Here is a 144179-nt window from a genome sequence, read left to right as displayed (position 1 = left end):
AATTCGTATGTTTTTTGCTAAATTGTACATATTTTACCAGTAGCCAAGTTCGTATGAATGACCTACCCCTAACCCCGCCCCTAAACCTACCCGTCACTGGGGTTTAGACAAATCGTATGAATTTGTACGAGCGAGTACGAATTAGCCACCTCGTAAAATACATACAAATTGGTCGTGAGGTAGCGTTGTTTCATCAGCAGAAGTCAGTTTCAACACTCACAAACAGTTTGTAGGCCCTGCATACTGTATATTCACATTTCTACAGTTATATTTTACTTTTTTTTTTTTTTTACTTTTTATTTGAAGGTCCTTCAGCTACATCATTACTTCAGGTTGAATGATTCTGATTGGATAAGAAATAGATAAACTTAGAGAATCTCCACATATGGACTGATAGGCAAAAGCATATCTTCATCGATTATCCGGATGACACGAAGACCATGGTTTAGGCACCAAGTGACCCGCCAAAGTCACGGAACTGCATTTATAGGCTCCAGTTTGTTGGGGAAACCAAGTCATTCCATCTCCAGGCAGGGTGCCCGTTGTTCACCTCACCAATACTGATCTGTAAAAAAAAAAAATACTAGCGTACACACACAGAGATACACAGCTTCTTCAAGGTTGAAGTTGGTTGAGCTCTTGCTCTAATCAGGAACTTTCCCAAAACATACAGATAAGTTGTACTTTTCCCTCAGTGAAAGGTTCAGACAATATTCATTATTATTCTCTAGTGATTGAAGATGGAAAGTAAAATAAATGCTTTAACATACGCTTGAAGAAGTCATTCAAATTATTAATATTTAGAAGGATAAATATTGATTAATAACTTGATTATAAATCACTCAAAAGATATACATTGGTATCAATACCATTATAAAGGAATATGATAATCAAGTAGTACATGGCATACATTAACGTACCATGTTTTTTGTTCTTTTACCACGGTAACTTCATCTTTTCACTGATACCATGCCTGTACCAGTACTGCCTCAGTTTTTTGTAATGCATTACAAGTAACTTGAGTTACATAATCAGATTACTTTTTCAAATAAGTAACGCAAGTTACTTTGTTTTCACATTTATTGACCGACAGCACTTCTGTCCCCATGTTGAGAGAAACAGAGAAAGTGCAAAGGTGTTGTGTGCGCTGTGTAAACATGATGGTTATTGTAGTTTTAGACTAAATGTGAACATGAATTTACTCATCTCACTTGCACGAAAACATTCAGTATTCCTCAAAATGAATAAAAACAGTGAAATGTAATCTCAGAATTTTACGCAAACCTGTAATATTTAAAAAATATTATTAAATATATGCTTTATGTATTTAATTTTACTTTATTAATCAATGTATTTGCTGCTGACCTTCAATGATCCAATTCAACCATGCAAAAATTACTTTACATTAGATTTAGAAATAAGAGTTTTGAACTTCCTTTTCTTGTATTTTATTCTTCTTTAATCCAGAATGGCAGCACAGCTGAAAGTTTTGTTTGAGCTGCACCTTCTACTGTATGGGCGTAAATATGCATTTCCTTCAGCCTGAGGCTTATTCATTTCATTTTTGGATTGAAAGGGGCTTAACATATGCCAAAAAATAGAACTTTTTCGTCATTATTAAAAAAAAAACCCAGCAAGCCCAGCCCAGGTGAGAAAAAGTAACGCAAAAGTAATGTAAAGCATTACTTTTCATAAAAAGTAACTAAGTAACGCAATTAGTTACTTTTTTTAGGGAGTAACGCAATATTATAATGCATTTCTTTTAAAAGTAACTTTCCCCAACACTGTTTGTAAGTGTATCTCTCATTTACCTCTCAACTTCCACGCCTCTCCTTTACTATCATTTTCACCCACCCACATAAGCTACCCAAGTGTCTTCTACTCTTTAGGCCTACTGTGTGTGTGTGTGTGTGTGTGTGTGTGTGTGTAACTTGAGGTTGACTGGACATAGTGACCCATGTCTCATTAGAGACCTGGTCTCAGTCTTGAGGCCTCAGGGAGTGCAGACATTCACTATCACACAAACACACACACACACAAAAGGGAGAGAGAACAGAGGGAGGGTGCACAGGGGTCAAGGCCAATGAGGAGGGCTTTAGCAGTTTTATGAGTCTGTTCACTATGATTCAGACACACTACTACTGCATACACACAAACACACTTTAAACACACCACCTGTTTCAGTCTTCTCACAGTGCATAATGGGCCAATACTTTAAGTTAATTAGTTTAGAAAGGACAGAGCTTCCAAATTGTTCACTGAATTTTTCATACATGTTGTGTATGTGTGTGCGTGTGTGTGTGTGTGTGTGTGTGTGTGTGTGTGTGCGTGTGTGTAGTGTACACTTACTGGAAGATTATTGAAACATGTTTTACAAGAAAATACTATTTCAGTTTTTGTACTTCAAAATGTAATGTTTAATTCATTGTGTTACTTGCAACTGTTTGTGAAAATTACTAGCAATTTCTGAGTGAAACTACATCAAATTATGTCTAAATCACATATGTTGTGAATAGTAGGCATACTTTCTGAGGTAACTTAAGTCCATTATGTAGCTTTTCTGAGGCTTTAGACTCAGCTTTGAAAACATTTAATCATGTCTACTAAATTAAAACTCTGACAAGCCATTCTTGAGTCTTGCTGAAAGCTATATCACAGGCTGATATTCGACATCTGGAACTGCTAAAGATTCCTCGCATATCTGAAGAAATATTACTCAGTCTTTGCTGAATGAATTGCTATTCTCATCACTAGCGACTGTATTAAATTGGATGCTTAAGCTACACCCGGTAATGTATAGATGCTGTTGCATTAACAAAATAATAAAAATTTATAACATCAGCACTTTTCAGAGGTTCCACAAAAAGTCGTTTTGTTGGATGGGTGTTTCTTCAAATGCGTGCACTTTTGGTGCTGTGACCTTTAAGAATAAAACACATTTTCACTTTATGGGCAATTCTCACTTAAATTGCCCCATTAACAATATCTTATAAAGTAGGATGCCTTACAAGAGTATTTTCTCATAATTTTCATCACATCTCAAATCATCATTGATTCTGTGGTTTAAATGACAACAAAATGGATCCTTTGTCTTGCTAATACTAATTTGATAACTAGCATTTTACAGTATGTATCCCAAATACACACAATTAAAACATTTGTATACTTTCCAGTTACTTTTAAAAGTAATGCATTACAATATTGTGTTACTCTCTAAAAAAGTAACTAATTGCATTACTTAGTTACTTTTTATGGAAAGTATAATGTGTTACATTACATTTGCGTTACTTTTTCTCAGCTATGCTGGGCTGTTTGTTTGTTTTTATAACAACAAAAAAGTTCTATTTTTGGCAAATGTAAAGGCCCTTTCACACCAAAAGTGAAATGAATAAACCTCAGGCTAAAGGAAATGCAAATTCACGCCTGTACAGTAGAGGGTGCAGCTCAAACAAACCTTTCAGCTGTGCTGCAAATTCACGCCTGTACAGTAGAGGGCGCAGCTCAAACAAACCTTTCAGCTTTGCTGCCATTCTGGAATACAGAAGAATAGGACGCAGGAGAAGAAGTAAATATGTAAATGTATGTTCACATACGCGGTGCGTTCCAAACGGGATATATCGCCGAAGGGCACTTCGGAGTGAAAACAATCATGGCTGCCATATTGAAGGGTCGTTCCAAACCGAAGTGCTCAAAACTGGCCACTTCAAAGGGCCCTTCGGAATGAATAGCAGCATCCGAAAACCTAGGAAGCTGACTTGTTGCCTCGCTGCCCTATCAGGCAATGACTTGTAAGGCAGCGTTTGTGCATGAAGGTACCTCACGTAACTGATTTCGGACAGACTTCTGAGGTAGCGTAACAGTTTAATGATCTACCGCAAAATAGCGGTAGATCTCACCAAAAGTTTTGGTGAGAACTAAACACATATTTAATTACTACAGTAGTAATTTCTCGCTAGAAATTACATCAAAAGTGGAAAATGTTGCTCAAAAACATACTTTTACACACAAACTGACCAGCAAACTCAACTTTCGGATGCCGTCTTTAATTTTCTATCTCAACAGTCACAGAATGGACACACAGGATTGTGGGATATCAAAGGCAGTGAAGGATACATCTATGCTGCCTTCAGAAATCGATCAGAGGAAGGTATCTCAGGAAACAGGAAGTGAAGCTAACATTGGATTCGGACGTGCCTTGCTGTCTTCCTACCTTGAAATGCGTCCTCCAAAAACAGCATTTTCCAGTTTTCAGACGCAGCCAATGATTTCGAAGGGTACAACTGATGGACACTTCGGGCCCCCATGATCCTTTGCACAGGGAGGTTGTTTGATATCACAGAATGGGTACAGGAGGCTCGGAGTTCGATTTTACCTATAAATATATGTATAGTATTTTCTATACTACTGTATTATTTATACGAGTTAGATTTGGTACATTATTATGGTCAAAACGACATTGTACTTCAACAAAAATACTTTACAGCTACCTTTATCAGTCCATTCAAATGTTTCAAATACATAGACACAATATACAATATGGTGCAAAAATAAATAAATAAACTAACATTAAACAAAAGGCGTAGCTTGCACAGTCTACTCCTCTTTGATTGTCTTGTTAAGATGACCCAAGAGTTTTTTGACCCCTACACCCTTCATCCCTTCAAAGCTCTCACTCCGGAGGGTAAACCCTTTGAAGGGATTAGGGCATAGGGATGAGCCCTTCCGAATGGAACGCAGGGTTAGTCAAGAACAAGTCTAGAATAACCATCATGTTTACACAAGCGCACACAACGCCTCTGCACTTACTCCCAATTTCTCTTAACATGGAGACAGGAGAGCTGTCAGTCAACAAATGGGTAAACAAAGTAACTTGCTTTACTTTTTTGAAAAAGTAACTCAAATATTTTGTTGTAAATTTAAAAGTAATGCATTACTTTAGTACTTTGAAAAAAGTAAGCTGATTACCAGTGTTGATAGTAACGCATTACAAAAGTAATTATATTACAGTAATGTATTACTTTTTGCTGTAACGTAGTAATATAACGCATTACTACTAAAATTTGGGTAATATTATACTTGTTACAATCTCAGTACCGCACGTTACAACAACACATTTTAACCTGAAATTAAGTGGTGTTAGTTTTATTTGAATAATAACGGACTCGCGCATGCGTAATGTGTGACTCCTGTATGTCGCTGTAATCGTCTTTACCTTCATTACAACTGTCATCCATCAAAACTTTATTAGCAACACTGGTTTCCTTTATCCATCTGAGAGATGTTTGTGTATACTATGTTACTGATGCGGTTGGGTTGCTCCAAAACAATCGCAGAATATGCAGAGAGGTGGTGTTTGTTAATATTTAATTTAACGTATTAATAATACAATTAATTAATTATATTAATATATTTAAAATAATTTTAAGTTAGGCCTATCTCCAAGCCCCCCTGGAGGATCACTGGCCTACACAGTCATTATGCTATAGGCTACCACATCGCCCTCCACTGGATGTATAATGAGCAGCAATAAACTACATTTTAGCATTTTGTGCCGTCATACACTACTGGTCAAAAGTCTCTTCTGCTCACCAAGGCTTCATTTATTTGATCCAAAATACAGCAAAAACAGTAATACTGTGAAATAATTTTTACAATTTAAAATAACTGTTTTCTATTTGAATATATTTTAAAATGCTGAATTTTCAGCCTCATTACTCCAGTCTTCAATGTCACATGATCCTTCAGAAATCATTCTAATATGCCGATTTGATGCTCAAGAAACTTTTATTATTATTATTATTATTATTATCATTGTTGAAAACAGTTGTGTACATTTTTTTTTTCAGGATTATTTGATGAATAGAAAGTTCAAAAGAACAGCATTTATCTGAAATAGAAAGCTTTTGTAACATTATGAATGTCTATACTGTCACTTTTGATCAATTTAATCATCCTTGCTGAATAAAAGTATCAATTTCTTTAATTTCTTTCCAAAAAAATAAAAATAAAAAATTACTGACCCCCAAACTTTTGAATAGTGATAATGTTACAAAAGCTTTCTATTTCAGATAAATGCTGTTATTTTGAACGTTCTATTCATCAAATAATCCTGAAAAAAATAGTACACAACTGTTTTCAACATAATAATATTAAGAAAGGTTTCTTGAGCAGCAAATCAGCATATTAGAAAGATTTCTGAAGGATCATGTGACACTGAAGACTGGAGTAATGAGGCTGAAAATTCAGCTTTGATCACAGGAATAAATTACAGTTTACTACATATTCACATATAAAACAGTTATTTTACATTGTAAAAATATTACACAATATTATTGTTTTTACAGTATTGTGGATCAAATAAATAAAGCCTTGGGTGAGCAGAAGAGACTTCTTTTAAAAACATTAACAAATCTTACAGTTCAAAAACTTTTGACCAGTAGTGTACTTCTGTGGTTATTTTGGTGAAAATAACTCAAAAGTAGTGTAACACATTACAATTCAGAGACAGTAATATTGTAAAGTAACTAATTACTTTCAAATGACAGTAACTAGTAATATATAATGTATTACATTTTGGAAGTAACTTGGCCAACTCTGCTGATTACGTAACTCGCGTTACTTGTAATGCGTTACAACCAACACTGATAATTTCACACACAATAAAAATACCCTGCTCACATATTTACCTTAATATTTACTGTTTTCTTTACATGTCACATGTTTGTATGTAGACAATAAATATTGAAAAGTTTTTTGTTTTTTTTTAATGGTAAAAAGATTTTTTTTTTTTTTTTGAGCTATTGCAATCAAATTAATGTTAAAATAAACAATTATGTAAATATTAATAATAATAATATTTAGATAATGACTGCAAGTATTACTCTGTAAAAGTAAACCTTAAAATAGTTAAAACTATAGGGAAAACTAAATTAAGTAGCATACGACATCCAGTTGAAGGCAACTAAAGTTAACACTTTATTTCGATGGTCCACTTTAGATATTCTACTACTAACTATATGTAACTTTGCAACTCCATGTCAGCTAGCAGTCAATAGAGTATTAGTAGACCGTCAGCTTAACATCTGCTAACACTTTATTTTTATGGTCCCCCAACAGGCATTCTGTCTACTAATACTCTAATGAGTGTTAGTCGACATGTAGTTGCAAAGTTAGTTAGTTAGTGTCCAAAGTGGACCATTGAAATAAAGTGTAACCAAACTGAATAATGGATTCTTTTCATATTCTTTGGCTCTGTACAGACAAAGTAGGAATTGTAGACAGCGAGCGATTGATATACTCCGCTCTTTTGCTGTAGAGAGAGAGTGGAAGTGCATTTGTATTTGTAAAGACAAAACACAAAGACACGGATCATAAAATAAAGAGACAGGGAGAAACTGATACGTGGAGCAGGCTGTAGTGCTGGGGTCAGGAGAGCATTATCCTCCAGTGATCTGAATAGACAACGTGACACAGGAAAAATACACGCCCTTATCACCGGCAGCCATACTAAATTACCGGATGTGCTCTTAGATAATACTTACCTTGTGAATAAACATGGACCTGACTTCTCAGGTCTTCTTTGCTTAGAATAATTGTATACTAGACCAAAAAGGAGTGTCGAGGAATCACATTCAGATGTTTTGGGAAAGCCCTTGAATTCTTTGTTTGTGTTTTGTGATTGTTTTCCAGTGCTGTGGAGTTAGGATGACCTATTTTGAACTTTTTCAGGGGTTGAAAATTCCATTTCTGCAACCACAGAGCTCCGGAAAAATGAAAGGAACATTCTGTCTGCCGAGATCATTTTCACAGTGAAAGTTTCAAGTGAATAACAGAATCGAATTCAGACTTTTTACTTGTTTCTGGAAAGTTGGAAAGTTCATTTACTTTTAAGAGCATATAAACGGACACTGAGAGCTTGTATAATGCAGATGACTCAATGAAATCCTTAGGGAGCCGTTGAGGTTTATTTTTAGCCCTGTGGCTGTGTCCGGCTTGTTTCTCAGTGAATTGTCGGTGTTGATGATTGTACGAGAGGGTAAATGAGGGGATGTGTGGACGTGAAGACTTGCTGGAACATTCTGTAACAAAATGGAGAGGTCTTTCAGAGATATTTGACAGGAATACACTGAGCATATGGCCATGTGCGGTTCTGAACTAAACCATGCTGTCATGCTTGTAGACAAACATGGTCACATGTTACGCCTGTCACATGGGTAAATTTTGCAACAGGAATTTGTGTATCCGACAGCGAGTTCACAGACGCGAAACTATAAACATATCAGCAGCTTAGTTCACAGACAAGTTCAAGTCTGTGTCTTTTTCTGTTTTAAACACTTGAGGAACAATGAGAAGGCGTCACTGGAGCAGACTGTGACGCTCAGGAAGTTTTCCTTCCCTTTATTTTCACTCCTTTTTCCTCTTCGCCTTCAACCCCGTTTAGAGCCCCCGTTTCCCCCTCCTTGTGTCATTTCCCATCTGCTCTGAGAGAAAACGCAGCCGTATAGTTTATCAACGGGTCATTTGGCGTCATCTGATTAAAATGAACAGGATCATACAAATTAGAGACCTAATAATAACATGTGTTGTGGTTGGTAGCTGGCAAAATGTAGGAAATGATAAGTGAGTTTTGTGCTTTCATGTTGTTTCATTTCCACTCACGGTGGTGTATTATGGATCTGTTGTTCCTCATACGATACGCTTTTGTTTGTAGATGTCTGGACACATACTTGCTTATGCAATAAAGTTTGACTATGTGGTTTGACTGTGTGGGTGTATCCGGTTTAGTAAAAGTAAAGGTGTGCCCAGGTGTACGTGGGTTGTTCATAGTTTTGTTATTGTCAGGCAAGTTTAATATGAAGTCATTTCCTGCTTTTGAGAATATCCCATAAACACACACACACACATATATGTGAAAGCAAACACAGGAAGGAATGTGAAAAGAGACAAACACTCATAATTTTCTTTGAGCGAGGAAGAGACAAACAATGAACACGGCCTTCATACTGTCAAGTTTTACATTAAAGTGATTGTTCACCCAAAAATGAAAATTCTGTCATCATTTACTCACCCTCAGGTTGTTCCAAACCGGTATAAATTTCTTTAGGTGCGTCCCAATTCGCGTACTTATGCACTATTCTATGACGTTTTTTAAGTATAAATAGTGTGAGTAGTGCGTTCACACTGAAAATTCCAAAAAGAAATGCACTATGCACCGGATGATGCACTAAATTAACGGAAAAAACGAAGAGTGGAATGTTGGACACTTCATGCACTCAACTGTCGCAGCTTTAATTACGTAGTGGAGGGGAAGGGGCTGTCAGACTCCGATGTTAAATGACAAAACCTTATACAATTCACGCACTACATGGATGAGTACATAGTGCATAAGTACATAGTGTATAAGTGCATAGTGTATAGTGCGTCATTTGGGACGCAACCTATGTTCTGTTAAACAACAAAGGAAGACATTTTGAAAAAGTTTGTAACCAGGCCACCTTGTGCCACCACTGACTTCCATAGTATTTTTTTTTTTCCTACTATGGAAGTCAATGGTGGCCCAAATCGGCTTGGTTACGAAATTTACAGAAATTTGTGTGTATTCTCATTTTAACATGTAATGAACAGTTTATTTTAATAAGGAGTTTCTATTATTCTTGTTCCAAGTCTGTCTCTAGGAAACTTCATTATGTCCTATACCGATGTTGCAAGACTATCAGGTTGTTTTGCCAAAATCCCTGTTTAAACATGTTGAGAATTCACTCTGTGAAATGACATGAAACTGATTATGCCAAATGAATTAAATGTACACTCCTGGGCAAAAAAAATAATTTAAAAAAAAAATAAGGCCCAAGCCCAAAATGGCTAAACACTAAGCTTTTAATTGTTTTAACCACAAATTGTTGGTCAAGTAATTAGCAAAATTTAAGCAAATGCACTACTTAAAAAGCCATTGCTGACTCAGAAAAACATCAAAAGACAGAATAACATTTTTGGCAGAATATGGGAAGTTGTGCATGTGTGGAGTGATGAATCATGATGAAACACGAGTTGCATGATGATACTCCAGAGCGATGTCTTCAAAATCTGGTGAGAAATATAATAATAAATCTCAGTGAAGCATGGAGAAAGAGGTGTCATTGTGTGGGGAGCCTTTTATCCGCTGGTATTGGTGAGCTACTTCACTGTGAAAAGTCATTTAATATTTTGGAGTACAGGAGAATATTGCATAATGTTTTGCTTCCCACAAATGAAAAGTTGTTATCTAAAGAGGAATGATCAGATGTTATTTTTCAACAAGCCAATGCTCCTGCCCAAACTGCAAAGACAACCAAGAAGTGGCTTGAGAACAAATACATCAGGCTCTTGTTTTGGCCAGGTCAGAGTCCAGATTTGAACCCTATAGTGAACATTTAGTCTGACATTAAACACAAACGAACTACTCATTAACAGTTTGAAGCCATTAACATTGAGTGGAACAACACTGAAAGGCTATAGACCCTTTTACAGCCCACGTGATCAAATAGTCGCGCGCGCATTTTGGCAACGGAAGTGGTGTTGTTCCCCAGTGGTTCTAACGTATTCATAAGCATCCAGTGATTTATATGCTTGTAATTTCTCTCGGTTGTACACGCTCGGTTTCTCAACTAAATACGTATATATATTTTGGCCACTGTATATTTGGCCATCTGCTAACGTCTTCTATCCACTCCACTATAGTACACGGATCTGGTAGCCGGATACCATTTGATAAAGTCAACTTTTAAAATGACTTTATCTGTGTTGCTTAATCCGCTCGTGTAGCTTGACACGCTGCTGATTCTTGCCATAGTTTCGTTGCCAAAATGCGCGCGCATACGTTGCTACGTCATCATTGTGTACAAACAGTAAAAGGGTCTATTCCATGCTAGTTAGGCTACTTTATCTAGAGTATTTGCGCAATTCTTGCTAATTTTTTCACCAGTGATTTGTGATTAAAATGGTTTAGACTAGGGCTGGGTAAAAAATATCGATTTCTCGATTTTAATCGATTCTCATTTTTACGAACTGACATCGATTCTTAAATCCCAAGAATCGATTAGTCTAGTCTGTTTTCAGTTGATGAATGAACAGAACATGTAACGCGCCTCCTATCCAAGAAATCGCAATACTCTTTGTGCTTTGTTACTTTTGATATGAAGCAAAGTCTCAGATTTCAAATAACGTCCATCTTATTATGAGATTCAATAAATAAATACCGTTTTGGCGCTGTTTAATGTAGCGTGACAGACCGCTGCAGCGCCTCAGTTAAAGAGAAGCGGCAGCACGGATCGCATGTGAACATCCTCTCCTCCGCTTTAATACAGCGCGAAACTAAACATCTGAAGGTATGTTAAAATACACAGTACAACTTACCGAAATCCGTATCATGTCTCTTAATAGCTCAATCAGTGTTTCAACTTCGAAAAGACGTCAGTAAAACAGCTTGTAAACAATGTCACGTAACGCCAAATTTACCTCAGAAAAACCATATTCAGTGATCTTAAACTCATTAGTCAGGTAGAAAAATGAACTCTAGAGAGCAGCATTCTGATATATGCACCGATACATATTCATTATAATGTTCTTTAATATTTAATGCATGTTTGAATAAATCAGTTATGGCAGCCACGATTTAAATGTTTATATTTAAAAAAAAAAAAAAAAAAAAAAAAAAACGAATTGGAGTAGAAATATGATTATGTAATTCTAAACTTTATTTATTAAAAAAAAAAAAAACATCACTAAGTGTAATTTAAGTGTTTGTATATAAATAAGTTTAACCTTCAGTATTATAGTAGCTAATGCACCAACTGACTGCTGTGTGTAGTTTACAGCATTAGTTGAGAGATTTTTTTTTTCCTATAGGAAATTTGCCATGTACTGTATCTGATATAGCCTACTACATTCAAATAATCGATATCAATATCAAATCGAATTGAATCGAAATTGGAATTGATTTGAATCGCAAGCATGTGAATAGAAATTGAATCGAATCGTGAAAACTGTGTCAATACCCAGCCCTAGTTTAGACCATTAAAAGACCACTAAATATTTTATTTATTTATTTATTGCCCATCAGTGTAGTATGCAAATATAATGATGAATGCTCATTAAAGGATATAATGTCACCCCCCATTGACTACCATAGTAGGGAAAAAAATACTATGGTAGTCAATGGGGGTGAGATCTGCTCGGCTACAAATATTCTTCCAAATATCTTCCTTTGTGTTCAGCAGAACAAAGAAAACTATACAGGTTTGGAACAACTTGAGGGGGAGTAAATGATAACAGAATTTTCATTTTTTGGGTGAACTATCCCTTTAAGTAAAAAATCTGTTGTTATTTCATTATCATCCAGCTCATATTGCAGTTAATTTTTTTTAAGTGGTCACTGTGACTTCAGAAGTGTTCACTATAAACATATTGTATGGAAAAAAAAAAAAATCTAAAGTATGTGAAAGTTCTTTTAAAAAATAACCTTTTTGTGTGTCCCACAAAACAAAAACAGCATGTGTGTGTCCATATGTGTTTTGGCATAAACAATAGACAAAAATCTCCTCCTCATGCTTGCAATCTTAATAGTAGCTGTACTAAATCAAAACTGTTTCCAAGCATTTGCCAGTGCCATGTGCTGAACATCCTGTTCACGTGTTCTCAAAAATGTATACACCGATATGATTTATAGAACACAAAAACATGATTCTGCTTCACATTTACCCAAGCACGAGGCCGCACAGATCATTGCTCTGAATTATGGGACACATCCTGCATCCCAGACGCGAGTATCCTGGTGTCAGCCGCCACCATCCTGTATTCTGTCAAACATAATCTGCTCGTTCCTCTCTGACTGCATACTTCTGCTCCCTCTTTACCAAAAAACCCTTTAGCAATGTGAAAGTTTGTGCAACATCTTCCAGCATTCCAAACAGTGTCCTTGGACTCACCCAAAACCCTTCCCCTTAAAAATAATTAAAGAGAGAGGAGGAGGCATGGAAAGAATCTCTTCTCAATTTAGTGATGGCAAAAATATGTGATAATTAGGCCTGTCCAGCAGTAAATCCACCATCAGGCATGCTGAGTTCACTGTCTGAACCTTTCATGTCCACTTTGAGCTCCAAAAACAGTAGGAATAATGACTTTATACTTTGTTTGTTTATGCGTGTGGGAGTGAAAGAGAGAGTTTGAGGGGAATAGTGCAGACTTGGTTAATTAAGCTAGTGTGAAAAGTAGCAGTCAGATGCCTGTAAGCAACACTGCCATACAAAAGTCGACCTTAATTTTAACTGGAGTATGTGAGAGTGGCATTCTCTGCGGCCGGCCACAGGCATTACTCATAACACTATGCTGAGGGAGCCCTTCCCACAATGTGAACAATAATGCTTCTGCGGTGTTTTCCAATAGATTTCCACTCAAAACAGCAGAAGGCATTCCCAGCTTGTCATCACAGACTCACCACAGCACTATGTATGATCTTTTATTCCAAGAATTTATGTGTCGGATATGCAGAGTTTGTCATGGTGGCTGCCACCATAAATTGATTTATTGTTATGTATAACATTGTTCTTTACACATTTAAAATTCATGGTTTCCGGGTCATTCCTACAGTTTGGTGGATTTTGGACTGAGCAGGTTTGTTGAAAACATTTTTAAAATTCAATAATTTTTTAGTCTTGTCAGAGGGAGAAAATGTCTGTCTATCATAAAAACACACTGTTCAAGCTCAGGCTAGTATAACCTAATAATCCTGACCAAATATTTCAAATTTCACATTCACATTCTAAGGAATTTGTCCATACATGTCATATTTACATGTTATTATGCAATGTTTAATAGGGTGGACCATAACAGGGTGGATAAGCTAATAAAGCCCATTACTAGCTAAATTTGAGTTTAGTTTTTCATGGACTCCTACACTGTAAAAAAAAATTCCTTTAAACTTAAAAAAAGTAAACAATAAAAAAAAATAAACTTTTTGACTTCAAATTTTCAGTTTAGTCAACTCAAATAACCAAGTTGTCACTTAGTACAAATTCACATTTGAAGTTGACTAAGCTTAAAATTTTATGGCAGCACAAACACTTACTTTTTTTTTTTTTTTTTTTACATTGAAACAAAATTTTTTTAAAGTGTAAGGACCGTTTACATGACACCAAAATGGAAAACTTTTTATATGTTTTGATCATTCATTTACACGACAATGGCGCTTTGGGGGTCTGAAAATGCAAACTTTTGAAAACAGGTTTCAAAGCGCAAGTTTTTGAATACGATATCATTAATGTCTCCGTGTAAACTACAAAAAAACGCGAATTTGTGAAAACGGTGACATCATGTGCATGCGTATTATGTGTTCAGTCCAAGGCCGTAACCATGTCTTGAACATTGGGGGGGGACCTTTTTTTTCTTTTTTTTTTTAATAAAGCATAAAGAAACAAAACAGTGAACGAAATTGCTGCTAATACAGTGCTATATCAGATATGTACAATAACAATTGTAGAGAAAAAATAACATTACGATGTCCAGAAATCAATTTCAATAGTACATTGAGAACTCGTTTAATGTAATAGTTTCATAATACAATAAATTATTAGTTCCGAGATTCTTCAATTTAGTGAATAAATACATCGATCCGTAGTAAACCTGTGAGTTCCCTACTGGTCTAATGGTATAATTTTTGTTAACAGTATCAAAGGTTGCGTGTTCTAATCCGCCCTTGCATAGTTTTTTTTTTTTCCTGATTAAAATCAAAGATGTCCATCAATGGTTGTATATCAACCATATCACGTTTGTGTGCATTTGTTTTGTGATTTTACCGGAAAAATAAAACCTCCGCAATGGCTTTAAGCGATCGATTGACGCGCCCTTCTGTGCTCAGTTAAGACTGTGTGCACGTGCAAAAAGAGAACGTAAACCCCGCCTACTTTTTAATGTGATTGGCCATCTCAATCATTTTGACATTGACGAGCGTTCTTAGACCGCTGAGGCAGACCAGACTAAAAATGTAACTTTTAAACCTTTTTGTCATCCTAACAACATGCAGAGTGCTGTAATGAAGTGCAGCAGAGCAGTGCAAGAATTTCAAATATTGGGGGGGACGATTTGGCCATTTCTAATTATTGGGGGGGGACTTGTCCCCCTCAATGTCTAGGTGGTTACGGCCCTGGTTCAGTCCATAGACCTTATGTAGCCCCGCCCCTTTTCAGCGTTGCGCTCATTGTCTTTTGACTTCCGGTTTGTATTTCCATAGCGATCTTACATTTATGAATGAACTGCTCGTTTTAAAATCTTTCCAGTCTACTGACATTTGTTAAGACATCTGCTTCAAACATTACAATGCTCATGATAACTTTCATTAACTCTACAACAAGTAAATCCACTTAACCAGCTAATTATTCTTTGACAGCGATGCCATAGAAATGTACAGAGCTATCGCAAAACGGAAGTTCAAAGACGATTTTATAAAGATGGCGGCGTGCTTGTTTCTCTGGCGCATAAGGTCTATAGGTGCATATAGTGTTTCTTTACAAAGTGACATCACCAACTACTGGCCTGGCAGCAAAATATAGCAATTTTAGTTGTTTTCGAAACTACATGTGAATGGGGATCGTTTTGACAATGGTGTCATCTGTACGCAAAAAATGCAAAGGAAAAACTTTTCCATTTTTACATTGTTGACGTGTAAACATATATTTGTTTATCATTGGTTCCTGTTTTTTTTCCTTTCTGTTTCCTTGGTTTTCACAATTTCTTACTATGTTTACATTAGTTTCCATGGTTATTCATTGTTTGATTAAGTTGCCCCACCTGTTTCTTGTTTCCTCACTTTGATTAACCTTTAGCTCTGAGTTTGAAGTGTTCTTTGTCTCAGGGCAGGATACAATAAGAACAACATGCTAGCAGAAGATTAACATTTAAGAAGAATTTTAATAAATACATAAAAAAATATATATATATAATATATATATATAACACAAAAAAAACATTTTCATGTCCAAAAAATGAGGAAAAGAGAGAAAAATGTATGACTGATTCTTACTTTGTTCTTAGAGTTACTTTCCCTCCAAAAATGATGTCACTTCAAGTAAGTCATGTGATTTAGGGCATACACTTAAAGGGATAGTTCACCCAAAAATGAAAATTCTGTCATCATTTACTCACCCTCAATTTGTATCAAACCTGTATAAATTTCTTTGTTCTGCTGTACACAAAGGAAGATATTCGGAAGAATGTTTGTAACCAAGCAGATCTCGCCCCCCATTGCCTACCATAGGAGGAAAAAAAATACTATGGTAGTCAATGAGGGGGCGACAGAATTTTCATTTTGGGGGTGAACTATCCCTTTAAGATTTAGCAGCAAATAGCAGCAATGTAACAGGGTTTGCTGTTTGCTGATTTATATATATATATATATATATTTTTATTTTTTTTTTTCTGAGCCTCAATAGACTAAGCTCTCAGCATAGCATGCTGCCTGTCTTCTGCCATCTTTTGTGCTGATGTTTAAAAAGACTACTGAGGTACGGTGGCATGCATGAACATATCCATATGTCTTTAAAAGATAGCATGCGTGTTTCCTTATGATTATGATTTTTGGTGCACTTTCTTTTGCTTTTATATTTAAAGAAATAAACAAGTAATGTATATGGATCTGTTTGTCTAATTTTAGATTTTATGAAGAATCTGATAAGAAATCTGGGCCATTACAAAAGTCATAAAGTTCAAAAGTCATGAACTTAATGAACTGAACATATAAAAATGTAACCAATATTCGGCATTAAAAAAGTGCCTTTTAAGGTGATCATATAAAATACGTGAAACATCATTCTGTATACTGTGCTGTGAATATCTATGTCAAACCTGACTATATACTGTATGATGTGTGAATTCAAATCATAAGAATCCAATCAGTTGAACACTGCTCCAAGTAGTACACCAATCCCAAACCTGATTTGCCTTGCAAATCTATGTGATTATGCATATTACATGGTAAGTTGTTTTCTAACAACAGGAGTACAATTAACTGGAAAAACAGCCCTGGGGAGAAAGACAGCAACATCGGATTTATTGAAGTTTACCTCATCGCTTTAATGTTTTCAGCAGTGCTATAAAACACATCAGACAGGTTATTTGCATAACAATCTTGATGGAAAGTTATTGTTTATGAGCGTAAATGGTGATTCAGTTAAGCCTATGAGATAACAATTAATAATTTGTAATAGGGCAGATACTTTTCTGAGCCTAAACGCCTTACACAGTATATCTTTGGTAGTGAGGTCACAAACCGCACACAATGAGTCTGACATGAATAAGCAGGAGACCACATCACTTTTGTTCTACTAAACCAACATTGAGCATTCCAGTAATCATCCATTTAAGACCCTGTGTTTTGTGACCATTGTAATGAAGGCCATTTATCACTTTTGTATGCACACCTTCAGAGTCACAAATGAAGCGGAGCAGATCACTCGGTCACGAGGGCCTGATTTCACAATGCTTGTGCATTGCATCAGACGCTTGGCATGAAGGATTACCTTGTGCCTTCTGTGCTGAAAGCAGAATTCCCCTTGTATCACCCTCTTAAGTCATTTTTGTAATGAAATTGTTAATTTATAACGGCCGATTAGGTGTGTTCAGGTAGAGGGGGCGGCAATCCACCCTTAATGAAACATTGTTTGCCTACACAGTGGCAAACATGGGGCTTTTTACTTTATTTTTGTGAGAGGAGGGGAAACTGAACAAGATTACGTTGATTAAATTTGCCTTATTTGTATAATTGTCAGAGTAAGGTTTTATAAAGTCATTAGAAATTTGCCTGTAACCTAGCCTAATTCAGTGTGTAAAAAGTTAACCTTTTTAAAAGCCCACTAATCATTATCAAGTGAAATGTAACATTAAAGTAAGACTGCAAATGCCATAACTTGTATTAGAGGTTCAAAAGGCACCGAACTGTAGGAATGTCTCAGCAATAGTAGTACAGTAAATCACGGCTCTTTCATTAGTCGAGACTCCATCTCTCTGATTGGTCAATGAGGCGGATGTAAAATGACGTCACGCTGCTCCGTATCTAACTTTTTCATAGATCAGAGAGAAGCGTCGCATTACACCAGCCGCGTTTCCATGAGAAAGCAGCCGAGAGCCGAAAATGATTCGTTTTTGACAGGCCGTCAAACATTGGATGTATTTTGATTTCTGTTGTCACTTGTTTTTTAATAGTTTGGTCTCAAAACATTGTATCCGGAGTGTAAAAGGGATCAACAAGTAGTTGGAAAACTCGGAAAAACACGCCATCCTCATAGGATGGAGAAATCCACAACGATGATAGCCATGGTAAGAAATCTTACGGGTATTGTTGGTTGTAGATTTGTTATGCAATGTGTAATTTTCAATGTACTGGATTATTTTATTGTTGGCTCACTATTATTCTGTGCTTGTAATGGATTCACGGGGATGTGAATGTAAATTTCTGGTGTTACTGGCCATAACGCTTTAAATGTTACAGTCAGTGTCGATGATTATGCGTTATCAGACTTTTCGATACATAGCAAGTGCATTTTATTCTAAATTGGCTCGGGTTAAGTATTTTTTTTTTTACCGTTTTAATTTTATGTGAAATGCTTGTTTGATCACAAATATGAAAGTTGGTAGTGTTAATGAACATTGTCATAGTAAACTGGCCATACTTGGCGCGGTGTTACTTTGTGTTACAAAGTTGAGAAACTAAGATTAAATTCAGATTTATAAATATTAGTGGAGTGTTGTTTTATATAGGATTTTGATCTTATGATATCTGAATACATTTAATACACCCTTGTGTAGTACAAGCCATGTGTAGTTTTGAAATTCATGTCTCTCAACCTAGTGAGCTGCCTACCTAGGCAACATTTTTGAGCGTTCAGTGTACCTAAGATGACAAAAAGTGCTGTCTAGGTAAGTTTTGAGGCACAGCACAGCTATAATATGGGTGTTTTTAGGATTTATTTTATGATATACTGCAGAGATTAAACAATATTACTTTTTATAACATGTTTGAGTGTCCAATAAGATGCAAACTGATTTTAGTTCTTTTTCATTTCTGCTTTTTGACACAATAATTAGGCTACAACAATACATATATGCATTATGAATATGTTATAATTATTATTAGTAATAATAATAATAATAATAATTACTATTACCAGTAATAATACTACAGCAATAGATTTTTTTTTTTTTTTAATAAAGTAATTTGCAATATTTATGTTAATCTACATTTTTGGGTTACATGTATTTGTTAAGATGCACTTTCATCACATAAAATCAATGGCTATTATTATTAAATAATTAATTTTTTTTTTTTTTTTTTTTTTTTTTTTTTGGTGAATACTGTTTTTTGGTGCTATTTTTTAAAGGTCCACCAAATAGTGGCATTTATTAGTTAAGATGTGGAAATATCTGAAATAAATCAATCAATCAACTAGACCGATTTTTGGTCTATCTCAGCTGGAAAAGCAGTTCAGTCTTCTCTTATGAACCTTGTCTTGTGAGAGTTTTCTAAGAGTAGTGCCAGTGTTAAGTTTATTCCACATTGAAAGAGCCATTCACTGCCCTTCTGTTGGTTTTTCCAGCTCTGCGCTGCCAAAAGTGGCACTATAAAAACGCTTCACTGACTGAATGCCTTTACTCACCTTTAAAACTTTCCCTTAAGTCCAAAGTCACACTCGGCTTATACCTGTGTGTCTTTAACTTAAAACTACAGCGTTCCTTAATGCAGCGACCCTCAATATTGAAATAACACATGACGGTTGTTGTATTGAACTTAAGTGAAATGCGTGTATTATGTAATAACATTGTAATATAAAGTAGCATTTTGGGCATTCAGTTAATTAGATAATTAAATCATCAAAGCCAAGGGAGTGATGACCATCTTAAGTAGTAGCTAATCTTACAGTGATTCTTGCCTTAACAACCTCTCTTTCCCATAAGCCCCAGGTGAACTCACCCTACTTTGAAGCCCGTATTTGTTTATTGAAATGACAGGGCAGAGATTGTTTGCAACATGGCTGTTTATGCATGCTGTAAACTTTGCTAAGTTATGAGTCTTCTCTGGTTGGCTGCTTACTAGATGAAGATAGCTCATCCTTGCCAGTCTGCATAGCTCACACATTCCTGGGCCAGTGAGAGCGGATAGGGAGGGGGTGAACGGAGGCGTACGGCTCCTACTGTAAACTTCCTGTCAACACAGATGGCAGTGACAGGAATCAGATCTTTGTATACCCTTTCCACCCACAGTCACAAACATTTTGCATACAGTCGGAGCAGGGGGCCGTTCTCCCTGTGTCTTTCCATACTCTTCCTTTTGTTCTTGAGATTTCTTGGGATTCTTTTTCACATTGTGCACAGATCTCTCTCTCCCTCTTGACTCTTTTTACCCTCTCAAACTCCTTCGATGTTATCGGAGTGTGCTCTCCAGGGTGTGGGCATGGACAGGAAGTGTGCACGGTATCTCTCCGAGTGGCTCTGAAATCCAAACAGGACATGTGCTGCATACCCCGGGATCCACAAGAAAGACTCCAGAGCAGAGTCGACATCCCGCTGCTCGTTAGGAGCCTTTTAAAGCCACTTTCCACCGTCAGATGTTTATAGAATCCACATTTACGAGGAGACAGGAAGAGGGAAGATTGCGCGATGCAATTAAATGCAGCGCTCATTATCAGAGTAATCAGAATGATGTGGATGTGTGGGAGTGTGAGTGTGTGTGTGTTAGAAATCATGCCATATCTGTTTCTTAGTCTATGCTGTAGACTACCCACAATAAACAAGGCCCAGAAGTGTTTATACTGAGATGAGAAGCACATTTATCCTGTTCTCAAGCTTTGAGGCTATTATTTAAGGATGTTGTTGTGTTGATAGGAGAGGTTGACATGAAATGCTTTAGGGAAGGCTCCCTTCAAACTATTTATTTAAACATCGCTATTTTTAATCACTATGCGTGGAGCTTTTAAAATTATTCTTTAAATATTTGTTGCATATTTGTATTATTATATTAATTGTGAGACATATACAATTTTCCACAGTCTCACAATTAATATGTATGGGTCAATGACGTGATGGGTCCTTTTTTTGTCCAGAGGCCATAATAATAATCAAACACAAAGATATGACATCCAAAGTATGTAAGTATTAAAATTATGTGTAGAAGTCGTTGCTTTGTTATGAGAAAGAATGTCCGGAAAAATGAATTTCATTGATGTCATTCGGAGTAACCAATATAAAGGGACCATTTTGGATCAAGTCTTGCGGTCAGTATCATGTGACAGGATGTGACATCATTCAGACACCTGCAAAGGACCACATGGTCGTGAAGCAAAGTAATTAACTCTCTTTTAACTATTTGAAAAATTCATGTTTTCACTTGCTCAAACGCATGTCCTGAAACATCAGGTCATTTGGTACAACCGCTATAAAACATGGAAAATGTTATAATATTTTAAAAACATGTACTAAATATAAAATGTTTGATTGTTCAAAGCTAGCTAGATATAAGCCTGTTAGCATTTTTTTTTTTTTTTTTATCATTCGGTATAACCAAAAGTGTCATTCGGTAAAACCGAAATTTTGATGTGACAAATTTTGCTGACAAATTTTGTCCATCTTGTAAAAAATGACAAAAGCAGTGTTAATTGATTATAAAAACCACATAATCTCATTGTTAACACTTATTAAAATTTCAAAATTAATTATATCTCAAAATATCAAGGCAAAAAGTTGTTTAAAAATAGTCAAAAACTTATATATATTACATTATATACTAAGTTATATACATTCATATACATGTTAACCTAAAAACTTAATGTTAATAAAATCCATTCACATAGGGAATTCATATGATTTTTGTGAGTCATAAGATCATGAGTGCAACATTTTCAGCTTATTCCTCTTTGTGACATATATTGAAGTCGTGTGGCTTTAAAAAGTTCAAGTAGTGGGAGACGAAATGAAAGATTATCTGCAGTTGAAATGAAAGCATCTTGATAGCATGTGGGTTTGTGGTCAGGCTTTTTTTTTTCTTTTGCCATTTAGCTCTTCCCAGGAAAGGGGAGGCATCTGTCAGTGATTCATTTATGTCTAAGGTAGCCACACCTTACAGGTCACTGCACCCAGATTCAGTGACTGAACGAGAGATGTGTTACATATATTACAATGTGCCTGCTATTCAGCTTCGCTTCTATTCAACCCCCATTGACTCCAGTTAAAACGCTAATAGTGTGCATTTCTGTGTGTGTTTGTTCCTGTGTGTGTATGTGTGTGTTCACATGTACCCCCTATCCAGTGTCTTCAAACAATAATTACCCATCGGTTTGACTTAAAATTGAACAGTCATTGGTGATCCTCCTCCTTGAAAACAACACCCTCTCGCTCTTTTATTCTTATGTCTTCTCCTCGCATGAATCCACAGGTGAATCTCAGATTGGATAACCTGCCACTGTGTCAAACACGCTTAAATTAGGGTGTGTGCTTGAATGTAGGAAATTAGAGGAGGGTGTTATGTCTCATTTAAGTCGATGGATAATAGTGTCAGTTTGTAGCTTGGTCACACCTTGCAGATGTTTTCCATGTGCATTTGCGGTGTGTATGAGTATTCCTGTAAAACTTTATCTTGGTTTTGATGTCATGGGGCAAAGTGCATCTCTTTTAGGTTCTATAAATAGAAAAACACTAAATGATGAAGACTTTTTAAAGGGTTAATTCACCCAAAAATTAAATTTCTGAATTATTCACCCTCATGTCGTTCCACACCTATAAGACCTTCGTTCATCTTCGGAACACAAATTAAGATATTTTTCATGAAATCCGAGAGTTTTTTTTTTTTTTTTTTATCCTCCATAGAAAGCGATGTAATTACCACATTCAAGATTCAGAAAAGTAGTAAAAACTTCATTAAAATAGTCAACGTGACTACAGTGGTTCAACCTTAATGTTATGAAGCATTAATGTTATGTTACTTGTTGTTCACAAAAACAAAACAAAAATAACAAATTTATTCAACAATTTCTTCTCTCCCCGTCATTCTCCTACGCTATTTACTTTGCAGCGCTTCCAGGTTCTACGTCAGAACGCCGACTATATTCATAACATTAAGGTTGAACCACTGTAGTCACGTGACTATTTACCGATGTCTTTACTACCTTTCTGGACCTTGAATGTGATTTAAAAAAAAAAAAAAAAAAAAAAAACCTCGGATTTCTAAAAAATATCTTTATTTGTGTTCCGAAGATCAAAGGTCTTACAGGTGTGGAACGACATGAGGGTGAGTATTTAATGACAGAAATTTCAATTTTGGCTGAACTAACCCTTTAAATGTAAGTAGAGCTTGCAAGGTAGCACTATATTTCTCAAATATTGTGGTTAGAGGCTTGTGTTAAAACTCTAGCCCTGGATTTTTTCCCAATGATTTTTCATAGGCTCCATTCAAACTAAATTTTAGGCAGTTTCAGATTCAGATTATTTTTTTAAATTTTATTATTATTATTATTATTATTATTATTATTTTACTTTTAATTATGTTACTTTTACTTTTTTACTTTTTGTTTTATTTTAAATATCTTTATTTTTTATATTTTATTTTACCTTATTCTAAATCAAAAGCGGTTTATTCCAATCATGTGTAATTGAACACCTTTACAGCTCTAGAATTACTTTAGTCTGACATTTGTAGATGCCTGAATTAATGTTCATCTCGAATAGGTCAAAGAATGCATTCAGCGTAAAAAAGCAGCGGCCGGCACTGAACCTCCTGCTTGTGTGAGTGATGGGAAAGGCATTCGGCACAAAGCCTCCATCTGATGTGAGCTCACTGAGCTGAGGCTGTCTAATGAGTGGGGCAACTCAGCGTGGCACTGGCCTAATGTCATGGGAATATGTTTTTCAGGCTTAAAATGCCATCTTGCACAATTCATATACCACTTGGCTCTGCTAATCTTGTTTCCTATGAGCTCAAACAGGTTGTTTGTGCAGTGTTGTTTGTATTAATGCTGACATTAATGACGCATCTTTTCCTTTGATAACAATACAGTAGTTTGAAGATTAACTTGTTGAGAAGAGCAAAGGTGGTTGTAACCTCTAATAAAGCTTTTCTGAAACTCGTTCAACCTGTTTTTGATAATCAATGGGGCTGTCATACAAAGAGAAGAGACACTGAGTCATCCAAGCTTTAAAGCTTTTCATTGGATGAGACTTTGATCTGTGACGCATAGTCATGCTATTTACCTCCTGATGTTTCCATGGAAAGGGCTGTGAAGAAATGGAAATATTTAATGGTAATTAAATTTGGCAAGGGGGCCTAGAAGTTATTTTACTCCGGCTGTTGTTAAGATACAACTTTTCTGACTCAATCTGTGGCATTTTATCTCATTTTCCCACCTAATGAAGTTCTGCTGCTTGTCAAAAAAAGAAAACGCCTCACAGTTTAGGTAAATTGAATAAACCTTTATTAAATAAGTTTAGATGTTCTGCCTGTGGGCCCAAACTAGTAATACAAGACATGAAGCATGCAATCTAGGGTGTTCAAAGACATAAAAGTTTGTTTGGGAAGAAAATAAGGAATTTAAATGATTAGTCAGTCATTTTAAGGTAAACTTGTCTCCCTACAACATGTTGTACCTCGTATATTGTGCAGAACCACAGATGTGGTTTTACACAGGAAGTGCACTGTAAATCACTTTTTTTTTTCTACATTCACATTGTCTTTGTCTGTCTGTCTCTCTCACCCTGTCTTCCTCTTTCTAAAGGAAAGAGATTAGGACAGTCCTGTCTGGTCACTATTCACTGCACTCTTTATTAACAGAAGACAGAAAAGCCACAGGAAATCTGAAATGTGGAAGGCTGTGCTGTCGTGGCTTTCTCTGACTATTAATATCCTCCCACGCACACTGAGGACAGCAGGCTGCCCGCCTGATATCTTGGGCTGAGGGTTTGGTTGAACCCCCCCATCATCTCCACGGGACTATGTAATCACACTCGTTGGGCTGGAGGTTTCAGTATCAGCAGGTCGAAAACAATTGATATGTGGTTTGGGATTGTGGCGTTTTTAGGAGAAAATATTGCATTATTTAAAGGATTAGATGGCTGGTAAATCATTGTGCAGCTTGTTGTCACCAAAACTTTGTAGAGTTTGCTCCTCTTAAAGATTGTGTGCGTGTGTTTCTGTGGCCCAGCATGGAGCTGAACTCCAAATGAAGCCTCCACATTGTCTAACTGTTTCCTGTGTTCCCCGAGAGGAGCCATTTACAGATTTTCACACGCTCATACCCCAGATGCTAGTGTGTGTGTATATGTGTGTGTGCCTGCACATGATCTGTGGTTTAGGTAGAGTTCACAAGTTTCAGTATGTGTGTGACTGCCGTATTGCATCAAAAGGGCAGCAGTGATCTCACTGTAGTATGCATTGTTTTGAAAGCACTTTTGCATATGTTGCAGAGTTGCGCGTTTGTGATCTCATTCCCGTAAATCTATTACAAAGGTGAAAACTTGCTGCAATGAATTACCTGATTTACTTTCATTTTTCCCCCTTAAAGGAACAGTGGCCTGGTGGTTTGTTGTATTTGAGTATTTGAAATTGGTGCATAACTTTCTTTATTACTCACTGTAGCAAAATGAGATATATATTTAAATAGTATGGTAGTGTGTGTGTGTGTGTGTGTATATATATATATATATATATATATATATATATATATATATATATATATAATATATATATATATATATATATATAATATCAGGGGCGTTTCCTCCGAGGAGGCAAGGGAGGCAGTGCCTCCTCAAAAAAAATAAGATGAAAAAATAATCCATATTACATATAAAACAGCACAAATATTACAAATTATGACATTAAAAAGAGTGCAAGTCACTCGTATTTCTTAAGGAACACTACCCAACAGCGACACCCAGAGGTAAAGTAACAGCAGGAGTCATGCCTCCCTTTTCTCTCATAGAAAACCATCAGACCCCCGGCGTGCGGTGGATTTTGTGGGGGGTAATTGAGAATGAATGGGGGAAAGTCACGTGAGAGGAGGCAATGTCTCCATCGCGCTATGATTGGATGTAATTGGTTATGATTGGATATGATTGGTTTGTGCGATAAATCCCGCCTCTTGTTTACGTGCACATTCCGCGCGTCAGTTTGAATGAACAAATGAGGGCGTCAATGGGAAGACTAATCGAAAAGTAAGTAAACAGATCGCCAGTTAGATATCACTGCTTTATGTCACGTCAAAATCAAACTTGAAATGAACTGAAAACACGATGACTGCGGGGGGGTTTTAGTGCAGTCAGCTTGGTGAAATTAAAAATACAGTTCGTGTCTGTGACAGACGGTGTTTCCGGAGCATGAACGATGATCCAAAATAGGCCTAGTTGACTATTAAAAAGAAAAACATCAATACACAAATAAAATATGTTGTTTAATAACTAAAGGCAATAATAATTTATTTTGGAATGAATGTAGAAATGCTTAAAACACTACCTTGATGAGATTGACTTGGTTTTGATAAATAGAACATTTATTACAATACATTGTTAATGTAAAATTACAAAATAGAATTGTATTTGGTTTCTTTTTTCTTTTTTGATGTAATGTAAAGTAATGTTCATTTAACAAGGAAGATGTGTCAACGTTAAGAGTAATGCACATGAATTTACATTGATTCATAAATAAATAAAAAATTTGCCTCCTCATTTCAGAACACCACTGCACGCCACTGATATATATATATATATAGACCACCAGAAGATAACACCAGAAGGCTGGTGGTGTTTTTATGTTTATTATTTTTCAGTCATGGTGCTTATGCAGGTGGTTTGGGTTTAAATCATGTTTACAACAGAAAAACATTCAATAATTCAAAAACATCAATCATTCTTCTTCACTTTCCTTGAGTCTTTGTGCAGCATGTTTATCATGTGCATCCTGTCAGTGTAATGCGTAAAACACTGGAATCTGTGGATAATGTGAGGCACATGATTCCATAAGGTTCCTGTTCCGGACCACTGGAAATAATGAAGAACGGTGTGTCGTCCCTTAACTGATAGCCCAGATAGAAATCATCTGTTACTTACCGGGAAAAACTCCTGCCCATCCGCCAGTTTCAATCATCATATATAATGAATCGCACTGTACAGCATGTAGTGCGGATGTAGCCCTAATTGAACACGTACACACACGCGGCAAACGTGAATGACTGACTCCCTTATCGTACTGTAATTCTAAACAATAAAACCTGTGAGACCCCATTGTCAACTGGCCAAGATTGTGGCAGAAGTGTGTGTGTGTGTGTGTATGAAAGAGATACAGAGAGAGATAGACATACAGCTGCCCGTCCACATGTGGAAACGGGCACTTTTAAACAATACAGACTTCATGTTCTCGCCTAATAGTTTAGACCTGGCAGCCAGCATTGTAAACGCGATTGTTTAACCGTAGCGAAGGAAGCCAGCACACTTAGCGCTTTCATTCAGGCCAAAGGTTTCTTTGAACTGTTGTGTGCTGTGGTTGTTTATTGTATGCCACCACTGGCATTAACCAGTTCATTCATGAGCTTTTGTGTGACCACCACTCTCAGTTACGTTTACTTTGGTGGTCAGCCAGTTATACAACTCATTCATTCTTTCTCTGCTGTTCATTCAATAATCATAAATAGCATTTAGGAGTGCTTTTGGGTAGCCACCAAGGTTAAGGGTCAACCCTCACTTGTTTTTCTTTTAATTATGGGTAAGACTTCTGGTTTGTCTCTTTTATTTCCAGCTCAATCACTTGAAAATAGTGGTGTAACCATGTATTGTGTCAAAATATACCGCAACACAAAAATGCAACAATTTATCGTGGATAAATTGATATTTAGCATTTATTCAAAATGGTTAATTGATATTTAGCGTGATTGATATTCAAAATGGTTTGTTTATCTGCAGTCTTAGTTGCGGTTTCCTTTTTGAATGACGAAAACAGACTATTGATACCTGCTGATAAAGACACATATTTTCTGACATGCAGGCGCAAAACGCATGTGCCAGTTGACAGTCGTCTTTAATTCTTTTGGTGTGTTCAAGCACACCTTTTTGGCCAAGAGGCGACAACACATTCAGCGTTTTAATCGCCAGTAGTTGTTTGATGTCGACTTGGTGTGTCCCAGGCTTTAAAAGTTAGTCATCTAATTTTTCTCTTCGAAACTGGTCATAACTTTTTAAAGTCAGTTACATAAAAGGTAGATTGGTCTCATTTGAATTTGAAAAGTAAGACTGATTAGCCCTAACTAATTGTGTGATGTTAGATTAGTCTTAATTGCATGGGAAAGAAGGACCAATTTCAAGCCTATTCAAGTCAATTCCTGATGTAATACCAAATTTAGCATTTTAGTGAACAGTACTTTTTGTTAACTGCTTATCATATGAAAAAAGTACCATTTTAACTCTATTTTGACTTCGTTTAATGTAATGTGAAAGCATTGTGTTGTGTATCAAACCGAATAGTCTATTGTTACACACCCCTTTCCGAAAATGCTGGCATCTTCCCTTATGATACGTGGGATGTCGCTTTTTTTTTTGTCAGACTGCAAGTTGTTTCCACATCATCCTCACAAGTCATTCCATCCATATTCAACAATTATTCACTCAGACAGAAGGAAAAGGGCGTCCCCTCTGGTCTGAACATGCCACACTGGTGAGCTGCCAGTGCAAAGTGATTGTGGGTTTGGAGGACTCTCATCCTGGAGGTTAAGGTTACCACGCTGGTCTACGTCCTGACCACCTATTACAGGCCAAATCCTACCGCAGGCTGTCTGGATGCTGTGAGTGTGTGTGTGTGTGTGTGTGTGTGTGTGTGTGTGTGTGTGTGTGTGTGTGTGTGTGCGTGTGAGTGGTTCCTTGTCATTTTTTGTGAGGGATGTTCTGTGAGATAACTGCAGTGCACAAGTTTGATTTTAGCCGAGTGCAGACCTTGAAGTCTGAACCAGATTTCACTGCTGTTTCCTCCTGTGTAAATGAATTGCCTGGGAAAGCAGGAAGCCGGTTTGCGTCTAGTTTGTTCTGGTCTTATCTTAGTTCTAACCGGTCATGGCTGACCCGCATCCCTCCGCTACTGAGGCGCTTTTGTCAGTTCACCAGCGTTTTATCGGGATAGTCTTGAAGCACTGATAATGGAGACAATAGTTCACTTTTAGCAGCACTCGCTTATAAAAGCCAGACCACCGTTCAACAAAAACATTTTTTTTTTTTTTTCTCCCAATTGAGATTAGTTTTCTAAACAATGTTTGAGTTACTATTAGTATAAGATCTGTCTTTTCATGTAATGATTCAGACAGGATTGGGATTGTAGTTTCTACTAAACTGGCAATGTCTTTTGTCAGGATGTGGGCGCTAATGTACTCTGAATGTTTGCATCACAAAGGCCAGTGAAATAAACATGACTATGTTTGTAATATAATTTTATGTAATTTAATTTGTAAGTACATGATTGAACTGTCTTCTTTATTCATTTGAAACTTTTTTTTTTTTTATGCCTTTTTACTAAATAGACCTTGTCGGGGCTCAATGTGAGTGAGTTTCTTGCCAGTTGATGAAACTGTGACTCAGGGTTGCCAGATTTTTACAACAAAACCTGCCCAATTTCTTTGTTCTGCTGAACGCAAAATAAGATATATGGAGGAATGTCAGTAACCAAGCAGATCTCGCCCCCCATTTACTACCATAGTAAAAAAATAAATATTATGGTAGTCAATGGGGGGCGAGATCGGTTTGGAAACTGACATTCTTCTAAATATCTTCCTTTGTGTTCAGCAGAATGAAGAAATTTATACAGGTTTGGAACCACTTGAGGGAGAGTAAACGATGACATTTTCATTTTTGAGTGAACTATCCCTTTAAAGTAGCCCAAATCCATCCGCGGGAAAACCGTGGACTTGGCAACACTGCTGTGACTTGCGTCAAATCTTTTTTTTTTTTTTTTTTTTTTTTTTGGATCATGTTGTATGAGTTTTCTGAAAACCCTAAGTTAAAAATGTTAAGTTTATAATTTCCAGCTTACACATTTGATTTAAAAAAAAAAAATAAAAAAAATCTGTGGAAAAAATGTAAAATAATAACATTGAATGTAGAAATTTAAAATTATAAATAAAGTAAAAATAAAAAAAATATAAAATATATATATTTTTAATTTATATTAAAAATGCATACATAAAAATTCATCAAACATTTACATTTGTAGTTTGTGTTGGGGCCAGTGAAAATTATAGCAGGCCAGCAGAATTGTTGAGTTGTGTTTGAAAATAATATTGTTCTGAGGTATAAGCAATCAGTAAGTCACTGTGTTTTTTGCTAAAAGCTTCAAAAGGTGTGGCTGCCTGTAACTGCAAACATATCAAAAAATCTTCCTTTCATTCTAGCAAGACATGTCATGACGTCGAAAAATCTGTTGCTCCTTGTTTGTTAATACTTTGTCTATGAGCTGTCAGCAGGATAGCTGACAAGTTAGTTCTAGTGCGACTCTGGAATCCAGTGATTCATCAGATCTGGAATGTGCCGACACAGGAAGTGATGTCACTGCCCCCTCAATCTCCCTATCCGTGCCTCTCCAAAGAGGAAAAAAAAAAAGGCCACCTGTCCCGGGATCAGACGTGTCACCATGGAGACATGGGGTTTCCATAGCATTCGCGCACACAAACACAGTCAGGAAAAAGTTTGACTGCTTTTTAACGAGTGCTGGCATAGATGTCTGTCAGACAGGCTTTGCTGTCATTGGTGGGTGATGTCATTGGCGACTCAGTGAACTTTGACCCAGATGGGTTTGCATGTGCCAAGGGGGCCGGAACAGGTGTCGGACATTAATGCAGCTACTAATTTTTCAGGCTTCAGCAACTGATACGTGTGCTTCTCTCTGTACTTTCATCCCGTCTGGGAAAATTTAATCTTTGCGGTGTATGTGTGTGTGTGTGTGTGTGTTTGGGTGTGAGAGAGCCAGTACTGTAACTCATTAGTGTGACTTTTAATGTTCCACTCGTCTGAATGGTTTCAGTGTGTCCATTCGGAGTCAGGAATCTCTCTTCTTTCACTCGCCGTTCCTCTCCGCCGTGCCTTTCCAAACTCCCATTCGCCTGCCCTACGTTTTACGCCATTTCTGGGCCTCTCACACTCCGTCTATTGTATCCGTCCTCCTTCTCCCTTTCTTTTCAAATTCCTCCAGCACTCCATAGCCATCGCTCTCTGACCCCACCTCCCGACGGCTGCGTCTAAATGGTGCGATTGTGCGTGTGTGTGCATGTGAACGTCTGTGGAAAGTCTGACGTGAGCGCGGAGAGAGTGTGGCTCGACAGCGCTGCTCAATCCAGGAAACTCCCTTAGAACAACAAGGCATGGCTGACATCCAGAGAGCTCCACTGGAGCCAAAGTTTGTCTCAGACGTCCCCCTAACACACACACACTCTCGCTCAAGAAACTCTCACACATGCATTTGTTTCGCCTGCACTCATTTCATTGTCTCGAGAGGTTTTACTGTCTGTGTGGACACTCAATGGCATTTCGGTTCCCCTCAAGGCTGATAGACTCAGTCCATCTTCCAACAAGAAGACCATTGTACACTCCTCTGAGTTCCAAACATTGCATCTCTCAAACCTCGAATAGAGTCTCCACTTTGTTTTTGAGTTGATTTACTGCGATATTTCAGCTATTAAAGATAGTGTTCAAATCTGCGGTTTGACAATACAATAATTGTCGAGAACCTCCTTTTGGGGGTTGCGTCGTGCACTATAGCACGTATTGCCATTTTCTCTAATACCCCCGGTCCTCTGCGGCGTCTTAACGCAGCTGTTCGGCTCTATTTGATACTAGTTTACAAGTAGCATTCTGCTGTTAGTCTCACAGTGAGTGTGCTGTAAACCTCTGCGGTATGTCATCTCTGATTGCTTTCTGTTTTAGCAAGCCTGTTGTAGGGCTGCACGATTATGACAAAAATCATAATTGTCAATTATCTCTGGAAATTGTAATTCAATTATTAATTATGATTATCACTATTTACATTAAATGATGTATTGAATAGCTTTACACCATTGTTTGAAGCAACTGCATGCCATATTTTTGTATAAAAATAAAAAACAAGCTGAAAACACTCTTTCTGAAATGTTCTGTATATACTGTACGAAATCGTGGCCTTTGTAATCGCGATTAGAAATTCGATTAATTGTGCAGCCCTACCCTGTTGCTATTCTACAGCAATTAGTACATAATATTACACTGTCAACATCTGAAGTTTTGCTGTTGCAGATTGTTACCAGCAGTGTAGTTTTAACTTGCTGTCTAAACATTAAAGGGCACGTGGAATCAAAGGCTACAGAATAGCATACTACTTTTACTATTTTTGTAATTGCCGTTTTTTGCAGGCATAGGATACTAGGAAGATTAGGATACTCAAACAATTGCAAAAATATGGAGTATATAATCAAAGCACACTACATGGGAGTGTCCCACAATGCAATGTGCTCAACTTGATACACTACTGGAGTTTTTGGAAAGAAATTAATGCTATTCAGCAAGAATGGAATAAATTAATCCAAAGTGACAGTGAAGACATTAACGGGTAAATGACGTGACAGAATTTTTTTTTTTTTTGTCCAAAGGCCTTAATAATAATAAACAACAATGATTTGACATCCAAAATATGTAAGGTAGTACAACTAGATCTCTTTTATTAAATCCAAAAGGTTTTAATTATATTTTGCTACATATAAAGGTATTTTAAAGATTTTGAAGTGTCAAAAGGTCATTCGGTTTAACCGTCCAAAGGCCAGTACAGCCATTTCATTTGTAATTAAAATATCTAAAAATGTAATAAATGTATATATTTTTTATTCTGGCATAATTTTATAACATCATATATTAACATTAACATAGTGCAAAATGGTATTAAAATTATGTGAAGAAGGCATTGCTTTGTTATGAGAAAGAATGTCCGGAAAAATGAATTTCATTGATGTCATTCGGAGTAACCAATATAAAGGGACCATTTTAGATCAAGTCATGCGGTCAGTATCATGTGACAGGATGTGACATCATTCAGACACCTGCAAAGGACCACATGGTTGTGAAGCAAAGTAACTAACTATTTGAAAAATTCATGTTTTCACTTGTTCAAACGCATGTCCTGAAACATCAGGTCATTCGGTACAACCGCTATAAAACATGGAAAATGTTGTAATACTTGAAAAACTTGTACTAAATATAAAATGTTTGATTGTTCTTTTGTTAGCTAGCTGGCTAGATATCAGCCTGTTAGCATTTTTTGAAAATATCGTCATTTGGTATAACCAAAAGCGTCATTCGGTAAAACCAAACTTTTGGTTAAACCGGATGACTTTTTTGGTGACAAATTTTGTCCATCTTGACGATCCATTTGTCCAAAATGACAAAAGCGGTGTTAATTGATTATTAAAAATCACATAATCTCATTGTTAACACTTAATAAAACTTCAAAATTAATTCTATATCCATTGTTTTTTTTACACTTTTAAAAAACCTTATTCATCAGTGACCTTTGTAATGTTATAAAACATATCTATTTCAAATAAATGCTCTTGAACTGTCTATTCATCAAAGAATCCTGAATTTCAGTTTCCACAGAAATATTACACAGCGTAATCAATTTCAACATTGATAATAAGAACTCTGGACGTGTAATGATCAAGAAATTATCTTATAATATATTAACATAGAAGACAGTTACTGTAAATTGCAATAATATTTCAATCACAATATGTTTTTTACGGTATTTTTCATCAAGTAAATGCAGTCTTGGTGAGCATAAGAGACTTAAAAAAAAATTGCACATTAGTGTATTCCATTTTCATTATGATGCCATTAATACCTGCTGCATTTTTAAAACATCTTTTTATTGACTCATTATTCAGTTGGACTTAAATTAATGTTTTTGTCAAAATGGCTTTAAAAATGCTATTTCTGTTTTCTTAAAATATCTCAGTGGAACTTAAACATGCAGCATCAACAATTGAGATGATGCAGCATGCTACTATTTCAAATGTTGCATAATCTACTGTTTCATATTTCATTTGTAATTTTTCACGTATAGTATTCTGTGTATTATTGCTTCGTGTACACAACCTAAGCCAAAAAAAAAAAAAAAAGTCATTCAGAAATCTGCACGGTTTTGAAGTCATATATTTACCCAAACAAGCAGTCATATTAATATGTAATATTAATATTAATAATAATATGTCTCATATGTAAATGCTCTTTATATTGGTAAACAGTGGTTAGTCAATCATAAAATATTTCATGGGCATTTGTATACTTTTTGTATAAATGTCCAATCAGCATCCTGAAGCAAAACCACTGCCATACAAGATTTTGTTCGTCAAGCTTTGATTTCACAGGTTTATTTACTCTGTTGTAAATGAGCACTTTTACATAATATCTAATTTTATATTGCACTACTGACAAAAGCTACAAACCTACGGTCTAGATAGAGCTGTGAGGTTTCAGTTAAATGCAGTGTTCGAGATAAAAGAGATGTGTGTGTCAGAGCACATCCATAGGGTGAATGAGTGTCTAACGGACATGTTCAAAGAAATCCAGTGTGTATGGGAGATAGAGAAAAGTAAAGTCATGGGTTGTACTCTGTGTGTGTGTTTAAGAGGATAAAGGAGTGTGATAGGGTGGTTGCTTTTCATCTTTTCTGTATGTGTGTGTGCGAGAGAGAGAGTCAATTGAGAGAAAAGGAGAGATATTTGGGGTCCTTGTGAGCAGACAGAGATGTGTGTGTGAGGGAGTCAACAGCAGCTCTGTATGGACTGTGCTTGCAGAGCAGGGGTCTTCTACTTCAGACGAGCACTTTACTCGGTCCCTGAGGCACCCCTTCTTTCTTCTCCCTCTTTTCAGCATGTCACAATGAGAAGGCCTCATTTACGGCTAAACAACACACTTTAGAGCCACCACTTCAAATGACCCACATTCTCCCAGACACACAACACCACCGCCATACACCTCACCGGCAACTCGATACCATCGGCTCCATCTAACGGCCTACATTTCCCATTATCCTCTGAGACAAAAAGACAGAGATACCGAACTGGCTGGCCAATGACCAACACTGGGAACATTTGTTTATAGTGTCTTATTAATGTTAAAAAGAAACCCTTTTTACCTCTAAATTCCATTTATAATGTTAGACAAGGTTTCTTGCACCAAAATAGTCAATTTAGTATTAAATGACCATTTTCCACAGATCATGTTCCAGTTCAACTGGCTGTTTTTGCTACTGTACCTTTAAAAGTTATTTACCATTCAGTTTTGCTACAGGAGAGTGTGTGTGTGTATATATATATAAAAATGTCTGTTGTAAATATGCATCTATAACTTTATCAAATGAATGGCAAGCTTGTAATGATACTGATTTCTCAAAGTAAAAAAAAAAAAAAAAAAGTTGCAGCATGTTGAACCAAAAGTGAGTCAAATTGATTCAGTAACAACCACTGATGAATTCAGAGTTTATTCCATTAAGGATTCATCTGATTGATTCAAAGCAGTAGCTCTTGAGTTTGAGTTTTTTTAAATGGTTTATTAAACAAATTAATCATAAAAGTCATTTCCAAATGACAGATGAATTACTGTTGAGCTTGTGTCTGACATCAATGAAAAAGTTTATTGGAGAAGTTGACATGCCTGTTTATTTTGCTGTCCTAAATATGCATGATTATATGGTGCGAAGTTGCATTTTATGATCTGCTTTTAGCATTGATTTTCATTGCTGTCTGTGATCTTATCAGAACTTGCTAACAACTCACTGGTTGAGAAAGCATTTTAGACATTTACTGGAATTTCCTTGGATCCCACAGCACATTTAGAGTTCTGTGAATGTGCGTTTTGTTAGGATACGTTGTTTTGTTCTGGTCCTGGAATAGACTCTCTCCTGCTCTGTTAATTTGCTTTGCTCTGCAGATGTGCACATCAGATGGTTTGAATTAAATGCTAGATTGCTCACACAAGGTCAGCTATGAGAACTCCAGAATACTTCTCTGTTTGCCTCTGGAGCTGAGAAAGAAGTCTAAATGTGTGTGTGAGAGAGCACAACGCTCCAGTCGTGTGAAAGTACAAAACTGGTATTTCTCCAGAAGAAACCTCTTATCTGCAGCCCTTTCCAGGCTTTTTTTTTTTTTTTTGTCTTGTGTGCCCCAACAGCCCCATCAGGAAAGTTTAAATACCAATTCATCAACACCAACGGCAACAACAATTGATTTATAAATGAAATCCAGATTAGATATTTCGCAAAAGTCATGATATTTGTTAAATTATGTTAATGAGAAGATGACTAAAGACATCTGTTGCTGTCTGAAGTTTTTATGACTGCAAATTTATGTTTTTATTTGTTTGTAATTAATTTATAATTTGTCTATAGTTCATTTTTTTTTTTAATTATTAATGTATTTTTCTTTTCTTTATTTAGGAATTGAAAGCATCAGTGTGTTTCCAATAATCATAAAATATGAAAAAGATATTAATTTAATCCATTGACTACACTAATGCTTTTAGATATTAATATTTTTCATTTTAATATTTAAGTCATAATGCCTGTTTTATAGATTTAAGAAAGTAAAACCAAAATCTTTCCAAGTACCCCCTGGGGTACATGAATTGCGAGTCATCATGAATGCATATTGAAAAATCTCACTTATTTTTTCCCTCTTCCTCAAGGTCCCTATTATCTTTGCTTTGAGTGTTGTGGGTCATGGGGCAGCAGAGCTCGGGTTTGCAGGAGACCTCCAGAACCGCACAGCCAGACAGTTGAGCTGTGTGGAGAACCAGGAGTACCCTCACAACAGCTTCTGCTGCAAGAACTGTGAAGCTGGTAAGTAGCAGAGAAGATCCTGTCAAACCGTGAGAACTTCCCTTGTAAAGGCCAGTATTATAAACACAAATGACTCAGCTCGCTCAAAGCAAAGTTTTTAAAGTAAATTACAGCATAGGCTTTTTTTCCAAGATATTTAAAATGGCTTTCCAGGCTTTGTCGATGAGGTGCTGACAAACATCCGTTGCTGATACTATTAAGAGTGTCATTCTCAGATGATGATTCGCACAGAAACAGCATTGATATTTTAGAGCTTAAAAACTCAGAATTCACATTTGTGAAACTATGGTTCCTCATAGAGCTTTGTCTCCTGAGAGATATTGTAAGGTTTGTGCTAGGCCTGGAGTTGTTTAGAGATCCAGAATGACAGGAATGGAGGCCTGTGTTTCGCTCTCTACACACTTAAACAAGAGAAGCTTAAATCACCAAACCTGCTGTTATGGGAATTAAACACAAAATATAGCCTAGTATTGGGAATTATAGTAAGAATATGTGGTTTATTTTTGTAATAATGTAATGAAGTTAATTTTTGTGTAGTATTTCTAATGAGTCTATGATAATCACAGGATGGTTTCTCATTACCATGGTTAAAATAATGTAAAACGATAAAAGATATAATTTAATGTATAAAAAAATGCATGAAAAAAATGACATGCAGTCAAACCAAAATTTATTCAGACACCTTGAACATTTCATTCATTAATACAGTTTATTCACTATAGTCTAAAAAAATGGTAATAAAATATGAGTTAAACTGTGTCAGAAAAAAATAATCTTAATTATGTCAGATAACACTTAAGCAAAACATGGTCAGGTCAAAGTGTCTGAATAATTTTTGGTTCCAAATTTTTATCAGTTTTACTGGTAGTCTACTGTATGAAGAATTTTTGGGTATAATATGTCACAGTTTACTTTATTTTGCTATCCTCACTTACATAAATGAACTATAGTGTCCTACACCCACTAGTAAAAATATATCAAAAATGTCTGAATAATTTTTGGTTTGACTGTATACAATTAATACTATTATCATAGCTGAAACAAAATTAGATTTTTTGGGAAAAAAAAAAAAAAAAAAAAAAATATATATATATATATATATATATATATATATATATATATATATATATTTATATATATATATATTTGACTGGTGTCAGCATATATACCAAAAAAAAAAAAAAAAAAAACATTTTTGAATGAATGAGGCATTTATGTGTCATTTTAAATTATACATTATATTAAACAACATTTTAATGTAACAAAAAAAATGGCATGTATTTTACACAGGGCTCAAAATTGCATGAAACATCTTTGCCTAAATGTTGCATTCTATGGACTTAATAATAAAATAATTTTAAATTGATTTGTTTCTGATTAAGAACTGGTTCCCATTCTGCTTTTTTTCCCCTCATACTGATATATCTTGATATTTAACATCTATCATAAAATGTTTTCTGTAACACAGGCACTTACGTGAAAGAGAAGTGTAGCAAGGACCAGGAGAAGGGCATATGCTTCCCGTGTGAGAAGGGCACGTATGCCGAGCACCCCACAGGCATGGAGCAGTGTCTGCAGTGTAGCCAGTGCCACAGAGGTAACGTTCTCCAATCTCCACTTTCCCCTTCAAACCAGCCATTTACCCCTGAGTCAATATCATATGTTTGTAAAAGACCAGGTCAGATCTTCCTCTTAGGGTTGTTTAAAGAAAGTGTTTGAGTCCGGTGTGTGACTGGCACTTGGAGATACAGAAATCTCAACCTTCTGCTATTGTAATTGATTGTTCAGTTTTTCAGTAGACAGCCATCTGTAGTCTGCACTGACTCTCCAAAGAAGCAGAGCACTCAGGAATGTAACATTTATACATCTCGAATGAATAATGGAACACACATGGTCCTCGGCATGCTGGGAAGGCAATAACGCAACCCATCGCTGGTGGCTACTGGACAAACAATTAACTTCTGAAACTGCTGTTGGAAAACAGATATTAGAAAAAAGGAAACAAAACAAAATTTCAGAAATTATATAACGATACTGGCATCAGAATTCTTTGCTTTAGGAAATTTCGACTCGCCTTTGTACGAGATGGAAAAATGTGCGGCATACTGTGATCTGCAAGTGAGACGGAACATCTAAAGCACGTTGAATCCATCGCAGAACGCTCCGCTTTGACAGCCCATTCTTCTGCAAAGCTATTTAGTCTGTCTCTGGTTTCTCTGAAGTCAAAGCCATCCATTAAACTGCTGTTTATTTTGATTGGACAGCCACGTTTACCGTTTATTAAACCATTTGATTTACCTAAATACTCTTTCCCACAAGACCCTACTGCTTGTTCAGATTCAAACTCTGTTGTAAACACTACATATTCATATAAACAAAATCTCGCTCGCCTGTTTAGACAATACGCCTCCCATAGGATTTGCATGAGGACTGGGATATAAGCAGGCCCCATGAATAGAGTTGAGTCTAGTGTTTCCTGTGCTGGACACCTCACTCCTGGGAATCTGATCTCCTAATGTTACACGTCCTGGGTGTGGCCCCACTCCTGTGTTCTTTCACTAGCCATTTGTGTGTGCATGAATGACTGATCTATCCTCTAGTGCATGCCACCCCTTTGTGTCTCTTGTCCGGGATTGTGTGTATGCGTGTGTTTTAGGATGATGCAGGGTGTGCCTATATCATGTGCCGTCTTGTTCGGTATCTATTTTGCGCAATTAATCACTCCCAGGTTAGACCTTCTGCCTGCTGAGTCACAAGGGTGTGTTGATTTAAGACTTTCCATGCAGTTTAACTGTTCTCTGAGGCAGATATTAATTGTACAAAATGTAAAGTGAATTGAAACTGGATCTGTATTGATCCAACATTGATCCATTCCTTCATTTCACCATTCACAGGGAAATTTTTGTTGTTCTCTGAATCACAGATTAGTTGTAACAATTATGCACTGAATCTTTTTTTTTTTTTTTTTTTTAATTTTAAATTTGGATTGAATCTGAATCAGCATTTGGATTTATCCAAACTTTAAATTATTTATTTTACCCTAAGAGGTGCATTTCAATGGTCTTCTGAAGCAGAGATGATTTTTAACATGAATACATTCGATCATTATTTGATATAAATTTGGATTGAATATGGATCAGAATCTGGATTTGTCTGACATTTAATCAAATAATTAAAGTTACTCTTCGAAGGTGCATTTCAGCTGTTCCGTGAGACAGGTGCTATATAATTATATATACAGTAGGATCATTTTTTGTTGTTGTTGTTAATTCTAGATCTGGATTGAATCTAGCTCCAGATTATTATCCTCATCTGAATCTGAACTGAATCTGAATTAATCCACCATTACTTCAGGTCACCATTAAGAGGCATATTTGTTCCATGCAAAAATGACTCGAAAAATGTATTATTCACTTTAGATCCGGATTGAATCTGGATTCTAGATATAACATTGATCCAATTCTGGTCACCCTTCAGAAGTTTTAGGTCCATTGCTTCTCTCCTGCTCGTTTCTGATTTCTTCATCCTTCCCTCCCTTAACTCTTTGTTTCTCTTCCACCCTTTACAGATCAGATTGTGGTTGCAGAATGCACCAGCACAAGCAACACCAAGTGTGAATGCAAATCTGGTTCTTTCTGCCTGCCCGACGAGCCATGTGAAGTGTGCAAGAAATGCGCCAGGTGAGTTCCTTACTTCCTCTGGAATGTGCTCTTCCCAATTTGTCCTCTGTTCTGCTGCACAACACCATGATGAAAGCAGACAGATCCGACACTCCCACCCTCTATTCTGTTAACCTTTCAGCCCCTGCTTTAGATCACCACATCCAATGAGTCAGATCCCTTTCCCACTGATTCACTCTCTCCACCTTTAACCCCTGAGGCTTTCATTGTGCTATTCATAAAGACAATCATTTAAAGACTCCTATTTTAAGCCTTTGGCTTCACACATTTTCTAAAAGGCATATTTTTTGACCATGGTTTTACAGGTGCAAAGCTGATGAGGAAGAAGTGAGCCGTTGCAATGCGACATCCAATACAAAGTGCAGGAAGCGCACCACGACAGATCCAACAGCAGGTCTAACAGACGCGCCATCGCCATCAAATAACACTGATGTTATAGGTAAGGCCAGCACATGCGTACAGACATGTTCCAAAATTAACTTGAATTAAGAAAATAAGTGACTTAAACTTAATATTAGTTACACTGTGTTATGTAGTCATGAACAGAAGGAAATATTTAATTTAATCTTCTTTTCTTTTTTAGCGATTGTTTTACCAATTTTGGTGCTGATACTGATCATATTCTTCATCCCTCTTGGAATATTTTTATGGAAGAAAGGTTACTGTCGACGAAGTGGTATGTTAGGAAACCTTTTGTAGTCCTTGTATTCAATATTGTATTGAATGTTAGGTGTAATGCATTACTTGGTAATTAGTGTAAGTGTAAACAGTGTTATTGCTGTAATTTAATTACTTTTCCATTGAAAAAGTGAAGTAAGGGATTACTCTTAATTTTTTTGTAATTTAATTAGTTACTTTTGATGTAATTGCATTCAATACTGTGTAGACTATAGAAAAACTTCTATATAAAACAATAGTGGATTTAACATCAAAATTTAACGTCTAATCTTATAATGTATGTTTTTAATGTAACCTCCCTTTAAATACTTTGGTCAGTTCAAGAAAGATGTATTCAGTTTCATATTACTTATTTGAAAGAATTAAAAGAGCAGTTTCATGTCTATCCTTGTATTGTTCAACTGGTGGAGGTTGATATGGGATTTAGAAGGTAATTAGTAATAAGTAATGCAATACTTTTTAGAGAGAGTAATTAGTACAGTAATCGAATTACACTATTAAAGATGTAATGAGTAGCTAGTAATTAATGACTTTTTAGAGTAACTTAGACAACACTGTGAATAACAGCAGTGAGAGTTGTTACATCTGTATGAGAAGTTTGAAGATATTTAAAAAACATTCATAGAACATAGTACAACTTTCATTGCATTATGGCATAGATATGAAAAGTGGAAAATCAAATGTACTTTTTTTAATGGACATATTTGCTATCAACTTTATTTCAGACACTCCTGGTGATTTGAAAGAAGTGAAGATTCCTATTGTAAGTTTCTTTTTGACTTTTTATGATTTATTTTGAGTAATTAGATGAATTAGAGTTTTGGTTAATATTCTGGTGCTTTAAATAAAATTTAAATGTAAAACAAATTAAAATTATATTTATTTTATAAATAAATATATTTTGAAGAAACATTAAATACATCTTAATTTTAATAATTAAATTCTATTATTTATTTATATATATATTTAATTATTTACTTTAACCCATAGTTTTAATCAGTTGTTGTTGCCATCACTCAGGATGAGTGCCCAAGATCAGAAGAGGAGAAAGAGAACAGCCGTAATGCTGGATTAGAGAGGGAGGAGGAGCAACGCCCAGAGTCCCGCCCCTTGTTGACGCAAGAAACACAGGAAACGGGTAGCAAGAGCATACCTGTGGAGGATGAAGACCGGGGATTAGGCGACAGCTTGCCAAACACAACCAGCTCTTCCCAAACCAGTCTGTCTGCTCTACCTTCTGCGGTCTACATTGAGGATTCGCCTCGATCGAGTCCCCCGGCCCCGAGACAGACGGAGAGAGATACAGAGTCATGGGCGAAGGTTAGTAAGAATCTGATCTTTTCAGATCAATAACACAGATTTTACACTGAAGTACTGTGAAATGGTCCTGTTAACTAAATTCACAACATTGCCAAACCTCTTTTTTTTCTTCTTTTATAGGATGATGGTCCTCCCAGAAAACTTGTTCCTTTACTTGGTAAGATATTTCTCCCTCGGTTACAGTATTTGGAGAATAGTGTTGATTTAAGACTTTTTTTAAACTTTTAGAATGACCTTGACCATCAGTACAACATGTGTACCATGTTCTTGGTAACAGTTCTTGATTTATATTGAGTTTATGTGAATTTATTGGTGACTGGGTCAGATGGTAACTCAAAGTTCAACCATCACCTCTCTGAATGTTTTTTTTTTTTTTTAATAAGATACACTTCTGATCAAAAGTTTTGGGTCACTACAATTTTTTTTTTAAATGTTTTTGAAAAGCCTTTTATGCTCACAAAGGCTGCCTTTTTTACTAAAACAAATATTGTGAATATATTATTACAATTTTAAATACCTGTTTTCTATTTGAATATATTTTATATACACTACCAGTCAAAAGTTTGGAAACATTACTATTTTTAATGTTTTTGATCGAAGTCTCTTATGCTCATTAAGGCTGCATTTATTTCATAATAAATACAGAAAAAACAATAATATTGTGAAATATTATCACAATTTAAAATTATGGTTTTCTATTTTAACATACTTTAAAATATAATTTTTTGTGTTGCAAAGCTGAATTTTCAGCATCATTACTCCAGTCTTCAGTGTCACATGATGCTTCAGAAATCATTCTAATATGCTGATTTGATACTGTTGTGTTGTTTAATATTTTTTTGGAACCTGTGATACTTTTTTCAGGATTCATTGATGAATAAAAGGTTAAAAAGAACAGCATTTATTCAAAATATAAATCTTTTCTAACAATATAAATCTTTACTATCACTTTTTATCAATTTAACACATCCATGCTGAATAAAAGTATTAATTTCTTTCAAAAAAAAAAAGAAAGAAAAAAAATTACTGACCCCAAACTTTTGAACGGTAGTGTATATTGTTACAAAAGATTTCTATTTTAAATAAATGCTGATATTTTTTAACTTTTTATTCATCAAAGAGTCCTGAAAAAGTATCACAGGTTATAAAATAATATTAAGCAGCACAACTGTTTCCAACATTGATAATAAATCAGCGTATTGGAATGATTTCTGAAGGATCATGTGACACTGAAGACTGGAGTAATGATGCTGAAAATTCAACTTTGCAACACAGAAATAAATTATATTTTAAAGTATATTAAAATAGAAAACCATAATTTTAAAATATTTCACAATATTATTGTTTTTTCTGTATTTATAATGAAATAAACGCAGCCTTAATGAGCATAAGAGACTTTGTTTAAAAACATTAAAAATAGTAATGTTTCCAAACTTTTGACTCGTAGTGTATATTATACTTTTCTTACAGTAATTCACTTTTTTCAGAATTCTTAAAATAGAAAGTTCAAAAGAACAGCATTTATTTGAAATAGAAATCTGAATAAAAAATTGACCCAAAAGTTTTGAACAGTAGTGTATATAATAAAAATATGAAAATATTAAATATAAATATAAAACTAATTCTGTTTAAGTATTTAATTAGTCCTAACCATAATTATACGTACTCAACATACATTATTCATCAACATAACTGGTCATTTCAAGTGCATATTCCAGAAATTGGCCATTAGACAAGTTCTGAAGTTTCAATGTTTTTATTTTAATAGGTGAGGAGGAGTCCCTGAGCAAGAGTTTTGACCTGTTTGACGCCCTGGATGTGCGGTACCACAACAAGTTCTTCCGTAGCATCGGCGTGAGTGACAACGCCATCAAGGTGGCCGAAACGCAGCAACCCATGGACAAAGTCTACGACCTACTGCGGGTGTGGATGCAAAAAGAGGGCCTGCGGGCAAACATTAACACGTTACTACAGGCTCTTCTGGACCTGGACCAGAGGTATTCAGCAGAACACATCGCCTCCAAGGCTGTTGAACGAGGCTACTACAAATATGAATGATGCCTTTTCAATACTACAAGAGTAAAAGAACAAAATAATTGAGAGGTGTAGATTCCTTTTGAATTCTCCCCTATGGGCCTGTTGGTCTCATTACATGAACTTGATGTCCCGTTACGGAGACATTGGTGAATCGACTCTCTGTAGTGCCCACGGTGGGTTTAGAAGCCAACACTGGACCCTTTATTAAGGACTTACACTGGCGAGCAATAGAGGGCGCTGTGTTCCCTCTCAACCGTGCATTACTTGATGCACTGGCCTCAGGCTTTCAAACTACAGGTTTGTCCAAAGCCTGCATCTAGATGTCATTAAACCTTTGGTTATGCCAAATGTTCAAACTAAAACAAGCTTATGTAGTTCTGTGCCTTAATGTGTTTATTTGGACTACATACTGACAGGAACAAACACAAGCTTTTCACAAGCTTTACACTACATGTAGTCACTACATGTTTCTGAATCAATTGTGTTCTTAGCTACAAACCTTGTCGATGAACGAATGAACAAATATGCCTCAAGATGAGCTCAGAACTTTGGGCTTTTGGATTTCAAATATTCTGTTATGTCAGCAGGGGTTTCATTTGAAGTTTAGAAAATTCATTTTACTTTGGTTGTTACAGAATATCTCAAATGCCTGAATTATGACCCCCCATGACCTTTCCCCATCTGTTTCATGAGGGGCTGAGATGTGTTTTTCACCTTCTTGACCTTTCTTGCCTGTTCCGTTGTCCTTGTTCATATTTAAATAAGTGATGTATTTATTTGTATTGTGTAATTACGTATTATTTATACCTGTTACCAATATTCTCCTACAGTAAGTGTTCCTGAAGCTTTTTAGGCAGCATGACTGAGATGTTCACAAGACAAATCCTTCCGGTCCTTTCACAAGCGGATTAAGTGCCATCTCCCCATAGTTTTTCTATAGCTAAGACATTTCTATGTTTACCCTGAGCGTGTCGCTTACTATAGACTCATCATTGTTATTTGAATCACAAAATATGCCCTTTGTTGTTGATATATGTTGTTGATGTGTATGATAAAAAAAAAAAAAAAAAGATTGAAAGAGTACCACGGTCAGTATATCTTGGGCGCTTGTAACTTCTTCCACAGGTTGTATTAATGTCGAGGATAAGGAGGCATTTCAAACTTCTGCTCGCTGTTGTTTTTTTTTTTTTTTTTTTTTTTTATGCGGTAGTGCACAGGTACGTGTTTTTAGAATAGTTAAAAGATGAAGGAAATTTTTGCTCATCCAAAAACTTAGTTTAATTGAGTTTTTTGTCTAGTATGTACATAGTTGTCAAGAATTCTATTAAACGAAACTAATAGATATATATTTATGGAAGTCCTAAGAGTTCAACGTAATGAAGTACTGCCTAAAAACCAAACCGAAGGAACAAATTAAAATTAAAATGAACAAACGGAATATATGTTATCTAAATAAGCAGGGCATCTAAATTCATTTACGTAGCAGTAAATGAACTGTGACGTCTGACTCGGCTGTATAGCTATGTAGATGTATCGGTATATGAAATGGGATAGATATATTTTCAGAACACAGGTCTCAGATCAGCTTCAACTTTGAACAGATTTGTTTGAGTTGGTGTGGAAAGCTGAAATCAGATCAGGACAAAATGGCTCCTCCTTCCTTTGAGCTTCCCCATTTAATTATGAAAATGTAGAGCTATCGTACAGTGCAGGCACTGCCACCTATTGACTTAGAGTTGTATAACAAGAAAAAAAAACCTGCATCAATTTCAAGGGACCTTTTTTCACATCTTAACTTTTTTTTTTTTTTTTTTCACATTTTTCTTTTTTGCACTGAATTTAACATTGAGTGTCTCTTCAGATGTAGGTGCAGAAGTTTGAGCAGTTTGGTGCCATCTGTTTCTCTGTTTTCAGAGGTTTTTATACAGTTTTTAGTTTTATATTGATGCCACGTTGTTTCTGCCTTGACTCCTCTAACACAGATGCATGCCTCAGTGCTCGCTCATTCTACGCTTTATTTTCCACAATATCTCTCTACGAGTAGAAGTTTTGTATCTTTTTTTTTTCCCCTTAGACAATTGTTTGCTCGTTTATGAATGTCAAATGTTTGCTGTTGCAAAGTTGTTTGTAGAATGTTTTTGTTTTAAAATAAGAAATAAATAAAAATAAAAAAATACCAAAAAGTTTCCATGGCAAGTTCATCCATCAGAAGTCCAAGAAAGAAAAGTTATTGCAATTTTTATTTTATTGTTTTTCTTCCATATCTTAAAACAAAGAGTAATTTATACAAGTCTGATAAAGTTTTTTTCAATTTTAATTTTTTTTATTTTCATATATAGTGTTAAATAGTAAAAAATAAATTATGGGTCTTGTAATTTTCATTAAAAAAATTAAGATGATAATTAAAAATAGTGTATATTTTATTAATAAAATTGTGGTTCAGTGTTGTATAGAAAATATTGAGAACATTTCACTAATAAAACCAAGACATTTTCCTAATTTTTTAAAGGAAACTTAAGCAGTTTTGAGGATTGAATTGAGGAACCGATTAAGCTAATAAAATTAATGAAAGAAGGCTACCTATTTATTTTAAGAGAATTCGCTCAACTATGTGGTTTTATTTAGAGACACCATTCCCAGTTCCCAGCATGCTTTGCATATGAAATGGAGAGTAAATATTGTTAAAAGTAAAAGAGTAAAAATTAAGTGTTATTTTATATGTTTTTGAGTGAAGGGAAATATCTGTTTATGTTTAATGTTCAGTTATGTTTGACATTTGAAAGAGTTTCTTTTATGCTGAAGTTTGGATCGTTACCATTGTGCCGAAGAGTAGAGCTCATGGTTAGGTTGTGGATAAATGAATGTTCTAAAGTTTTGAAGCATGTTGCTTTGTTTAGTGAGCAATAACTTTGTTATTGCCAGTGTAGTAACAAGTTTGTTCTTACTTGTGCTGTGCTAGCAGAATACAGTCTTTTAATTGTACAAAAGTCAAATATAAACAGGTCATTTCCATTCACTCTAAATCACACACTTTTGAGTCAACTTAAAATAAAAAAGCACATTTCACTAAAAATATCAAATTAATTGTGTCATAGACTAAATAATTTAAGAGATTTTTTAAGTAAATAGCACATACCATTTTTTTAAATTTAAACAATAATGGTTACACTTTATTTTAGGGTTCAATCCTCACTTTCAGCTAGTTGCTAATTAGCTTGCATATTACTAGTATATTGGTTGTATATTAGTACTCATAAAGCACATAGTAATGCCTTATTCTGCATGACCATATTCTACATCCCTTAATCCTACCAATACCTAAATTTAAACGCTACAAAAACTACCTTACTAACTATTAATAAGCAGTAAATTAGGAGTCAATTGAGGCAAAAGTTGTAGTTAATAGTGAATACGTGTTCCCTATACTGGTGTTACTATATTAATTATATAAATAGTAGTAGTATTATTGATATTATTTTTAATAGTAGTGGTAGTAGGAAAAAAAGCTTACAAATCATACTAAATGACGTTTTTAATGGGTAGATTTAGGGTTAGGGGATAGACAATACAGTTTGTGCAGTATAAAAATCATTGTCTATGAAAGTCCCTATATAACATGTTTACTGCTGTTTTTATAAATAGTGGTGCCTTACAATATTTTTATAGTGGTGTTTTCAAATTTTATTGGTGCTGTCAAACATTCCAATCAATGAAACTGTCCTCTGATTGCCACAAAGTGGGACAAAACCAAAAAAAAAATATATATATATATATATATATATATACCGATCAAGCATAACATTATGACCACCTTCCTAATCTCCACTTGACCCCTGAAGGTGTGCTGTGGTATCTGGTACCAAGATGTTAGCAGCAGATCCTTCAAGTCCTGTAAGTTGTGAGGTAGGGTCTTCATGGATCTGATTTGTTTGTTCAGCACATCCCACAGATGGGGAATTTGGAAGCCAAGTCAAAACCTCAAATTTGTTGTGCTCAAACCATTCCTGAACCATTTTTGCTTTGTGGCAGGGCACCTTATTCTGCTGAAAAAGGCCACAGCCACCAGGGAATACCGTTTTCATGAAAAGGTGTACATGGTCTGCAACAATGCTTAGATAGGTGGTACATGTCAAAGTAATATCCACATGGATGGCAGGACCCAAGGTTTCCCAGAAGAACATTGCCCAAAGCATCACACTGCCTCCGCCGTCTTGCCTTCTTCCCATAGTGCATCCTGGTGCCGTGTGTTCCCCAGGTAAGCGATGCACACACACACAGCCATCCATGTGATGTAAAAGAAAATGTGATTCATCAGACCAGGCCACCTTCTTCTATTGCTCCGTGGTCCAATTCACATACCAACTGCTGGTGCTTTCGGTGGTGAACAGGGGTCAGCATGGGCACCCTGACTGGTCTGCGGCTATGCAGCCCCATACGCAACAAACTATGATGCACTGTGTATTCTGACACCTTTCTGTTAGAACTGGCATTAACTTCTTGAGCAATTTGAGCTACAGTAGCTCGTCTGTTGGATCGGACCACACGGGCCAGCCTTCCCTCCCCACATGCATCAATGAGCCTTGGCCACACATGACCCTGTCGCCAGTTCACCACTGTTCCTTCCTTGGACCACTTTTGATAGATACTGACCAATGCAGACCAGGAACACCCCACAAGAGCTGCAGTTTTGGAGATGCTCTGACCCAGTCGTCTAGCCATCACGATTTGGCCCTTGTCAAACTCGCTCAAATCCTTACGCTTGCCCATTTTGTAGCCTACTAATAATTAATAAAGACAATATGGAGTTTAGTGCCAAGCAGCGTTTGATTACAGAGAATGCCAGGCAGAGACCTTATTAAGACTTTTAATATGAAACAAATCAAAATAAAAAGCAGTGTTTACAAAGTCAATGAATGTAATATAATAATCAAATATATACAGTGATTAAATCATCTAAGCTACTTTTATTTGTATCACAATAGAAAAATATACAAATGAACATCTTTTAAAATATGATATTTTAATAAAATCATTCAAATGATGTTGATGCTATGATGAGCTGAGGTATCAGGGTACCAAACATGTGTGTGTGTTCTGCCAGGCAATCTGTATCTATCTCCAGGTTATCTGAAATTGTAAAACATTGCCTCTAGCAAACTCTACAGCTGTCATTTTATAAATCCACACGGTTAGGCTTTATGGAGGGTGTGGCGTCTGCACTCAGCTGGGCACCTCCAAACGGCTCTGCAGGCTCCTGCTGTCTCTAATAACTTCCAGTAGACTTTGAGCCCATCCATGGAGACAGAAACCACATACCCTGAGGCGAGAGGCTGCACACACTCCTAGATATGAGACATAAAAGCACAGAAAAATAATCATCAAATAATCTTTTGTGCTGCTCCAATAGTCCAATCCAGCTAGAAAAGAATTACCATAGTCTAGGAAAGGTGCACATAAAAATATCTTCTCAGAGCCGAACCAAAATTAATGACATACTGTAGCTGGTCTTGTCCATATGAGTTCTTCAGAAGGTCAGACTGGAAGCACTTCAAAAACATCTCAATGTGTTTCAGCGGTGATTCGCTCCCATCTTTATTGTGCAGATATTAACTGAGCTCCGAAAGAAAAAACATCTTTCAAAAGTCTGAAAACTGCCACCGGCAGGTTGTTGAAACCACATCATTAGCTGTGGGAGAAATTTTGAGAGCAAAAAGTCTCTGACTATAGTTGTGATTTTCAGATGGTCTTAAACTCTTGAAGGACTCTTGTCTTCTTCTAAGTCATCAAGTCAGCAAGTTTCAGGTATCATTACAGTCTCATTCTGTTGATATTCACTCTCCCAGCATCCCTGTGAAAGGCTGGTCAGAACCAGATGTGCTGTCTGTGTGTGGAGGGTCAATAACACTTAGTATCATGGTACTGGAGGTCTTTTTGGATTTGATGGCACTAAGAAGATTCATGGGGGGAAACATATTAGATGTAGGCCTCTCTGGTTCGGCTTCCCAAGCTGGTTTACTCCACAACCTGATCCCTCTCTGTCTAGGTGTCGTCTGTCTGGGTTCGACTGACTCCACTGCTGATATGCCCACTCGTTTGTGACTCTTCCAGGACCAACATGAACATGGGCTACAGCAGCAACCTCTTCCACCGGAGCTCCATCCTCGGGTGAGCAGAGCCAGCAGGTCCCTCTTGAAGGTGGTGTTGAGGGCGGCATAAACTAGTGGGTTACACACCGAGTTGCTGAATCCGAGGATCTGAACCACGCTGACCAGGAGAAACTCAGAGTCAAGATCAAGATGCAGCTGACCTGTGTTCAAGAACAGACATGCTAAGTTACAAAAGTATAAGCAAATTTCACCACAAATCAGAGATGGTCCTTACTGCAGAACACGAGATCCAGGGCGCGAGGTTAGATCCAGATCCAACTCCTCTCACTTTACATATCCCTAAAACTAACAGTCTCCACCCCCTGGATCTAAAACTACCCGTCTAAAACTACCCGTCTGGATCTACTGGATCTAAAAATACCCGTCTCCACCCCCCTTGTCTGTAGCGTTTTTGAAAGTCTCTGTTTTCGAGATTCGAAAACGCCAGTGTAGTGTAAACAACAGGCATAACCATAGCGAAACTTATGCGTTTACGCACTAGTGTAAACGGAGCCTGAATCTCACTCATAAAGACAATCACTTACCGCCACCTACTGGCTTAACAATGTACAGACTGAAAGGCTGCATCCGAAATTGCATACTTACCTACTATATAGTTGGCGAAAAACAGTATGTGATGAAAAAAAAAAATTGTCCGAATTCACAGTACTCATGAAAGAGTAGGCAAAAAGTACCCGGATGAACGAATTTTATCCGGCGAGATTCTAAAATGTGTATCCGAAGGACAACGGAAGAGGATTTGTGAATGGCAATGAAGCAACGCAACTGACATTGGTAGGTCATGTGATAAGGGCAACATGTAGTATGTCTAAATTACATTCATACTAAACACTTTCATACAATATTTAACATACTTTTTTAGCAGTCGTGAAGTACCCTCGTAGAAGGTGACGTTCTCGTGACCTTGCGCAACGTTCCCTAAAAGTTCTCTAAAGGTGACGAAAATTCAGAACCTTTACAGAACATTAGAGACGTTCCTAAAACGTCCTCTTTTGGTAATGAAAGTGCTGCAGTTTAAGGTTCCTTATATGACTTTAGGGGGATGTTCCATTTTGGTTATTTTATGGTCACATAAGAACGTTACAAAGAGGACATTTGGGACATTAACAGAATGTTCCCACACGGTTCTCTGTTGGTCATTTAATAACGTTCCCGATATGACATTAGGGGGACGTTCTATTTTGGTTATTTTATGGTCGACATTTGAGGAAGAGGACATTTGGGAAGTTAACAGAACGTCCTATAGTAATAGTCTCTTAAACATTCCCAGAACGTGCTGAATGTTCCCTGAAGGTCCACCAAATAACGTCCCCCAAACCTTAAAAGAACTCCACATCGTGACCGTCTCTGAACATTCTGGGAACGTTACCAGGTTAGATGTTGATGTTTTATAGAAAATAATAAAGTTTGAAGTCACTGTTATGGAGGTGAGCGTTTGCTTTAGATGGGCTCTTGATTCTTGACATTTTAACATTAGATTTTATCTAGGTGTTTTAACTGTGTTTACAAAACATGCTTGTTACAACAAAAATTGTGAGAGAAATTCTGAATTTGGTTACTTAATGATGGTGATTCAATCATTGTGGAGCTTCCTGACTCTCTGAGAGTTTAAACTCTGAATGTGTTAACAGTTTCATCAGCGTATGAACCTCATTAATGGTGACAAAAAACAAAAATCTTTTTTGTGACTTTAGTAGCTTGTTTTGTGATGCTCAGAACAAAAAAAAATTGTTCAACTCAATAAACATCAAGGGTCAGGAGCCTAGGTATGGCTTACCTCCACAACGGTGACTTCAAACATCATTATTTTCAATAAAATATCAACATCATTAAGAAGTTTTGTATGAAAGAAATAAAGTCAGACTGGTTTGTAATAAGTGAAGATGCTGAGCTCTAGAGAGATCTGTTAGTGTTTAATATTCTGTTTCTGTTGTGAGTTTTGTGAGGACACTATTGTGCTGAAGCGTAGAGCCTGTGCTTCAGTCAGTGATGAGCTGAGATACACTGATGTTATGCTGCATGTTGCTTTATTTGAAGCAGTAACTGATGCAGTGATACAGTAGTTACATTAGCTCATGCATGTGCTGTTGTCAGCTAATGACTAACTGTAAGAGATTTGCATTTTAAAGAAAAGGTTTCATAATAATAATACAGGAATTTCCTATAAAGTGCTTTTTTTGTAAGACATTTAAGAAAAAATTATTTTTGTTTGAACAGTCACTTTTGTTAGTCAACTCCACATCATGACAGTCTCTGAACGAACTGGGAACGTTACAAGGCAATGTCCTTATCACCAGTGGGGACGTTCTGAGAATGTTCTGGGAATGTAAAATTTCTAGCAGGGTAATTACTTATTCAAATTAAGTACCTATTTAAGAGAGTATGCTATTTTGAATGCAGCCAAAGTGTGTCTGGAACACTGCTCGACCAGTCAATGAATATAATATAATATAATATAATATAATATAATATAATATAATATAATATCATATAAAACATGATTTAAATTTAGTTTTACAGTTAAATGAGATTTCCCATGTGGATTCATATCTGAGTTTTAGTTAAACATTTATCACTGAAAAGCTTTTTAAAAGAAAAAGGAAATACTGACAAGAATAAACACACATACATACAATATCTGTCACTGTCAGATTAGATGAACAGCACACCGTTTGTAGAAAGTGTGACTCTGGTGATGCAAACATGTTAGTGTCACATGTTCTTTTCTAACCTCCATTTCCATACTGGAGAGGCTCCACACAATGTGTCTCAGGCAAATGCTTATGAATGTCATTTCATTGGAAATGACATTTCACTGCTTTTGTTGCAGAAACACGTGAACCATAGAAAGAACCATGTTGTGCAAGTGACAATGAAGTGGACAGAATGGAACCAGACAAGGATGTGTATGTGTATAAAAAGACTAAAACCAGCCTTGAATGCTGATGAAAAATTACACTAAAAAAGAAGAAAGCGAAACAGCCTTGCTCTGAATAGCTCCTGAATAGCTTCTATATGTCAGACAGGTCGGGTCAGAGATGTAGAAAGCAGGGATTTTTTAAACATAAATTACATGAATTAAAGACTTTTATTAATTATTCATTTATTCATTTTAATAAGCTTCTACTTAGAATAAATTAGGCACATAAAATGTTGCTACACCTTTATTTTGTTAAAGAATATAAAGCTGTTTTGTTGCCAGATGTCTGTAAGTGTAAAGATAGCAATCTGTGTATAGAGTCTAGTACTACACCAAACTCAAAATAGTTGCCATATTGATAAGTATGAGAAGATGGATAGAAATAAATTTCATGCCGATGGTTCACAGGAATGATGTGTTGACCTCTGATGTGTTGAGGAAGAGGAGAAGGAGAGGGGAAAATGAGAGAATCTGAAGTGAGAATGTTTACTATACTCTCACAGGAAAGACAGCAGCTAGCTGAAAGACAAACGTGTAAAAGGATGTTTTTTTTATTACCTGTGAGGGGCAGAAAAAAACAGGGAGATTGACAACAGTAAGCAGGAGGGAAGGGCACAAGAAATTTTGTGTTACCATAGTCAAGCAGGAGGGAGACCAGATGGAAAGGTGCCCAGCAGGCAGCAAAGAGCAGCACCACGGTGGCCATCATTCTTATTGCACGCTTCTTTCTCCTGAGAATGAAAGGCATTTCTATTGTTACAGACATGTCAATAACAGCACAATACAGGGGTGTCAATCAAACAGCATTTAATTTGTACCAGTCTACCAAGATCATCTGATCCAAAAGCAACAATCTAGATGCTATGCAATACTTGAAATGAAAGCATCTGCTAAATGGGCCACTCAAAAGCAGGGTATAATTAAACGGATAATCATAAAGTGTTTATTGCTGTTTACAGCCAAAATCATCAGGTTATGATCACATGCTGCACTATTATCTCAGGGTTCTTCCAAGGACCCCCTATTACAAAACTGAGTGTTGCATTTTAAGCTTGGCCTATGATATTATATCTTATTAATGCATTAAGGTGGGGTAAGTAATTTTTCAAAAACACTGTTTGGAAGTTGGGCTGACACCAACAACAAATGTAGCCAATCAGCATTAGGGGGCGTATAACGGTCGAGGAGACAGAACGAGCAAGAGGGAGATTTGAAGGAAGACTGCAGAAAGAGAGAAAAGAGCTCAAAAGAATATCACTGGAATTCTCTAACGGTCGTCTGTGTGCAGTGGTTTACCTGCACAACTGCTTTGTGGCTGCTTTGATTCCGCTTCACATGTGAGTAACACTGGGTTTCAGTGTCATTGATTATCTGGAGCTGCTGTGCTGTTGGCGACTAACAACGAACTCTTGTTTGTATTTACTCTTGTGTACTGTACGTTCATTTTTTTGTGCTTCCTTGTCATTCGTTCATCATCTGCGCTTTATTTTTCGTGAAGAATTATTTTGTTGTGCGTCAGCTGTGATAAACAGACATCCACTCTAGCATTGCGTGTGTAACAGTGGCCAGATAGTTAGAGTTGTGCAGGTAAACCACTGCACACTGACGACTGTTAGAGAATGTGGTGTTTAGCGTCATTGTTAGTGCACTCACCTCGCCTGCCAGCAGCGAACAGGCCGGGGTTCGAGACCGACTCGGAGCAGGGTGGTTAGGATTGGAGGGTGAGTTTTGAAGGCGGAGCAATGAAGGTTTGTTTTCTGTTGATTTCAAATATCAACAATGTCCAACAGCGTTTTTTAAAAAATGGCTTACCCCACCTTTTTTAATTGTTTCATTTGCTGCATCTCAATTTCCTTACTTATACTATGCCCTAAAAAGTATGTACTGTTTTTGTGAAGAAAAAGTACATACTTTTGAGTGTGTAGCAGAAGAGTATGCAAGCTTTGGGACACAATACTTTGTCATAATTGCGTCTTTAACGGATGCTCTGTTGCTTAGTTATGTCCAACCTGTAACTGTTTAAACTGCCCTGTCAATCATCTTGTCACAGTTAAAATCCTCCACATTCAATTAAATTTAATTTCCTACCGTTTCGGAAAGAAATGTAGTCGAACGTGGATCTGCCAGTCATGCCAGTTCATACGGAGAACTCTCCTCATGTTTGCATAATGATGCATTTAAAAGTTAATGGCCAAATGCATTGATATAAAAGTTCACAATGCTGTTGCAGATGAAATATAATGTGGATAATATTGAATAAATATATTTTCGTCAGGTTAGATACTGATTATTAATCACTCAATCCCTGTTACCTTAAAAGCTCTGCTTAACCGTCGGTCTCGCACATCCGTCATGTTTGTAGTTTTTTAACACTTTTTATTCATGTTTGTAGTTCTAATCGAATCCTCGTCCACAGTGCAATGGGTTGTGGGCAATATTAGCCGGTAGAGTGTGCATGGATCTACACTTCGGATTCTAATGGAAAAAGTAAACCATCCGGGTATCTTTGGAATGCTCATTTCAACATACTACGATTTGGGACACACTAATTCTATTTTCGAATACTATTTAGGACGGATAGTATGCGAATTGGGATGCAGTGATACAGTAAGTCATACAGTTTTGGAATGTATAAAAGATGACAGAATTTTCATTTTTGGATGAACTATCTCTTTAATGATGTACAGAGTCATACTTGTATACTACAGTGTAATTTTACTTAATGGGATAGTTCACCCAAAAATTAAAATTCTTCATTAGTTTCTCACCCTCATGTCATTCCAAACTGGTATGACTTTTGTTTCTTCTGCAGAACACAAAAGAAGATATTTTGAAAAATGTCATAGTGTTTTTTGTCCACACAGTTGACAAATCTGCGGATTATATGGACGAAACCATTTAAACATTCTTCAAAATATATTCAAAAGAAAATTATAGTTTTATTTTTTAATAAAGGGATGAAATATCCCTTTATTATATATAACCTCTTTATGTAAACTTTAGACATGGTGTATTTAAGTTTTGTTTAATGCATTATTTCATTTTTGAGACAATAACGATATAAACAATAAAATAAATAATAGTAAGTGGTCCTCACTCTTAAAACGCTGGGTTAAAACTGTTGGGTAAGAAAGGTGGGTTAATTTGACCCAATTTGGGTTTATACTCGTTCACAATCAGGAATGCGGAATTGAAAGAGAGCATACACGTCACGTCACAGCAAGCGATACCACTTCACCTGTCTGTGTTTGCGGTGCTCATAACAGGAATATGAGTGGAAAATAGAAGAAAACTAATCAAAGTGGAGAGGATAGAGAACTTTGAAACAGACTGCAGTGAAGATTGTGTTCCTTTAAAGCTGGAGTGTTTTCTCTCACATCAAAATCACTCGAGCGTTGAAAAGTGAACTGAACAAGCCAAAATGGGACCTGAGAGGAGTAATTACAAATGCTTTAAACGTGGAAATCCTGTTGATTCACTGTAATAGTTTATTCCTGACTTTCAGTGTTTATTACAGGCTTTCAGTCTGTGTGTTAGTTTCTTGGCTGCATTCAGCCTCATGGTTTTGGCCATAGTGCTACTAGTTGGCAGGAGAAAAAAATGAATGAAATAACTGGTCCAATTTGTTCTTAAATGTAAGTTGTTCAATATTTTGAAAAGCAATTTCGTTTAACTGTATATAACTGTTGAGTTTCACAAACATGTGTACACGTTTAACTTTTGTCTATATTTTTTGTCCATTTCTGTTTTTTTTCTTATCAATAAATATTTACCTTTTGATTATAACTGTTGCCTGCATTGTAATTCTGTGTCCAACCCATTTAATTTATTATAACCCAGCATAATAATTTTAAAACAATAGATGAGTTGAATAAAATAGCTCAGAATGTTGGGTCAAACATGTAACCCAACCCAGCGCTGGGCTTGTCCCTTTTTGAACCAATGCTCAGTTGCCAAAATGACTCAAATTGGGTTGTTTTTAACCCAGCATTTTTTAAGGCCCGTTCACACCAAGAACGATAACTATAAAGATAACAATAACGATAACTATATTTGCGTCCACACCAACGAACGATAATAACAGTCTGTTTATTCGCTCACGTGCTGCAGTTTCAAAGAATGTACAAAATGTTTTTGCAGTTCTTGTTGCATTTACGTGGCTTTAACCAGCAGATGTCCTCAGCATGCTATGTTTCGAGTGAACAGCTAGTGTAATCGATCTAATCTAACAGTGAATTTAGCTGACGAAGTCAATATAGTGGAATAAAAACAACGCCAAGTCTTTTTCACTGCAACATCAAAGGAAGCAAGACACCGTTGTCGAAACTAGCGCTGGATACCTGAGGTAATTTTTATGTTACACTATTTGCTAGCCTTGCATAATGATTTCATCGTTCATACTTCTCACCATTTATTCCGAGGTTATGACCAATTGTTTTCCATATATACATTTTCTTTAAAGTATCCTTGAAAAGAGGGGTTGACTCATCAAAAAGTGGTGGTTTTTCTGGACCTCAGCGATTAACCTCTCCACGATGTTGTCTGCGAGCCCTTAAATTAGAATGGATTCTGATTAGCTGTTAGTGTTTTATCGTTCAACCGCTGGAAAAAAAATCGTTCTTGGGGTGAACAGTCCTTTAGAGTGTTCTTTCAAAGACTAACCTGGTAATCTTTTTGATTTCAGATCCCGGGAGTGTTTGAAACATGACATCATGTACTTTGTGTTTGCCCCAGAGCTCTCGCATGATCTTCCAGTACAGGATGGCCATGGTCGCCAAGGGGGCCAGGAACACCAGTACGGACAGGCAGGTAGTGTAGGCTCTCCTTTGCTGCAGGCTTGGCCACACTTCCAAACAACTGGTGTAGTGGACGTCGAACAGGAAGTCATATTTTGCCTGGATAGTTAAACAAGAAGAGGAAATTCATGATGTGGCCCCTTCATTCTTCTATTATGTTTTCTGTTTCTAAAAGAGTTGGAGGAAAGGCTAGAGGCAGCTAAATTGTGGTACATTGAATTAATAATGTCTTAATTCAATTAATTTGTTTAGCAAATAATATTGTATAATGCTGCTCATCATGTCTTTATATTTCATCATATTCCCAAATGAATATAAGGGTCTGATTTACTTACTGACAAGCATTTCTAATGGGTAAAGAGAGCTTTTTATCCTTCTCATGAAGTTTATCTGCTGCCTTAAACAGCATGACATCAATGATCATTTGATTGGAGTGATTCATGCAAAACGTCTTTAAAGAAAAAAGATCTCATAGAGAATGTGAAAGCTGCACAAGCAAGGACAATAAACATAAAGCAAAAACACAAACATAATAAGTAGAAGGCATTATTATCTCAATGAAAACATAATGGACATTGCATTTGAAGCCCTCAATGGTCTCTTCTAGCACAGCCAGCATCTAATTTGATCCTAATAGTGTTGATGCATCTGTTATTTCTGGCGGCTGCTGCAGTGCATGAGAATTACTGAGTCAAATGGTCAAGATTTGTTCTGCTTATATTTAAACCATCAGCAGTTTTTTTTTTTTTTTTCTATCTCTTTCAAGTAAGCTTTTGGTTTAATAATTACAAACCATTTCATGAATTCAATGAAAACTAGGACATTTGCTTCTTTCTTCAGACACATTCAGCTGATAATGTTTGAGATGAATACTGATGTTTATGTCCCAGTTCACTGTGTTCCTGTCCAGAAGTGGAGTGTGAGCAAACTCTAAATTGCTAATTTACTCTACAAACAGTGGTCTGTGTAATGGTGATGATAGGGATTGTTCTGGAAATGTCAGACAACGTGAATGTAGTATTTTTTCTTTTTTTTAAGATTGCATGTTTACCTCCACTTTCTGGACAAACCACATGGGAGCCGCGATTGCCAGGGCAACCGACCACACGATCACTGTAAAATTAGGGAAAAGACAATATTTGTTGTTTTCTAGAATAGCAAAAGAAGATATTTTGGGGGAAAAGTCACTGTTTTTGTCTATATGTCAGTGGGGTCTAAAGTTGGTTTGTACTTTCATCATATGGACAAAACAGTTGAAACATTCTTCAAAATATCTTTGTTTGTGAAAGATTGTCAGGGCAACCAACCACACAGCCACTTTAAATTTTTGAGTGTCAGTCAGTAGAGAAGACTTTTATTTTGAAAAGACTGAATTGTTGTGAACACGGAACAAGACGCAACTGACAAATGCTTTGACTAGTGCCATCAGTCACGGGAAAACCCCTTAACTGTTAAAAGGACAAGATAATACATCGGACATTTAAACAGATTTTTTATTATGAACATAGGACTGACCTGAAGGAAAATGCTAAATCTGAATGCAGGTAATAAACTCGCTCAATCAATCTCTTTCTCACAATACTCTTCTAGTTCTACATAATACAGTAAGCATCAATGAACAATATCAACTGAGAACATACAGTTTACATTGCTAAGAGTGGTTGCTAAGGGTGTTGTGTAGTGATACACTGAACCGTTGAGTGTAGCGGTCATAGCCATGTTTTATCATGAGTAAAACACAACTATTGACCAATCAGAATCAAGGACAGGAACTAACCGTTTTATAATAAAAAATAAATTTAGATTATATTATATTATAGCCTATTATATTAAGTGAAGTTTTTTTTTACACAGTGTAAATAGGTGTTTATACATTAAAATGTATATTTTATATTTTTAAGAGGACCCCTTCCTTTAAGAAGGGGTCCCTTGCAAGGTGAAAAGGTCAAAATGTCTGAAAACCCCTGGTCTAGATACAAAAATCATTTACCATCCATTATATTATTTTTTGCTTTGTAATATTATATAGACTATACAGTATAAAATGGATAAAAATTTGAAGGTTTTTAAAGGGTTAGTTAACCCAAAAATGAAAATTCGGTCATTAATTACTCACCTTCATATTGTTCCACACCTGTAAGATCTTCGTTCATCTTCGAAACACAACTTAAGATATTTTTGATGAAATCCGAGAGGTATGTGACTCCTCCATAGACAGCAATTTAAACACCACTTTCAAAGTTGAGAAAGGTATTAAACACATTGTCAAAAAAAATCAACGCGACTGCAGTGATTCAACTTTAATGTTATGAAGCGACGAGAATACTTTTGTGCGCAAAAGCAAAACAAATATAACGACTTTATTCAACAATATCTTCTCTGTGTCATTCACATACGCTGTTTACGTTCAGTGCTTCCGTGTTCTACATCGAAACGGCGGCTCAGTATTGGCTGACGCTGTTCACGTGAACAGCAAGACGTGTGCGTGTGATGCTGACGCAAGAGTCAATCAATACTGAAAAACATTTTAATTTGTGTTCCGAAGATGAACGAAGGTCTTATTGGTGTGGAACGACATGAGGGTGAATAATAAATGACATAATTTTCATTTTTGGGTGAACTAACCCTTTAAGGATTGCGGTGAAAAGTTGGGATCAAATGTATATACAGTATATATATATGTATATACAGTATATGTATATATATATTATATATATACAGTATATATAAAGCTCAGCTGCTGTTGTAAGTGTTAATAACCACTCATCAAAACTCTTTAATCTCTCTGTCTATAACTCACCCAGCATCTTGAATGCATGACAGAGAAAGTAGCTGTTGCGGACGTGCAGAGGATAAAGGATTCCCTGGAAACGCTCTACAGCAATACACGTCATGGTGAGCATGCTGGTCGCGATAGCTGTCACTTGCAGGAAGGGTATTAACTTGCACAGAAAATCTCCTGTGGATCAAAAAATGAATTAGGGAAAGCAAGTGAATCAGTGAGACAGAAAATGAATGAGAGAACAGGCTAATTAACTGGTGAAAGACTGATATTGAATGACAAACTGCTTGACCCGTTTCCGGATGTACACAACTGTTGATACATAACAATATAAGGAAAAGGATGCTGGGGAGGCTTCCAGAGCATGGCTATCTAATAGAAGGAAATGTGTGGGCAGTGGTCTTTATGGACAATGATGAGGATAGAAGGCTGGAGTACAGGACCATAGGCTTCATCTTCAGACACAATTTCCCTCATAATTACTATATAACAGATTGGGTTTGTGTTGCCATGGATTGAGAAGCTTTTCTCTTTTCTCAGAAGTATTGAGTCTTCTATAACCCTTGTTTTCCAGCTCACTGATCCTACATAATTCCAGATGCATTCTACCATAATATCTCTGTGTGCTGATCATGTGATGCAGTTAGATGAAAGGTCAATGACCTTTGGAAAAGACAGAATCTAAAACACAACATGACACATGCTAATGGAATATGCATTGCATTGCAAACTATGCCTGATTTGTAGTAAAACAAATGGCAGCCCCAGCTTGTTTCATTACTGATGACTGAGGTTATATTTACTTACTTTTTGTTTTTGTCTATGTCAAACGTTAACATTTTGGCTGGTTATCACGGTCCGTTTAGGCCTTGCAGGTAGATGTCGTGCCGACACAATCTGCCTACACCAAAAGCCTCTTTTTTCAATTGACGGCCAATCAAAAGTAGCCATTCTGATGAAATAAAATGTCCAGAATTGAGTGGCGAACCAAAAAATGTGTTTGTTTTGATGCATCAAATATTATATATATAAATTTGATGCATAAAAGAGTCACAATTTAATACATTATACATTTTTTTTTGTATATGCGTTATATCCCATTAGCTCAAAAAGTTTGGGATCAGTGTTTTTATTATTATTTTTTTTTTATTTATTTATTTATTTTTTTTTGAAAGAAATTAATACTTTTATTCAGCAACTTTTACATTGTTATAAAAATTTCTATTTCAAATAAATGCTGTTCTTTTGAACTTTCTATTAATCAAAGAATCCTGAAGAATCAATGTTTTTAAACTGATGATAATAAAAAATGTCTCTTGAGCACCAAATCAGTATATTAGAATGATTTCTAAGTGATCATGTGACACACTGTAAAAAAATAAATCATAAAAAAAATGGTCAATGACTGTCAGCTACAGCTGCAAAACAAAAACCTTAAAATTAAAGTAAAAAAATTTAATTTAAATAAAGTGCAAAAAACTTTAACAGAAATTTTCATTAAACTTTTTTTTTTTTACAGAAAAACACTGTTATTTTACGAGTATTCCCTGAATTATTACAAAAAAACACCTTCACTGCAAAACATAATCTCAAAAAAAAAACAAAATTGGTCAAATGACTTTCAGCAACAGCTGCCAATCAAAGTCTGTAAAATAAATGTAAAATATCCTAATTTAAATAAAACGCAAAACATTTACAGAAAAAAAAAACACCAACATTTTCTGGCTCATCCTGGACTGAAGCACAGGCTCTACTCTCCAGCACAATGGTGACCCACAAAACAGACGATACAGAAACCCTTTAAATCCCAACAGAACATAAAACACTAACAGATCTCTCAAGATCTCAGCATCTTCACTTATTACAATCCAGACTTTATTTCATATTAAAGTTCTTATTGAGAATTAACAGAGGTTTAGATGTTGATGTTTTATTGAATAAAATAATAAAGTTTGAAGTCACCATTCTGGTGGTCAGTGCTTGCTTCAGTTGGGCTCTTGACCCTTGACTACTTGACATTAGTATTTCTCTGACTGCTTTAATGGTGTGTTTCTGATACATGTTTGTTTTAGTGCAAGAAAAGCTCTGATCAGGTGATATCGTCATCATAAAGTGGTCTGATTCACTGATACCAGAGTCTGGTCTCTGACTAAATTATTTAATACTAGTTGTAATTTAACATGCCAATACTACTGCAGTGTTGTGATACTATAAACAATTTTATTAAATCATTATGCAGAAAATGTTGTGTCAAGGTCGTGCAGACTCACACAGACATCAAGAATTAGTGTATGAATCTCAACAATGGTGACAAATAAATAAATAAATAATTCAGATCAACTCATAACATCACAAAACAAGCTGCTAAAGTCACAAAAAAGCTTTGCTGATTGTCACCATTGTTGAGATTCATATGTTGATTATTGATGTTTCCCCCCCGCAAAAAAAAAAAAAAAAAAAAAAAAAAAAAACATTTTCTGAGTAATAACTTAAAAATCAGAATACCAGGTTATCATAATATGATTCCACAATATCACAGTAAATCATATGAAACTAAGTTAAATATACTCAGAAATTTGATATTATGTGATATCAGTGACTCAGGCTACTTCATGATAACTACATTATCAATAAGAAACTAAAATCGCCTGATCAGAGTTTTTTTTTTTTTTAGAAACATTAGAAACACACAGTAAAAGCAGTCAAGGAAAAACTAACATGAAAAAGTCAAGGGTCAAGAGCCCAACTAAAGAAAACACTTACCTCCGTAAGGGTGACTTCAAACTTTTATTTTTCAATAAGACATCAACATCTAAACCTAAAATAATAGAAATAATAAAGGTTAGTAAAGTGATTGTAATAATTCAGGAAATACCTGTAAAATAACAGTGTTTTTGGTTTATTTAAATTACGATATTTTACTTTAATTCTACAGGGTTTTTTGGCTGCCATTCATTTGACCGTTTTATCATTTAACTGTTTTGTTACTGCTTAATTACTAATTATTTTTGTAATTTTACATACATTTGTTTGTAATTTAAGAAAACAGAAAAAAATACTGTAAAAAAATACAGTAAATTTTCAGTAAAAAATATGTGAATTACTGTAATTTTTCATTAATGTCATAATACATAAAATAACAGCCGAGTTGTTAATTTACATATATTGTTTGTAATTTTACAGGGTTAAATGAAAGAAAATGATCATAAAAAAAATCAGTTATTTTACAGTTATTTTTACATTGCACTGAACACTGGAGTAATGCTGAAAATTCAGCTTCGCCATTATAGAAATAAATAACATTGTAAAACATATATTAAAATAGAAACCTGTTGTCTTAAATTGTAATAATATTTCACAATATTGGAGTTTTTACTGTCAAATAAATCAAATAAATTCAGCCTTGGTGAGCATAAGAGACAAAAATTCTAAAAAAGAATTGAACATTGTTTCTACAGCAATAAAAGCACATTTGTTATTTACAAAATCATTGTTATTATAGAAATATGGGCTGCTGCAACTAATAGGATTCCAAGAACGTCTGGTAAAGGGCTCATTTACAATTCAACCGTAGGTTCCACCAATCTCTTTTAATCAATGGTGACCTTCCGTCTCATCAATAGCTACTTGGAGCTCTAATGTGAGTGGACTTGTTGCATGTAACGAACGTGTTGCAAAAGCACACAAACACAGATAAATGTGGTAATGAGTATGCTACATGCATATGTTTAAACATAACAGCGCCCTTCTGGTCTTAGTGAGCCTGTTTCTAGTCACGACAAATTATTCATGGACTTGAGGCTTGCATATTTACCATCAGAGCTACTGCTCCATTGTAGACAGAGAAGTCTAATTGTATGATGGCCGTGAATGTTAATTAGCCATCTGTAAAACTTTACACTGAATAAAGAACACTCAAGGCTAAACAAAATGTATGTGCATTTAAATGTCTGACAGCATAATATAATGTCTGTCAAAGTAACGTGTATTCCAGAAATTATATTACATTATGTAAATGCACTTTTTTTAAAATGTTTTTACACTATGATGGTACTGCATGTTTGTGTATTCACCCTCATGTCATTCCAAACCTGTATTCCAGACAATTAAAGTCATTGTGGTCCAAAACAACATCTTGATATGTATTGTATGCTTGAAAAAACACTGAAACATTTTTCACAAAATACATTTATACAGGTTTTGCAGAACATGAGAGTCAGAATATAATGATAGGATTTTCATTTTGAAATGAATTATTATTATTAACATCAGACACCCTCTTTAGAAATTGAAAAGGAATGAATTCTGATGATACCTTGAGATGCCTAGACAGTTTTAAACATTCAAGGCAAGCGCTTCTTTTATTCTGTTGCCATGTATTGAAGTGTGGCACGAACATTTTCAAATTCTGCAGTTTTGTGAATGAACAAATAAATAATGTGTAGAAAGCATAGAAAACCTTTACACTAAACCATACTGTACCATTCATGAGCACTGAAAGTGTGAGATGGATGTACTGGAGGTAAAATGCGAGTTTATGCATTAATTGTCATAAATGTTAGCTTCATCAGTGTCTTTTCTCATGTATGAACTAAGAATATATCTGTACTCTCTGGTTCAGTGATGTATATGGGTCAATGACGTGACGGGTCATTTTTTTTGTTTAAAGGTCTTAATAATATTAAAAAACAAAGATATGACATTCAAAATATGTAAGGTAGTACAATTGGATCTCTTTTATTGAATCCAAAAGGTTTTAATTATAGTTTGCTACATATAAAGGTATTTTAAAGATTTTGAAGTGTCAAAAGGTCATTTTTTTAACTGTCCAAAGGCCAATACAGCCATTTTATTTGTGATTAAAATATCTTAAAATGTACTAAATGTATATATTTTTTATTCTGGTATGATTTTATAACATCATATATCAACATAGTGCAAAATGGTATTAAAATTATGTGTAGAAGTCGTTGCTTTGTCATGAGAAAGAATGTCCGAAAAAATGAATTTCACTGATGTGACAAAAGCAGTGTTAATTGATTATAAAAACCACATAATCTCATTGTTAACACTTAATAAAACTTCAAAATTAATTATATCTCCATTATGTTTTTTTACACTTTTAAAAACCTTATTCATCAATGACCCATTTACATTCACATAGCTTTCGCTTTATAGAACTGAGACTGACCTTGCACCTTGCCTGGGTTTATGAAAAAAACCTAATGAAGGAAAAATGGGTAATGACACAGTAATGAAACATCATGAATACAACAGAAACTAAGATTTCTGCCAAGTGTGAACAAAACTAAGCCTACCTGCCAACCAATTGGTGAAGAAGTGCTGGAGCAGTGTGGCAGGAACACACACTATGGAGATCAGAAGGTCACTGAGTGCCAGAGAGCAAATGAAAAAGGTGCTGGGAGATTGCAGAGCCTTCCTGCGACATAAGAGAACCAGCACTGCCCCATTGCCCACCACCGCAAACCCAAAGATGAGCATGTAGAGCAGGCCAAAAACCGGAAGCAGGGCACTAGGGAGTCTGGGCACTGCCACCAATGGAGGAATGGAGTATTCCTGGATGAACTGCCAGCGAGAGAGGTTGGAAGCCTTCAGCATGAGGTCCAGAAGATGGGCGGTCAGGTTCATATTGATGGTTTTCAAGGGTCTAGGTTGTTTGAAAAACTCCAGTATATGTTTGATGCCTCAGTTATAGCACCCACTGTGCTCTAGCAACAGTTCTTCTGATCTGTGGAGCCTGATTTCTCCACAGAGCCTGTTTAGTCTACATTAAATAAATGGTTATGTGTGTTATATTGATCTGTTTCTTTTTAAAAATTATGGCTTACAGGCATTTTTTCATGGTTGTTCATTGATGTTGATGAAGGCTTTCATACTTTTATCTCGTACCTATTATGGAAATGCTTAGCAAGCATTGATTTTAAACCATTTGAGACAATCCCTGTGTTTATTGACAGGCTGCTGCTCTGCTTGACAAAAACCTCTTCAGTCAAAAGTTGTGTGATACCAGCATTATAATGATGTCCCCACTGTTCACTCTCAGTAGAATGTCCTTTAGTTGTTTCAGCTCCTTCTTGTCAATGCCTGATATCACATGGTCTCTTATGATTAATTTTTTGCATGATCCTTTGTCATCTTCACAGGTTTCTATAACTGTTATGCCTTCTTCATATTGGATTGAATTCAGTCAATCTTCACCTTGCAATCTTGCAATATGCTGACAAATGAAGAAGCATGGCTCTGTTTAGATGATTTGAATATTTAACATTAGTAATCATAATATTAAAGGAAACCGGAGCTAGTTTTCACTTTTTACTCCAGTAAATATTTTGCAGGGTTTATTTCTGAAAGTACATTTCTTTACAAATAAACACCTAACAGGCTTTATAACTTCCAAAACACATGTGATAACTTGCCCCAGCCTACCATTTATGAAAAATATCCTTGTCCTAAGAACACAGTTGGGTATAATCTACTTCTATGATATAGTTAACCCAAAATACTCAAGAGCTATTCGAATATAATAATGATAGTGAAAATGTAGTTTAGAGGACAGTACTTTATTTAATTGAGACACCGTCGCCTTGTGGCAACTTGCACCGTCGGTCCCTACCGCATTAATAAAGCCTAATAGTCTCTTAAAATTATACTGTTGTGATTATATCAAATGTAAAAGATAAATTAGATTTACATTGCAGAAAAAAAAAGCTGTTTGTATATTTTTGGCTCTGTTCCATGCAAAATAAACACAAGAAAATAAATATCCAAACAATTAGCCGATGAATGCATCTATGATTTAAAAAAAAAAAAATCATGTGGCCTATAAATTATCGTTATATCATAAAAATACGGGACGAGAGATATGTGTTTTTAGATTTACCGCTATCTACATTTGTTAATTAAAAACAAAATTAAATGTTAATCAGTTAACTTAATGTTGCGCTAGACATGTGGATATGCTTGTCAAAGGTTATACGAACCACGAATGTAAAAAAAAAAAAAAAAAAAAATCATCTTCACATCTAAACAGGCGACTCAAGAAAATCCTATGAAGTACACACTAATAAATAAGCCACAACTTTTCTTCCAGCATAAAATCATCATAAACAATAATAGGAAATGTTTCCATTCACTGTTCAAAGAAAGATATTTTATACAAATAACAAAAACACCGCGCGCACTTACTGTGATCTGATTCGGTGGCTCGTTATTCCTTCAAAGTTTCTCCGACGCGAATTTGAACTTCTCCCTTCATCACCTCATTGAACGGCTCTGAGACGCTTTGAAAACCATCATCTGCTCCTCAACACAGCTAGCAGGTTTTATCTATAGCCTATATTTATTTATTATCTGGAATTAGTCATACGTTCCTCTTCCAAGACAGAGCAACAAACTGACAATCCAGCGTTCAACTGCTGTAGGTGTCAGGTGAATTAGCCACAAGCAGCGACAGCAGAAACACTCCCCTGGGCTGTGACGCTTCACCTGCTAATACATTATTAGGTTTTTTGTCTTTTTGTTCTATATATGTATGTATCTGTCTGTCTGTCTGTCTAAAGATTTTTTAATATAACGTGACACATAATAGGGAACCAAACAGTCTCAGATTTGATCTCTATGCAAATGTATGAGAAAATGAGACCTGCTGTGTAACTGGCTGATCATTAATTCCACATAACATCATTTGTACATATGCAGGAAGAATCAAAAATCTTTGTGAGAACATTTATGTAATTCAAATTTCATTTTACTGCAAAAATACTATGATTTTCCTATGGTGTTGTTTTCATACTCAACCCTCAAAGCATGATTTCCAACTCTTTTTAACTTGCCGTTGAAATAGTAGAAGTGGTTATTTTCTGCTTCAATTTGATTAACTTTATCCACATTATTTTTGGTAACTTGTTTAGAACTCTGAAATTTACTCGGGGGGGATGATTGCAGTGCATTCTGTAACATGAAAGATAGCTCTGTTGAAGGCTCTTGCTTATATTTCACAGTTGAAGGCTGTTGTGGTCTTGGTGTTGTATTGTAAAACGTAATTTTTATCATCTTCTCCTGGCATCTTTTCAACCCAAAAGTGTTGCGATGAATTAATCCAAAGCAACCGTTTTCATCTGTTTGCTGTGTCTCGATTACTGTTGTACATTCTGTTTCAAGAGACTCGGTTGTCGTTCTCTTTTGTGTTTTCTCTGTGAAATCTTCTTTATATTTTGTGGAAGTTGTTGGTGTCCCTGGTTCATTTTTGACTGTTGACTCAATATTGTCTGAAACGAAATCAACAGGTTCTGCCTGTCTTTCCTCATATGTGGTCTCTGTTCTCTTCACAGGTGTTTTATCTTCTGGTGTTTGTAACTCAATTTCTGTTGTACATTCTGTTTCAAGAGACTCAGTTGTCATTATTGTCTCTCGTCTTTTCTCTGTGAAATCTTCTTTATATTTTGTGGAAGTGGTTGGTGCCACTGGTTCATTTGTGACTGTTGACTCAATATTGTCTGAAATTAAATCAACAGGTTCTGACTGTTTTCCTTCATATGTGGTTGTTCTCACTATTGATGTTTTCTCTTCTTGCATGAATACCTCTATTTCTGTGGTACATTCTGTTTCAAGAGCCTCTGTTGTCATTCTTTTGTCTTCTTTAGACTCCATTAAATCTTCTACATGTTTTCTAAATGTGGTTGGTGTAACTATTTTATGTGTACCTTCAGTTACATGAAGTTCTGAACTTAAATTATTCATTTTTATCATCTTCTCCTGGCATCTTTTCAACCCAGAGGTGGTGCGGTGAATTAGTCCAAAGCAACCATCTTCATCTGTTTGCTTTGACTCTTCCGTTTCCTTGCTTGGTGTTGATTGAATTTCCAGTCCTGGCACTGTCATTTCATGTTCTGTTGGTATGACAGTTTGTTTATGTTCTCTGGATGTGGTTGGTGTCACTTGTTCATTTGTACCTTCTGTTGCATGATCTTCTGACCTTAAATCACCAAGTTCTGACTGTCTTTCCTTATACGTGGTATCTGTTCTCTTCACAGGTGTTTTATCTTCTGGTGTTTGTAACTCAATTTCTGTTGTACATTCTGTTTCAAGAGACTCAGTTGTCATTATTGTCTCTTGTCTTTTCTTTGCGAAATCTCCTGCATATTTTGTGGAAGTTGTTGGAGTCACTGGTTCATTTGTGACTGTTGACTCAATATTGTCTAAAATTAAATCAACAGGTACTGACTGTCTTTTTTCATATGTGGTTGTTCTCACTATTGATGTTTTCTCTTCTTGCATCAATACCTCTATTTCTGTGGTACATTCTGTTTCAAGAGCCTCTGTTGTCATTCTTTTGTCTTCTTCAGTCTCCATTAAATCTTCTACATGTTTTCTAAATGTGGTTGGTGTAACTATTTTATTTGTACCTTCAGTTGCATTAAGTTCTAAACTTAAATTATCCATTTTTATCATTTTCTCCTGGCATCTTTTCAACCCAGAGGTGGTGCGGTGAATTAGTCCAAAGCAACCATCTTCATCTGTTTGCTGTGACTCTTCTGTTTCTTTGCTTGGCTTTGATTGAATTTCCACTCCTGGCACTGTCATTTCATGTTTTGTTGGTGTGACAGTTTGTTCATGTTCTCTGGAAGGTGTTGGCATCACTGGTTCATTTGTGAGTGTTGACTCAATATTGTCTGAAACAAAATCAACAGGTTCTGCCTCTCTTTCTTCATATGTGGTTGTTCTCGCTATTGATGTTTTCTCTTCTTGCATCAATACCTCTATTTCTGTGGTACATTCTGTTTCAAGAGCCTCTGTTGTCATTCTTTTGTCTTCTTTTGTCTCCATTAAATCTTCTACATGTTTTCTAAATGTGGTTGGTGTAACTAATTTATTTGTACCTTCAGTTGCATGAAGTTCTGAACTTAAATTATCCATTTTTATCAACTTCTCCTGGCATCTTTTCAACCCAGAGGTGGTACGATGAATTAGTCCAAAGCAACCATCTTCATCTGTTTGCTGTGACTCTTCTGTTTCTTTGCTTGGCTTTGATTGAATTTCCACTCCTGGCACTGCCATTGTTGACCTCATTTCTTTCCTTTCCATTGATGGTTTCTCCAAAGCTTCTTCAGGTTTTTCTATTGAGCTCCCTGAATCTGTCGTACATCCTGCATCAGGAACCACTAATGTAATTTCATGTTCAGTCACTATGACAGTATGTTCTTGTTCTCTGGAAGTGGTTGGTGTAACTAATTCATTTGTAACTTTTGTTGCTAGATCGTCTGACTTTAAATCACCAGTTTCTGCCTGTCTATTTTCATACGTTGTCGTTTTCTTCACAGGTGTTTTATCTTCTGGCATTTGTAACTCGATTTCAGTTGTACATTCTGTTTCATTGTCAGTTACTATTTCAGTGTGTTCATACTCTCTAGAAGTTGTTGGAGTAACTGGTTCATGTGTACCTTTTGACTTAGCATTTTCTGAAATGAAATCAGCCGGTTCTGATTGTCTTTTTTCATATGTCGTTGTTACGCTCTCCACCGTTGTTCTTTCTTCTGGTGTTGATAAGTTGATTTCCGTTGTACATTCTCTTTCGGGAGCCTCTGTTGTCATTATTGTCTCTTGTCTGGTCACTGTGAAATCTTCTGCATATTTTGTGGAAGTTGTTGGAGTCACTGGTTCATTTGTGACTGTTGACTCAATATTGTCTGAAATTAAATCAACATGTTCTGACTGTGTTTCTTCATATGTGGTTTCTTTTCTCTCCACAGGTGTTTTGTCTTCTGGTGTTTGTACCTCGATTTCAGTTGTACATTCTGTTTCATGGTCAGTTACTATTTCAGTATGTTCATTTTCTCTGGAAGTTGTTGGAGTAACTGGTTCATGTGTACCTTTTGACTCAGCATTTTCTGAAATGAAATCAGCCGGTTCTGATTGTCTTTTTTCATACGTGGTATCTGTTCTTTTCACAGCTGTTTTATCTTCGGGTGTTTGTAAGTTAATTTCCGTTGTAGATTCTGTTTCAAGAGCCTTGATTGTCATTTCGATCTCATGTTCTTTCAGTGTGTCGGTATGTTCGTATTCTGTGGATCTGGTTGGTGTCACTGGTTCATTTGTAACTTTTAACTCAATATTTTCTGAAATTAAATCAACTTCTGACTGACTTTTTTCATATGTGGTATCTGTTCTCTTCACAGGTGTTTTATCTTCTGGTGTTTGTAAGTCAATCTCTGTTGTACATTCTGTTTTGAGAGACTCAGTTGTCATTATTGTCTCTTGTCTGGTCACTGTGAAATCTTCTGTATATTTTGTGGAAGTGGTTGGTGTCACTAATTCATTTGTACCCTCAGTTGCTACATCTTCTGACTTTAAATCACTATATTCTGACTGTCTTTTTTCATATGTGGTATCTGTTCTCTCCACAGGTGTTTTAGCTTCAGGTGTTTGCAACTTGATTTCTGTTGCCATTCCTGTTTCATGGTCAGTTACTATTTCAGTATGTTCATGTTCTCTGGAAGTTGTTGGAGTCACTGGTTCATTTGTAGGTTTTGACTCTATATTGTCTGAAGTTAAATCAACAGGTTCTGACTGTCTTTCTTCGTATGTCGTAGTTACTCTCTCAAATGATGTTATTTCTTCTGGTGTTTGTACCTCAATTTCTGTTGTACATTCTGTTTCGGGAGCCTCTGTTGTCATTATTGTCTCTTGTCTGGTCACTGTGAAATCTTCTGCATATTTTGTGGAAGTTGTTGGAGTCACTGGTTCATTTGTGACTGTTGACTCAATATTGTCTGAAATTAAAACAGCAGGTTCTGACTGTCTTTCTTCATATGTGGTCTCTCTACTCTCCACAGTTGTTTTGTGTTCTGGTGTTGATAAATTGATTTCTGTTGTATATTCAGTTTTAAGAGCCTCTGTTGTCATTATTGTCTCTTGCCTGGTCACCGTGAAATCTTCTGCATATTTTGTGGAAGTTGTTGGAGTCACTGGTTCATTTGTGACTGTTGACTCAATATTGTCTGAAATTAAATCAGCAGGTTCTGACTGTCTTTCTTCATATGTGGTATCTGTTCTTTCCACAGGTGTTTTATCTTCTGGTGTTTGTAACTTGATTTCTGTTGTATATTCTGTTTCAGGATGCTCTGTAGTCATTCCTGTTTCATGGTCAGTTACTATGTCAGTATGTTCATGTTCTCTGGAAGTTGTTGGAGTCACTGGTTCATTTGTACGTTTTGACTCTATATTGTCTGAAGTTAAATCAACAGGTTCTGACTGTCTTTCTTCGTATTTCGTAGTTACTCTCTCAAATGATGTTATTTCTTCTGGTGTTTGTAACTCAATTTCTGTTGTACATTCTGTTTCGGGAGCCTCTGTTGTCATTATTGTCTCTTGTCTGGTCACTGTGAAATCTTCTGCATATTTTGTGGAAGTTGTTGGAGTCACTGGTTCATTTGTGACTGTTGACTCAATATTGTCTGAAATTAAATTAGCAGGTTCTGACTGTCTTTCTTCATATGTGGTCTCTCTACTCTCCACAGTTGTTTTGTGTTCTGGTGTTGATAAATTGATTTCTGTTGTATATTCAGTTTTAAGAGCCTCTGTTGTCATTATTGTCTCTTGTCTGGTCACCGTGAAATCTTCTGCATATTTTGTGGAAGTTGTTGGAGTCACTGGTTCATTTGTGACTGTTGACTCAATATTGTCTGAAATTAAATGAGCAGGGTTCTGACTGTCTTTCTTCATATGTGGTATCTGTTCTTTCCACAGGTGTTTTATCTTCTGGTGTCAGCATCTTGATTTCTGTTGTATATTCTGTTTCAGGATGTTCTGTTGTCATTCCTGTTTCATGGTCAGTTACTATTTCAGTATGTTCATGTTCTCTGGAAGTTGTTGGAGTCACTGGTTCATTTGTAGGTTTTGACTCTATATTGTCTGAAGTTAAATCAACAGGTTCTGACTGTCTTACTTCGTATGTCGTAGTTACTCTCTCAAATGATGTTATTTCTTCTGGTGTTGATAAGTTGATTTCTGCTGTACCTTCTGTTTCGGGAGCCTCTGTTGTCATTATTGTCTCTTGTCTGGTCACCGTGAAATCTTCTGCATATTTTGTGGAAGTTGTTGGAGTCACTGGTTCATTTGTGACTGTTGACTCAATATTGTCTGAAATTAAATTAGCAGGTTCTGACTGTCTTTCTTCATATGTGGTCTCTCTACTCTCCACAGTTGTTTTGTGTTCTGGTGTTGATAAATTGATTTCTGTTGTATATTCAGTTTTAAGAGCCTCTGTTGTCATTATTGTCTCTTGCCTGGTCACCGTGAAATCTTCTGCATATTTTGTGGAAGTTGTTGGAGTCACTGGTTCATTTGTGACTGTTGACTCAATATTGTCTGAAATTAAATGAGCAGGTTCTGACTGTCTTTCTTCATATGTGGTATCTGTTCTTTCCACAGGTGTTTTATCTTCTGGTGTTTGTAACTTGATTTCTGTTGTATATTCTGTTTCAGGATGCTCTGTAGTCATTCCTGTTTCATGGTCAGTTACTATTTCAGTATGTTCATGTTCTCTGGAAGTTGTTGGAGTCACTGGTTCATTTGTACGTTTTGACTCTATATTGTCTGAAGTTAAATCAACAGGTTCTGACTGTCTTTCTTCGTATTTCGTAGTTACTCTCTCAAATGATGTTATTTCTTCTGGTGTTTGTAACTCAATTTCTGTTGTACATTCTGTTTCGGGAGCCTCTGTTGTCATTATTGTCTCTTGTCTGGTCACTGTGAAATCTTCTGCATATTTTGTGGAAGTTGTTGGAGTCACTAGGTTCATTTGTGACTGTTGACTCAGTACTGTCTGAAATTAAATCAGCAGGTTCTGACTGTCTTTCTTCATATGTGGTCTCTCTACTCTCCACAGTTGTTTTGTGTTCTGGTGTTGATAAATTGATTTCTGTTGTATATTCAGTTTTAAGAGCCTCTGTTGTCATTATTGTCTCTTGTCCTGGTCACCGTGAAATCTTCTGCATATTTTGTGGAAGTTGTTGGAGTCACTGGTTCATTTGTGACTGTTGACTCAATATTGTCTGAAATTAAATGAGCAGGTTCTGACTGTCTTTCTTCATATGTGGTATCTGTTCTTTCCACAGGTGTTTTATCTTCTGGTGTCAGCATCTTGATTTCTGTTGTATATTCTGTTTCAGGATGTTCTGTTGTCATTCCTGTTTCATGGTCAGTTACTATTTCAGTATGTTCATGTTCTCTGGAAGTTGTTGGAGTCACTGGTTCATTTGTAGGTTTTGACTCTATATTGTCTGAAGTTAAATCAACAGGTTCTGACTGTCTTTCTTCGTATGTCGTAGTTACTCTCTCAAATGATGTTATTTCTTCTGGTGTTGATAAGTTGATTTCTGCTGTACCTTCTGTTTCGGGAGCCTCTGTTGTCATTATTGTCTCTTGTCTGGTCACTGTGAAATCTTCTGCATATTTTGTGGAAGTTGTTGGAGTCACTAGTTCATTTGTGACTGTTGACTCAGTACTGTCTGAAATTAAATCAGCAGGTTCTGACTGTCTTTCTTCATATGTGGTCTCTCTACTCTCCACAGTTGTTTTGTGTTCTGGTGTTGATAAATTGATTTCTGTTGTATATTCAGTTTTAAGAGCCTCTGTTGTCATTATTGTCTCTTGCCTGGTCACCGTGAAATCTTCTGCATATTTTGTGGAAGTTGTTGGAGTCACTGGTTCATTTGTGACTGTTGACTCAATATTGTCTGAAATTAAATGAGCAGGTTCTGACTGTCTTTCTTCATATGTGGTCTCTGTTCTTTCCACAGGTGTTTTATCTTCTGGTGTCAGCATCTTGATTTCTGTTGTATATTCTGTTTCAGGATGCTCTGTAGTCATTCCTGTTTCATGGTCAGTTACTATGTCAGTATGTTCATGTTCTCTGGAAGTTGTTGGAGTCACTGGTTCATTTGTACGTTTTGACTCTATATTGTCTGAAGTTAAATCAACAGGTTCTGACTGTCTTTCTTCGTATTTCGTAGTTACTCTCTCAAATGATGTTATTTCTTCTGGTGTTTGTAACTCAATTTCTGTTGTACATTCTGTTTCGGGAGCCTCTGTTGTCATTATTGTCTCTTGTCTGGTCACTGTGAAATCTTCTGCATATTTTGTGGAAGTTGTTGGAGTCACTGGTTCATTTGTGACTGTTGACTCAATATTGTCTGAAATTAAATTAGCAGGTTCTGACTGTCTTTCTTCATATGTGGTCTCTCTACTCTCCACAGTTGTTTTGTGTTCTGGTGTTGATAAATTGATTTCTGTTGTATATTCAGTTTTAAGAGCCTCTGTTGTCATTATTGTCTCTTGTCTGGTCACCGTGAAATCTTCTGCATATTTTGTGGAAGTTGTTGGAGTCACTGGTTCATTTGTGACTGTTGACTCAATATTGTCTGAAATTAAATGAGCAGGTTCTGACTGTCTTTCTTCATATGTGGTCTCTGTTCTTTCCACAGGTGTTTTATCTTCTGGTGTCAGCATCTTGATTTCTGTTGTATATTCTGTTTCAGGATGTTCTGTTGTCATTCCTGTTTCATGGTCAGTTACTATTTCAGTATGTTCATGTTCTCTGGAAGTTGTTGGAGTCACTGGTTCATTTGTAGGTTTTGACTCTATATTGTCTGAAGTTAAATCAACAGGTTCTGACTGTCTTACTTCGTATGTCGTAGTTACTCTCTCAAATGATGTTATTTCTTCTGGTGTTGATAAGTTGATTTCTGTTGTACCTTCTGTTTCGGGAGCCTCTGTTGTCATTATTGTCTCTTGTCTGGTCACTGTGAAATCTTCTGCATATTTTGTGGAAGTTGTTGGAGTCACTGGTTCATTTGTGACTGTTGACTCAATATTGTCTGAAATTAAATCAGCAGGTTCTGACTGTCTTTCTTCATATGTGGTCTCTGTTCTTTCCACAGGTGTTTTATCTTCTGGTGTCAGCATCTTGATTTCTGTTGTATATTCTGTTTCAGGATGCTCTGTAGTCATTCCTGTTTCATGGTCAGTTACTATGTCAGTATGTTCATGTTCTCTGGAAGTTGTTGGAGTCACTGGTTCATTTGTACGTTTTGACTCTATATTGTCTGAAGTTAAATCAACAGGTTCTGACTGTCTTTCTTCATATGTGGTATCGGTTCTTTCCACAGGTGTTTTAGCTTCTGGTGTTTGTAACTCAATTTCTGTTGTACATTCTGTTTCGGGAGCCTCTGTTGTCATTATTGTCTCTTGTCTGGTCACTGTGAAATCTTCTGCATATTTTGTGGAAGTTGTTGGAGTCACTGGTTCATTTGTGACTGTTGACTCAATATTGTCTGAAATTAAAACAGCAGGTTCTGACTGTCTTTCTTCATATGTGGTCTCTCTATTCTCCACAGTTGTTTTGTGTTCTGGTGTTGATAAATTGATTTCTGTTGTATATTCAGTTTTAAGAGCCTCTGTTGTCATTATTGTCTCTTGCCTGGTCATAGTGAAATCTTCTGACTGTCTTTCTTCATACGTGGTATCTGTTCTTTTCACAGCTGTTTTATCTTCTGGTGTTTGTAACTTGATTTCTGTTGTATATTCTGTTTCAGGATGCTCTGTAGTCATTCCTGTTTCATGGTCAGTTACTATTTCAGTATGTTCATATTCTCTGGAAGTTGTTGGAGTCACTGGTTCATTTGTAGGTTTTGACTCTATATTGTCTGAAGTTAAATCAACAGGTTCTGACTGTCTTTCTTCGTATGTCGTAGTTACTCTCTCAAATGATGTTATTTCTTCTGGTGTTGATAAGTTGATTTCTGCTGTACCTTCAGTTTTAAGAGCCTCTGTTGTCATTATTGTCTCTTGTCTGGTCACCGTGAAATCTTCTGACTGTCTTTCTTCATATGTGGTATCTGTTCTTTTCACAGCTGTTTTATCTTCTGGTGTTTGTAACTTGAATTCTGTTGTATATTCTGTTTCAGGATGTTCTGTTGTCATTCCTGTTTCATGGTCAGTTACTATTTCAGTATGTTTGTGTTCTCTGGAAGTTGTTGGAGTCACTGGTTCATTTGTAGGTTTTGACTCTATATTGTCTGAAGTTAAATCAACAGGCTCTGACTGTCTTTCTTCATATGTGGTCTCTCTACTCTCCACAGTTGTTTTGTGTTCTGGTGTTGATAAGTTGATTTCTGTTGTATATTCAGTTTTAAGAGCCTCTGTTGTCATTCTTCTGTCTTGTTCAGTTTCCATTAACTCTTCTGCATATTTTCTGGATGTGGTTGGTGTAACTAATTCATTTGTATCTTCAGTTGCAGGATATTCTGACCTTAAATCATTATATTCTGACTGTCTTTCTTCATATGTGGTTTCTTTTCTCTCCACAGGTGTTTTGTCTTCTGGTGTTTGTACCTCGATTTCAGTTGTACATTCTGTTTCATGGTCAGTTACTATTTCAGTATGTTCATGTTCTCTGGAAGTTGTTGGTGTCATTGGTTCATGTGTACCTTTTGACTCAGCATTTTCTGAAATGAAATCAGCCGGTTCTGATTGTCTTTCTTCATACGTGGTATCTGTTCTTTTCACAGCTGTTTTATCGTCTGGTGTTTGTAAGTTGATTTCTGTTGTATATTCTGTTTCAGGATGTTCTGTTGTCATTCCTGTTTCATGGTCAGTTACTATTTCAGTATGTTCGTGTTCTCTGGAAGTTGTTGGAGTCACTGGTTCATTTGCAGGTTTTGACTCTATATTGTCTGAAGTTAAATCAACAGGTTCAGATTGTCTTTCTTCATATGTGGTCTCTGTTCTTTCCACAGGTGTTTTATCTTCTGGTGTCAGCATCTTGATTTCTGTTGTATATTCTGTTTCAGGATGTTCTGTAGTCATTCCTGTTTCATGGTCAGTTACTATTTCAGTATGTTCGTGTTCTCTGGAAGTTGTTGGAGTCACTGGTTCATTTGCAGGTTTTGACTCTATATTGTCTGAAGTTAAATCAACAGGTTCAGATTGTCTTTCTTCATATGTGGTATCTGTTCTTTCCACAGGTGTTTTATCTTCTAGTGTCAGCATCTTGATTTCTGTTGTATATTCTGTTTCAGGATGTTCTGTAGTCATTCCTGTTTCATGGTCAGTTACTATTTCAGTATGTTCATGTTCTCTGGAAGTTGTTGGAGTCACTGGTTCATTTGTAGGTTTTGACTCTATATTGTCTGAAGTTAAATCAACAGGTTCTGACTGTCTTACTTCGTATGTCGTAGTTACTCTCTCAAATGATGTTATTTCTTCTGGTGTTGATAAGTTGATTTCTGCTGTACCTTCTGTTTCGGGAGCCTCTGTTGTCATTATTGTCTCTTGTCTGGTCACTGTGAAATCTTCTGCATATTTTGTGGAAGTTTTTGGAGTCACTGGTTCATTTGTGACTGTTGACTCAGTATTGTCTGAAATTAAATCAGCAGGTTCTGACTGTCTTTCTTCATATGTGGTCTCTCTACTCTCCACAGTTGTTTTGTGTTCTGGTGTTGATAAATTGATTTCTGTTGTATATTCAGTTTTAAGAGCCTCAGTTGTCATTATTGTCTCTTGTCTGGTCACCGTGAAATCTTCTGCATATTTTGTGGAAGTTGTTGGAGTCACTGGTTCATTTGTGACTGTTGACTCAATATTGTCTGAAATTAAATCAGCAGGTTCTGACTGTCTTTCTTCATATGTGGTATCTGTTCTTTCCACAGGTGTTTTATCTTCTGGTGTCAGCATCTTGATTTCTGTTGTATATTCTGTTTCAGGATGTTCTGTTGCCATTCCTGTTTCATGGTCAGTTACTATTTCAGTATGTTCATGTTCTCTGGAAGTTGTTGGAGTCACTGGTTCATTTGTACGTTTTGACTCTATATTGTCTGAAGTTAAATCAACAGGTTCTGACTGTCTTTCTTCGTATGTCGTAGTTACTCTCTCAAATGATGTTATTTCTTCTGGTGTTTGTAACTCAGTCTCTGTTGTACATTCTGTTTCGGGAGCCTCTGTTGTCATTATTGTCTCTTGTCTGGTCACTGTGAAATCTTCTGCATATTTTGTGGAAGTTGTTGGAGTCACTGGTTCATTTGTGACTGTTGACTCAATATTGTCTGAAATTAAATCAACATGTTCTGACTGTCTTTCTTCGTATGTGGTCTCTCTACTCTCCACAGTTGTTTTGTGTTCTGGTGTTGATAAGTTGATTTCTGTTGTATATTCAGTTTTAAGAGCCTCTGTTGTCATTCTTCTGTCTTGTTCAGTTTCCATTAACTCTTCTGCATATTTTCTGGATGTGGTTGGTGTAACTAATTCATTTGTACCTTCAGTTGCAGGATATTCTGACCTTAAATCATTATATTCTGACTGTCTTTCTTCATATGTGGTTTCTTTTCTCTCCACAGGTGTTTTGTCTTCTGGTGTTTGTACCTCGATTTCAGTTGTACATTCTGTTTCATGGTCAGTTACTATTTCAGTATGTTCATGTTCTCTGGAAGTTGTTGGTGTCATTGGTTCATGTGTACCTTTTGACTCAGCATTTTCTGAAATGAAATCAGCCGGTTCTGATTGTCTTTCTTCATACGTGGTATCTGTTCTTTTTACAGCTGTTTTATCGTCTGGTGTTTGTAAGTTGATTTCTGTTGTATATTCTGTTTCAGGATGTTCTGTTGTCATTCCTGTTTCATGGTCAGTTACTATTTCAGTATGTTCGTGTTCTCTGGAAGTTGTTGGAGTCACTGGTTCATTTGTAGGTTTTGACTCTATATTGTCTGAAGTTAAATCAACAGGTTTTGACTGTCTTACTTCATATGTCGTAGTTACTCTCTGAAATGATGTTATTTCTTCTGGTGTTTGTAACTCAATTTCTGTTGTACATTCTGTTTCAGGAGCCTCTGTTGTCATTATTGTCTCTTGTCTGGTCACCGTGAAATCTTCTGCATATTTTGTGGAAGTTGTTGGAGTCACTGGTTCATTTGTGACTGTTGACTCAATATTGTCTGAAATTAAATCAACAGGTTCTGACTGTCTTTCTTCATATGTGGTTTCTTTTCTCTCCACATATGTTTTATCTTCTGGCGTTTGTAACTCGATTTCAGTTGTACATTCTGTTTCATGGTCAGTTACTATTTCAGTATGTTCATGTTCTCTGGAAGTTGTTGGAGTCACTGGTTCATTTGTACCTTTTGACTCAGCATTTTCTGAAATGAAATCAGCCGGTTCTGATTGTCTTTCTTCATACGTGGTATCTGTTCTTTTCACAGCTGTTTTATCGTCTGGTGTTTGTAAGTTGATTTCTGTTGTATATTCTGTTTCAGGATGTTCTGTTGTCATTCCTGTTTCATGGTCAGTTACTATTTCAGTATGTTCGTGTTCTCTGGAAGTTGTTGGAGTCACTGGTTCATTTGCAGGTTTTGACTCTATATTGTCTGAAGTTAAATCAACAGGTTCAGATTGTCTTTCTTCATATGTGGTATCTGTTCTTTCCACAGGTGTTTTATCTTCTAGTGTCAGCATCTTGATTTCTGTTGTATATTCTGTTTCAGGATGTTCTGTAGTCATTCCTGTTTCATGGTCAGTTACTATTTCAGTATGTTCATGTTCTCTGGAAGTTGTTGGAGTCACTGGTTCATTTGTAGGTTTTGACTCTATATTGTCTGAAGTTAAATCAACAGGTTCTGACTGTCTTACTTCGTATGTCGTAGTTACTCTCTCAAATGATGTTATTTCTTCTGGTGTTGATAAGTTGATTTCTGCTGTACCTTCTGTTTCGGAGCCTCTGTTGTCATTATTGTCTCTTGTCTGGTCACTGTGAAATCTTCTGCATATTTTGTGGAAGTTTTTGGAGTCACTGGTTCATTTGTGACTGTTGACTCAGTATTGTCTGAAATTAAATCAGCAGGTTCTGACTGTCTTTCTTCATATGTGGTCTCTCTACTCTCCACAGTTGTTTTGTGTTCTGGTGTTGATAAATTGATTTCTGTTGTATATTCAGTTTTAAGAGCCTCAGTTGTCATTATTGTCTCTTGTCTGGTCACCGTGAAATCTTCTGCATATTTTGTGGAAGTTGTTGGAGTCACTGGTTCATTTGTGACTGTTGACTCAATATTGTCTGAAATTAAATCAGCAGGTTCTGACTGTCTTTCTTCATATGTGGTATCTGTTCTTTCCACAGGTGTTTTATCTTCTGGTGTCAGCATCTTGATTTCTGTTGTATATTCTGTTTCAGGATGTTCTGTTGCCATTCCTGTTTCATGGTCAGTTACTATGTCAGTATGTTCATGTTCTCTGGAAGTTGTTGGAGTCACTGGTTCATTTGTACGTTTTGACTCTATATTGTCTGAAGTTAAATCAATAGGTTCTGACTGTCTTTCTTCGTATGTCGTAGTTACTCTCTCAAATGATGTTATTTCTTCTGGTGTTTGTAACTCAGTCTCTGTTGTACATTCTGTTTCGGGAGCCTCTGTTGTCATTATTGTCTCTTGTCTGGTCACTGTGAAATCTTCTGCATATTTTGTGGAAGTTGTTGGAGTCACTGGTTCATTTGTGACTGTTGACTCAATATTGTCTGAAATTAAATCAACATGTTCTGACTGTCTTTCTTCGTATGTGGTCTCTCTACTCTCCACAGTTGTTTTGCGTTCTGGTGTTGATAAGTTGATTTCTGTTGTATATTCAGTTTTAAGAGCCTCTGTTGTCATTCTTCTGTCTTGTTCAGTTTCCATTAACTCTTCTGCATATTTTCTGGATGTGGTTGGTGTAACTAATTCATTTGTACCTTCAGTTGCAGGATATTCTGACCTTAAATCATTATATTCTGACTGTCTTTCTTCATATGTGGTATCTGTTCTTTTCACAGCTGTTTTATCTTCTGGTGTCTGTAACTTGATTTCTGTTGTATATTCTGTTTCAGGATGCTCTGTAGTCATTCCTGTTTCATGGTCAGTTACTAATTCAGTATGTTCATGTTCTCTGGAAGTTGTTGGAGTCACTGGTTCTTTTGTACGTTTTGACTCTATATTGTCTGAAGTTAAATCAACAGGTTCTGACTGTCTTTCTTCGTATGTCGTAGTTACTCTCTCAAATGATGTTATTTCTTCTGGTGTTTGTAACTCAGTTTCTGTTGTACATTCTGTTTCGGGAGCCTCTGTTGTCATTATTGTCTCTTGTCTGGTCACTGTGAAATCTGCATATTTTGTGGAAGTTGTTGGAGTCACTGGTTCATTTGTGACTGTTGACTCAATATTGTCTGAAATTAAATCAGCAGGTTCTGACTGTCTTTCTTCATATGTGGTCTCTCTACTCTCCACAGTTGTTTTGTGTTCTGGTGTTGATAAGTTGATTTCTGTTGTATATTCAGTTTTAAGAGCCTCTGTTGTCATTCTTCTGTCTTGTTCAGTTTCCATTAACTCTTCTGCATATTTTCTGGATGTGGTTGGTGTAACTAATTCATTTGTACCTTCAGTTGCAGGATATTCTGACCTTAAATCATTATATTCTGACTGTCTTTCTTCATATGTGGTTTCTTTTCTCTCCACAGGTGTTTTGTCTTCTGGTGTTTGTACCTCGATTTCAGTTGTACATTCTGTTTCATGGTCAGTTACTATTTCAGTATGTTCATGTTCTCTGGAAGTTGTTGGTTCATGTGTACCTTTTGACTCAGCATTTTCTGAAATGAAATCAGCCGGTTCTGATTGTCTTTCTTCATACGTGGTATCTGTTCTTTTCACAGCTGTTTTATCGTCTGGTGTTTGTAAGTTGATTTCTGTTGTATATTCTGTTTCAGGATGTTCTGTTGTCATTCCTGTTTCATGGTCAGTTACTATGTCAGTATGTTCATGTTCTCTGGAAGTTGTTGGAGTCACTGGTTCATTTGTAGGTTTTGACTCTATATTGTCTGAAGTTAAATCAACAGGTTTTGACTGTCTTACTTCATATGTCGTAGTTACTCTCTGAAATGATGTTATTTCTTCTGGTGTTGATAAATTGATTTCTGTTGTATATTCAGTTTTAAGAGCCTCTGTTGTCATTATTGTCTTTTGTCTGGTCACCGTGAAATCTTCTGCATATTTTGTGGAAGTTGTTGGAGTCACTGGTTCATTTGTGACTGTTGACTCAATATTGTCTGAAATTAAATCAACAGGTTCTGACTGTCTTTCTTCATATGTGGTTTCTTTTCTCTCCACATATGTTTTATCTTCTGGCGTTTGTAACTCGATTTCAGTTGTACATTCTGTTTCATGGTCAGTTACTATTTCAGTATGTTCATGTTCTCTGGAAGTTGTTGGAGTCACTGGTTCATTTGTACCTTTTGACTCAGCATTTTCTGAAATGAAATCAGCCGGTTCTGATTGTCTTTCTTCATACGTGGTATCTGTTCTCTCCACAGGTGTTTGTAACTTGATTTCTGTTGTCAGTCCTGTTTCATGTTCAGTCAGTATGACAGTATGTTCATGTTCTCTGAAAGTTGGTGATGTCACTGGTTCATTTTTGCCTTCAGTTGCAAGATCTCCTGACCTTAAATCATCATATTCCGACTGTCTTTCTTCATATGTTGTATCTGTTCTCACCAACGGTGTTTTATTTTCTGATGTTTGTAACTTGATTTCTGTAGTCATTCCTGTTTCATGGTCAGTTACAATTTCAGTATGTTCATGTTCTCTGGAAGTTGTTGGAGTCACTGGTTCTTTTGTATGTTTTGACTCTATATTGTCTGAAGTTAAATCAACAGGTTCTGACTGTCTTTCTTCATATGTGGTATCGGTTCTTTCCACAGGTGTTTTAGCTTCTGGTGTTTGTAACTCAATTTCTGTTGTACATTCTGTTTCGGGAGCCTCTGTTGTCATTATTGTCTCTTGTCTGGTCACTGTGAAATCTTCTGCATATTTTGTGGATGTTGTTGGAGTCACTGGTTCATTTGTAGGTTTTGACTCTATATTGTCTGAAGTTAAATCAACAGGTTCTGACTGTCTTTCTTCATATGTCGTAGTTACTCTCTCCAATGATGTTATTTCTTCTGGTGTTGATAAGTTGATTTCCGTTGTACATTCTGTGTCAAGAGCCTCTGTTGTCATTCTTCTTTCTTGTTCAGTTTTTATTAAATCTTCTGCATATTTTCTGGAAGTTGTTGGTGTAGCTAATTCATTACCTTCAGTTGCTACATCTTCAGACCTTAAATCACTATCTGTTCTCTCCACAGGTGTTTTAGCTTCTGGTGTTTGTAACTTGATTTCTGTTGTCATTCCTGTTTCATGTTCAGTCACTATTTCAGTATGTTCATGTTCTCTGGAAGTTGTTGGAGTCACTGGTTCATTTGTGACTGTTGATCCAATATTGTCTGAAATGAAATCAACAGGTTCAGACTGTCTGCCTACATAAGTGGTATCTGTTCTCTCCACAGTTGTTTTATCTTCTGGTGTTAATAACCTTTTTTCTGTTTCGGGAAGCTCTGTTGTCATTCCAGTCTTTTTTCCTTCCTCTCTGGAGGTGGTTGGTGTCTCAGGTTTATTTGTTCGGGGTTCTTTTGTCATTAAAATGTCAGGTTGACTTGTAACCAAAATCAGCTTCTCTGTTGCCAATGCTGTCCAGTGCTTTGTTTGCTCAGCATATTGTTTTTTGTTTGTATGTTTTATATCAGATACAGTGTTTCCTTTTTCTGATGTTGTTAATCCAATTCCACTGAAGCTTGCCTGGTGTTTTTGGCCATCATTTGTGGTTTCCTGAACTGCTGCCACTGCTGGCCTGATTTCTTTGCTCCCCAAAGATGTTTTCTTCTCACTTCCTTCGTTTTCTGCTGACAGTCTCTCCAGTTTTGTTGTACAATCTGTTTCAGTCACCACTGTTGTAATTTCCATCTGTTGTTTTGTAAGTGTGACTGTATTTACATATTTTCTGGAGGTGGCTGAATTTTCTGATTCACTTGTTTTCATTTCAAGATGTTCTGTACTCAACAGAAAATCATTAGCTCTTTCTGTCTCGGAGCGCTCTGTTACGCTTGATTCTGTTGTTTTATCATCTACATTATGTGGTTTTGCAACAGTTTGACTGAATGACTCGGTCGAAGTCACCTTGTTATCACCTGCTTTATATTCATCATCTGTTATGACAAATATTGGACTTGGATTCCATTTGCTTCTTCTTTGCCTAAACATTTTCAGTGAATCTTGTTTTCTATGTTTTAAGTCATTTGCTGATGCCCTGATACTGTTTTGAACTGAGGCGTTTGTTAGCATTTCATCTGTCGCTAACATCTTAGCATCTGACTTATCCTCTAATGTAGCTGTGCTGTCCTTTGCTTGGAAAATGTCTTCTTTTCTGAGAAGTCTCATTCCTAAGAACTGCAATATTTTTTCCATATGGACAACAGCATCATTACTGGAATTGGATGCAATTTTCATATCACTTTCCGCAAAATCATTCATTTTGATTTCTGCTCCTTGGTGGTGTTGTGAATATCTTGTAGACTGGTGTATGGGACAGATGGTTGAAGCCTTTTGATTATAAAATATTCTCAACCGTGTGGCAGATGGGAAAGTATTCCTTAGCATCTTAGCTAGATCTGACACCTGTTTCCAAAAACTTCTTTCAGGGGCATCTTCAAAAGCGTTCCCTGGAAATCCATCTGTGCTTTGAAATGAATAATGGTCACTAGTCCAGTAAGTGGGATTTTCCTTCAATTGCTTGATCAGTTTTGTGACGGGTTTTCTTTTAACATGGAATACACCAATTATAAGACAAGTTTTTGAAGTAATACCTTGTTTAGATGAATGTATCTTCCCCCTTAGCAAGCTCCTTATAATCTGTACAAAAAATTTGAAAATATAGCGAGAGTTGGAATCTTTTCTCAACGGAATTAGTGCAGCATTGTGGAAAAACTTAAGTAAACAGTCTCTTGTTAATAGATGGCTTGTAAGTACTGGGATTCTTAGTATTATTAGGATAATATAATATAGCATACATTATATCAAAACCAACTTTAAAATGAATAAATGTTTTCAGTCCGCATTTTAGATAAAGTTTGTAATTGCAGACCTCAACAGACAAAGTGCTAAATGTCGAACGTTCCTAATTACTGTTCTCTCAAACAAAAAACTTTCAAAATGTAACGAAAATTGAAAATATTTAATCTCCTAATTGCACTAAAAGAAAAGCTATTCAAATAAATATAATGCTAAATTGCTATTTTCAATAATGAAATATTGTAAAACATTATACCTTACCTTTGGTGGTAAAACTGCAGTCTTTACGTTCTCTTTATGATGTCCTCTGTAAACCCAAGTGCATGGCATATGATTGATCCTGCGCACTTCTGCAATGTAGACACACTTTACTATAAAGCATCTGCACATGTAGCCATGTTTTTTAAGAGAAGACTGAAGCCGAGCCCAATCCTGGCACAGTATTTCTTGACATGGAGTCTTAAATGTTTTCTGCAGTTGTAAAGGCATAGGAACTACAGTAAGCAGAGCCAAAAGCAACCACCATAACTTCATCACTCCATAGGCTCCAGCAACGTTTCATTTACTGCTTCAGACTGTTAAACAGGACGGTCACATCATTTCCTTATCACTATTTAATTTGAGTCTCTGAGTTTTACTACATACATATGATAAGACACAAGATGTTCACTGTAGCTGCAACTGGTGACTGTAATGATATCCGTACCATCACCTTCCTAACCCTTTAAAGGAATTACAGTCCCAGCTTATTTTAATGTGGACATTTATTGTAGGCCATGCAAACTAAGCACAGAACTACCAAGTACAATTACTGAGACACACACACATAACAAAATTAATCCTAACTAATTCACTTTTTAATTGTAATTTTATGAAGAGTATCATTATCAACATAACTAATGCTGTGAAAATAACCTTCAATCATTATTAAATGTTAAAGTCATGGCAATTAGCCATACACAGATTCCATACTTGCCCACCGTGGCACCGCCCCAATTGCTTTTTTACAGAAATAAAAACCATTTAGTTCAGTTGGACATCGGATGCTACAGTTATAAATATATAATATATATACAGTTATAAGCATCTGCTCCGAACACAGCACGAGCTGCAGAGTCGCAGCACAGTGCAGCAGGAGTCAGATTTCACTTATCACGTGACAAGAGTAAGGAGAGATGACTGACAAAACAATGGTGGGGGTATTTGTTGCGCAACAGATCCTAAGCGTCATTAACAAGTAGGGCTGCGCAATTAATCAAAATTAAACCGCACGCGATTTGGCAAAGGCTGAGGATTATTTTATGCGCAGCTTGTCAGAGCTGTACGGCTCTGTCATCAGTAGTAAATGCTTCTCCATCTGAAAGCCAGAGGGCGCTCTTGCGCAGAAACTCCAAATATGCCCTGCCGCAGAAGTAGATAACACACGTCAGTCCAGGAAATCCCTATGGGCATCATACTATTGCTGTAGCTGAATAAACAGAAGATTAAAATGCTTTGATTGATTAAACATGACTAATAAACACACGACTGCCTTATTCTTTGTAAGAAGCCACATCATCTCACAGAACTGTTGTTATGAAGTGAGTTTGGAGTAAAAACATGTTATTAAATGTTGTCTTTTGTTGGACAAGATGTTAATAAATGCTAAGATTTTTGACGCGTTATAATCACATTTAAAGCCAAATCGTTTAAGCGCAATTTCAATGTTATTTTTTTAATCGTGCGATTAATTGTGCAGCCCTATCAACAAGTATCTTATCTTGTAAAATGTGTGATTTTGAAAGCAAAAGTGGATTCAAAAGTGATTTCAATATCCTGCATATTGATAGTGGTGCTTCATTATTTGTATATAGCTCACCATGACATCCCTAATCACGACCCATTTTAATTTTGTAATTTGGCTTTTTTTTTTTCTTTTCTTTAGAATAACTTCACAAATAATTAATTCAACCATTTTAAGGCAAGGATTAAGACAAATTCAATGATGAATCAATGTATTATTTAGAGAATGTATTTATTTAGAGGTATGTTTGTTCCCCTTATACAGCAGGAACTCATCCATGTAGCAGAACACATTAAGTCACCAAGGCTCTGCTGATTCCATAGCAGAAGAGTTCCAAACTTCCACTGGAATTATTATCAGCACAAAAACTGTGCGACGGGAGCTTCATGGACTGGGTTTACATAGCCGAGCAGTTGTATGCATGTCTCACATCACCAAGTACAATGCCAAGCGTTGGATGGAATGATATAAAGCACACCGAAGCTAACACAGTGCAGTGCTTCCATGTTTTACGTCAGAACACTAGCTCAGTATTAGCCGACGCTGTTCACGTGAGCAGCACAATGCATTCGTGTGGTGCTGACACAGGAGCCGGCCAATACGGCATTCTGATGTAGAACCCGGAAGCACTGCACTGTTTTTACTATGTGAACAGCGTAGGAGACTGACAGGGAAGAGAAGAAATTGTTGAATAAATTTATTTTGATTTTGTTTTGAACACAAAAAGTATTCTCATCACTTCATAACATTAAGGTTTAACCATAGTCACATGGACTATTTTAACAATGTCTTTACTACCTTTCTGGGCAGTGAAAGTGGTCCTTTCAGTCTATAGGGAGGTCAGAAAGCTCTCAGATTTGTGTTCTGAAGATGAACAAAGGTCTTCTGGGTTTGGAATGACATGAGGGTGAGTAATTAATGACAGAAATGACAGAAATTTAATTTTTGGGTGAACTAACCCTTTAAAGTTTCTTTTTTTCTTTACACATTGGGGAGAGAAATTTCAGGGTAAGAAAATCTTACACAATGTTGCCTCAAGTAAATTTATTGTTTTTTTAAGGATGTTGTGTATATATACATTTACAAACAGGGTAAAAAAAAAATGATTAAGAACATGATTTTTGACGTTATTAGATGGCTATGATATAAATGATTGGGCTCCTCTGACTTTTCAAAGGAATAATTTGCTATAAATAAATACATATATGAACAGCACAATAAAGTCATCTAAATTCATCAAGTTTCCTTTGGTAAAATTGCCCTTGACGTTTAATCTTGCCGTTAAAATAGTAAAAATGATCATTCTCCTCGTCACTGAGTTCAACACCGTTTTGTGGCTTTTGTGTGGTATATTTTCTGTGATTAATGATTTCATATAGTTGAAAGGGGCTCTGAGAATGGTCGTCCGACCTGACATTACGTGGTTTGCTAGTGACAGACAAATACAAGAGCGGTGAAGGGGTGGTGTAGTTTACATTGTCTAACATCATCTTTTCAAGGCATCTCTTCAAACCGGTGCTAGTACGATGAATGAGTGCAGAGCACAGGTCTGTAATCATATCTGTTGTTAGGGGAGGTTTGCTGTTTTTTGTATTTTGTGTAAAGTCATGTTTTGCTTCTTTGATTTGCATTGTTGTTGCCATCACACATGGCATTGCAGTGTCTTGGTAGTCTTCTATCTTTTCAGCTTCAGAAAAGCTGTCTGGAATTTTCTCTAAGCTGTTCAGGTTTAAAGGTCCCATGTTTTGATGATTTAAGAGGGTTTGCATGGGTTTGGCCAAAAAGACTCCAGAAAGGATCTCGACCAGTTGCTTCACCGCCAGCCATTTCCACTTACATTTCTCCTGAATTTTTTGGACAACTGCTCCTTCAAAACTAAGCCCCTTTGTGTTTGTGTGGCGGTATGCGATCCAGCGAATGTAGACTGTGTTCTGCCAGTTCCCTACTGGCATGTATTTTGCACTGGGATTAAACACACCACTTAAAATATATGTGGTTGATGGGGAGGATCTTGAGGTGACTTGAGGTGGGAGTGAGTGCACCTTTCCTCCGAGCAGATCATCAACAACCTGTCAACAACAATGGCAGAAATAAGAAGTGTGAATTTAAAAAAAAAAAAAAAAAAAAACTAGACAGACCTTCTCGTCACTAACAAGTTTTCTTTTTGTGCTCTTTTGCGTGTGTGTGTTTAACAAGGATTGTACTTAACAAGGATTGTATTATTAAATTAATAATTCATTCATTATGAAATATTCAGTGAGCAAGGATATTGAAATGTTTCTTTTTGTTCACTTGATCCTGCTTTGAATTCCACTTTAAATATGCAAATCGGATTCTTTTTTAAATGCTGACTATACACTGTAAAAAAATATTTTCAAGATTTATCAACATTTTTCTTTTGTCAAATCAACTCAGATAATTAAAGTTGTTCAGATAACATAAAATCTTGAGTTTTTGTTGATTAAACCAATCGCCTTCATTGCATTAACTCAAATTTTAATTTTAATGAACTCAAAATTAAGGTAACTTACTTTTTTAAGTTAAACCAACAATTAATTTTTAGTGTATGCAGCTATCTGCCAAAAGACAGATATTTTCATAAACTATTTATAGAAAATACTTCAAATTAAAATTTAGCCAAATCTTGCTTGTATAGAATAAGAAAGGAGTTGTAAATTCATGAAAGTGAATTAATGATTTTAAACATATGAAATGTGTTATTTGACATACATAACTGCAGAACTTTTTTGAAAGACTTTTTTTTTATTATTATCATTCAAGACAGTTTATCAGAGGATAAAAACAAGACCTTACCGATGGTGATATATACCAAGTCTTGATATTCTTCAAGAGATCCTGCTCTGACAATTCAGAGAACCCTATATGGTCTATTTTATATGCCCAAACAAATGGCACATGTTTTAAGGTTGGAAAAATAGCAATGGAAATACATTTTTCTTCATGGCATCTACAACAAAAGTCCACAGAAGCTTTTTTAAGAAGCAGTCGAAGAGGAACCCATCCCTTGTAAAAGTTTCCTTCACAATGGCTCCACTTTTCGTTGCGGTGATCTGGCTGAAATATCGCACCCCACACATACAAGCACATTGAGGTGAAGCCGAGGAGCCTTTGTAGCCTCATCGTGGCTCTTTCTCAGCAGCTGTGTGGAAGCAGTTGAGCTTATGCGACAAGCTCTTATCTTTGTTTGATATCTGGCACTCGTGCCTTACACATGACACATGGTGTCCTACCATAGGACACTAGTCTTTGACAAGAGAAACCTAACTATGCAAAGTGTTTTTGTTATATATAAATATATGAATGTATTAGGGTCCTGTAAACTATAATTAAACGAACAAAGCACTAGTGACATCAATTGCTCTACAGTAATGCTTTGCCTCAACTAGTATGTCACAAGTAACGATAGGTTCATGGCCCGGGTTATATTCCCGAAAAATGCACCGACTGATACAATGTATATGTCTAACAGGACTGTTATTTTTTTCCTTTCAAAATGAAAGGTCTTTCTGAGCACGTGACAGAAAGAAGTGTGCATTGACATTTGCATGTCGTCATTATGAATGCGTGCAGATGATCTGTATTCAAAGGCTTGCAGGTCTCTGACGCACTTGATATCTGACCTGAACCCAGCAAAGAAAGCACACCTGATACTCTGTACCAGCGGAGGTAGGAATTATGTTATTCTGCTAGATTTGGAACGCACATATATAGACCAAATACATTTAGTCTTTTTAGTTTTCTTCACACTTGTGCTAACAGAAAAATACAAACATTTGAATTGTTAGTGACCCTAAAAAGAATGAAAATTATGTTTGATTAAAATTTGATTCAGAGCCACAGCTTTTAATAATGACCATATGAACACCGTATTTGATCAGAGAGGTATTGTTTCTTTCAGTTTGTGATCAAAGAGGACGACAACAGCACAAAAGAAAGAACGTACTTTCATTTTATAGGTACCCTTTGCTTCGCAATCAAAGTAAAATATCACTTATAACAGAAAAGAAAGTGGGTAGTGTGAGGACAAATAACAAAGAGAAACTGATGGAAATAATCAAAGCATACACTTCAGTTATAGTCTGGAAGATGTCAAAGAATGGAAGCCAATCTATCTCACAGATGGAGGTCAGACCCTCATCAGCAGTGGTCTGCAGATGGGGTCCTTCCCATGACATCCTTGTTTGCACTCCTTATTGTGATGGTTGCGTAACGTAAAGTCTAAAGTCACTGCTGAGTCAGCAGTGACTTTTAGGTCTTATATAATTGCTATTATATCATGTTTTTAGAAGCTCAACTTCTAAATATGATCATTTAAAACTTTCATTCTTGTTTTCATGATTATGAAGACATTGTTTCACTCAGTAGCGGCTCCTGGCCATAAATTTAGGTAGGGCAGATTCTGGGTCTTAGCGCTAGTTTATGCTAAACATTTTGCAAGCTTTATATACTAATTGCTGAACACATCAGACACACTTGTGTTAGAATTCTAATGTCCTTGCGTTATTCATGCTCTAGGTGGCTCTAATGATGATTACAGACTTTAGTACACACCACAAACGCACAGAATGTCCTCTTAGAATTGCCTTAATGTAGTATTTATTGCGTCCGAATGTTGTTTTAGAATGTTACAAGTTATGTAGGAATTCCAGTGAGGGGGGAAAAAAAATCATGTCTATTCTCAAAGAAGCATAAAACAAACACAACAGAACTACGTTATTGTATATAAAAGCTATACACATGAGCACTCATTCATCGTAACGTTACTAGCACCGGTTTGAAGAGATGCCTTGAAAAGATTATGTTAGACAAAGTAAACTACACTTCACCGCTCTTGTATTTGTCTGTCACTAGCAATTAATTGAACGCTACACACATAGAACTAACTAGTTACTGACCTGATGCAGAAACAAGCGGACTATCGTCTTGGTCTGGAGCGAGGTTTACGTAAAGTGTGTTTACCTAACGTGAAAATGAGCGGGGCAGCCAGAAATATGCCCCAAATAGCTCTCTATGAGAGTGCGCTGCAGTTCCATATTTCACCACAGAATACATTGGAAATCTGTGGGGCGCTGTAGAGCTAGGGAGGGCTCCGAGACCATCTGCCCCACTTAGTATCATGAATACATGCCTGCCGAAGCCATGCGCTTCATTTTAATATGTCCTGCTCACTTTACGACTTAAAATAGTCTAGAAAATCCGAAAAATATTTGTTGCAGAATGCTGACCACATTTATAATTTATTATTAATTCAGTGTATATAGAGGTCTATGTTTGGATTAATATTTTGGTAGGGCTCTGCCCCACCTGCCCTTGCAGACGGTGCCGCGGCTGGTTTCACTAATGAGGGGTCACAAAAACTAAACTGAATAAGTTTTATTGTTTCGGTACTTAATAAGTCAATCAAATATTCAAATGTTTATGTTTATTATGTGATGCTAGAGTTGTGCAAAATTAATAATTTAATGAGTTGGAATTTAAATAAGTCTATCTATCTATCTATCTATCTATATATCTATCATTTGTACATTCCATTCATTCATCCATCCATCCATTCATCTACCATTCTGTCTATTTATCTTTGTCTGTTAGGCGTATAAACCTTCAAAGTTTTTTCAAAAAAGTCTTTGTCAAGTTGACATTCAAAGTTGTCTTGACAAACTTCGCTTTTGTAGTTAAAAAAAATAGATCAGTTATATGCAGTTTTACTTACATATTTACTTTAATTCTACTTCCTTGCATTCAAATTTGAATCACTATCCTGCATACTGTTTGCCACCTCAAATTCAGGAACTGAATTGGAATTTAAAAGGCATTCTCAGTTCAATTCTAAAATCCTGATTGACGCTGTACTTGCACTGTACTGCTGATGCTGTTATATTTTATGTTTGCATTACACATTTGTATTCTACTATCATCAGGCATATTGAAGAAAATGGGCAACAAAAGCACTAAAATGAAGGTGTTAAACAGGAGCAGCAGGAATGTGCGAGCCTTTATAAGCAAAGAGAAGCTGGATGTTGAAGCCTTCATTACAAAATACACCGGCCAAGATGCGGACTTCCTGGACATCCTGATGCCACATTCTGTAATGAAGTTCTGCTTTCGACTCGACGTCCAAAGCTACCGTATCCTAGTTTCTGAAAACGGTGAGCTTCCTTGGGAAGAGAACCAGTACATTTCACTGTTTATTGAGGATGAGGATGATAAGGAAGTCTGTATTAAGCATATTTGTCTCTGCATGCCTTTACCTTCTGTAACGTCCATTTTAATATATGATATATGATCAGTTACAGACTATGTCTGTTTATCATTGCCTCCAGAATGTGACATAACCGTCTTCCTTTGTTGTATTCCACCATTTTGTTTTATATCTCTTGGGTAAATGCATCCGTATTTGTTCCTTTTCAAAATGAGTAAATAAATATATCTGAACAATGTAGATCTTTGTACATCTTGTGTTTTGAAAGCAGAAAGAACATTTCATGACCATGAAAACACGCCATGAGACTTTTGGCAGACTCAGTTTTGTGGTCTGAGAAGATGGAAATCTCTTTAATTTGATAAGTGAGTAAATGGCCAGTGGTATTTGAATGAAGCAAGCACACTGTCATTCCCTTACATGAGTCATTTCATGAAAATGTGAGTACAGTAAGTGACTGGCAGATGAAGGTAAAACGTTGTACTTTCATTATAACCTAAATTACAGTCATCTCATCTGAATTCGTTAGGTCAGTTCCTGGATAATGCCAGTCATTTTAGTTCATGTCCCCTGTCCAGCGTGGAGAAAACGTGCCATTTAGATAAAGGTTGAGTAAGATAATCAACTCTTACTGGCATTTTAAAACACATATCATGTCATATTTGCATTCTATCTGCTCTCACGATAGCTTATGTGAAAGAACATCCAGTGTGACAAAAATTCTGGACACGCTTCATCACAGTGTGACACTAAAGCCTTTGTGGTGCTCACATGTTTACTATGACACAGCAAAAAAGGAAATTTGCAAAATGTAACATCAGTGGTAGTGGTATTTGCCATTTACTAGCATAGCTGGGGGTATTTGGTGACAGATGGGGGCTTGAATAAGTACCTGAAACAATAGTAAAAGTCAAATTCATTGTGGGTGCAAGAAAGCCTGGGTTATATAGGTGTAAGCTCCAGAAATCAGATAAGCCTGTATAAAATGGTTCATATAACATTTTTTCCCTCAAATAATATATTACAAAGGCTTAACACCCATTGAGGCTCCAGCCGCTCCACTATAGTTATGTAGACACTTGAGACAAGCAGAACTATTCAAACTTTTTTTTAGCTGTCTAGGAGAATGAGTTAACAGCATGACCATGACTTGCATAACATCTCTCCAAAATATGGGGTTGGACACATAAAAGAAAGTCACAGGGAGAAACCGAGGAGAAAATATTGTCAGTTGAATGTCTGGAACATAAAAGCAAGGTAGGATATTTCATTTATGTGTCTATGTAAGCTAACATTTCAAGACTCTCTATGCTTGATCTTTTGTAATTTCAGAATTGAAGCTTTTATAAACTTTTATATCATTAAATAGCTTTATTAGACATTTCTGTTATTAGCTGAGGAATAATAAAACTATTGAAGATGATTGCCTTAAAGATCTATCAAAAGAATAAAGCTCTTTTCATTTTATCCAATCGGTTTATTTCTGCTTTACCCACAGATGCGTTTGCCTGTGTCCTTCTATGTGCTGAGCGTGTGGCTCGGATTTTTGTGTGTGATATTTGTGTGTTTGTGGAGTGGGACCTGGAGAGGAGGATTTGCTTGGGATGGTTCTTTTCTGCAGTTTAACTGGCACCCGGTCTTAATGGTGACGAGTCTCGTGGTGCTATATGGAAATGGTGAGAAGAAACCACTCTCTTTCTGTCTCACATGAAAACACTTTTTCTGTTGCTCTCTTGTTTTTAAATGGCAGACCTCTTTCCTTTTCATGTTTATGGTCTTGCTCCATCACAGACAGTCCCATAAATCACAAATGATTTCTGTTTAACATCACATTTGTTTCTCCAAGATGGCAGTGAGATTAAATGGAGAGTAAATCGAGATTTGGCTTAAGTTTTTTACCCAAAAAGAAAAATTCTGTCATCATTTGTTTTTACAACTTATTTTAAACCTGTATGACTTTCTTTCTTGTGGAACACGAAATATAATCTATCACACGCGTCTGACAAAATCAGCGCTTAACAAGTGCCCTAAGCGTGTCAGTAATATTTTCTACCAAATTTTATGACAAACTGTTAGGTAAATGCGTAATGATATAACAAGGATTTAATTAAACAAAAACATCTGTGCTCGTCTCTAACGGAAAGTCTTTCAAGCTGTGTATGCCATAGTTAATCAATATGAATAGTGAGTGATAAAAGCTGTTTGTTTGTGAAGCATAGATGGGGAGATGAGGGAGGATATTCAATAACCATTTTATTCTTAGTTTTAGTAGTGAAATTATGTTTTGAAACTCACATGGGAGAAAGGTCAACAATTATAAAAGAAAAACTATGAAGGTACCAGTTTTAGATGGTAATACTGTTACTTTTATATGTCATGAGACTGATTACAACTTTCATATTTCATAGTATTTTTTATACTAGCATTCAAAAGTTTGTCAGAAGTTTAAAAGGTGATTAATAATACAGTAAAAACAATATATTGTAAAATATTACAATTTATTACTGTTTTCTATTTGAACCCTTTCATGCATGAAACCACCAGTGTTGGGGAAAGTTACTTTTAAAAGTAATGCAATACAATATTGTGTTACTCCCTAAAAAAAGTAACTAATTGTTACTTAGTTACTTTTTATAGAAAGTAATGCATTACACTTTTGTGTTACTTTTCTCTCATCAGGGCTGGTCTGTTTTGTTATATATATATATATATATCAAAAAAGTTCTATTTTTGGCAAATGTCAAGGCCCTTTCACACCAAAAGTGAACTGAATAAACCTCAGGCTGAAGGAAATGCACATTCATGCCTGTACAGCTCAAAAAAAGCAAGACTTTCAGCTGTGCTGCCATTCTGGAATACAGAAGAATAAGATGCAGGAGAAGAAGTAAATGAGTAAATGTATGCTTAGTCTAGAACTAGTTTATGATAACCATCATGTTTACACACACAACACCTCTGTACTTACTCCCGATTTCTCTCAACATGGAGACAGGACAGCTGTCAGTCAATAAATTGGAAAACAAAGTAACTTGCATTACTTATTTGAAATAGTAACTTAGATATATCAGAACATGAAGACATGATTCTATCAAAGATCTCTACAACCAGTGAAGGTACAACTCTGTGGAAACCCACTCAGAATATATAGATAACTTAGGCCATGTTTACACTAGTGCATTTTCGTTTTAAAACGCATAAGTTTTGCTACGGTTACGCCTGTCGTTTACACTATGCCGGCGTTTCCGAACCTTGAAAACTGAGACTTTCGAAAACGCTGCAGAGCCCGTTTTGGTTTGAAAACGCCAGGGTTGCGTTTCAGTGTAAACGTACCAAAACGATGGCATGGCTGCCCACATTCGCTCTGCGTATCCTTGACGACCGTGTAAACAATAACATGGAGACTGAGCTGCAATCTTTGCTGTCTTTGCTGTCATTTTTAGCAGCCATTTGCAGTTAAACTCTGCATTTTTTAATACTGCAGCTACATTCATGCACAAGAGACAACTGTTTACACTTGTACGCGCATGCCCAGTGTGCATGAACGGTCATGTGACATGCGTTTTCGTCCGTGTAGTGTGACGGAGATCGTTTCTGAAACGCTGTGGAAACACCAGTGTAGACGAGGATCCTTTTCATTTTAAAACGCTGTTTTAAAACAATGTAGTGTAAATGCGGTCTACCAGAGTATGTCGATTTACCCTTATTAGCTGATTATGTTCAAAATTCTGATTATGTTCAAAACGGACAAATTTAGCTCTCCTCTCTGAAAACCTCAGACTGAAATCTACATTGATCTATTGATGTTTTCAGACTGTGGGGGGGGGGGAACTAGCGATCAGGTGTTTTCAAATCATCTGAAATGAACAGTGCTGGGGGTAACGCATTACAAGCATTCTGTATTTTTTGACGTAACTGCAAATTACAATCTAATAACACAATTACATTTATTTACAGCCAAAAGTTACTGTAGATAAAGTATTTTGAAAAACAACAGTCAGAGTAATATAAGTATGAATTGTAGCTGAATTAAAGCTAGTGATACATGGTGTTAATCAGATTAATTAATCAGATTCCTCCCAATCTAAAAATCAACACTTGGAAAATTTAACAATGATATGACTCCTTAGATGTTACTTGATGTTACAACATTTTTTTTTACCTGCAAAAGTCTCCAAGGAAAGAAGGAATGGATAGATATTCCAGAGCAACTTGGCATTTCTAACTGGCTGTCAGCCATCTTGATTTGGAGGGGAAAAAAATTCCACATACAAAGGCTTGCCACTTGGTGGCAGTGTATAGGATGATGCACTAGAGTCCGCTGTAGTGGACGATGTGCAAATATGCCATCAAAACCCATGCATACACAATAAAATGGCTTTTTAATAGCTGTCCACTGAAGTGACCTCAATGCGTGAAAGGTTTAATATATTTTAAAATGCAAATAATTCCTGTGATGGCTAAGACTCCAGTCTTCAGTGTCACATGATCCTTCAGAAATCATTCTAATATGATTATTCTGTGCTCAAGAAACATTTATTATTATCAATGTTGTGCTGCTTAATTTTTTATTTATTTGTGGAATATTTTTTTCAAGATTCTTTGATCAATAGAAACTTCAAAACAACAGAATTGATTTGAAATAAAATTATTGTATAACATTATAAAAGTCTTTTCTGTCACATTTGATCAATTTAAAGTGTCATTGATGAAGAAAAGCATTAATTTCTTTAAAAAACATATTACTGACCCAAAACTTTTAAATGGTGGTGTACATGGTATATTCCACAGAAAATACTTCCAGGGATATAACCACGGTTCCATGTAAAAAAAAAAAAAAAAAAAAAAAAAAATAACATGGTACAACCATGTTTATACCATGTCCAAAAACACTTACTGTGAATACGCATTCAGATACTTTCTTCTCTTTTTCTCTCCGTCTTTCTCTCTGTGTGTCTGTCTCTCTCTCTCTCTCTTAGCCATAGTCCTGTACCGTGTTCCTCTCACCTGGAGCAGGTGGTGGTGTAAGTTGGCTCATGCAGGGCTGTTGTTCGTGGCCGGGGTGTTGTCTGTGCTAGGCGTGTGTGCTGCCTTTGATTTTCACAGTGCCAACAACATCCCTCATCTGTATTCATTACACAGCTGGACTGGGATCTCCACAGTGGCCCTATTCACTTTGCAGGTATACCACATGGGCTAGCCTGATGACTGACATGTCACAGTATTATCACTGCTTCATGCTTGGTAAAGCTCCATGAGTATGTTCTACTCCATCAAATTTCAATAGAATGATGCTTGACATCGTCTCCTGTGCTTTTCTCCTCTGATTGAATAGTGGTTTGTGGGTCTTTGTGCGTTCTTGTTGCCCTGGACCCCTTTGGCTTTTAGAGCCTGCCTGAAACCTCTCCACATCTGGATGGGCATGGCCATCTTCACCCTGAGTCTCATCACCAGCCTGTCAGGGATCAATGAGAAACTACTGCTGACGTTGTGAGTGACAATCCTACAATCACATCTGTGTAGCTACAGGAAATGGCTGCAATTTATCTCATTCATAAAATAATAACTTTTCTCTCTAAATTAGCTGTGTGGGAAGCTCTTATTATGGTGAAACCACCTCTAATGATATATTTTTTTCATTCTTTGAGTGTTTTGTTGACAGCTGAGTTGTTTGTAGCTGTTTCAATGCTCCCAACCAATTATGTCTCAACAGAACTGGGAGAAATGGAAGCAATACAGAACCGTATACTTTACTGCCTGCTGAAGCTCTGTTTGCAAACTCATTAGGTATTTTAGTTGTTATTTTTGGATTGGTAGTGCTGAAAATTCTGACCAATCAGAAATGGAAGAATCCAGAGTTTGAGAATGACACTGACAGGGTGAGTATGAATTTAAGATGCCAAAATTGAATTATAAGAATAAACACTATCGTTTAAAAGTGTTTGGTAGTAAGTTTTTTTTTTTGTTTGTTTTTTTAATTAATACTTTTATTCACCAAGGATGCAATGAATCGATCAAAAGTGACAGTAAAGACATTTATAATGTTACGAAAGATTTCTATTCAAATAAATGCTGTTCTTTTGAACTTTTATCAAAGAGTAATGAAAAAAGTATCATGGTATATATATATATAAATATGTTTTTTTTTTTGTAAAAATGTACATTTGCAATTTTAAAAGCTTAAGTGCTGAACAGAGGCAATGGCTGAATTTCTTTTTTCTTTTTAATTTCATTTGTAGCCTTTGCTGACAGATGCCAGATGAAGACTGGAGTAAACAAGATAAAGAAAGAAACATGCTTTGTGTCATAATTATAAAAATCACGTTTTAATTACTCTGTGGCAGCTGTTTGGTTTTATGCCTTGTCCATCTACACATCCAAAACATCTGAATGTCAGTTGATTGACATGTAACCTTATCAATGTTAGAGACAGACCTCTTGTGGTTAGCAAGAAAATTGCAAGGAAAAAAATGTACTATATATTACGTCTTTAACATTACACTTTTATTTGATCTATTTTAGGTTTTAGAATTGTAATTATAATGTTGTTGTAATTGTAAAGTTTTAGTCCTAAAGAAAAGTGGAGATGCCGGGGATTGAACCCGGGGCCTCATACATGCAAAGCATGCGCTCTACCACTGAGCTACATCCCCTTATGAAACCATTGGGTATAAATTCATATGAGAGCTTTGTAGAAGTCCATTTATGAAATTAAACTTTTCTAACACTTACAAAATGTGATATTCCCACTTTAGAAAAACATTTTCTCTTAAAGCTAAATTGTTAAAAACCTCCGTAGCTTTATTCTAATGATTCGTTATTAAAATAAAATGAATTATGAACTTTATAAACAGTACAGGAGTGCAGTAATTTAGATAAGATAATTAACGTGTCTGACTGACTTAATTATTTGTAGATATTATTTTTTTATTATTATTTTTCATCTTATACCAGTGTACGTGCAGCCTTCGTTGTGGTGGCACCGACATCCCTTGCTCATCGATTACGGTGCTGATTGGTTTAAAATTCCACACAAGCTGATGGTGGCCAATGAAATTACTCTACGTTGAGCTCTAATAATGACATCTCGTCATTTCGTTCATCGGTGCTATGTGCTGGAAACTCGCAGGTGAATGTGTGTACACGCAGATGACGAACCACACACAAGCGCTCTGAAATGGGATGTTTCATAGGCTAAGGACTACGACAAACGCCGGGCGGACAGCTGAATTTGAAGCGGAATTTTATATCATATCACAGGCATGTCCGCTTTTGTGGTGAGTGAAAGCTTAAACGTAAAATGCTATGAGTTTTATGTTAGCTTGCTAAAGTTGTTAGCTTGATTAAGTGTACAAAAGCTGTACGCAGCTTTTAACTTTCTGGACAAATGTGATCCAGTACAGTAGTCAAAATTTGCATTATCAACCTGGTATAGTTTTATAACTACCCATTGAAATATATGTAAATACAGGCCTAATGAAATATATGTAAACACAACTGTTAGTGATGCATTAGGCCCATTTAAGCATGTGTATTTCATCTACAACATGTACATGAATAACAGCATTTTGCAAACAAGAGCTTTTTGGAGTACCTGAGGTCGTGGTTTTAATAATTTCTCATATTGTTGACAAACTTGCAGTTCATGGCATGGGCCAAGTTTCATTGGATTTCGGCGGCAATGCTTATGATTACCACAAGGGGCTCTTAAAGAAATGCATATTAAAACAATATCTCAAGGTGTGAAACATCTGCAATTCACTTGTATGAGTCAATAAATACAACTTTTTATTCATCAAAGAGTCCTGAAAAAGTATCACAGGTTATAAAATAATATTAAGCAGCAGAACTGTTTCCAACATTGATAATAAATCAGCATATTAGAATGTTTTCTGAAGGATCATGTGACACTGAAGGCTGGAGTAATGATGCTGAAATCAGCTTTGCATCAGAGAAATAAATTGTATTTTAAAGTATATTAAAATAGAAAACCATAATTTTAAATTGTAATAATATTTCACAATATTATTGTTTTTTCTGTATTTATTATGAAATAAATGCAGCCTTAATGAGCATGAGACTTCGTTCAAAAACATTAAAAATAGTAATGTTTCCAAACTTTTGACTGGTAGTGTATATACACAACCCAAATTCTGGAAATGTTGGGACGTTTTTTAAATTTGAATAAAATGAAAGCTAAAAGACTTTCAAATCACATCATGTGCCAATGTTTTATTCACAATAGAACATAGATAACAAATGTTTAAACTGAGAAATTTTAAAAATGTATGCACAAAATTAGCTCATTTCAAATTTGATGCCTGCTACAGGTCTCAAAATAGTTGGGACGAGGGCATGTTTACCATGGTGTAGCATCGAGACGTCTGGGCATCGAGGTTATGAGTTTCTGGAGTTTTGGTGTTGGAATTTGGTCCCATTCTTGCCTGATATAGGTTTCCAGCTGCTGAAGAGTTCGTGGTTGTCTTTGACGTATTTTTCATTTAATGTTGCTCTAAAACCTTTATATACCTTTCAGCATTCATAGTGCCTTCCAAAACATGCAAGCTGCCCATACCGTATGCACTTATGCACCCCCATACCATCAGAGATGCTGGCTTTTAAACTGAACGCTGATAACACGCTGGAAGGTCTCCCTCCTCTTTAGCCCGGAGGACACTGCGCCCGTGATTTCCAACAAGAATGTCAAATTTGGACTCGTCTGACAGTAGAACACTTTTCCACTTTGAAACAGTCCATTTTAAATGAGCTTTGGCCCACAGGATACGACGGTGCTTCTGGACCATGTTCACATATGGCTTCCTTTTTGCATGATAGAGCTTTAGTTGGCATCTACAGATGGCACGGCGGATTGTGTTTACCGACAGTGGTTTCTGGAAGTATTCCTGGGCCCATTTAGTAATGTCATTGACACAATCATGCCGATGAGTGATGCAGTGTCATCTGAGGGCCCGAAGACCACAGGCATCCAATAAAGGTCTTCGGCCTTACGTACGAAGATTTCTCCAGTTTCTCTGAATCTTTTGATGATGTTATGCACTGTAGATGATGAGATTTGTAAAGCCTTTGCAATTTGACGTTGAGGAACATTTGTTTTTAAAGTATTCCACAATCTTTTTACACACTCTTTCACAGATTGGAGAGCCTCTGTCCATCTTTACTTCTGAGAGACTCTGCCTCTCTAAGACATCCCTTTTATAGCTAATCATGTTACAGACCTGATATCAATTAACTTAATTAGTTGCTAGATGTTCTCCCAGCTGAATCTTTTTAAATTTTCTTGCTTTTTCAGTCATTTGTTGCCCCCGTGCCAACTTTTTTGAGCCCTGATAGCAGACATCAAATTTGAAATGAGCTCATTTAGTGGATAAAAGTGTACAATTTCTCTGTTTAAACATTTGTTATGTTATCTATGTTCTATTGTGAATAAAATATTAGCTCATGTGATTTGAAAGTCTTTTAGTTTTCATTTTATTCAAATTTCAAAAAAACGTCCCAACATTTCTGGAATTCGGGTTGTATATATATGCCAGCCCTAAACAGCTTTCAGCACAGTAATAGGGCTACTTATTCAATATAATGTCTCTTTTAGAGTTGCATTCACAAGGCTGTCTCCTGTCTGCATTTGTTTTTCTAGGCCCATCCCTCGGTTCGTGTCAGAGGAACAGAACACGCATACACACCTGTGCTGTGTCAGGATGAGAAGTGTTTGGGGCAGGAGAAAGGAGTGCATATGCACTGCCCACTCTGTTCTGTGGCCGAGGCTTACCAAGATCCCGTCATCCTGCGAGCTCACTTTCGCATCAAACACGTGGACAAAGGCATTGACTTTGCAGGTGAGGCACAGGGAATCTATAGACTCACTATTTAGCTTGTATGAATGATGATCTTTGAAATCAGTCTCTCTCTTACACTTTTTTATGGACAGGCTTGAAGGTGCTGCGTTGCTGTATCCATTGTGAGATTGTGGGAACTATTAAAGGAGAAAAGAGGTTTAAAGGTGCGCATTGGCACTGTTACCGCTGTAGAAATGGTTTCAACAGGAGGGACGAGGCCATCAAACACTATAAAACACACTTCCGAAATCCCCACACCACATTCCAGATCCAAGTGACACAGGTAAAGGTGGATAACATCGGACTAAAGGTTAATTCACACCAAGAATGATAACTATTAGCGACCACATTTATTGTTTATAGCTGTGCGCACTATAGTTATGCCATCTACCACTTTAAATGCTCAAGCTCTTTAAAGTCATGTGTATTCTGATTGGCTGATGTTTTTATCATTCATCAGCTGGAAAGAAATGTCCTAAAATTCCAACGATATCATTTCTTTCTGTCATTAATGTTATAGTTGTGGTGTAGACTTCCCTATTTTTCGTCAAATTAGAATACTTTTTTTTTTTTTTTTTTAATGTTATAGTTATCATTCTTAGTGTGAATGGCCTTTTTTCCGCTTTGGATATCACATTTTTTTTACCTAATAATGTTTGCATGTTTCCTCTCTCAGAATGTGAACTGCCGACAGTATTATGGTGAGAGCTCAGAGGCTCATGCTAAAGCATATGAAGGGCTGGCAGTGAGTCTTGGATCAGGAGGAGATGGCACAAGCATTGGATCCATATTAACTCACCCCATCCTGACCACCGGCACTGAAACCCTATTGACTGTGGAACCAAAGGTAGACAAACAAGAAAGTTTTATTTTCAGCATATTCTTTAAAGGGGACCTATTATGGCCTTTTTCAAAGTCTTGATTTTGTTTTTGGGATCTACTAGACAGGTTTTCAGGTTTGAATATTCAAAAACATTGTTTCACAAAAATTTACATTGTTACAGCACCAGTCCGTCAGTAACACTCTATTTAGGTCCTGTCTCTATAAAGCCCTGCCTTCCAAAAAGTGTAATGTGCTCTGATTGGTCAGCTGGACCAGTGTGTTGTGATTGGTTAACCTCTTTGAGGGCGTTTCGGAAATGTCACGCCCCTTACCATCTACTAGGGGTGTAATAGATTGTAGTTGATCCGTACGGACCTGGGGTCTCATGTATAAACGTTGCGTATGCACAAAAAAGGCACTGAAATGTGATTTATAAAAAATATACTTAGCGTAAATATGTGCAAATATTTACAATGCAAAAACAAAGGCTGCCTATCTGTTTCAATTAAAAATATATAAACATCCTAAAATATAGGCTATGTTTACCTTATAGGCAAAATTGCGTAAATTTGATTTGTTTAAAACAATTAAAAATACTATTTGGCCAGTGGAAAAGAATGAGAATAACTCTTCACTGAAAATATTCTGAACAGTATGTTTTACAAGTTTGATTTATTTTTTTCTAAAATAAGACAAGGATAGTGAGTGATTTTTTTTTTAGCAATGTAATGTGATGCCATTTATGTTTTCCTAATGTCTTCTTGTACTGTTAAACATGGTGTCACGTGGAGGGGAATATGCGTGGAAATGATATGCAGGTGACGTAATGCATAGTAAAACTAGGCGTTGTAAGCTCCATATATGGTTATTTCGGGAGGAGACGGGGCGGAGATTCATGTACGCACATATTCCGCTGTCTGAGTTTTATAAATGGAAATTTGTGCAGGTTCTGGCGTATGCATGGTTTTATAATTCTGAAAACTTTTATGCGTACGCACACTTTTAGGATGAAATCTACAGAAAGTTTTATACATGAGGCCTCAGGCCCTACGGTTCGGCACACATGATTCGCAGATTAATTACAAAGTTTAACCATCATAGAGTGAAACAGATCACTTTTAACAAGTATGATCTTCTACTAAACCTCTTGGTGTTTGATTTGAAGTATTGTTGTTTATCTCTGCTTTGTGTTTGAAGGAAGATGGTGAGAGAAATGGGATCCCACTTGGTGCTGAGGAGGAGGTGGGGTCTTCCCAGAATTCATGTGATGGGACACAGACTCTTGTTCTTATGGACCCTGATGGACAGGGAAACAGTGTAATCTATGACACAGCTACTGGTATCATTACTGAACAGGTCATTATTAACATGAATCACTGAACATATTCGTTTTACTGTATTTAATAATGAATGTTTTACTATATATAATATAATATATATATATATATACACACAGTATCTCACAGAAGTGAGTACACCCATCACATTTTTGTAAATATTTTATTATATCTTTTCATGTGACAACACTGAAGAAATGACACTTTGCTACAATGTAAAGTAGTGAGTGTACAGCTTATACAGCTTATATAACAGTGTAAATTTGCTGTCCCCTCAAAATAACTCAACACACAGACATTAATGTCTAAATCGCTGGCCACAAAAGTGAGTACACCCCTAAGTGAAAATGTCCAAATTGGGCCCAAAGTGTCAATATTTTGTGTGGCCACCAGCACTTTCCAGCACTGCCTTAACCCTCTTGGGCATGGAGTTCACCAGAGCTTCACAGGTTGCCACTGGAGACCTCTTCTACTCCTCCATGACGACATCACGGAGTTGATGGATGTTAGAGACCTTGTGCTCCTCCAATAGGGTTTAGGTCTGGAGACATGCTTGGCCAGTCCATCACCTTTACCCTCAGCTTCTTTAGCAAGGCAGTGGTCGTCTTGGAGGTGTGTTTGGGGTCGTTATCATGTTGGAATACTGCCCTGCAGCCCAGTCTCCGAAGGGAGGGGATCATGCTCTGCTTCACTATGTCACAGTACATGTTGGCATTCATGGTTCCCTCAATGAACTGTAGCTCCCCAGTGCCGCAGCACTCATGCAGCCCCAGACCATGACACTCCCACCACCATGCTTGACTGTAGGCAAGACACGCTTGTCTTTGTACTCCTTACCTGGTTGCCGCCACACACGCTTGACACCATCTGAACCAAATAAGTTTATCTTGGTCTCATCAGACCACAGGGCATGGTTCCAGTAATCCATGTCCTTAGTCTGCTTGTCTTCAGCAAACTGGCTTTCTTGTGCATCATCTTTAGAAGAGGCTTCCTTCTGGGACGACAGCCATGCAGACCAATTTGATGCAGTGTGCGGCGTATGGTCTGAGCGCTGACAGGCTGATCCCCCACCCCTTCATCCTCTGCAGCAATGCTGGTAGCACTCGTACGTCTATTTCCCAAACACAACCTCTGGATATGATGCTGAGCACGTGCACTCAACTTCTTTGGTCGACCATGGCGAGGCCTGTTCTGAGTGGAACCTGTCCTGTTAAACCGCTGTATGCTCTTGGCCACCGTGCTGCAGCTCAGTTTCAGGGTCTTGGCAATCTTCTTATTGCCTACGCCATCTTTATGTAGAGCAACAATTCTTTTTTTCAGATCCTCAGAGAGTTCTTTGCCATGAGGTGCCATGTTGAACTTCCAGTGACCAGTATGAGAGAGTGAGAGCGATAACACCAAATTTAACACACCTGCTCCCTATTCACACCTGAGACCTTGTAACACTAACGAGTCACATGACACCGGGGAGAGAAAATTGTAATAAAATATTTACAAAAATGTGAGGGGTGTACTCACTTCTGTGAGATTACAAACAACAGACAATGCCACTCCAATTATCTATCATTATTAATGAAGCTAGATGTTTTTGAAGCTATATTAGAACTCAATACATACACTTCTGTTTAAAGTTTGGGCTCAGTAAGATTTTTTTTTAAAGAAATTATTAGTTTTATTCAGCAAGGAGGCATTCAATTTAACAAAAGTAATAGTAAAGATATTTATAATCTGTTATCACTGTTTCCACAAAAATATTAGCAGCACTACTGTTTTCAACATTGATAATAATATGAAAAGTTTCTTGAGTGCCAAATCAGCATTTTGGAAGGATCATGTGACACTGAAGACTGGAGTAATTGCTGCTATTAAAAATCAGCTTTTGGATGATAGTGTACATTATTTGTGTTTCTGTCTTCTGGTTTAGCAGATCTCCTGGTAGGAGTGATCTAAAAGCTTTGTCACTGTAATTTCAGGACGCAGAAGGTTTGGAACAGACCCTGCTACAGAAACGACTCCTGGAGCTCCACCAACAGATGTACGCACTCCGTCAAGAGAAGGAGACTATGGAGAAGACACTACAAGCTGAGATTAAACAGCTCAAAGAACAGGTATACATGGAATTAGTTTATAGTAAGCCTTAATGCATTTGTCAATTAAGTCATTTTTAACTTTCAATAAAGTAAAATTCTGTTTATTTATTTCTATTTTTGTACCCATTCCTGCATACACTTGCTGTAGTTCAGACTTCTTTTGCATTTCTTCTATTTTATTTTTAGGTTGCAAGTCTGGTTCAGTCTAATGTTCGGATGTTTGAGGAACTGCAAGCATACCGATGTCCAGATCACAGCCAGCAGAAGGTGGCCAAGCTTGTAAGTGTTCTGAATGTATAGGCTTGGGCTAATTCAAATTGATATTTCTCCTGGGGAAAACTGTCTTACTTTTTATTGTTAGATGGAAAACCTTGAAGCTCAGCACAAGGAGCTCCTGCAGGCCCAGTTGGCCTCACTCAGGAGGGAGGTCCTGTCAGGAGCAAATAACATGCCAATCAATGGCCACAAGGGGGCACTGGAGCTCAATGTGGATCCAGAAGAGCCACAAACTGAAGTTATCAGTGGCAATTTAACAGAACTGGAGGATATGGATGTACAGTTACAAACTGAGCAGCATGAGGCACTAAGATCCACAGAGCTTGAACTAGTGCCAGCTGATACAATGCCCTGTTTGGAGAGCCCCGACTTGGACTTAAATTTGCCAAACACTGGCTTGACTACATCTAAGGTTTTAGAGGATAAACGGGAAGTGTCATTGTCCCTTGTATCGTCTAAAAAGCGCAGCTCACCGGATGACTCAGTAGACACAGTTGAAAGCAAAGTACAAAGAGTCAGCTGAGAATGACTTTACATTAAACACACACTCGTCTCCATTCCTTTTTTTTTTTTAACGCTTTTTAAAAATTGCTGTTACCTTGGTCACACATTTCCAAGTCAAAAAGTTTGTGATCTGTGTGTATTCTGTCATTTTACAAAATATACATACATATACATTTCCATGATACAATATTTTTGACCTTTTCCATGCTTATTTATATGTTTAAATGCTGGTTTGGCAATGCTTTTTGATGTACTCGTATGCTCTTTTCACTCAAAGAATGAATGCATTGGATTTCAGTTTGCTTCTTTTGTTCTTTGAGTATAAATAGAAGCATTTTATCATGAATTCATAAAGTAAACATTTTGTGATGAGCTATGGAAAAATGTTTTATGTTGGGTTGCCAAATCTTGAAGGTCTGTCGGCGACATCCACGCGAAGCCAGAGCTTTTCCTATCTGGTCTTTTTTTTCCCTTGTTCTAAAAAAAATTCTGTCAACACGGCGTTGTCTAAAGAAATATCTGGGTGCACACGAAACCACTGAAACTGACTCGAAACGATGTAGTATGCATGCCAGACCACTAGTATGTGGCACTGTAATTCTGCCACAGAGATGCACTAAAAACAGAGAAGAAGACTTGGAGCATTTGCATAAACCTTGGTTGCTATATATAAACTTTAGTAAAGCTAATAGGTTTAGTAGCTTCTGCAGCATGAACACAAGCATGTAGTCCACCTTTGTTGTTGTTGTTGCTGTTACGTGACATAGCGATGTCCGACTAGGGCCGAGACGTATAAAAAAATTGAGTGCTTCTCAAATGGTAGGGTGCATCTTAGTGAGGCTGTGTCTGGTCTGTGTCACAAGAAGTGCTATGAAGTGTGCCATTTAAGACAGGGCCTCTGTTTCCCATCACTAATGAACAGCTCATTGATATAGCGGCACTTCCTGAGATTGCTCGGGCTGAGATGAGTGCAAGGGTCACTCTTTGCACGCTCTCGCAGCCATATGTAATTCATTAAAAAGTGAATACTGCTGTGAGGACCAACAGTCGGTTGCACACTGCAGGGTTTCGGAAGTGACATCTACATATACAGGTGCATCTCAATAAATTAGAATGCCGTGAAAAAGTTAATTTCAGTAATTCAACTCAAATTGCAGAACTCGTGTATTAAATAAATTGAATGCACACAGACTGAAGTACTTTAAGTCTTTGGTTCTTTTAATTGTGATGATTTTGGCTCACATTTAACAAAAACCCACTAATTCACTATCTCAATAAATTAGAATACTTCATAAGACCAATAAAAAAAAAGGATATTTTAAACAGAAATGTCAGGCTTCTGAAAAGTATGTTCATTTCTATGCACTCAATACTTGGTTGGGCATCCTTTTGCATGAATTACTGCATCAATGCGACGTGGCATGGAGGCAATGAGCCTGTGGCACTGCTCAGGTGTAATGGAAGCCCAGGTTGCTTTGATAGCGGCCTTCAGGTCATCTGCATTGTTGGGTCTGGTGTCTCTCTTCTTCCTCTTGACAATACCCCATAGATTCTCTATGGGGTTCAGGTCAGGCGAGTTTGCTGGCCAATCAAGCACAGTAACACCATGGTCATTGAACCAGCTTTTGGTACCTTTGGCAGTGTGGGAAGGTGCCAAATCCTGCTGGAAAATGAAATCAGCATCTCCATAAAGCTTGTCAGCAGAAGGAAGCATGAAGTGCTTTAAATCTCCTGGTAGATGGCTGCGTTGACTGTGGACTTCAGAAAACACAGTGGACCAACACCAGCAGATGACATGGCAGACCAAATCATCACTGACTGTGGAAACTTCACACTGGACTTCCAGCAACATGGTTTCTGTGCCTCTCCACTCTTCCTCCAGACTCTAGGACCTTGATTCCAAATGAAATGCAAAATTTACTTTCATCTGAAAAGAGGACTTTGGACCACTGGGCAACAGTCCAGTTCTCTTTGGCACAGCACTCTGCGAACAGCCAGCTCTTTCAGCAATGGCCCTCTGTGGCTTACCCTCATAGTAGAGGGTCTTGATGATCATCTTCTGGACAACTGTCAAGTCAGCAGACTTCTCCATGACTGCTGTTGGGATTACTGACCTAAACCCAGTATTCATACCCTGAGAATGGTCATTTAATAGAACTTGAAATTAAATATTCTAATAATTTGAGATACTGATTTTTTGATTTTGATGAGCAGCAAGCTGTAATTATCAAAATGAAAACAAAAAAGTCTGGAAATATTTTACTTTGTCTAATAAATCTAGAAAATATTTAAGTTTTACTTTTTTAATTAAATTACAGAAAGAAAAATAACTTTTTCATGATATTCTAATTTATTAAGATGCACCTGTATGTGGGATTCACTCTCAAAATGCATTTTTTACATATCCATTGCGATGCACAGAGATATGTCAAAGTAGTAACGCATTAGCAATCTAAACTTAGACTAATAGTGTAATAGAAATTAGTTTCAAAATATTGAGTCTATTCCAGTATCGTTAAACTAACTTGTACTAAACCTAAAATATTTCACTGTACATTGCTATTCTTGTGGTGAAGCCGTTGCTTGCTCAATAGCATCTGCATTAGTTTTTTTATTCTCTTTGGTACTATTTCCACAAGGTGTATATTTTCAAAACTCTTCGTACAAAACTCCAAACTAATCACACTTCTAACACAGCTAGTCATTCTTTCAAAATTGATCTCACGCTTTCGTTCTAGTTGTACAAATTTTCATTCTACATAATCACGGTTTCAAAACACAAGATCATTGTGATGTTATTGTTAGCGATTGCACTCGCGATCAGAGGCATAATAAGACCATGGCGACAGGAAAGCAGTTGAGGTGCATTTATTGTGCAGACAGTGCAAATCCCACAGCAAAAAAGCCAAACTAAAAAAACTATAAAAATAAATGTTGAAAAAATATAAATATATTTACAAGTTTTTTGTTGGAACGTAGTCACAACAGCAGTTGTATAGTTTGAATAACTACATTTCTTAAACAAACTCTACGCTTCACTTCAACTCCACACAACCAACCTGCCCCTCTAGACTCGACTTCACTCTACCCACCATGTGCTAACTCTGGCAGCCATTTTGTAGTCTAGGCCACACCCTGGAGTGTACCATTCTACAGGTAAGTTTTACTTTCTTACATATGCACTTCTTTTCACCTTATGCATATAAAAACAACATCTATCCATGATTAAATTACACTATAACACAATATAACAATACAACAAATGAATTAACAAAGATAAACCTTGTTTTACAGGAATATTGGAAACTCCTCTATGACATCATACCCAACATGGTTTCTCCCATTCAGAAGGCACATCCACCATGTTTAAATCAAAGCCACTGGAAGGCAAGCCTGCAACCTTTAGCCAAAAAAACATAACGGCTAATGCTAACGCTCCGGCTCTGGTGGTACGCAGGGAAGGTGTTCTGAACGGCGGGCACTGATGTCACTGCCATTTCACAATAGGCTGAGAGGTGCTGCACGTGGTTAAGTTAGCTGTTACGCTTTCTCCAATGGTAAGAGATACAGACCCTCTTATCTCCCTATAATAATACAGTCTCTGGTTTAAATACTCCACTTTTAAAACAATACAGGTTTGAGAAAGAGTTAAAGGAAAATGTTTCTGATTTAAGCTACCTGATGATGGCAGTAATGCACTGTTAAAAAGAAAGAAAAAGAAGAATACAGGTTTGGTCACTGGTGTTTTACAAGCAGGTAAGTTATATTTGTTATACTGTGTAACCCCATCTTAAATAAAAACTTAAAATCAGACATGTGTATTGTGGTTATTTATACTAACAATGAATGAGCAATGTTAGCGCTAACACATTGTACATATCCACTACACATAAACAAATGCACATTGTATCCCCACATATCTTAAACACATAAAACACTACATTCAGTATTCAGTTTGCGTATGCATGATATCAGTGTCAATAAACAGACTGTGTTAATGCTGCAACAATATATGTGTGTGTGTTAGATATGGTGTACGTGCATACAGTCCAAACATGATCACGGGGTTGCTCCATAACAGTAATGAAAACATTTGGTTTAATCACCGAAACACAACAGTATGATCTTCTTTCAGTTTAGTACTTTTAACAATAAGTTAATACAATACCAAACAATGCAAGATACATGTTTCAAATCACCCTTTGCTGAAATAATTACAGTAACACAGGCTAGAGATGACACATTAGAAAATACATTTACATTACCTAAATTACATAACTGACATAAAATAATGTTTGTAATAGTATTTATTCAGTGTGTTATCAAAAGGTGTAAAGTATGACAGTCACAAGGTTTTGTGTAGAACAGAGTTTGCTGCCAATACAGTAAAAGTTCTCACTGTACCATATGACTGAATGTATACTGTAGTTGAGCTTTATAAGGGTGAGTTACAGTAATGTGGCAGTCTCTACCATGGTAATCTGTTTACAGTATCACATGGCATACTATAATGTAAAATGATGCCATCTGTCTCCCTTCTTCTGATGCATCTCTGATCAATCTGATGTTATACAGTCATTGACTGTTTCTTTTCCTTTGTATTCTATCCTGCTCTGTGTTCACAAAATTTCAAATCCTTCTCTCTCTCTCTCTCTCACACACACACACACACACACACACATGCACGCATGCACTCCTCCCTTGCTGGGACAATTGGTTCACAACACAGTGTTTACCAGGACCACACACACACACTTTGAAAATTGTGGAAATCGTCTAAGATAAATTGCTTATAATGTAAAAAGCATTCATTACATTTGGTTATCCATATCAGAAATTGCAAATAAGTTCTATAGAAACTGTGCTTATAGAATCAATATCTATAGAAATCTATAGGTGTACCAAATGATCCATTGATTAACCAAGTTCAGTTGGATTAAATAGACAAATGTATTAAACTGAACGAGAAGAGATGCAAATCAAAAGTTTGATAGTAATAGCATTATGAAAGGCAGTTACTGCGAATGAAACATTTATATAGATGAAACACTTATTTTGCATAGTGAAACAGGATACTTTGTGATTTTGTGTATTGTACTAACACAATTAAAAATATGCTGAAATGTTTGAAAAAAAGTGCACTTTTGATGATCTGTTGTGACATTAGTACTAAGAGTTTTGAAAATTTACCAATTGCTTGAGAAAACTGCACCAAAGCAATTAAAAAAAACCTGTAAAGCACCCTCACTACATTCTAGGAACTTTCTGGATTCCGAAACCGGGCTGGGCATTCATGTGTAAATAAACAAACCTTTTCTTTTAATCTATTAATCATCAAAGATGCATTGTTTGTTTTAAGTAAGGTGTTGACAGTTTTTCATAGATGTAGGAGTAAAATACAAGCATATACAGCAGTGATTCGTATTAAAGTTTATATATAGCAGCAGCAAGCCATTTACATAAAATTACTACAAAAAAGCATAGTGGACATGAGAGAATGTTCAGTGATGGGCTTTCTCAATAGACATTTAACCGCGGCTCACATTATTTGCTTAACTTCCAACGCCTTTTTTCCAAGGCTGATATTTTCATTTACCCGTGTTTGTTTCGGGCTGGTTCAGCCGAACATGTCATGCTATCAACAGTTGTTCAAATGTTGTTAACCAGAGGTGAGAAGAGTACCTGAAAACCATACTTAAGTAAAAGTACTGATACTTTACATCGAAAATGACTCCACTACAAGTTACAAGTAACCAATTCCAATATGACTTGAGTAAAAGTCTTAAAGTATCTGATTTTAACAGTACTTAAGTATTTTACTCATGCTGAATGTAGGCTTAGAGATGCACTAGTCCTCAACACCTGAGAGACATGCCAGTGAAAATAAGAAACAATTGATTTGTAAGATGAGAAATCAAGTTTATTTTCTAAAATCAAAATAAAACTGAACACTTCAATGCTGCAATAAATCAAGGTCGACACAACAACCTTTTAAACATCAACAAACTCTCAAGTCTCAGTTAAGCTCAAGTGCACAAAAAGGCCATAAGTAAACCAATATCCTTCAAAACGGTCTTGTCAATATAGCGGATAAATAAAACAATGTTAAGTTAAATGAAATAGTCAAAGTCTACTGTATGTTCTGGTTTAAGTCTCATCACCAGCTGCAGTCATTTCCTCATGTAATAAATAAAACACCTGCGATCAGCAACTACCTGCTAATGCACTCACATTCATGTAAAGTAGCCTTGTTGACAAGTTTTGGGGGAGTAAAGGCAAAATGCACAAGATATAGTACCTTCAATGCCCTTAGATGGCGATATCACTTCTTTATATCAGAAACAAACTGCTGCAAAAAAAGTTAGCTGCCATGAAAAATGTAATTTGTAATTGCAATACTCATCACAAATGTAGCGGAGTAAAAAGTACATTTACTTGCTCAAAAATGTGGTCAAGTAGAGAGTAAAAGTTGACAATATCTTTGGTACTCAGTACAACTACAAAGTAGCCAAAAAGATACTTACAGTAACTAATTACATTTACTCAAGTACTTTACACCTCTGTTGTTAACTAAAAATGTTTGCATTCCAGGCTTAAACAATCAATTGCTGATCCTCTGTCTTGGTTTGAATTTCAGAAATTCCACCTCCTGTGCCCGGAGAGAGCGCCATACAGCCTGGTCTGCCCCCCTTTCAGCAAACCGTACGAGACTAGATATGACTTTAAATATTATTTGCATTCTGCAGCTCACTACATACGTACGCTCCCTTTTACACTTCCACTCTTACAAAAAACAAAACAAACAAAAAAAACACGTCTAATCAGTGTTGGGTGTATTAAGTAACGCATTACACCGTGTCCTAACCAGACGCGATGCGACGCCGCAACACATGATAAAAGGTATCTTTTCCATGTCAATCTGAGTTTTTGTCCTAACCAGCCGCGACGGCGAAACTGGAATATTCTATTTTAGAAACGGTTTCTATTTCTCCGTGATGTCGCGGCTGGAACAGTAGCACAAAGTATGGCAATGATAATATCAGGTACTGTTTATGTTCTTTATTTAATGTTAAAAGCGTTTAATGTGAGTTTGAATATCATTCTGTGTTCCCAGCTTTTTAGCTGTAATAAAAACAACACTGGCTAATTCACCTCAGATCTTGAAAATAAATAAATGGGCACAAGAACGTTCAAACTGTCAACTCAATGAGAACAAACAAGTTTATTCTATGACAAAGATTGGTTCAGTCACTCCGTATGTACTTTAAATAATGTTTAAATGGTGTAATATTTATTAATTTTACTATGTACTTGCCCATTTCATTGTGTCTGCTGTGCTCTGTGTCTGCTTTTGCTGTGCTCTTTAATTGATTTTATCGCTTCTCATTGTCGCGTCGCGTCTAGTGTGGACAGTCAAATTGCTCGTCGTTGGAATCTTATCGCATCGCGTCTGGTTAGGACACGGTGTTTCATTAAATTACTTATCCACTGAAAAAGTAAAGTAAGGGATTACTGTTCATTTTTAGGTAGGCTAATTTAATTACAGTTACTTAATGTACTTGCGTTACATACTGTAAATTAGTTCAACAGTTCTGTTTAAATCAATATTGAATTTAAAATCTAAATTTGTTGTCTAAAGGTAAAAATGAATGCTGCCTCTTTAAAATCGTTAGCTGTAGTGCACTTGTGCGTGAGTTCGCAACTTCGCACCAGATGGCTGCGTAGTCGCTGTCTGAAGATGCCGGTAGAAGCGAGTTTTGCAGAATGGAAATATTCCAAAAAAGTGAAATATTACTTCACTTTTTTGACACAGGTAGGCAAGAAAATTACGGTAAAATGTATGTTATGTCTTAGGGAGAAAAAACTGCGCGTGCTCTCTAAGAGACGGTCTGCAGTCAGTGCACTCTCAACCAAAGCGCACACACATAGCCGCCTCTTGATTTTCGCGGTTTATTACACATAAACGTTCAAATACACACACAGTTATGTCAAAATGCCCGTCTTGGCGTATATTCGCGTTGGTTATGTGAATGTGAACAGCATGTGTAACAGCATATTGTCTCCGTCCATTAGGTCTTAGTGACAGCAGCCTTTAAAACATTCTACTGTCTACTATTGGCTTTCTGTATTATAAATGATAATCAAACAACAAAAGAAAAGCTTTAATAAGGATTAATCTATATTTAATTTATACAGTTATGACTATGCAGAGTTATTTTATATTTGATTATTCAATTTCTATGGATTTTTTACTTACTACTATTAGACCTATCTGAAAAAATATACAGCATTGTTTTATTTGTATCTTTATATATTTTTACCGTGGTATCGACTTTGGAATTGAGTATTGTGTACTTTTGGTGGTATCGGTACTGACTACTAGATTTTTGGTATCGTGACATCCCTATTTGTTACTAAAAAAAAATTAAGTAGTATAGTATGTTTTAATAAAGCTAAAATGTTTTAAAAAGCTATAAATGCTAAACTATTCCATGTTTAACTCATATTTAAATTATTAAAAGAGTTTCCTTTCTATTGTCTATCTGGTCAAGGTTTATAGGGATTTTAAGAAGTAATTAGTAATGAGTTGCTATTGAATTAGTGAATTACTTTTCAGACAGAGTAATTAATAAAAGTATTTTAAATACAATACTGATTGTAATTAGTAATTAAATACTTCTTACACTGCGTCTAATAGAGGTGTGCTTTGGGCCTTATTCTGATCTATTGCTAGAATTGTTTTGCTTACAGCTTTCTAAGGTTTTCTCAGAGGTGGCGAGTTTTCCACACGCATAGATTCTTTTAATCTGTCACATGACCTCACAATTTCTGATGTATCGATCTATTCTCACCACTTCACCATATTTCTAAAGCACTCTAAAACTGATAGGAACAAGAAAGGAATAGTCGTTTTTATCTGAATCTAACTCTGCTTTTATCCTCTGTCATATGTTGGTGCTGTCCACAAGCTGGTCATCAGGACCAATTATTTGCCACGGAGGAGGGAAATCTCATGTCCAGAGCCTGGTTTGCCTCTTCTCTCTGCCTGCTCTGCCAATACTACAGGCTTCCCCCAGAGCATCATACACCTCATTCTCTGTGCACATCCTCCACTCCTGTCTCTACATTGAAGGCCATGGGGCGATGGTCTTCAGTTGCTTTTGAATGCCAGATGCTCGAGCCTTCCTTGAGAAAAGCTATGAGTATAAATATATATTTATAAGTATTTATCTAAATATCTAAATATATATTTACTTCTAGCAAGGATATTTTTAAATATATATCTGATTGTGTTCGTCTGAAAGAAGATAGTCATAGTCAAGTCAATGTAGATTGTGTCAAAGCAGCTTTACATTGATAACTGGTACATTGTTTGGCTGCACAGCAGCTCTTAAAGAATAGTGTCAATGCAGGCAGATCAAAGCACTGTTGAATATCAAATGTCAAGTCAAGTGTTGTAGTCATACACCTAGGATGGCTTGAGGTTGAGTAAATCATGGGATAATTTTCATTTTTGGGTGAACTATCTCTTTAAGTCTTGTTTAAGAGAGAATTTTTAATCTTTCTTTTATTAACTAAATAGTCATAGGATATTCTTTGATAGCCTACTATTTGCAGGTTAATTTGTAATTTATTTAGGTATAATTAAAATAAATTCTTTACTTAAAGTTTAATTTAATTAGTTGCACTATATCTGTTATAAGCCAACGTGATCTCATGAGAATACGTGTGTATTTTTACGTAAATTGTGGTTCTACCACACGTACATTTACTTACGTTTTCATACACACAAAAACGTACAACATTGACGTATTTAGAGGACTAAAACGTAAACATACGTATTAACAGCAATAAAAACGTAAATCATGTAACGTAAAGTGTGAATGTATATGAATTCCCATGTATTAATATTAAAATCGTGGCTTTAATGATTTAATGTTGTTTTTAGTCAAATTTATTGAAAGCAGTTTACTCATCTACTTAATATGAAATAACATTTCTGTTCGTGACTTGTGCTGCTCGTTTCAGAGGATTGCATAATGTTAAACAAGACTACAGTTTAAAACCTTATGAATAAATTTTCTGTAATTGTTTAACCATTTAGTAATATTTAGTTTGTTTGCTGTGACACATAAGGCGTTTTCTCCTATGCAGTGACTGACAATACAACCATAAGACACACCAAAACACAACATAAATTCACAAATCACATCAATTTTATTTGTTCGCTGTACTCCCAATCTTTAGAATCCATATGTTTTTAAGGAACAGATCCAAATTCAGCCTTTTATCCGTCGATCTTCATTTTGATTCTCAGCAACAGCGACCGACACAGTCAAAGCTCGCGCTCGTTATGATTCAAATTTGAAAGTAGCGCCACCCTCGAGAAGCGTTACGACATGGTTTACGGCACTGATATCAAACGCTCATTGGTTCTCACCTTCGTCACAGATTACGACATGCCGTGTTTCAGTGGATTGACATTTTAAATGAGTGTCGCGCCTTCACGGAGAGAAGCCGAATTCATCATATTTTCATGGATTAATAAGTTAAATTCTGCTCTGTACTCTATAAAAAACTATTACCGCCAGAGAGGACTGACTGGAACTCATCATCATTTGAACTACTTTTGGTACCACTTTTGACATTTTCGCAAAAAAAAAAAAAAAAAAAATTATTGTGATTACGCTTGTTTGTCTGTCATTCTTTTATTTATATTAGTAGGTAGTTTAAAGAAATGGTTATGGGTAGGTTTAGGGGTAGGTGTAGGATTAGTGGCTCAAAATATCGTTTTAATGTTATATTTTTACAAAAATTGTCATTTTCCTACACATTTCTGCCCATTATGTTTTATTCTTTTAACATTCTGTATAAAATGGGTAGGGGTAGGTTTAGGTTCGGGATGGGGTTTAGGGATCTTACATTTATCTACAAAACGATAAAAGGGAAATTATACATATATCTTTAAGACATGATAAGATTCGTAAATATTTTACGTTTTTTTCGCTGTAAAAACGTAAGTATTTTTACGTTTTAGTGCCATAATTACGTCAATATTGTACGTTTTAGCACCTTTCTAAACGTACAAAAATGTACGTTTTGTGTCTTTGAAAGTTACGTATTAATACCTACGTATTAACAATGAGACCAGGCTGTATAAGCAAACATGTACAGGGAATAAACCGACCAAGACATCAACACTTAAAGGATTAGTTCACTTTTGAATGAATAGCTGATTTCGCTAGACAAGACCCTTATTCCTCGTCTGGGATCACGTAGAGCCCTTTGAAGCTGCACTGAAACTGCAATTTGGACCTTCAACCCGGTGAACCCCACTGAAGTCCACTATATGGAGAAGAATCCTGGAATGTTTTCTTCAAACCTTAATTTCTTTTCGACTGAAGAAAGAAAGACATGAACAGCTTGGATGACATGTGGGTGAGTAAATTATCAGGAAATTTCATTCTGAAGTGAACTAATCTTTTAAAGGTTCAGAAGATTTTTTTTAATGTAATAATAAACTCTTCAGTCTGTAAGTACAGCATGTAGACTCACATCTAATGGGACAGATATGTGATCAGACAGGTTTTATGATGTTATGGGTGGTTATTTACATGATCCCACCCATATTTTGTATATCACTATAAATATAAAGGTGACAAACTACCACTAAAACAGCAAGCAAGAGAACAGACAAGACTACACATCCAAAGGTAAACTGAACAACTGTTGAAAATGGTTTTTCATCTTGGAATTTAAAACTTTACAGTAATCATAAAAATGCAAATAAATAAATATTAAATAATAATAACACATACCTGCAAACTAGTCACTTTTCGGTTACGTTTCATTTTGAATCAAAATATGTAATTTATGTGAATTGTGTGTAGATCTGAAGATTTTTAATGGGTTACTTTCTCATAGACTGGTTAGAACTTTAAGTACCATTTACTAGTTACAACACAAAATAAACATGAATGAACATCCGAAGGTATGTTCATTCAGTAGGCCTACAACTTACCAAAATCCGTATCGTCACATGTAATCGATCATGTAATCAGTGTTTCAACTGCAGAAAGGCGTCAACAGGTTATCAAAATCAGGCGAAATCAAATCGCAAGCTTCTGAATCGAAATCTGGGGGAGGATGCCTCCAGACCCCCTACAACAATTTACCTCTTAAACATGTCACCTTTTTTTTTTTTTTTTTTTTTTTACCTCTTTTGAGTTTGCAGATCTGATAACAATAAATGTAATACATTTTAAAGTGCATAATGTTTTTTTTTTCATTCAGTAGATATGTTTCTGCTTCTGTTATCGGGTAAGCCAAACATTTCCAATAAATATTTTATCATCACAGAAGTTGCCTTTATTTGGCTTCTGGTTTTATTTATTTTTTACTGTTTAGAAAATACAATTATTAATTTATACTTCCTAACTGAACTTGTGTCTTTTTCAGGATTTATCAGCTTCGGCTTGAGTGTCCCTCGTCATTATGTCTTTGTGAATGAATCCAAGACTTGGGCAGAAGCTCAGAGATACTGTAGAGATAAATACTCTGATCTGGCCACTATTGAAAATGAACAACAGACAGTTCAGTTATTGGACACAGTTAAAGATGATTCCATTGATTTGGCCTGGATTGGACTCTATGATGATCTGAACAGTTGGAAATGGACTCTAGAGGACAGTGATTTCTTCAATGATTTTTATCAGGAAGGAGAGAGAGATTACAGGAACTTCAATAATCAACCGGACAACAGTGGTGGGAATGAACTGTGTGTTTACATGGATTATGATGGCAAATGGTATGATATGTCATGTGACAACACGCTGCCATTCATTTGCTATGATGGTAAGGACATTTCATTAGTCAGATTTGTTGATGATTTTTCTGTAAGTAATTCTGTGCATATATATTTGTTGTATTATTCATATCTCAGGTAAAGAAAATGTCACACAGAGTTACATCAGAATCTATGACTGGAAAACCTGGTCAGAGGCTCGTAGATACTGCAGAGAGAATTACACAGATCTCGCCAATGTGAGAAATCAGACTGAGAACCAGAGGATCCTTGATAGAACAGGTGGAGGAGGCTGGATCGGACTGTACAGAAACAGGGTTTGGTCTGACCAACAAATTGCCAGTTATGAAAACTGGAAACCAGGCATTCCTTATTCACCACAGCAACCAGATAATGATTATGGGGAGTGGGATTCACCTCACTGTACTGCTGTTTCACTCAAAGATGCAGGCCGATGGACCGATGAGAACTGCTTTTTCAGCATCCCTTTCTTCTGCTACAACAGTGAGATAATTTAGATCTTTGTTTTCTGTCATTTAATCTCTGACTTTTTTATGAATCTAAAGAAGCTGTAACTGTATCAGCGTATATGGGCCTATAATGTGAGATACCACAAGATACTTTCACTGAATATCAGGAAAAGTTATGAATGTGTCAAATGTCAACTAGTATGAAACTATAAGAGGTTTACAGAATTGAAAAATCATGTAATAAGCTTGTGATTTAATATCACTTGATTCCAAATGACATTTTACACATTTGATGGTTTCTGTGCTGATTTTAAGAGAATAATCTGATTTTTCTCTGGTATTTTCTAAAATGGAAAGGAACCTGCACACAATCTTCATGCACCTGTCAGTATCACTTTGTATCTGAGAATAAGACCTGGTTTGAAGCTCAGAGATACTGCAGACAGAATTACACTGATCTGGCCACCATTGATAACATGGAGGAAATGAACAGACTGATCAACACAGTTAATGGGAGTTACAATGGTTCAGCCTGGATTGGACTGTATGGTGATGTCAACAGCTGGAGATGGTCTCTGGATAATGCAGTGTTAGGAGTTCATAAAAGGTGGCTTGGCCAACATCCAAGGAACACAGGTGGACAGAGTCTGTGTGTGAATATGAACACACACAATGGTTTATGGAGTGAAGCTCCATGCTCCAACTTGTCTCCTTTTGTTTGCTACGATGGTAAGATGGTGGACTTCAACTATTAACTTCAACTATCAACTATTTTTGATAAAAAAAATGTTTTATTAATAATAATAATAATATATATATATATATATATATATGTGTGTGTGTGTGTGTATGTATATATATATATATATATATATATATATTATTTATTTATTTATTTATTTTTTACTTACAGGAAGAGAAAATGTCAGTACAAATTATGTGTATGTTAACCAATTAAAAACCTGGACTGAAGCTCAGAGTTACTGCAGAGAGCATCACACAGACCTCATCAGTATCAGGAATGAGAATGAAAACCATGAGTTCCAGTATTTGTTCAAGAGTGACTTTTATTACTATTTTTGGATTGGACTGACCAGAACCAGATCTTGGTCAGATCAGAGCAACTCTTCATTCAGTAACTGGAGGACAGGACAGCCAGATAATGCTGGAAACAGAGAATACTGCACTGCAGTGTCATTTAGTGACTCTGGGAGCTGGACAGATGAAAACTGCGATACTGCATTTCCATTCATTTGCTACAGTGGTGAGTAGATGTTTGTCTTAATGGACAATATTGTCTAAAAATAATTAATGCTTAAATTTGACACATTGTCCACAGTGTCATCTTTGACATCATCCCGTCAGTATCACTTTGTGAATGAGAATAAGACCTGGACTGAAGCTCAGAGATACTGCAGACAGAATTACACTGATCTGGCCACCATTGATAACATGGAGGAAATGAACAGTCTGATCAACACAGTTAATGGGAGTTACAGCGGCTCAGCCTGGATTGGACTGTATGATGATGTGAACAGCTGGAGATGGTCATTGGAAGACAATGATTTCTATCAAGAAGGAGAGAGAGATTTCAGGAACTGGTATTATCCACCGAGTAACTTTGTTGGAAAAGAAATTTGTGTTTTCATGTATTGGGATGTCTGGTTTAAAGTGCCATGTGACAGTCCTGTGGCATTTGTTTGCTATGATGGTAAGACATTTCATTTAAATTTTAAATCTTTTTTTAATCAGCCCCTCAAGGCTTCAGCATGTTTCCTCAGAATGTGGGAGAGACATTTCATCAACTCTTGAATAGTGTATAGCACTTTCAATCAATAAATAAGTGTCAGGCAAAATGTGAGAGAAACTGTAATTAGTCGAATAACATCCATAAAATTCTATGCATCAAGTCCCCAGTTAAAGGGATAGTCATAAAACTTAAAAAAAAAAAAAAATGTAATGTGAATTTCTGCATAAGGACTATAATGGTTATCTAATTTGTCAAGCTTGTAAACTCAGTGGTAGTTGTAGTCCAGAATGCATCAACTTATTAACAAACAGTGGTTTCAAAATTCATGTTTGAAGTATGACTGTGTTTCAGTTGTTGTAGAACAAAACAAGAAAGTCTTTCACGTCATGTTAACAGACCTTTATTATTACATCAATCCAATGACTGGATTGACACCAGCTCCTGGTATGGGATTGGATTCTCTAAGAATGGACATAACTCTTATGAAATGATGTTTTATCTTAGGTAGAGAAAACGCCTCTCAGAAGTTTATCTGGGAAGGTACTGGAAGGACCTGGACTGAAGCTCAGAGATACTGCAGAGAGAAATACACAGACCTGGCCAGTATGAGAGATGAGACAGAAAGTAGAGAGGTACTGAGTGTCTCACTTGGAAATGTTGTATGGATTGGTCTGCACAGAAACAGACTGTGGTCAGATCAGAGCAACTCTTCCTTCACATATTGGAGACAAAAGGTCAGTTTTGAAGCTGCACAGCCAGATAATGGTTTTTACACACCAGGACAGAATGGTACTCAACACTGCACAGCTGTGTCTTTACAACATTCTGGCCAGTGGACAGATGAGCAATGCTTGGACAGTTTGCCTTTCTTCTGCTATAGTGGTGAGCAAATATACAGTACCTTTTATTGTGAAACAATGATTTAAAGATATTATTACAAGGAGAAACAAGCAAGATTATTTATTCAACAACTAATCAAATAAGGAATGTACTGTAAATTCCTTGTGATGCTGCCAGATAGCATAAATGTGTTTTATAATTATCCACCATTATTTATTTATTTATTTTCACATTTGCACAGGTTATACGATGGGGTTGAGAGTGGAATTCACAAGTGTGGAAAGTTTGTCAAAGTCTCAGATTGAAGACTTTGTGATTATACAAGTAAGTACCTGGATGTTAATATAAAACACTCAATTACAGTTTTTTTTTTTTTTTTTTTTTTTACAAATCTCACAATCTCACAAATACAAAACAAATCACATTTCAGCTCCAAAAAGAATTTATAAGACGGGGACTTCCCAGCAACTTCACCATGCATTTGAGGAAGGAAAATAAAATTCCATGAGAGACGAGGACAGCGTTGTACAACAAAGAAAATTGTTTTAGGTTTCATGTTTTGAACTTCTGTAAACGTCCTATTAGTTCTGCAATGCTAAAAACTTCTCAACTCCTGATTTTACCAAATCTGTCATTTAACATATAGAATACGGATCTTAATTCTAAACAATCCAGTTTATTTTCTTTTTAGTGACTTTTTTTTTTTAAATCCTGTGCCATTATGTGCTTTACTTGTTTAAGCATTTGTAATGATTTGTTGTATACAATTTAATAAACTTCAAAAAAAAAAAAAAAAAAAAAGTGCCGCATGTATACTGTCATTCTGTATAAATACCTGCAGACCTACTGCATTTGTCAAAATGTGCAGTATTAAATATCCCACAGTGCAATGCTCTCAATTTGACTTTCTATTTCTGATGGTGTGATTGCACTGGAAATAACAACCATTTTTAACATTTCTTTCTCTATTCATTATTTGATCAGATTAGTAATCAGAACTACTGTAAGAACGCAAAATAACATGTTTTTTTTCTGATGATGACTGGATGCCACTGTCACGGTGGTTGCGGGAAGGCAGACACAGATGAAGATAATCAATCCAAAATGACAGATTTAATGATAATTCCAACAGGCAGACGATCAGATGCAACACACACTAACAGTGACAGTGAACGGACAATGAGTGACTGAACAGGAAGAAATTATATATGTAACACACACAAAATAATGAGCAACACAGCTGATACAAATGAACTAAGGATGACGGTAACTCAGGAGACAGATGATGAGTGGCGGGAATACAAACAAAGGAAGACATGCATGTGAAAACAAACTGATACAAACAGAAACTGAACTGAACAGACTGTGACAGCCACCCACTGAATTACACATGCAAACTTTCTAAATATAAATAACTGTGTAATCTTTAATAACATTACACTTATTTACATTTAATGTCTCTTATAAATTAGATTTTCTGTAGGCCTTGTTCAGGCAGTCTGTGCGTATTAGCAATGGGGACTCTTTCCGCAGATTGTATCGTTATGTCATAAGTCATCGCTGACTTTTATATTTTGTCTCAGTATCATTGGGTGGCGAAAGACTGTCTTTTACATCATTTACATTATTGCCTCTTTAGCCCACTGATTCATGCATGTAGTAGGCCTAGGTGGTGAGTATGAGAGATGCGGACTATTACCCGAGCAACAAAATGACAGTGGTGGACGAAGTATTCAAATCAAGTAGGCTACTTGAGTAAAAGTACAGATACCCTAATAAAATAATACTCCATTAAAAATATTAAGTACTCTTTTACTTTTACTTGAGTAAAAGTACAAAAGTACTTGATTTTTCCCATGATGTGACCGCAAAGGGCACTTTCACTTTTACAATCAAAGGGGCAGGTCCACTATGGTTTCAGACATCACTACAAATGGTCGTCCTCTCCATATGAAATTGACAGTCGGGGTGTGCATTATTTTCTAAGAATTCAACAGCCGTCGTCAATTATTCCTTACATAAACATTGATCAACTCTGATCAAAGCTGAAGCTCAAGCATGTTCGCAATGGTTTGTGGGAATGTACTATTTTTCTATCTCTCTATTTTATTTTTCCTGTATCTTACTAAAGGGCTAGGGTCCCTTTTCAGACAATGCAATTTGCAAGACCTGTTTTCTGTTTTGCTGTCAGAGGTGAAGAACTGGAAACAAGAACTGTCTGCTTGCCTAACACCCACATACTACAGTTGCAAAAAGAAATATGTGAACCACTTGCAGAATCTGTGAAAATGTGCAAAATTTTAACAAAATAAGAGAGATAATACAAAATGCATGTTATTTTTTTTTTATTTAGTACTGTCCTGAGTAAGATATTTTACATAAAAGATGTTTACATATAATCCATAAGACAAAAAAATAGCTGAATTTATTAAAATGACCCAGTTCAAAAGTTTGTGAACCATTGATTCTTAATACTGTGTGTGGTTACCTGGATGATCCATGACTGTTTTTATGTTTTGTGATGGTTGTTCATGAGCCGCTTGTTTGTTCTGAACAGTTAAACTGAGCTCTGTTCTTCAGAAAAAATCTCCAGGTCCCAAAAATTCTTCAGTTTTCCACCATCTTTTGTATATTTGAACCCTTTACAACAGTGACTGAATGATTCTGAGATCCATCTTTTCACAATGAGGACAACTGAGGGACTCAAACACAACTATTAAAAAAGGTTCAAACATTCACTGATGCTTTAGAAGGAAACATGATGCATTAAGAGTCGGGGGTGAAAATTTTTGAACAGGATGAAGAGGTCCAAATTTTTCTTATCTCGCTTTAATATCATTTTTTTTTTTTTTTCATTTAGTACTGCCCTTTGGAAGCAACAGAAAATACTTGCATGTTTCCCGGAAGACAAATTAAATACAATTTACCTTGATCTTCAAATTCCAAATGTTTTCACCCCCCGGCTCTCAATGCATTGTGTTTCCTTTCCATCAGTGAACGTTTGAACCTTTATTAACATTTTCACAGATTCTACAAGTGGTTCACATACTTTTTCTTGCAACTGTATATAAACACTTCAAAGAACAATAAAAAAGACAATAAAGAATGTTGATATTCTCCACCTCTTTTACCTCTTTCTATGCACTGGTCCAACACATTCATTGTAACTCCAATATATGGTATGTTTGTGAAGATATTTTTTCTGCTGTTTTCAGTCCAAAATGGGTGCTTGCCAACGTACATCAACATCACCAGATTGTCTGCCATTGCCATTATTATTTACAGATCTTGTTGTAATATATTTAGCTAAAAATATCAGATAACAAATCACATGTTTCAGCTCCAGGAAGAATTATTCAGACACAGAATTCCCAGCAACGGGGACCGGATCTTGAGAGACAAGGACAGCATTCCTGCACACAAGCACATGGTTGGTGTCATGCTTCTGAATTTTGCATGTTCTTTGTGCTATTCATAGTAGAAATTTTGAACGTCACATGATTGTCTTATGATTTTTTTCCCCAAACAAATATTTTAATGGCAGACTTTTCATTTATTTTTATATCCATATCAGAACAGAATGTTGTTCATCATGATTTTGTGTTGAATAATCAAACATTTTGTTATCAGATCTCAACTAAACTATTAAGTTAAGAAGAAAACTTGTGGTCGCAATTTTACAAATAAAAGGGAGGCAACAGCAATTTTTGCTGGAGTGATTTGTTAATTTGGCCCGAGGCACTAGGCGCAGCCTCCCTGCAACCCTTCAAGCGGTTTGCAGAATAGATGGTTGGATGATTTCTTAATCTGTTTGATTTACTTGGCAATAATCATATTTTCAAAATAAACTGTGCCAATCAACCTCTTTATTAGACTGCTGATTGCCATATGAACTAGTTCAGGCATGCTCTCCAACCACAACTTTACTGCAGGCCAGCTGCAGATGTCAGTGAGAATGGCTCCATAGCACTGGGTGACCGAATTTTCCAAGTAGCCTATGAATCGCTGCAGGCAGCCCTGAGACCTTCAACTGGGAGGATATAAATCATTTGATTGTCATTTATTAATCAGTGGTTTTGGACATACTTTGCCGTACGGCGCTGTTGTATTAGATGTGTATAGCCTAACACAGAACTGCAAATACTCAAGTGTATGGCTGGATAATATTTAATATTAAATGGAAATGTTTAGCCTTTAAATGGTCTTAACCACAAATCACTGGTCAGGAAATTAGCTAGAAATTCACAAATACGTAAAGTAGCCTAAATTGCAGGATATATTTTCCTTTGTTTTCTTTAAGCCTTGTGGGTAAACTTGCAAACAGAGCGCCCCCTGGAGGAAGACAACCGCCAACGCCTTCTCCAGACCTGCTTCTCCAGACCTGACGGGGGCAATACATACTGTATGCTGATTGGCGTTATCAAGCAACGATCAAGAAAGGACATCTTTGGTTAATTTCCCAAGGAGGACTGGATTTAATTTAACAAGTGCTAAGTTGAACACAATACAACAGGTGGCAGTAATGCAACCCTTTGGATAACAACTGTCTTAAAACACCAAGGAAGAAGAAGAAGAAGAAGCTATCAAGCAACAAAACAAATCCAGAGGAAAGACGCGGGCGTTTCGCTAGTGCAGTGTTGTAAGTGTTATATTATGTTCCAAAGTTTAAACAACATTTCTGTGTAAATTGTAATCAGGAAGGGAACAGGCACATGTCACTATTGAATTCAGTTTGTAATTTATGTGGCAACTAGACTGTTATACTTGCACAACCACTGTATTATAAAGCTTGGTTATTTCTGTGCAGCATTTATAATAATGTATTATTATTATTCAAAGGTCATTTACAAAGCCAAGACAAAGCACTGCTGGCTTTAAATACATGAGAGGAAATTAGATTAGTGTTTTCTTTGGAACCTACAGCATCGTTAAGATCTGACACAGAAATGCGTGCTTGTTTTGTGATTGTTGGCAGTGTGGTTTCATGTGTTTGTATAGTGTTTAGGTGGCGCGTATGTCACAGTCAGCGCAGCCCGGGACGATGCCCACAGCCCCGGATTCCCCCTCTCTGAGCGTCACCGTCAGCGGGAATGTGCAGAAATACAGCATCAAGAAGAAAAAGGTCTTAAATGCAGAGGAGACTGAGCTGTTCGAGCTCACTCAGGCTGCTGGGATAGTCATTGATCAAGAGGTTTTCAAGTGAGTAACAAAAAATCAAACGGATAGTGCCAATAAGGTTCTTTAAGGCAAGACACCACAGGTGAATAGCAGTTGACTAATGACAGTACAATAAGACAATTGTTTTGAAAAATGTTGTTGAAATATGCAGTAATTTTACATACACTCCAGGGTTAATTTGCATAAACTTAACCACTATGTTAACCAGACTAGTCTAAGCAGTTTATGCAACCGGCCACCTGAACAGAAATCTAAAGTTGGACGTTTTTCGTTTTGTTGACATATTAGAGTTAAAGGTTTTGTACTGAAGGGGTTTTGAAAATCTCTTTTTATCACACCGTAAATCAGAAAATACTGTAAACAGCCAACAAAAAAAAAAAAAAACACCATGTTTCTAGGAATAAAATATAATATAAATTAGGCAATTGATATATGAACAAACTTGTGTAAAAACCTTCAGAAAATAGTTAGGAACAAAACTGTAAAGTTGGCGTAAGTGCTACTGAAATGGAGATTTCTGTCTCGTTGCGTGAGGGAAAACGGCTGTTAAAGATAAACCTAAAGATGCAAATAGATAAAATGTAATAAAATAAACACATAACACAATAAACAATAAATTTTTTTTAAAGAAACATTCTTTTGAGTCCAGTGTTTTCAATGATTCAAATGAACCACAAATCCAACTGATTCAAGCTGTTTTCTAGTCACTGAACCGAGAACTGCCTCTTTTGCTTGTGTCTGACTGAAATTAAGCCAGGTTAACAGCTCACCGAATTATTAAACAAAAACCGTCTCCTCCATACTGTATATGTCTGTTTGAAAGAAATGATTCACTCTTTCTGTCATATTTGGTGAGCCATGTGTGAAGTAGGGTTATTATAGTTAACTAAATTGAAACCATTAAAATCATTTTTTTATTTTCATAAATATATAAACGTTAACTGAAAATAAAATATGTAAAAAAAAAAAAAAAATAATAATAATAAAAAAATAAATAAAATCAGCTAGTTGCAAGGCAAAATTTTTCATTTATTTAGTTTAACTTGATTTACAATATCTAAAACTGAAATAAAAATGAATAAAAACTATATAGACATTACAAAACCTGAAACACAACAAAATTATTAAAACTTTAACTAAAATGAAAAATATTAAAATTAAGGTAACACTTTACAATAAGGTTCATTAGTTAGACATTAGTTAATGTATTAACTAACATGAACTAACCATGAGCAATACATTTGTCACTGTATTTACTAATCTTCGTTAATGTTAGTTAATGAAAAAAGTTGTTCATTGTTTGTTCATGTTAGTACCCAGTGCATTAACTAATGTTAACAAGATTTTAATAATGTATTAGTAAATGTTGAAATTAACATTAACAAAGAATAATAAATGCTGTATAAGTGCAGTTCAGTATTAGTTCATGTTAACTAATGTAGTTAACTAATGAACCTTATTGTAAAGTGTTACCAAAATTAATTCAAAAATATTAAAAAAAATAATAGTGAGACAATAGTGTCTCAATGATACTAAAATAACACTAGTGTGGAGCAACTGTACTACTGAACTATAAGACACTGTAGATTAACACAAATATTCACTGTCATCTTTAATTCCATTGCTGTTGCCACTTTCATAAAAGCAATCTTATATGTAGTATAATCTCTGTGACATGTAACCTCTTTTTCTGAATTCGCACTTTTGTCTGTTAATGTGTCTCATGATTCTAAATGAACCCTTCATACTCTACTACAGGATCATAGTGGACCTGTTGAAGATGAACGTTGCTCCTCTGGCAGTCTTTCAGACCCTAAAGACCATGTGTGCAGGGCAAAAGGTCTCTGATACATCCAACGGTGACACATCCACAGCGTCCCACACCACCACTGCACCTTCAGAGTCTAGAGGTGAGTGGTACACATGTAAAAGCCATGGAGTAAACGGAGCAAAGCATAATGTGCTGCAGCATTAGCTGATTTGAGCTGGAAAATAGGTGATGTCCAACACAAAACAACATCTCTGCTGTTCTGGTGGTAGTTTTAAACTCTGACTTTGTCCTTTGATCACTTTCTCTGTGTTTTGTGCTAGCATTGTTTCATTGAATCTGTGTGACTTCCTTTAGAAGAAGAGTGTGTGGTCTCAGGAAAAAGCTCTAAAACTGCAGCCCCTCCCTCTGCAACGGTGCCCCGCCCACCTAGGGGAGGGGCTAAGATAGTGGTCTACAGCGCGGGTGACACGAGCGCTCCTGTCTCTCAAGGTTTTTCTTCTCTCTGTCTTTTAGCTTGGTACCCTCATCCTTTTTTTTTTTTTTTTTTTTTTTTTTCTTTTTCCAATTCCGATGTTTGCAAGTTCAAGGTCTTCTCTTCACTGCCATGAACTATTGCAGCACATTTCTCATGCTGACATAACTAATTCCTGCCTCAGCTTCATAGTGCCATATGTCTGTTCTCATTCTCATGCCTCGCCGATCTTGCCTGCGATTTGCGGGCTCGATGCTCCGAATATGTGGGTGAAATGCCCCAGATCAGCTTCCTTCATGTGTCTCATGGACTCTGTGACTCTCATCCTGCTATAGAGTCCTCTGTTTCTCATGGTAAATGAATGTCTGTTAATGGCGTGTGTCGAATGTGACACTGTAATGCACTAGTAAACCAGCATCCTGCAAAACTCTCTGCCACCGACATTGAAAAGCATGCATGTGACTGTCAACTTCATAAACGGATGGTGTTTGTGCGTTTTGCCACTTCATCACTAATTTCTACCCACAATGCAACTGTAAACCATCTTGAATAGTTGTTGCCTAATTTTACAAATCATTATAAATGTCCTTTATACCCTAATATGTGACCTGCTTTATCATTTTGAGTCATTTTTGATCCAGAAACGCAGTTTTATGCCCTGAATAAAAAAAAAAAAAGTCAACTCTCTAGTGATGTAATTAATTATATTTCTACTCATTTAAATGGTGCCTGTAGTTTTATTCAAACAAATGTTAGATTAAGACATCAATATCAGGTTAAAATATAGTGATTTTTATAATATATTTTAAAAAAATATGCTTTTTTCTAATTGTTTCCATGCCTAATGATTTGTGAACTGATTTATTTTTTTATTTTTATTTTTTGTCTTTTCATGATGATGTCCATTCATGTTATTTTGTGCTATAAAAAAGTAAAAATCTCATTCATTTTCTCCATAGGGGAATTGATTTTTACACTAACTTAAAGGGTTAGTTCACCCAAAAATGAAAATAATGTCATTAATTACTCACCCTCATGTCGTTCCACACCCGTAAGACCTTCGTTCATCTTCGGAACACAAATTAAGATATTTTTGATAAAATCTGATGGCTCAGTGAGGCCTGCATTGCTAGCAAGACAATTAACACTTTCAATGCCCAGAAAGCTACTAAAGACGCATTTAAAACAGTTCATGTGACTACAGTGGTTTAACCTTAATGTTATGAAGCGGCGAGAATACTTTTGTGCGCCAAAAAAAAAAAAAAAGAGATAAATAAAAATAACGACTTTATTCAACAATATCTAGTGATGGGCGATTTCAGAACACTGCTTCATGAAGCTTCGAAGCTTTATGAATCTTTTGTTTCGAATCAGTGGTTCGGAGTGTGTATCAAACTGCCAAAGTCACGTGATTTCAGTAAACAATCCTTTCTTCATAAGTGTTTCGAAATTTCAATGGTTCACCACTGGGGGGGCGTGACTTATATGATTGGACAAACATTATATGGTCCTACGCCTTCCACAGATGATTTAAATACATATACATTTAGACCACTTAGTGACTGCCATTGGGATGTGAAGAGACTTTCAACCAGCCTAACAAAAAATGTTTTTGAAGCAAATCACCTACCCTGCCTCTAAATCAATAGTTTTATATATTTCCATAATTTATTTCATTGTCATTTGCAATGCTTCATGGGATTGTAGTTCTCTCCCTCATTAATGGCATTAAGTACACAATCTTGTAGCTTTTTTTTGTCTGATTTTAAAATACTTTTTTCTGTCATGCTACATTAAAGAGCATCAGAAGGACATTTTTTTTTTTTTTTTTTTTTGAATTTCCAAATAGAATTCCCATATTTTTGCTAAAAGTCTTTCAATGAACAAAAGTCAGGTTTAATGATTTTGTTCCTCCACAGATGTTTTGTTGCGGCTTCCGACTCAAAATGATAGAGCGTGTCACGTGTATGTGTTTTAATTGTTATGTTTACATGTGTTTCTTCTGTGTATTTGTGCAGTACGCAGTAAAACAAGTTCAGGGCAAGGGGAGAAATCAGCAAGAGACGGTTCTAGCCAACGTGTGCCACGGCAGGTCAGTGCCACCAGGGGGCAGAAGAGCGCCAAGAGCTCTGGCAGCAGCAGCTCGTCATCTCAGCTCACCTCTAACTGAAGTTCTTCACGAATTAAACAACACATACTAAACTTGCTTGAATTACATGCCTATGTTCTGTTGAAGAAGGTTTCTGTACAATTGGCAGAAACTTCACTGTTAACAAAAAGTTAAGTTATTTTAGGGATCTCATTCGGGATGTCTTCAGTGTTGCCTGAAAAAGACTTGCTTTGCATCAAATTTGCATCTTGCCCAGGGAGACTGTAGCTGAAGCACTTGTATGGAATTTTGTATGCCATATTGTCAGCAGTTTAGATTACACTTTCACACCAAGACAATTTGAGAAAAACAATGAAAATCTTCAAACCTTTCCCTTCTGAAATTTAGCTTGGGGCTGCTGTCAACCAGATCTGTTTTAAGTTGTTCTTGTGTAAGACACTTAAAATGTCTTGAGAGACTGTGATGTCTAGATGAACATTAGTCATCATTTTCACTTGTGAAATGTGTTTTGTTTTTTTTGTTTTTAAACATTTTCTTTTATCTAATTTTTTGCAAGTACAGTACATCTTTGTATTTGAGTAAAAATATACCCTATCTAACATTTATTGTATTTCACACTTCTTTACGTGATGTAGCACTGTTAGTATACTATACATTAGTATGCACACATCTATTATAAAGCGAAATGAGAGGGAGTCTGATGAAAAATGATTTTGATGAAAAATCTTACTTAATGTTTAATTTCTTGGTGAATGACACACAAGCACTTAATTATGCTGTTACTTTGACTAGTAACTATGACTGCTCTCTTCATTCATTCTGACCTGAATGAACTCTTGATCAGCATACTTCATACTTTATTTGATGCACTGCCATTCTCCATAAAAGCTGTACTCTGTATGAAAGGGTCAGGGTCAATACAAGCACTTGCGTGTTTGTACACTGCACTTTCTTGAATGCATGGTCACACTTGGTGTTTAGGCCAAGGAAAGACCTCTTCACCTTTGAGACATGCACAGTGGTTAAAGAACTTCTCTTCAGTAATGAGCTGCAGGCGTATGAAAATGTTCAGCTTCTAAGTGAACAACTGGAGAATGGCATGTTTTAAAGGACTGTAAACACTCAAAGAGTTGATATCCTGTGTCTGTCCAAACTGGGCCTTGAATGTCAATTTTTTTTTTTTTTTTTTTTTTTACATTATTATCATTTGAAACCAGTCCTAAAGTATCATATACAGTAAGACTCATCTAAGAATCCCTGCTAGATAAACTGAAATCTTGCAAAAAAAATAAAAATAAAAAATAAGCTGGGACTTTCAGTTTTTCTAGATTCTTATTCTTAGACGATTCTTGTCTGATTCCTTAAGGATTTGTTTATTTTTATTTTTTTGACTGGCAAACAGGTTCCAACTATCCAATAATTTTTAAAGAAAACAGCTTTACATGACACTAGCATTTAAAAGTTTGGGGTCTGATTAAAAAAGAGAAGGTAATCAGCAAGTACTCAAATAAATGCTGTTCCTTTGAACTTTTTAATTAATCAAAGAATATGGATAAAATCTTCATGGTTTCCACAAAAAGATTAAGCAGCACAAAGCAGTTGATAATATAACAACATTGATAATATAAGAAATATTTCTTAAGCACCAAATCAACACATTAGAATGAATTCTGAAGGATCATGTGACTGAAGACTGGAGTAACGATGCTGAAAATTCAGCTTTAACATCACTTGAAGAGATTACATTGTTTTTATTCTTTATTTTTAATCAAATTAATCAGCCTTGGTGAGTAAGACTTTAAAAAAAAAAAAAAGTGAACAAAGCTACAATAAACTGAAATTCTGAAAGAAAGAGAGGGAAAACTACAGGAATTTCAGTTCAAGTTGATTGACAGGCGATCTAACCAATCATATCGCCGAAACCGCCATTTTGTCCGACAAAGCAGTCTGGGGAGTTAGTACATTAACGTCGGTGGATTTGAACTTGAAAAATGGTGTGTACTGACGTCTTTCTGCGGTTCAAACAACATTCCTTCTGATGTTCATTCATGTTTATTTGATGCTATAAATTAACTAGAAAGCAGAGATTATCGGTTCACGAGCCGCTACAGAGATCTGTCACGACACATTAAAGAGCCACAAAACGGTATTTATTGTTTAAATTTCTTTAAAAATGACAAAATTTGAAGCTTTTTTTCATATCAAAAGTAACCTGCTCTGTCTTGTCTGTCGACGCGTTGTTTTTTTCACTGCGTGAGAACATGATTTGTGGTGTGAGAGCAGCATGGCTTGTCGGACGTAGCAAAAGTAACTAAAGGGGCGGGTCTTTGCGAACTGTCAATTATTGTCTAGTTATGATAGAATTCCATTTGCACCGTTTTAAGATTTTAAATAAAAAGTAAATAAGACATTTTAAACATGTTTGACCCAACCTTAACACAAAGCAATATAACAGTTCAAAGTAACAAACCGTGTCCAGACATTTCTATCTGAGAGACAAGCTGCTGTATATGTACATATATGGCCCAACTGATCTCTGACAGAAGAACACAGTTACTTGCATATGCTCTACTTTTCATTGCTAAATGCCAGACAGACAGTCTTTTCTCTTTCAAGGTCAGTGGATTAAAGTGAATTCCTTCAGATGGCACAAATATGGCCATAAGGACACATCTCATTGCTCAAGCATGTAAATGAAAGTCTTCAACAGTTTCTTTATTTTTCATTTGTCACTTGTGAAAGTTTCTGTATCTGAATGGTTAGTTGGGTTTTCATTTGCCATTTTAATGGAAGCAAGTTGGGTACGTTGACTATCATTTTTGGGCAATGTGTGTAATTTTGTGCTATTAGTAATATTTTTTTTTTACCCCAAACAGTCTTCTCAAACACCAGTCCTCCTCTGGTCGGTCAAATGTTGTTGTGTATTGATCTCAGTATGTATTGATCTCTGTGTGTATGTGTATGCAGTGAGCAGACCATGACGAGATGGTTGGAGCGGATGTTATAGCCAGACAAGAGGGTTTTATGGTACACCAATCCAATGACGGTATCGCTGGACTTTTGAAAGGTATGGGCCATAAGTAAAAAACAGAACACTGCTCAAGTGGGGAATAGAAAAGAAAAGCTTTTGTTTGCCAGACTGAGAGGGATGAGGACAAAGACATACACTTGTGGAGAAAACAAAAAAGAAAAGAGCTTGAGGGGCTTGAGCTAAAGAAAATAGGTGTGTGTGCGAGCTGGGAAGGAAGAGAGAGAGGTTCAAACCTCGAGAGAGAGAGTGAAAGAGGTGAGCTGGAGGTTTTAATGTGGCCGTTTGTCGTGTTTATGTGGCTGTGGCGCTGCTCTCTCCTGCTCTCTGTATTGATGGCAGTGCAGCCAGGCTGTAATTGATGGCGGCATATTGCTGTACTCCGGCAAGTGTAATGGGCCGAGACACAGAAGCAGAGAGCACAGCAGGAACCCTCTTTAACCCTTTACGTGCTCACACATTCACACCCCCAAATATGTGTGTGTTTGTGTCTCTGTATGGAAGGAGACGGGTGCCACATTTCTACTACAGGTAGGTTAACTTCTCTTCTTATTTTTGTAACCCCATTAAAGCATTAATTATCGATTCAAAACCCCTTGTGCTCCTTGCGTTGTGTAGGTTTTCAAGTTTTCACACAAAAGACACATAAAGGTTCTTTTGCAGCGATGCCGTAAAACCACTGTTTTTGGTTCCCCAAGAATCTTTAATTTCTTAAAAGAACCATTTTTTTTTCTTTCACTCTCAAAATAAAGGTTCTTTATTTGCGTCTGTGTTCCATGAAGAACCTTTAACATCCATAGAACATTTCCATTCCACAAAACGTTCTTTATAGTGGAAAAAGGTTCTTCAGATTATTAAAATGTTCTTTACGCTAAGAAAAAAAGGGTTCTTTTAGAAACTGTTCAGGTTCTTTAGGGAACCAAAAAAGGTTCTTCTATGGCATCGCTGCGAAAACCCCTGTTTGAAACCTTTATTTTTTTGTGTAGAGTGTAGTGTAAAGAACATTTTTTCCACTATAAAGAACATTTTGCGTAATGGAAAGTTTCCAATGATGTTAAAGGTTCTTCAAAGATGCCAAAATGAACCTTTATTTTGAAGAGTGCAGTTCTTCCCTTCTGTAGAGCTCAGCTCCCATTCCTTAAAACAAATTGTAGATGACACATATTATGTTTGTTGTTATATTGTTTAGTTTGCTTGTCTGCATTGCTTAAATTTAATAGATGTAGATGCTCTGAGTACTGGAACGCTGTTTAAATCAAATCTAACTTGGTCAAGCTGCAGTTAGTCATGTGATCACAAAATGGCGGCATTAACAAGAGGCAACCAACTTTTGTAAGGCTACTGATATGACTGAATTGATCATTTGAAGTGAGTGCATATCATTTCGAGCTCTTGAGCGGTAAATCTTTTTTCAGAGTGGAAAGAATGAGTGCACCTGTAAAGAAATATTCTGGGTTAAACGAACTGTGAATTCTACATCTGCGAAAATTAAAAAGAATAAGAAAAAAAAATTACCTCAGTTTGTAAGTGGATATCTGTGGGGTAAATATAAACCCAGAGAGATTTATTGCCAAATATGCTTGTACACACAAGGACATTGTCTTGAAGAGAAAAACAAGACACAACACAGATAATAAAATAAGTGACAATTATATACTGGATACAATTATGCAAGGGAATGTGAATAAAAAGGGGTAATAAATACAAGTATAAATAGTGTGTTGGGTATTGCACTTTTTTTAGAACTCATTTTAGATGGACCAGGGGAAGAAACTTTTCTTGGCTGTTCTGGTGAACCGCTTAAAGAGGAAGTCGTGTGAATATGGAGGGTCAAGAGTTCAACCTTTTTTCTCACTTACAGCCCTTATTTTTATTAACTGACCCATATTTTAATAAAGTAACTACAGTGAAACGTAGCTTGCCGCAGCCCTCTACAAGCTGACGAATCAAAGGTGAATCTTGTTTGGGTGGTTACCTGCGTTCCCAAATCACCAATAGGGGGCAGTGTGTCTCTACTGCCACTTCAGTGCTTGGATGCTAAGATTGTTGGTACCTCATTTCCCCCCTCCACATATGCCCTGCCTGTAGCATTATGCGTCTATGTGTGAACATCTTTGGCAGCATGGAGAGGGAAGGACTCGTCAGCCAGCACGCTCCCACTGCTGTGAACATATTTGTTTGCTTGACTGTTTGTTTCTATTTCTGAGAATTTGACTTAACCTTAGTCATTAGCAGGGCAGATTTATGGTAATTTTCATTGTTTATTCGCATGTTTATTTATCGGCCTGTATGCTTCCATAGTGGTGACGGTGATAATTTATTTAGAGATGCTGTATATTCTGAGAGACGATACCACTTAAAATGTATCATATCAAGTCATTACTTATACATCCTTAAAATTTAACATTGATAATACCAGAACTCAAACGACCAAACTTGTAGCTAATTATAAATCAAATAGCCTTTGAATATATATATATATATATATATATATATATAATTAGTTTCCTGTCACATAACTGTACACATAACATAACACGTCTGGAAAACAGTAATGCTTTTTTCAGCCTTTTAAAATTATCAAGAGAGGTAAATAATCACATGACACTTCACAGTATCCAAGTGTAAATCAGCAACAAAGAAACGTATGTCTGTAGTCTCACACAGGATAAAAAAAATGAAACTAGCCGTCCTTTCAACATCCAGTTGAAATCCTCATCAAACAAATGTATTTACTGTACAAAACTCTATTCTCTCATTCTGAATACTACAAAACAATATTGAGCTTGCTGTATTTCAGAGCACACAAACTAATCCAAAATACTCCATGTGTTCTCCAGAAATGACTCTGGTGAATATAGATCTCTAACGCAGTGTGTTATTTACACAGTACCCTAAAACATGTTCTTTCCAGCTCTGTTTGCAACAGATCATAGTTGTGTTTAAAAATGATTCAACATTTTAAGAGTCAGTGAGAACTGTGCAAAAATGATAGACTTGAGCCTATTACTGCATTCATTGTCAAAATTCAACAGCGCAAATAATTATATCATAGGCCTATATAATATTCCTACTAACAGCAGATTGTGTGCAAGATATTTTACAACAGTTTAATAAACAAGAAGTTAATAGACTAACTTTTTTATTTTAGAAACAATATTACCAGTTCCAATGTCTGTTTGAAAATATTTCCAAAGAAAAACAGCTGTCTCCAAGCAACTCTTAACAGCTTTTAGTTCCTGAATGAATCCGTTTTTTTTTTTTTTCCCTTAATCAAATGAATTTGGTCGAGTGAATGATTTGATGAATCACTCACTAAAAGTGTGGCTGCATCCAAATATGACAACTTCACTACTATATAGTAGGTGAAAAACAGTATGTGAAAAGAGTAGTATGTCAGAGTTTATAGTATTACTAAAACGGTAGGCAAAAAGTAGCTTACCTGGATGTCACACTACTTCCAGCGGGATTCTGAAGTGCATATCCAGTGGACACTTCACTATCCCATGAGGCCACTGAATGGCAGTGAAGCAACACAACTGATGCTGGCAAGTCACATGACAACAACACAACGAATGTCCAGATTACATCCATACTACGCTTATTAAACTTTTTTTTTTTTTTTTTTAACTGTCGCAAAGTAATTAATTATTCAAAAGAAGTACATAAGTACAGAGAGTATGCGATTTTGGACAGAGCCTGTCTGAATTCTGAATAGCATACTAGCGTACTACACTTACTATTTCCATCATGTAAAAATATGGCAGAAATAGTAAGAGTAGTATGCTAGTATTCCGTTTTGAATTCTGAAAATCAGTTGTTTAGTTCTTGAATGAATCATGTTTTTTTTTAGTTCATGTTTTTTAACTAATCGATTGGATTTAGTGAACGATTCAATTATGTAGTCATAAAGTGTTTAGTTCCTGAATAAATCATTGTGTTTTTGAACGAATCGGTTCAGTGAATGATTCTAATGACTCACCACCTATTGATGTAACCTGCAAAAAAAGTCAATTAGAAACCAGCCTCAAAATGCTGCTCTGTTTTGTCTCTCTGTGTTTTCCCGCTCCGTCCGTCTCACCCTAATCCACCTTCTGGCATTTCTCCAGGTGTTGAGGCCGAGAGAGGAAGTGCTATTTTTACTAGTCTGATCTCACACCTTTCTCTCGCTCCCTTCCCTCACCCTCCCCCTCGGTGCGAGGAGGCACGGGTCTGATGAGAGGCCTGAATTTTGCACGCACACTCACACGCATATGCTTTCAACCCTCTGTCAGCTTTTGATTCAAACCTATGAAGGTATTCAGGTGTCTAGCAGCTACTGCGAGAAACATCTGTTATCAACTGTTCACTTTTTTTCGTATGATACACTTTTTCCTTTCATTTAATCATCGTTTTCTCCCTGTTTTCTTTTTGTTGAACTATCCTGCATGGTGCAGACTTGAGCATACTAGCTCTTTCTCTCCTCCTGTTTCTCGTCTCCTTCCACTCCCCCTCTCCATTACTGTGCGCCTGTAGATGCAGTTTCTGCACACGCTCTCTGGCGTGCTTATCGGAATGCGAGTGCTGATTGTTGGCCTGTCTCTCAGTTTGACTGACAGCTCCGGCTTTGCGGCGGAACGCCTGATTTTGTCAATGTTTGTCTGCGAGGCCTTATCTCCAAAACCTTATATTAACTGCCTCGACAGTTAGTGTAGCCGGTCTCCCTCCATCTCGCTTTCCCTCTTCTTATTTTGTCCTCCCTTTTCCTACTTTCTCCATCAACGTCCTCCCTTCTTTCTTTTTTCATAGCTTTACACTGTCAGCAGTGGTTTATTTAAAAGTCTCCAGTCCCATTTCTTATGTTTAATATCATGGATATATCATGGTCCTGTTTTTATCCAGTCTTATTTTCAAGGCTGATTCACATCTAAGAGCAGGTGAGAAGTGGGTAAATCAGTATTTCCATTGTCTACTTGTAAAGTAGATCCAAAGGTTAGCAGATCACTTCACACTTAGTTATATCCAATATGCTTCCAATTCTAGTTCTTGTGTATGTCAATGAGTGGACAGACACGATCTTACAGACATTGCGATGAAACAATTACTTTCAATTAACACTCTCTTTCTTTCAAATATGTATGTGGCTAGTTGATGCATGTTTTTTTAATGGACTTATCAACCATCAGCATTTCAGGTTAAAATGTATTTAAATGTATAAGAGAAAATGCACATCTTAGGTTCTGTAACTGGTAATTTATTTTTCTCAAAAATACAGTAAAACAGTAATTTTGTGAAATATTTCAATTTAAAATAACAGTTTCCTGTTTATTCCTGTCATTGCAAAGCTGAATTTTCATCATTTCATCATTACTCCAGACTTCAGTGTCACATGATCCTTCAGAAATCATTCTGATATACTAATTTTGTGCTCAAGAAGCACTTCTGATTATTATCAAATATCCTCCTAAAATGGTTTAATATTATTATTAAATACTGCTTATATATATATATATATATATATATATATATATATATAAATATTTTTTTTTTTTTTTTTTTTTTTTTTTTGTAGAAACTGATATTTTCAAGTTCAAAGTTTATAAGAACAGAATTTATTTGAAATAGATTTTTGTAATAATGTAAAAGTATTTAT

The 144179-nt window shown here is 36.2% G+C and overlaps 7 protein-coding genes, 1 long non-coding RNA gene and 1 other non-coding gene across 15 annotated transcripts; 6 read left to right on the top strand and 3 right to left on the bottom strand.

Annotated features, from left to right (window-relative positions):
- Positions 1 to 18084: 18084 nt before the first annotated feature.
- On the top strand, positions 18085 to 46796 carry tnfrsfa (tumor necrosis factor receptor superfamily, member a). The gene is made up of 10 exons (XM_051878101.1): positions 18085 to 18342; positions 36742 to 36895; positions 38364 to 38492; positions 40464 to 40575; positions 40881 to 41014; positions 41159 to 41251; positions 41979 to 42016; positions 42274 to 42573; positions 42694 to 42730; positions 44342 to 46796. The coding sequence occupies exons 1-10, from the start codon at positions 18313 to 18315 to the stop codon at positions 44629 to 44631; spliced, it is 1317 nt and encodes a 438-aa protein (XP_051734061.1). The 5' UTR covers positions 18085 to 18312; the 3' UTR covers positions 44632 to 46796.
- A 2758-nt stretch (positions 46797 to 49554) lies between these two features.
- LOC127504265 (pyroglutamylated RF-amide peptide receptor) lies at positions 49555 to 71998 on the bottom strand. 4 transcript variants are annotated; one of them, XR_007927324.1, is made up of 8 exons: positions 68482 to 71998; positions 66594 to 67513; positions 61294 to 61452; positions 59545 to 59606; positions 58360 to 58592; positions 54331 to 54428; positions 50043 to 50917; positions 49555 to 49952 (listed from the first exon to the last, which is right to left on the bottom strand). XR_007927324.1 is itself a non-coding variant. In XM_051878824.1 (7 exons), the coding sequence occupies exons 2-7, from the start codon at positions 66922 to 66924 to the stop codon at positions 50442 to 50444; spliced, it is 1359 nt and encodes a 452-aa protein (XP_051734784.1). In that variant the 5' UTR covers positions 66925 to 67513; positions 68482 to 71998; the 3' UTR covers positions 49555 to 50441. The 4 variants fall into 4 exon arrangements, 1 of the variants encoding a protein (XP_051734784.1); XR_007927325.1 differs by having other exon boundaries at positions 50107 to 50917; XM_051878824.1 differs by having other exon boundaries at positions 49555 to 50917.
- A 17883-nt stretch (positions 71999 to 89881) lies between these two features.
- LOC127504130 (uncharacterized) lies at positions 89882 to 92162 on the bottom strand. The gene is made up of 2 exons (XM_051878569.1): positions 91837 to 92162; positions 89882 to 91091 (listed from the first exon to the last, which is right to left on the bottom strand). Exons 1-2 carry the CDS (start codon positions 92128 to 92130, stop codon positions 90246 to 90248), a joined length of 1140 nt encoding a protein of 379 aa, XP_051734529.1. The 5' UTR covers positions 92131 to 92162; the 3' UTR covers positions 89882 to 90245.
- Positions 92163 to 96224: 4062 nt separating this feature from the next.
- LOC127504131 (lysosomal membrane ascorbate-dependent ferrireductase CYB561A3) lies at positions 96225 to 101572 on the top strand. The gene is made up of 6 exons (XM_051878570.1): positions 96225 to 96499; positions 96741 to 96918; positions 100219 to 100421; positions 100575 to 100729; positions 100953 to 101118; positions 101479 to 101572. Exons 2-6 carry the CDS (start codon positions 96741 to 96743, stop codon positions 101500 to 101502), a joined length of 726 nt encoding a protein of 241 aa, XP_051734530.1. The 5' UTR covers positions 96225 to 96499; the 3' UTR covers positions 101503 to 101572.
- A 145-nt stretch (positions 101573 to 101717) lies between these two features.
- Positions 101718 to 110555, top strand: zgc:193801 (uncharacterized protein LOC564476 homolog). 2 transcript variants are annotated; one of them, XM_051878567.1, is made up of 8 exons: positions 101718 to 102516; positions 104895 to 105093; positions 105186 to 105376; positions 105770 to 105940; positions 107114 to 107272; positions 109227 to 109361; positions 109530 to 109622; positions 109705 to 110555. In XM_051878567.1, the coding sequence occupies exons 1-8, from the start codon at positions 102502 to 102504 to the stop codon at positions 110140 to 110142; spliced, it is 1401 nt and encodes a 466-aa protein (XP_051734527.1). In that variant the 5' UTR covers positions 101718 to 102501; the 3' UTR covers positions 110143 to 110555. The 2 variants fall into 2 exon arrangements, with proteins under 2 accessions (XP_051734527.1, XP_051734526.1); XM_051878566.1 differs by lacking the exon at positions 101718 to 102516 and adding an exon at positions 102535 to 102979.
- On the bottom strand, positions 101821 to 101892 carry trnaa-ugc (transfer RNA alanine (anticodon UGC)). Its single transcript has one exon. It is a non-coding gene; the product is annotated as a tRNA-Ala (tRNA).
- An 11528-nt stretch (positions 110556 to 122083) lies between the features above and the next one.
- Positions 122084 to 124153, top strand: LOC127504327 (macrophage mannose receptor 1-like). The gene is made up of 3 exons (XM_051878875.1): positions 122084 to 122978; positions 123067 to 123432; positions 123756 to 124153. The coding sequence occupies exons 1-3, from the start codon at positions 122423 to 122425 to the stop codon at positions 124151 to 124153; spliced, it is 1320 nt and encodes a 439-aa protein (XP_051734835.1). The 5' UTR covers positions 122084 to 122422.
- A 169-nt stretch (positions 124154 to 124322) lies between these two features.
- LOC127503874 (uncharacterized) lies at positions 124323 to 125789 on the top strand. Its single transcript, XR_007927239.1, has 3 exons — positions 124323 to 124662; positions 124738 to 125109; positions 125653 to 125789. It is a non-coding gene; the product is annotated as an uncharacterized LOC127503874 (long non-coding RNA).
- A 4604-nt stretch (positions 125790 to 130393) lies between these two features.
- Positions 130394 to 136118, top strand: mzt2b (mitotic spindle organizing protein 2B). 3 transcript variants are annotated; one of them, XM_051878498.1, is made up of 5 exons: positions 130394 to 130627; positions 130987 to 131187; positions 132925 to 133076; positions 133292 to 133426; positions 135428 to 136118. In XM_051878498.1, exons 2-5 carry the CDS (start codon positions 131003 to 131005, stop codon positions 135577 to 135579), a joined length of 624 nt encoding a protein of 207 aa, XP_051734458.1. In that variant the 5' UTR covers positions 130394 to 130627; positions 130987 to 131002; the 3' UTR covers positions 135580 to 136118. The 3 variants fall into 3 exon arrangements, with proteins under 3 accessions (XP_051734458.1, XP_051734460.1, XP_051734459.1); XM_051878499.1 differs by having other exon boundaries at positions 130419 to 130627; positions 130964 to 131187; XM_051878500.1 differs by lacking the exon at positions 133292 to 133426 and having other exon boundaries at positions 130395 to 130627.
- Positions 136119 to 144179: the final 8061 nt, after the last annotated feature.

This window comes from Ctenopharyngodon idella, chromosome 21 (genome assembly GCF_019924925.1).
Source record: "Ctenopharyngodon idella isolate HZGC_01 chromosome 21, HZGC01, whole genome shotgun sequence".
Taxonomy (NCBI): Eukaryota; Metazoa; Chordata; class Actinopteri; order Cypriniformes; family Xenocyprididae; genus Ctenopharyngodon; species Ctenopharyngodon idella.
This window is presented reverse-complemented; position numbering and strand designations above follow the sequence as displayed.

What these genes read in the sequence shown, in the direction of transcription:
- LOC127504327 (XM_051878875.1), top strand. Translation starts at nt 122,423, where the DNA reads ATGTTTCTGCTTCTGTTATCGGGTAAGCCAAACATTTCCAATAAATAT. An exon ending in GCCATTCATTTGCTATGATG is followed by an intron (nt 122,979 to 123,066) that starts GTAAGGACATTT and finishes TTCATATCTCAG; the next exon opens with GTAAAGAAAATGTCACACAG. An exon ending in CCCTTTCTTCTGCTACAACA is followed by an intron (nt 123,433 to 123,755) that starts GTGAGATAATTT and finishes TAAAATGGAAAG; the next exon opens with GAACCTGCACACAATCTTCA.
- mzt2b (XM_051878498.1), top strand. Translation starts at nt 131,003, where the DNA reads ATGTCACAGTCAGCGCAGCCCGGGACGATGCCCACAGCCCCGGATTCC. An exon ending in ATTGATCAAGAGGTTTTCAA is followed by an intron (nt 131,188 to 132,924) that starts GTGAGTAACAAA and finishes ACTCTACTACAG; the next exon opens with GATCATAGTGGACCTGTTGA. An exon ending in GAGCGCTCCTGTCTCTCAAG is followed by an intron (nt 133,427 to 135,427) that starts GTTTTTCTTCTC and finishes GTATTTGTGCAG; the next exon opens with TACGCAGTAAAACAAGTTCA.
- zgc:193801 (XM_051878566.1), top strand. Translation starts at nt 102,890, where the DNA reads ATGGGCCAAGTTTCATTGGATTTCGGCGGCAATGCTTATGATTACCAC. An exon ending in CAAAGGCATTGACTTTGCAG is followed by an intron (nt 105,094 to 105,185) that starts GTGAGGCACAGG and finishes TTTTATGGACAG; the next exon opens with GCTTGAAGGTGCTGCGTTGC. An exon ending in TCCAGATCCAAGTGACACAG is followed by an intron (nt 105,377 to 105,769) that starts GTAAAGGTGGAT and finishes TTCCTCTCTCAG; the next exon opens with AATGTGAACTGCCGACAGTA.
- LOC127504265 (XM_051878824.1), bottom strand. Translation starts at nt 66,924, where the DNA reads ATGAACCTGACCGCCCATCTTCTGGACCTCATGCTGAAGGCTTCCAAC. An exon ending in TCATGCATTCAAGATGCTGG is followed by an intron (nt 59,607 to 61,293) that starts GTGAGTTATAGA and finishes CTAATTTTACAG; the next exon opens with TGATCGTGTGGTCGGTTGCC. An exon ending in GGTTTGTCCAGAAAGTGGAG is followed by an intron (nt 58,593 to 59,544) that starts GTAAACATGCAA and finishes TTAACTATCCAG; the next exon opens with GCAAAATATGACTTCCTGTT.
- LOC127504130 (XM_051878569.1), bottom strand. Translation starts at nt 92,130, where the DNA reads ATGTGCTTGTATGTGTGGGGTGCGATATTTCAGCCAGATCACCGCAAC. An exon ending in CTTGGTATATATCACCATCG is followed by an intron (nt 91,092 to 91,836) that starts GTAAGGTCTTGT and finishes TGTTGTTGACAG; the next exon opens with GTTGTTGATGATCTGCTCGG.
- LOC127504131 (XM_051878570.1), top strand. Translation starts at nt 96,741, where the DNA reads ATGCGTTTGCCTGTGTCCTTCTATGTGCTGAGCGTGTGGCTCGGATTT. An exon ending in TGGCCCTATTCACTTTGCAG is followed by an intron (nt 100,422 to 100,574) that starts GTATACCACATG and finishes CTGATTGAATAG; the next exon opens with TGGTTTGTGGGTCTTTGTGC. An exon ending in GAGAAACTACTGCTGACGTT is followed by an intron (nt 100,730 to 100,952) that starts GTGAGTGACAAT and finishes ATGTCTCAACAG; the next exon opens with AACTGGGAGAAATGGAAGCA.
- tnfrsfa (XM_051878101.1), top strand. Translation starts at nt 18,313, where the DNA reads ATGGAGAAATCCACAACGATGATAGCCATG. An exon ending in GTGTAGCCAGTGCCACAGAG is followed by an intron (nt 38,493 to 40,463) that starts GTAACGTTCTCC and finishes CACCCTTTACAG; the next exon opens with ATCAGATTGTGGTTGCAGAA. An exon ending in AGGTTACTGTCGACGAAGTG is followed by an intron (nt 41,252 to 41,978) that starts GTATGTTAGGAA and finishes ACTTTATTTCAG; the next exon opens with ACACTCCTGGTGATTTGAAA.